General features: G+C 40.1%; 1 protein-coding gene across 3 annotated transcripts; it reads left to right on the top strand.

Moving 5' to 3' along the window:
* Window positions 1-26,691: 26,691 nt before the first annotated feature.
* Window positions 26,692-111,923, top strand: ELAVL2 (ELAV like RNA binding protein 2). 3 transcript variants are annotated; one of them, XM_058823429.1, is made up of 8 exons: window positions 26,692-26,873; window positions 60,508-60,598; window positions 64,298-64,538; window positions 85,305-85,408; window positions 101,338-101,491; window positions 103,966-104,191; window positions 108,701-108,739; window positions 109,220-111,923. In XM_058823429.1, exons 2-8 carry the CDS (start codon window positions 60,527-60,529, stop codon window positions 109,545-109,547), a joined length of 1,164 nt encoding a protein of 387 aa, XP_058679412.1. In that variant the 5' UTR covers window positions 26,692-26,873; window positions 60,508-60,526; the 3' UTR covers window positions 109,548-111,923. The 3 variants fall into 3 exon arrangements, with proteins under 3 accessions (XP_058679412.1, XP_058679411.1, XP_058679413.1); XM_058823428.1 differs by having other exon boundaries at window positions 109,217-111,923; XM_058823430.1 differs by lacking the exon at window positions 108,701-108,739 and having other exon boundaries at window positions 109,217-111,923.
* The last annotated feature ends 32,256 nt before the right edge of the window (window positions 111,924-144,179 follow it).

Raw genomic sequence — 144,179 nt, 5'->3', positions numbered from 1 at the left:
AAACCTCTGGCAATAGAAGAAAATGTACTCAAGTGTCTGTGAAGTGTAAATGAAACCATTTAGGTGGTGGAGTGGGATTCATGAGAGCTATGTTTTTCTTGGAAGTTCGCTTCACAATTTTTGTTACTGGCTCTGGGTGTTGTTTTGGTGCCATGATGACAAAAATGTGAGCCTAGCCTAGCTCAGCATAAATTGATCGGTATGGATTAGTAATTGTAGCTGTAAAAATCAAGGTTAACATCACGAGGGTGGTACTCTACTGAGTAGTCAGCAAGTAGTTATTGTGGCTAGACAAGTTGTTTCTGTGAATTGCAGAAGGTATTGACCAGTCTGCTGGGAGTGTTGTGATGCTGTGCTTGTCCTGGAATCCCTTCCCTGTTCACCTGATGCTTATGTTCAGTCAAAGAATTAAGACTGACTTCTCTTCTAGAAATTAAATCCTCACGCTCAGCTGTATCTGTGGCCACAGAAGTGCAAAATTGGCACATTTCTGAGAACTGCTTTTTTTTAAAGTACGAGATCTAAATACTAGATGTCATTATCAGTATCAAGAGATAACGACCACATATGGCCTCAGCATAAGAACAAATTTACAAATATTACCATTTGAAGCACTTTTATTTTCCCCCAAGAGTACAATTTAATGTGTATAAAGTGTTTGCTGCTTCAGTGGCTGCTTTTTCTACAATGTGTCATGGCTGCTGGTGTCAACATGGTCTAAAGGAAAGCTGGTTATTCCCTCTAGGCATGACTTTACACTTTCTTGTTCCTGTAGCCCTACTGACCAGTCAGACAATCTGCAGAAGTGATAATTTATAAACAAAGTGGCAGGAGTGGGCATTGAGACGTGGGGAGTACAGGCTGTTATTTTTATATCAGTGAATCAAGGTTTTGATTCTGAGCGATAAGATTTTTATGTTTGTTAAGTTCATTTTTTCTTGCTAGTTATTAAGTGTTCATTAAATCAGGTTTGGATATTTAATCCAGATTATGTAAATTGTTTTAATATAAGTGTTGAAATATAGCATTAAAATATCTTAACATATTAATAAATATATTAAAAATTTAAATTTAAAAAAAATTAGAAGGTCAGTTTGGGAGGGGAGAGGGGGAGACAGAAACAAAATAAGCTCCCTGACTAGTGTCCCACTGTCAATTATAATTTCTTTAAAAGTGAATGACCACTGGATTTCGCATTAAACTGAGTCTGCTGTGATGAGTTTTTACATTCCATTGCACACTATGTCGTTCAAAACATGCAGCATATGAAACAGATGGCTTGGGAAGACTGTCAAAAAAACCTGCTGGGCCTTCTCTGGTATTACCTTAAAGCAAAACAGAGGATGAGTAAGTGTGCTGTAATTTTTGGCTTTAACACAGTGTTCAGGAAGCTCAGTGTCTGAAGGCAAGCTTACTCAATCACAGTAACACGTATAAAAGCAGATACCTATTTGAGGGTAATAGAACAATAAAATTATTGGAAATTGTGGGGATGAAAGGAAGAATTGAAAATTGCAGTGGGAAAGGGGGCAGACTTTTTTCAAGATGCTTATCACAGGACTGAGCAATGCAGGAAAATAAATTTAACCAGGACTTTCTCATGACATCTTTAAATATTCTTGTGTACAATATAGTAGAAGATAAGTCTTGCAACCTCTAATTTAATTGTTTTAAATTATGATTTCAGAGATCTCCTTGTGAAATTAGCAGTTGTGCCTCCAAGACCTGCTTGGTTATGGCTTCAAAATTTCTAAGCATGTAGAATCTTCTAGCCAAGGGCAAGCAATGTATTTTGTACTAGAGGCATGAAAATCAGAGCCTACTGTATGAATATAAGTCTGCAAGACAGTGTCTTTTCAGGAGACATTTCATGTATTGGTAGTATTATAAGTAGTAAGACATCCAAATTCCTCATATTCATGTCCACAATAAATTTTTAGAAGTAGCTCTTTCATTTTGTTTCTTTTTTTTTTTAATCCTAATTTGTCAGCTGCATACTTTTATTCAACCTTGACTGAGAATTACTAGACCTGGTATTTCAAGTCAAAATTACTAAAACTAATAAATATTCAGTAGTATTAAAAAAGCAAATCCATATTTGGGTTCACAGTTTACTGAAATGAAGATTTATTTCCAGAAGGTAATATTACTATGTAACTGTTCAAAATGAAGACATTGCAGCATTAGGAAAATAATTTTCTTACTCATTGCTGAATTTTTGTTAACTATAAAAATGACCATACAAAATGATCACTGAAAGTTTCATGGATAGTGTAAATTTTTGCAACTTCTTTTTCTCATTTGTTGTTAGTTTCTTTTAAGTATTATCATTGTTCCGTTGTCTGATAAAGCTGAGATGTTTAACTGGCTGTCTCAGCTATATTTTTATTTTTCAGCTCTGGAAAGTCATTGCACATGACTTTGCAATACAGTTATATTAGAACTTTGGGAGATAAATACTGCTAAAATTAAGTTATAATGCTTAAGTTTATCTATTATTTTTAAAATGCACCTTTAGCCTATTTTTACTTGCTTTCTTTCTTGGCCAAGGGTTTTCATTTCATGTTTTAGGAAAATCCTATAAATGTTGTTATGTTAGTACTTCAAAATGGGAAAGACAGGAAGAAACATGTGAAATACTCTTGTACTCATTTTGTTTGTAATTTTGAATAGCTTTCAAATTAGAATGATTTTTCCAGATTTTTATAGGCTTGCCCAATCCAGCTGTATATTTTATATGCTAATTTAAGTTCTATTTTTGTTCCCCTTGGGATTTTGAGTGATTATAATTGTTGCTCTTCAAAAGCCAAACAGATGATGATTGCCGCTTCAGGAATATACCAAAAGAAATCAGCTTTCATTAAACCTGCTCATCCACTTCATAATTATCTCCATTTTTTCTCACTAAGAAGCAGAAAAATGGCAACTGCAGTTTGTTGAAGCCAGTTCAGTTATTTAAACATCACTTTACTGAGATGACAGGAGGTGTTAAAGCAGAAGGCTTTTCAAGCACTAAGGTGTAGCCAGTCCTGTAATAGGGGTGCCAACGGGAAGACCAGACCTTTCATGTTAGCTTGGAATACGATGCTAGAGGCCAGAGAAGTTGCTGTGAGTTCTGCTCTGCCTGGGACAATTTCTGGAGGACAAAACATAGATTGACAACGATTTTGCAAGGTATTTTCTTGTCTGTCAGCTCTGCAAGAAGTGAGGACTAAGAGTAAGCAGGAACATGAGAGAGGAAGAAAGGAGGTTGGAACAGGCACTGACACAGACAGTAATGAAGTTAAATAGGCAAACGAAACAAGCTTTGATCATAGGTTCACTCTTTGTATCTGTCAGCCCTAGTGACGTTTGGAATGACCTGGTCTAAACCAGAAGGTTTCTCTAGAGTTTGTATCAGCAGTAAATTTTAGTTTAATTCCAGTTTAAAAACATTCATAGAGAGGTTTTGCAGTGAAGATCAGTGCTGGAGAGAAATGAATCCCTGGGAATTGCAACAAGATGCTCTGATATCTGTCATTTCATGAGCACTGGCATAAAGAGGGATGAAAAGACTCAGAGGCTTCTCAAGATCTAGAAATATGTAGACAGTTCTTTAGTTCACACAATTGGTTGAAAACCTCAATATTTATATTTTTGCAGGTATCTTCTGGTGTTTTCCTTATCTTACAAATGTAAGTAGTGTTGCTGGGTTTTTTCCTACCTGCTCTCTGAAGTTTGATTCCTGCAGTTTACAGGAAGAAGTCTGACCATATGTGTTGCCATTTGTCCTCTGCTGCTTTGTTTATGCAGGCAGTCAGTGACAGTGTCTCTGTATAAATCACAGTTCACCACTCAAAGGGGCTGATACAAAAACAGTTCCATCATCAGTTTCTTCTTTAAAGACAGACTGCAGCAGCTGCCTTAAAACATGGATCTTTGATCAAAGAAAGCAAGAATCTTTCACAATTCTGATCTCTCACAGGTCACATTTATGCAGAGGAGATGACCAGGAAAAAAAGTATGAATTCAAAAGGGGATTAATTTGGGTTTTTATTTCTTGAGTTTAAAAACCTATATGAGAGCAGAGGTTAAACTAAGCCAATTGTCAGAAAGTCCTTTTTATCAATTATGGAGGCAAAACTTCTGTCAACCCATGCCTTTCTACCTTATCCAGAACGTTACAGAGTTTTGGCTATAGTAGCATAATCTGAGAGAAAATTGCATGGCCTAGAGACTGGAGGGGAAAAAAAAAAGCCCTTTCAGATAGAAGAGAGGTGTAACATCCACTGATTGCAGTTTTGTTGGTACAGCATGGGGAATCTTCTAAACTCATGAAGTTTTCCAAACTCACAATGCCTCGTTAGCATCAGCAGTGTAATCCTCATCTCCTTGATTACAAAAGGCAGAAGGTACAATCCCAGAGCCCAGGCAGCAGACTGCCGGGAACAGAGCTTTCCCTTTCAATCCCAAGCAGCTGTGTTCAGTATGGCCAGCAGTTCTGGGGCATTTTCATCTCCAACTAGAGTGTCTTCGAACCAGATCAAGCTTCCCATCTAATCCAGGAGCCACAACAGTGAGCTCTTCTCTGGAAGGATCATTGTGCCCCTGTCACATGCAGACCCGGAATGGGTTTTATAAACCTACAAATTCAAACACTGACTGAGTGATAACAGAGGTGCATTTCCTTTTGAAAACTGCTTTCAAATGAAAACATTATTTACTTCCCCCAAAGGTTTGATACTGCATCTACATTTGTCTGCATTTCTATTGTTTAAGGACAAGTTTTGTTCGACCTGAGCTGTTTTCCTCCCTTCCTCACGCTCTGACAGGAGGATTCCAGATGCTGCAGTGTATTTCTTTGTGCAGGAAAAGGAAATGGGAAGAGAAACAGTGACACTGAGATCAGTTCTATCCATAAGGCAAATAAAGAATCGGTGACTGATCCTAAAGGCAGCTAATGTAGGAGTTTATCAGAGCTGACGCCTACCTCTCATTCGTTATCAAGAAATGTTTCATCATGTCACCACTGCCTAAAAATCAGAGCTCAGCGCAGAATAACACAGTTCAAGAAATCCTGATCTGTGAATCCTGTCTTCATGTTTTGACTGCTTTGCTTTGGTCTTTATCCTCTCTTGCTTCATTTGCATTTATATTAAATAAAACTAAAAGTGTATTTAGGACTTAGTTTTCTAATTGCTGGTAATTCAAATTTGTATTTGCAAAATGTCCTGCACTTAATGAGGAAAGGAGCAGGAGGTTGCAGGTTGTAGATTGTAGAGAATATTGTATTAATTCTTTTTATAAATGGTTTATTAAACAAAGTACAAATCTAGATTCTAAATTTATTACCTTTCCTGAGGTAGCTTAATTGCTAAATTGTTCAAGATGCATTTCTGCAGTAGCAGTTTTGCAGTGTAACAATGTGCATTCTGCCATATCACTCTGATCAAACACCAAACTCTTTGCAGACAGTGCATTTTCACAATGGAAAATGATACTTCAGAGTCCTCTTTGCAAGCTGGCCACACTGCCTACTTCTATCTGCAAAGTGCTCTTATACTTTGCAGCTGAAGAAGTATTTAGGCATCTTCTTTTAATACTTGCTTATGTTTCCTTCTTGTTATGTTACCATTCAGAGTAAACATTTTTAGCCAAATTAATGTGGAAGGTATTGAAAACATATGCAAACATTAAGCATGAAAGAAAACTGTTCAAAAGCAGAATATTTCATGATTAATTGAAAACTACAATTTTGCACGTTAGGATTACCTCAATAGGATGGAAAACAACCATCATTTTTATTTGTCTGTTTTAAAAATTGTTTTTCAGGTTTTTGTTTTCTCAGTGGTGGATATTTGATCTTATCCCCGCATTGTCTGCTTCTGGTGTGATTTCTTTGTAAAATTTGCAAAACTACAAAACATTCTTACAGAAGCAGTAAACACTAATAAATTATCTGTGGTGTTGTAAGAAATTGTGAAGATAGTGCCTCAGTACTTAAAGGCTATGAATATAAATTGACTATGTTAAGAAGGAAGGTTTATTATAAAATATGGTATCTTTATTCTCAGGTATTTTTTGCAGAGTTCTGTGAATTGAAAAAAAAAGAAAAAACAAAACAGAGGAAATGAAAGTCTACTCTAAATAGTAATATTGAAACTGAAGAAGGAAAGATGAAAAAGCTTAACTGAAAATTCTTGGCATAATAGGAGTTAAACAATGTAAGACTAGAAGGAATTCTTCTTTCCTCTGTAACCTAAAGGCAGCATAGTAAGAATAAAAGAGATGTTCTATGGTATATAATCTCAGAATAATTAATGGAAATAACTGTTGCTACTCTAACAATTTATAACCAGCTTTATTACATTTTACCTTAGAGCAATTTTCTTATGATTAATAAAGCACTTCCTAAAGCAATAATAATATTTATTTCTCCTATGAAACTGCAGCATTAAGAAGGTGGTACATTTGATGTACATGGCCAGTCTATTTGAGAACAGTTCTTACATACAGTACAAAAATTAACTCAGGCAAAATGATACATGCATAAGTTACATGTGTTAAGCACTAGAAATTCTTTGCAGTTAAATGGATGAGAATTGTTCTACATGTTTGACTCCACCTGCTATAAAAATTTCCATTTATTTCAGTAAGATTACCGTACCAAGGAGAGCAAACTATATGTTGAAGTTTCCACAGTGTTACAGCTCTACATCACTACCTCTACGTCTTATCCAAATGGAAATTTAGAAAGCCATTTTCCATAACAGTAACAAAACTAAAGGCAAAGAAGAACACATTCTGTCCACTCATTTAGTCTATACAAGCATCTTCTGGAGCTGTAACTTGGTTTTTAAAGAAGAATAAAAAACATAAAAATTCTGTAGTTAACTTTTCTTTCTGTCCAAAAGCATTTGACTAATCAAGACAGTACTGGGCTATGGCTGAATCAGCACTTTACAATCAGAGCTGGGAGAAGCAACAATTACATAAAGACTAAATCCAGCTCTGTAGTTTTTAATAACCTTGTTTCTCCTTGTGTCAATCTTATCAAGAATGAGGAAAGACATAGCCTTGTGGACTGAAAAGAGATGTTAGAGGTGATGTCTCCAAACAGCAGCTGTTCAATTATACTTAATGTGCTGTGGAGATGCAAGAAGAGCATCCCTGTGGAAGCATTAAGTTCTAGGAGAAAATGCTGGTTTTGGAGAGTGAAAAGGATATGTTCTGAATTCATTTGTTGCTTCCCCACCTCCTCTCCCAAGCTTAAATGGGATAATGGGGTAATGATTCTTTTTTTTTTTTTAATTTGCCATATGTCTCCTTATATGTCCAGAGTCTCTGTTTCTTTCTTTCTTGTGTATTAAAAAGGCAGTCTTTCCCAATTTGAATAACTGCAGCCTAAAATACTTTCTTGACTCCTTTTCTTACTTTTAATACCTCTGTTTTCTCTCACTTACTGTTTCTTGTTTTCTGCCCACACCTTCCAGGGTGGTACAGCATTGCCACAATTTAACACCAGTTTATGGCAAACTAGGTGGTGGTGCTGTAGAACAGGCTCTAATGAGAAACTTTTTAATGCTTATGACTTTACTAGCCTTTTTATCCCATGTTGTGGAAATGGGCTTCATTTACAGTTCTTCAGCAAACCATCTTCATCAAAGCATGCAATTAAATATTGATTTTCTTAAGATATGCATGCACTACATATCTTAACATATACTCTATAGAAACTATGGTGATTCTATGCAGGTACAAGCAATAAATAGTTGATCCCTCTGTCTCAGCTGTCTCAGTCTTTCATGGAAAATGCAGTTATTCCAAGCAGAAAAGACTGCAGAATAAGAGACTGTCTGAACATCATATTACACAGTCTATCTGCAAGGCCCATGATGCTCATTTGCATAGTAGGCTGTAAGGACCTCAAACACCCAGTTAAAATAGAAAAAAACCCAAAAATATATTAGCCTGTTTGAGCATGCTAAAGAAACATGGGGATCTGAATACATAAAAAACAAAGACTGGGAGAACAAATAAGATCCTGTTTGAAGGCAAATAAATGCCACATATCTGACTGTTAGAAAGTGAGAAGATGGATGTAAGTTTCACAATTCGGTTATTTTGTTCTGGCTCTGAATATGCTCATTGACAATTGCAGGGATGCTTTAAAAGGATTAAGGAGGAACTATAGCAAAAAAATTAAAATAATTGGAGTGCAACTTGGTATTTTCCTTTTGTCTTAGTGTAGCAGCTAGGAGCACTGATTCTATGTAGGTAGAATACATCTGGTATAAATCCTGTCCATTTCAAGCTTTTTCCATGCAGGAGAAAAGATGAAAAAGGAGGAGGATGAAAAGGCTAAGTAAGCCTTTTTACAGTGTTTTTAATAATTGTGGCTTAATTGCATTTGTTGCTTACATCCTCTTTCATGCAGATTGGAAATGTTAATCTCATATCTTTGGGAAGAGCTGTAGGTTTCCATAATCAAAAAGCAATATCCAGTCATTCTGTAATACTCATTTCCTTTTTTCTTCCTGTCCCAAAAGTAAAAAAACCAACCAAACAACAACAAAACCAACAACAACAAAAACCACAAACAAAACCCCAAAAAACCAAAAACCAACCAAACAAAAAAGTTAAGTTCCACTTAAAAGTGGTTAAAGGTGAGTTGAAGGAGGCAGGCTGTGCTGGTTTAACACTTAATTTTTGCAAAGCAAATTTGAGTAGCAAAAAGATACTTCCCAGCTTCTTGACCCATAACATGACTATTATCACTTTTGTGGTAAATATCACATGATTTACATCAGCTTTTAGTCTCACAATGTATCTTCCATTTTCTGTAGGGGATGAAGAAAGTAACATAGACATGATAGGGGAAAGATTACGAAAATCATACTGTCATGAAAATACTGTTTCAAACCAGTTCCCATTATTAGGAGCCATTACTAGACCATGAAAATTTAATCCTGGTCCTTAATCACCTTCAGTATTTTGCTATTTGAACATAAAAAGCAGATTCTTCATTGTAGTTTCACATTCTGCAGTTTAAAGGTGAATCTTTAGTATCATTGCTTATGTCTGGTAATGGTGCCTTAAGTGTAGAATTTTTTTCCTTCTTGTCCAGGATGAATTTGGTGGGTGTGTATTTATGTGCCTGATGCAGGATTTTTGTTGCCCAAAGTTATCAATAAGTTACTATTTCACCATTTTAAGTGGCCAAATCGGAATTATGAAAGGATGCATGAAAGAATGCAGGTTGTATCTAGCTTAATTCTGGATTACCATGTCTCATGTGGATCAAATAAAAGCAAATTGAAAATCAATAGCCAAATGCTGAAAGGCACTTTAGAGGTTAGAAGTTAGAGGTCTGGAAGATCAAAATCAGAATGAATTGTTGAATTCAACAATGAGTCCTTGAATTTGTCTGAAAAAATGCTAGAATGCAAATAGCTTTGCTCATCAGACTTGTATTTGCTTGGTTTCAGTGCTCACTGACAGCAGGAGAAAAATGTGTAGAGAACTTTTCTAGTACTTCACAGGATTTTTTAGCTCATGGGATCCATTTCTGTCTTGGTGTGGTTTTTTGGTGGTGTTTTTTGGGGTGTTTTTTTCTGTGGTTTTAATGTTTTGGGTGTTTTATGTGATTTTTTTTTTTTCTCAAACATTCAACTGATTTTAAATGACAAAAGGGGAAAAACATGATTTAGAACTGTTGTCATTTTGGTGGTGGGAAATGATACAAAAATCTTATTCTCTAAATAAACTTTATATCTAACTTTGAACCTCAGCAACTTGCTTAAGTAATATGATTGAGTACTTTACTATTCTTAAAATCCTACTTAAAAGTAGTATTCATTACTACTACAGTTAAAAATTGCCTTGATTTGGGAGAATTCTTTTTATCTAAGAAGCAGAAATAAGACTCATTGGTCTCTCTTTTTCCCAAATCTTTGCCAAAATAATAACAAAAAGAAATATAGCACCTTCATGTCTGTTCTGCAGGGCATATATTTATTATCTAATGACCAAACACAGAGAAGAACTTTCAGGAGAGATGTATGTCCATGACAACATCAGAATAATTTGCTGTAGTTTTGTGACATATTTTGTTCCACTAAGTCATACAACACAGTGCAGTATGCTACTATTAGTTTGAATAACGTTTTAGATATTTAAAGCTACACAATCATTTATGATTTGGATTTGCTGATGACTCACCTCCAGCAGAATCAAAGTAGTACAGAGCTATGCATAGTACTTCTGATGGAAAACTGAGTTGTATAACAGAAGAAACAAAACCTCCAGCGCTTAAAGAGAAGAAAACTAGGCCAGCACCAGTGAAAGACCGTTGTGTCATCCAGAGTTGAGTAATTCTGACATAAAATAGAAAAAAAGCAGTTATTTAGATATTTATAAGCTTGATAGTTCAAAGGAAGATATTGATAAGTAACATAAGGGAAGTCCTTTTTGAAAGTGTGATTTGGTTTTTGTATCAAGTAATTGCAAGAAATAATTGGCAAATTCCACATCTTTTGAATATTAAGCCACTTCTTTATTAAAAAATTGTAACATGTAACATATAAATATAAAGGACAGTATGAAAAACTTTGTAAAGTTATGTGGCAAGCATGGAGTACACATAAAAAAGAGATAACTGCCTTTAACATATTGCTATGAAAAAAGTATTTTTAATATTCCCTTCTCAAGAGCATGCTGACAGTTGTTCACTCCCCACATTTGAGCAATCATAGCAGGTGTGTGTTATAAAAAGATGAACTTTATTTGGAGAAGGAGGGAGATAAGCTAGTTTCACACACTTTCTGAAATCCTGCCCTTATATGTTAGCACAGAACACAATGTGTACCTTTACTGAATCATTATTGCTAGCTGGAGTCACATTCATTTAATTGAATAAAACAAAAAATTGAAGTTGATACTTAAAATTACGTGGAATATATTAAGTACTTGCCTTACAAGGTCAAAAAAATTCCATCTATTACCTCTGTGATCTGATTATTTGAAAATGATCTAATCACATATTATACAAACACTTTGGAATTTACAAGGACTTTTTCAGTATAATAATGGCAGAAACTTCCACTATATTGCTTCACTGTGGTGTCAGCAGGAAATACGCTGGCATACTGAAAAAGCTATCTTTGAGTAATACGTGCTTTCCACCTCAACAAATTAAAACAGACACAGGCTCTTGAAAAAAAGTAAAATCCATCTTTTAAGTCAATATTCCTGTAGCTTTAATACCATGAGAGGATATGCTCATTACAATTACTTTATAAACATATATCTTTTTCTTGGAGAAACTTATTGTTATGGTGGAAGTCTAATCTAACTGAATTGACAGTATTTGGGATGATTCACTGGACAACTTAAAAATAACTTGTTATTTTGGGATAAAATGCAGCATTAAAAATATTGATTGTATTCTTGCTTTTCATTGTCTCTTTGACACAAGGTTATTTCTCCTCACATTTACACAGTGTTTTGCTGGCAAGGGTATCAATCACTTCAGGCTCTGTTTATATATTCCCCACAAATTAGAAGGCACAAGGGCAAATTGTTGTAGTTGAGTTCTCTGGCTTGTGAATTTTATCAAACCAACCTGCCTTCTTGTGAACTCTAAAGTGCATCTCAAAAACTAAGTGTGTTTTTGATTCAGGGACAGCCACTTGGCAGTAATTTGCATGTGCTGAAACTGCACAGTGGACCTAAGTTGCTGAACAGGTTTGACCTTATCCACATGTGCCTTATGCTTTCTCACATCAAACACTTCCTCACATCTCATTATTCACATCATTAGTAAAGCCACCGATCTCAGGGACCAGCAAAAAGCTGTATCTAACAAAGTGCATGTGCCAAAGATGGGTCTCTTCTCCCCTGATTCTGACTTTCCTCTTGGCTCTGAGAAAGCTTACTGTTTTATTATATGAAATAAATGACTCATCTTCTGGGTCCTTGTAACTGATAGCTCATGCTATCAGATATGTTTAAGTGACAGGCTAAGGCCAAATACATGCGGTTAGATTATCAGAGGATAGAAGTACTCTCGCCACTGTGCCCTCCATTTAACAAGTCTGAGTGGTAAATCTTTAGGTTTCTGTTGAGGTTTGGGTTTCTCTTGGCTAAAGTACCTTGTGTTTCATTAAGGACTAGTTAATCTTGTCTTAATTTATTATTTGAAGAAGATGGAAAGGTAGCCTTAGTGGCTAAAATTAGGTAATTTAATGGTTTACAAGCCTATATGGTTACTCTGGCTCTTCAAGAAACAATCACAAGGAATTAGGTGCATGTAGCAAACCCTTCTTTGGAAAATAATGCTCTGTGACCTTATGTTCCAGTTACATGCCTTTTAATTGCATTTTCTATGAAGTTTTTTTCAAAAAAACACAGATCAAAGGTAAATTGAACTCAGCCTAAAGTTAAGTATTTCTGTTGGAAAAAGGTGGAGCTATAATATTTTAATTTGATAATATTTTAATGAAGCTAAAAACACAGTTTGAAACAAGATTTTTTTTTTTCTCCTATAGAATATATTAGTGTGTGTACTATGGCTCATAGTTTTTCAAGTGAGTAGTTCCAAAGGTCATTACAGATTCTTTTCACAGCAGCAATTAATTTTTTTTAGCTGTGCTCACAAACACATGTTTGTATTGTCTGCTAGAGAATTGAGCTTGTGTGCTTTCATGTGAGCTTGACTGTTGTGTATTAAAAATTACAGTGCAGTTCCTTCTCCCACAGAGGAAATGGGGAATTGAAAATAAGCTGCTGCAGTTTCAAAGTGAAAGTGTTTTGTTCTTTGTAAAGAACTTGACAGCCAAATGGATGGTTTGTTCTGGGACTCAAAGATATGTCACAACACTGGAACAGACAAGGAGCCCCCACCCCAGTTCAGGTACTGCTGGGACAGCAATTTGGGATGGGGATTTTTTAGGGTGTTTTTATTAAAGCAGCATCAAGTAAGAGAAACCTATTTCTCTTTGCTAAATAGATCCTAATGACAGTTTACTTCACTGGATTATCAGCAACATGCTGGCAGCTGTGCCACCTGAATTTCAATTTCTTAATTTACAGCACAGATAAAATAGAATAGAGCTCGATCTCTGCTGCTCTTTACACTGGGCTTGTCTTATCAAGCATGAAGTTTGGCGCATTGCAAAGCTATTCAAGTCATTATCTGTTGAGGACCTCTTGAGCCATCTCTATCTCTGCAGTGTGCTGATAAGACAGCTGTTTCTGTAGCTGCAGTGTCTCTCTGGGCCTCGGTCTTCTTTCCGTGCAAACTACAGCTTTGTCACTGTGCCCTGATGCTGTCACTTTCTCTGTTGTGCAGTAATTTGATCCGAGCACAAAAGAGGTTGATGGCAGCAACTGACTGGCAGGTGACACAGTCTTATTTTACAATTAGATGTGCATTTCACACTGCTGGAAATACAAATCCTCAATAAAAGAAACTATCTCAGCTGTGGTGCAGCAGCAATCTGCCTTTTCCTGGTCACAGTAGGAAACAAGTAAATATATAATAGTTTAGATAAAGAGACAACTTCCTTCAGGTATTACTTTTTTTTCCAGACAAAGGTTCCACAGTTGTCTGTAGAATATCTGAGGAGTTGTGGTTACCTTTTGGAGAGATACCTTTTTAGTCTCAATTGAAAAAAAAAAAAAAAAAAGCGAAACATCCCCCTTTGTTTTCCCCTCCTAAATGTTAACCACTTTTTCACAATAGTTTTTATTACAATTCAGACATTGCTGTGTAATAGAATAGAAAATTATATAGTAGCCTCAGTTGCGGTGTTCATACTGCTGTAGTTTAGCACAATGTGTGTATCTGATGACCAAAGAGAGGCTCAGAGAAGGAGCAGGTAGAACAATCGCACACCCATACTGAAGGCCATGCGGGTATGTTTTGTCCCGGTAAGCGTGTGTGTCAAGACTTGCTCTGAGACCCTCATGCATGTCACCGTTTGTTTGTGAAAGGAATGGGAACAAACACAGGTTACCCCTAGGAAAAGAACCCGCAGAGTCCCAGGCGTTCAGTAACACACAGGCACAACACACCCACCCATTCACACGACGGCAGCCGAACACCACGAGTCAAGAGCCATTAGTCCGAAGCGCTGGAGAGGGAGTGCCAAGCGCACACGTACTGATATCCCGTACGGATCGAGGTGCTTTCCCAGGATAGGGAGGGCCCGCTCCCCTTCCCGGGGCCGCTGTCCGTGGTGCTGAGGCGGGGCCGCGCCGTTCGCTGCCCTGCCAGCCGCCCGTGCGCAGCAGCTGCTGCTTCGCTTGCTTTATTTCTCATTTTTTCACTTTCATTAAAAAAAAATAAAATACTAATTTTAAAAATCCCCCTCTGCGCTAGCCGGTAAACATTTTTCTTCCAGCGCAATTTGCTGCTTTTACTGCCATTCCCTGACCACTTATTTCCAGCCAGAGGATTCAACAGGGTTCAGCACGCCTGAACAACCAGCCCTTCTCTCCTCCTACTTCTCTCCTTCCATGTCCAACGCCTATTTAGTAACCCATACACGTTTTAGCTAAAGGCTATGTCCAGACAGCCAGCTCCTGCTAATCATAAAGACTTTTTTTCAGACATATTACTTAAGCAAAGGGGAACTTCACAGGAAAGTGTTTTTTCAGGGAGAATGGAAAATTTAGCTTTCCTTCTGACATTGCTGGAACCAAGGCCCTCTGAATACACATCAGAGATGAGAAAGGCCGATGACAAGGCAATTTGCTAAAACAGCTATTTTCTGCCTAATTTCACTTTAGCACTGTGTATTGACAAACATGACAGATATGAGTACATTACTGGTAGAGATACTAAGCCTCGAAAAAAATGTATAAAGTTTGGGTTTTGTCTCGAAAAGCCGGCCACTAATTGTAGGTGGAAAGTTGTTCCTTTTGGGTGGGGAGTGTTGGGGGGGAAGATGAAATCAGGAGTTCTGAATATCAGACCTGACAGGGAAGCTGCGGAGAGCGGAGTCCTTTAATTTCCCAAAAGTTCAGGAAGACACTCTTCTGGTTTCTAACAGCATACATTTTGCATTTTGTCATCCACTTTAAACAGAGTTTCTTTAGTTCTAAAACCAGATATGTATTATACTGTTCTAAAATTGGTGGTGGGGGGGGGGGGACGGGGGGGGGGAAGGGCCTGACATGTTTGGGGGTATTGAGTGAATGCATCAGAATGCTTAAGAAATCATCTAAATAAATTTTTTTAATTTTCTTCCTTCCTCTCTTTTTATACATTAACTATGTTCTCCTAAGGAATACATTTTTTGCTTAAACACATGAAGCAAAAAAGTAATAAATAACTAAATCTAGTAATTCTGAAGACAGAAACATTGTGCACAGTATTTATAGATGTTTTCTACTTGATAGAACAAACAGTACTTACAGCACTTTATTTTAGAAATATATATATATATATATATATATAAGACTTGCTGATAAATGATTCTATAGACTAAAGAACCTGAGCAGCTTAATTTTGACATCATTAGGAGACTTTCAGAAGCAGTTTGCTGTTTCAAAGGGTAAAATTTGCCAAAATTAGACAAGTCTGAGCCTCAGACATAAGCTGAGAAAGTGCAGACTTTTCTGAACTTTTCTTACACTGCAAGGGCATAATTTATATATACATCCACAAACTGTATGTGAATAGACATCACTTCATGTAGGACCTTTGTATAAACAGCTTTGAGAAAGCAGGCGCCCCCACCCCACTCCTTATTCAGTTCTCAGAGCGAGTAGTTTGCTACTTGTTCAACCAGGGAGTTATTCACCTTTTTGGAATGCTGCTGATTAAAAAAATTGGTGATACATTGTTTATTATCAGATTGTGTGTTCTAGAAAAACACTGGCTGCATTAAGCATAGAACCAATTATGTAAAATGTAAAATCATTCCCTGTATAACTCTCAGTTGTTGTAATAGTAGTAGGATAGGGAGATCATAAGAAACAGAGAATACACAATTCATTGTATATCATTTATAAACACACAGGGACACTCTCATTGAAATGCTCTATTTGAAATCTCTATTTGAAATCACATGCCTCTATTTTTGTGCCTTGCTACATGCAAATGCCAGAATAGTCTAAATAAGCATTTACTTTCTGCAGAGTGTTAAGTGCTTTGCTATTGAAAATACATGACACACACTTGTGTTACAGTAGAAAAGCCATGTTTAGAAAGCACTTCTGATTCTGAAAAGAAACGATCAAGTGCAGTGAAGGTCAAACAGTATGGAGAGTAAAAGGCACCCCTCAGAATACCATGCAGGATTGTTTCTTCTGTACACCACCTCTTTTCTTCACAAACATGTTTGCGCTGCAAGCCAGAATTGACTACATCATGAATAAAAGCTCCTTCCTTCCTTCCTTCCTTCCTTCCTTCCTTCCTTCCTTCCTTCCTTCCTTCCTTCCTTCCTTCCTTCCTTCCTTCCTTCCTTCCTTCCTTCCTTCCTTCCTTCCTTCCTTCCTTCCTTCCTTCCTCCCTTCCTCCCTTCCTCCCTTCCTCCCTTCCTCCCTTCCTCCCTTCCTCCCTTCCTCCCTTCCTCCCTTCCTCCCTTCCTCCCTTCTGCCACTTCCTTCCTTCCTTCCGCCACTTCCTTCCTTCCGCCACTTCCTTCCGCCCCTTCCTTCCAGAATGTTTGTTAGAAGTATTATTAATATATTATTACTTAACACCCATTAATGTATCCACTCCCAGAAAGACTAGAGCAGTCCCTGGCTGGTAATAACAAACTTGGCACACATACAGCCAGAACTGGGTGGAGTGGGGCCATAAGGAAAAAAAAAAAAACAAACTAACAAAACCAAAAAAGCCAAACAAAAACAAGCGGACAAGTAACACAAAACCAACCAACAACAACAGAAAAGACACCGCCTTCTCGGCGGCACCTCTTGCTAAGGAATGGTGGCACTGCGCGCCGGCCGCCCCGGGCGTGCCGTGATGCACCGCCCCGCACCCACGTGGCTGACGGAGCAGCAGCAACGGCCGCGCCACCGGAGCAGCGCCCGGCGCCTCGCGGGCCGCGCTGGGAGCGGCGCGGGGCGGTCGCAGCGCCTCGCCGGGGCCGCGCCGGGGCCGTGTCGGGCCCGCCCGGCCCCGGGCCCGCCCGCGCGCGCGGAGGCGGCCCCGCGCGGCGCAGCGCACGCTGAAGCGCGGCGCCATGCGCCCTGCCGGAGTGGCGGCCCGCGCGGCCAATGGGCGGCCGCCGCCTCGCCGGGGGCGGGGCGAGTGAGCGGCGGCCGGGCCAATGTGGGCGCGCGGCGCCGCCAGCAGCCTGCGTTGCGCCGGGGTGCGGGGACGCTGCCGCGCGTGGCGCCGGGGTAGGCGTGGGGCGGCTGCCTGGCGGGGGGGCGGGCGCGGACGGACGGACGCGGGACGGGACGCGGCCGCCTCTGGACGGACACACGCCCCCCGCCGCGTCCCCGCGGCCGCGCTGCCGGGCGCGGCGCGCAGACGCACGCAGCTCGGCGCGGCGGCGGGCAGGAGCCGGGCGGCGGGGCTGCTGTAAATCTGCGGAGCGGTCCGCCTCCCTGCGAGGCACGGCGCGGCACCGCACGGCGTCGTTCCCCCCCTCCCCCCACCCCCCGCGCACTGAGCGATGCTGCAGTTGGCTCGGGTGGCGAGCCGCTAGGAAGTGACCAGCAGGGAGGAAGGGAGGGAGAGAGAGAGAGAGAGAGAGAGCGTCTTTAAAATCGCCCTTCCATCCTTCTTTTCTTTGTTCCTTCATTTCTCTATCCCCTCGTTTTGTTCCATTGGGTTGCGAAAGGAGGGTCGTCCTGTCACTCTCCCACTTTTGAGTTCTCCCATTTTGATTTTTTAATTTTCTAATTTTTTTAATTTTTGATTTTTCCCCCTTAGTGTTGGAGTGTTGGGGGTGGGGGAGGGAGAGGATTTTTTTTGGTCTTGTTTTGGTTTTTATTTGCTTCCTTGTATAACTCAGCAATTTAGCTCTTGTGTGTTGACTTGAGAGAACTATCCATCTGCCTCTTACTCCTGATCGGCAGAACTGCACCGTTACTTTTTTTTTTTTATTTATTTTTTTTTTTTTTTCAATCCGAGGACTGGAAGGTAAGTTATGGCTTGATTCTTTCTGTTATTGTACGTGTCCGATAGCGTCCACGCGACCCACTCCAGAGGTGCATGCCTTGTAGAATTATGCTGATCACCTGCTGTGTTTGCTCCGTATTGACACGGTTCGTGCCGACGGCGCTGAGTGAGGCTGTTCGTGGCTATGGCAGCATGCCCGCGGAGCTGAGTTGCTGAAAGTGTTTCAGCGTGGGGAGGACAGCCGCTGAAACTGGGGGACCGCACCGCGCCCACGCAGGATGACATGCGCATCCCTACCTGGGCTGGCCCAGCCGCAAAGTTCCCGGCGTGACCGCGCCCGTCCAGCTCCGGATACGTCTCCTTGCGGGGAGTATCCGAGGGGACGGACCCGCACCGCGCTGGTCGAGCGAGGGAGACGGTATCACTTTGAGGAGATAAACTCGCATTTTCAGATTAGCCGGGATAAGGCTCTCCGCGCCTAACTGCATTAGCCGCACGACGGGTTTTTTTGCTTCCTGCGGGGCTGGGAGGCGACTGCGTGCCACGGCGCACAAAGACGCGGTCGGCAGCATTGTCAGCGGGAGCGGAGGGCGGGCGGCGGGCTGAGGAGAGCCGCTGGGCTTTCCCGGAGAGAAGTCTATTGCTGTCGGGTGGGGCGGGCCCGTGTCTGTTCGTGGGAATGAATAACCCGCCGCGGGAGGGGACGCGTCCCTTTGTTCCGGGCGTCGGGGCACTGCGCGGCCGTGCATGGGCAGCGTGGGCGGGGCGGCCCCGATCTCTGTCCGTGGTCCTAGCGGGGCGGCGGGGACGCGGACAGGCGGTCGCCGGTGTGCGCGAGGAAAGTTTGCGTCCGGCAGCCGCGGCAGGGATCCCAGCGAGGCTCCGGGCAAAGGGACGGACGGGGCGTCCCGTCATCAGGCGCGTCTCCCGTCCTCTCGCCCTTCGTCCCTGCGGCGGTGGGAGGGTCTGGGAAGGAGGAGAAGGCGGCGATGGTAAACGCTGGCGCTGCAGCTTGTGCTACCGGCAAAGACCGGCCGCGAGCACTGCCATTGTTGTTTAATTTATGCTGCTGCCAGCACGCTACACCGTACCCATCTATTTCACGTATGAAAATAACTAATGTGATATCTATATGAGCGAGGCAAATGGATAGTTACACCTCAAGTCGTTTTCAAGAACCGGCGGTGAGGCGGTGTATTTTGACTGCTCTTTGGAGCGCTGGGAAGGCGGGGGACATGCACTCCCGCGGGGACGGGACCTCCCCTCGCCAGCACTGACGCTGGAGCGCTACCCGCGCGGAACGAGCCGCCCGCAGGAGCGCAGCCGCGGTGCTCGGCAGCCGAACCTTGCGGGGGCGAGGAGGGGTCCCCTCGCAGCCGGGCGATGCACGAAACGGGACGGCGCTGTCAGAGAGCCTAATGCCCGTCGCAGGTCACGGAGCGCTCGCTGCCACTGCGCCCCTTCGGGCAGGCGGCTTGGGGGCTCGTTCGCCCCACCGAGCCGTTTCCAGAGAGGGAGGCAGCGTGGAGTCTCCGGGACTCGACACTTTTTAGGGAAAGACGGGGAGCCTTAGAGAGATGGCAAGCACTGTGGGTATCTTGCCTCTGACCCTGCTGGGGAGGGGGAAGGCAAGCTCCCGCCCCATCCTGATCAGCAGACTCCGCTGCTCTCCCGGCCGCCCCAAGGCGCCCGGCAGCACTAGCGGAGTAGGGCCCGCCCGGCCTTGGCTCCGCCAAGTACCCGCATTGCCCGGGGGCGCGGCCCCGTGGGCGCGGGCTTCTTGAGTGGCCGCCGGCAGCGTCACTCAGGCGGCGGCCGCGGGGGCGGGCTGTGGGGGCCTTTATCTGCCCGTCAGCGAGCGAGTCTCCTCTGTTGGCGGACGGGTGAGTGCGGGACGGTCGGGTGGCGGGAGCGCCAGAGCCATCAGGTGAGGCGGGGCGCTGCGCCGCTCCCTCGGGTAGCAGATACCTTTTCCCCACTCTGCTTCCAGCCTGGTACCGCAGCAGCGGTAACCAGGCTCCTCGAAACTCGCCGCTTCTGCAGGACAGCGAGCAGACGGACTGCCGGTCGCGGGCTGCTGAAATAAGGGCGGGTCGAGGCGCTGGGAACGGAGACGGGGCTTACGGGGAGCCATGCGGTCTTGGCAGAGGCGCGCCGGGACGTTGGGTTCGCCCCGGAGGAGGAGTGGAGGAGAGCTGGAGCCTGCGCGGGGCTGTAGCCTGCGCGGGGAGCGCGGCGGGAAGGCGGGGCGGCCTGGGCTGCGGGCCGCCGGCGCATGGCCAGGGTACCCCCCAGCAAAGCGTAAAGGTAAATCAAGGTGTATGCGGAGACCTTCACCATCCCCTGCTACTGTAAGTGACTGGTGGCTTTCCGCCAGTACCGGCTTGTTGCGGGCTGGGTTCCAAACTCCTAGATACTGGTGGCGTTAGGTTAAGAGGGGCTTCTTGACAGTTGTGGACAGCAGGTTTTTTTTTTTTTTTTCTGCGAACGGTTACTTCACCCCTTTCCCCTGTCCCGTACTAGATGAGTTTATTCGCTTTTTGCTTTAACCTTCGGGCTTTTCTGACTATTTCCTTTCTTTCCGCCCCCTCCTTTTTTTTTTTTTTTTTTTTTTTTTTTTTTTTTTTTTTTTAGTGTAGTTATAATTAGGTGCTTAAACACTTGTCCCCCGGACATAACATTGCTCAGCAAACCTTTTGTTTAATCAGCAGCATCCCTGAATGACTTTCATCCCACCTTTCTCTAGCGTCGCCCTACCACTCGAGCGTCGCTCTCATTCTCCCCGCAAGCTGCACCCTCCTTTCCGCCTTGTTCGCGTCTGACTTTGCTCTAACCGGAGCGCTTATGTCCATTATGTTCACCGTAGTGCATCTGCCGCCTCCTGAGCGCGCCCTGCGGCGCGGCGGAGCCGTGGGGCGGCAGAGGGCCGCGGGTGGAGGGCGCGGGGCTGTGCCTGGCCGCGGAGGGGCCGCAGGGCTGCCCGCCGCACCTGCGGGGCGTGGGGAACCGAGCCGCGCCCGCGGGCGGGGCCGGTGGGGGCTGTGTGGCCGGCGGCAGCAATCCCTGCGATGGAAAAGGCGCGGCGGAACAGCCGGTGCTGCGTGGTGCCGGCCTTCCGCGCCCCGGGCTCGGCGGTGCGGAGGGCCCCGCCCTGCGAGCGGGCCCTGCTGGGCTGCGGAGTTCCCGCGCTGCAGAGGGGAGCCGGCCGTGGGGATGGGGTGAGGGTGCTCTGTTTTATTTTGGGGTTCACGTCGCGCTGAGGAGTCAAGGGTCGCACCGGCGCGGCGCGTCCGAGCTTGGTCAGGCGGAGGGGTCGTCACCCCGTCATCTCTGCTTTTTGCACGGAGCATTACCAGGGTTCGGTGTATTGCCTGCCTTTTCAGGTTGCCCTGCTCCGGGAAAAAAAATTTCCATTTTTGCCTTGAGTGCGTGGAGAGTGAGTTGATTTTGCTTCAACTGCTTGGCACTGATGGTGTGAACTCTTGGGGCAGTCAGGCAGCTCGGTCCCGCTCGGTAGCACCCGTTTAAATTCAGGTGTTAGTTGTTAGAACTGGAAAGCTTGGTAGTTACCGAAAAAAAAAAATTCGGAAACCATGCAAAACACAGGAGAACATTTGTGTTTATAAAATAGTCTTTGATGATAGTTTATTCAGTTGAAGTGTCTGAGACTAAAAGGTGTTGCCATATTTTTAAAGTTTTGAATACAGCCTTGGTTGATAAAGTTTAGTAGTACTTAGGACGTCAGTGTCTTGTGTTCTTACAAGTGATACTGGATGAAGTTGTAGCACCTAATGAATTGAGTATTTCAGGATGTGTGTATTTTCTTGAAAAGTAATGGATTCCCGATATTTTGCGCTGAAAAACTCCTTGCCATTTGACTTTGTTTTTATTTTGATGGAAAATTTTGTATTAAACTGGGGGGGCCTAGGAGGTGTTCCACTATGTGGGCTACATTTGGTTGAGGAAGCACAGTGGTATTAGTTTTAGCTTTTGTTTTCCTTTTTCAGTTCCATGAATTCTGAATCCTGAAGTTACATTCAGGTGTTTTCATCTCTTTTCCCTGACCTTTCAGAAATGTTATATTAGGGGTGATAGTTCTAGCAGTGGACTTTGAACCTCGTTTCTAGCAATTATGCATAAATAATTTTATTTGCAAATATAAAATTGGCAATTCTATATGCATGGTGTACAATGGAATATTACTTAACTGGAGAGAGATGTAGATATTTGAAGTTTTTACTGTGATATATTATTGAGGATTTGTAACTACAGACACATACTAATGACCTTGAAACTGCTAAGAAATTTTATCAGATGTATTCAAATCTGACGAAGCACATCTTTAATGCTCCTTTCAAATGTCTTCTGGTTGTCCCCACATTGCTATTTCTGCTTCAGCAATAGGTGTCTATTTTATGTGGTTTTATTCTGGTGGAGTGGTTGATCTTGTCCATGTGCAGTAGAGATTTTTAATTTATGTAGTCTATGCAGTGGGTATGTCTTAAATATGCTTACATTTACATAAATATCTTTTATTAGGTAATCATGCTAGTGTATTATTCCTGCAAGTAAATTTATTGCAACTTTATCTTATTAATGTGACATTGATTTTTATTCTTTTTCCTGCATTCCTTTTAATTGCTCTTTTTTAAACGGGAGGGAAAGATTTACCTACTGCATTTCCAAAAATTGTGAACTAGCATAGTTAAGACTGAGCTAGGTGATCTAGGTAAAAAAAAAAATAAAGACAAGACAAAAAAACCTTACAGAGTATGTTCCAGGTTTCTAGATGACAATATTCAACCTACAGCGAAGGCTTAAGCTGAATTCTATGAAAGTCCTTATAATTCCAAGATAGATAGAATTTTTGAGAGACAGAGCTAAGCATGTTTTAGTTGGGGACTAGGTAGGAAATAGATGTCCTGTTCTAAAAGCCCAAGGTATAGTTCAGCTTTCTTGTGCTTTGTAAAATAAGTCAATGCTCCTGCATATATAGAGTTAGCAGTTAAAAATAGTACAAGGATGCAAGCACAAGCCCCTGTCTTGTAACAGCAATGCAGAAATGCTGATTTTATAGGTAAAACTCTTTGTCTTTAACGTAATGGCCTTTGATTATATTTGTGGCCAGTGATGTTCTTCATAGCCATAGATTGTGAGCTAATGGATAGACTCAATTTGTGATGAATGTACATTTCAATATTGCTTTAATGCCATCTTCACTTTTGCTGAAATGCTTCTCTAATAGATGTTGGTGTCTTCAGAGGACAGTCAGTGTTACCAGCTGTTGCTAACATTTGAAAAGTGTGAGAATGTCGCTTTAGCGCACAGATTTCTTTTTCTGACAGCCCCCAAATCAACTGAAAAATCATGACACTGTCCAGCAGGATTAGCTGATGGTGTTTTGTGTTTTGACATCTGTAGTTCCATTTCTGAAGGAAGCTGCTACATGTTTTTTTGATCTTGGCTGTGTAAAATCTACCTAATTTGATGCACTCAGAAGGATTAGAAGCTGGCATAAGACAATTTGTAAGTTTTAGCTACTACAGCTGGTGGGCCAGAGCAAGATGTTTTGTTGCCTAATCCATATTGAAATTCTGAGAGTCATACTGCGAGTCTCTGGTGGCTGAAAAACACAAGTAGGCTTCTTGAGTGATTCCCACTGAAGCTCAGACAATTCTGAGCAAGCTGCTTTTGCTCAGTAAGAATTGTTTTTGGTTTGTAGGGTCTCCCTACACCTAATGCTTATAGAAGAGCTAAATGCAATGCTAAATCTAACAAAGTCTGTGATGAGAGACCTAATTGCTAGTTGGTCTTGAGTGTATTTGGAAGAAGAGCATGTGTTTCACACAGACTTTCTGACCTACAGCTCTGCAATAAGTACATCTTGGAAAGATGACCTCAGTGAAACACTTGGCTTTAGTAGTCGGTGTTTTAAATGGACTGCAGGTTTTCAGCTTTAAAATTAGGCAAAAGAGAAAACAGCTCATGGCAGAAATCTGAAGTATGCTTTCTCAGAAATTGACTTAAAAATTCTAATGCCATGTTAAATTTTTGAAGTAGCTCACAGTCTAAATTTGACTTGGCTGGCAAAATATGTGGAGTTTTAAGAGCAGTAATTACATAATGTGGAAAATTGTAATGGGAAGATCTTATGTACATATGTTTGAAAATTGTGAATTTCAGGAACAAATTTTGAAGTTTTCCAGATGGAGATTAAACTAGTGTCACACTGTTTTCTGTTCTGTCTGAGCCTTGTGGTACTCCTATACTTAAGCAACAGGGGTTTTAATTTGTTTTGGTAGTCATAGTAAGTCCCAATGTGATGAAGGTTTGAAAAAGCTGTGGTTTCTTGATGAAAGTAGGGATGAGAGTTAGGTGTTTAAATGTGTGAGCGTGCCAGCCAAGGATCAGAATAAGAATAATTTTAGGCAGTCTTGAAATTCACATAAAACATTGGTGATACCAATTGTTCATTCCCTCACACTGTTGTTATACTGCTGATGACTCAAATAGTCCAGCTGCTGATCAGAAACTGCAGAGATTCTTAGTGTAGAGGAAGCTGTAAGATGTTGCAAGAATGAGTGTCTTGATTTGCTGCAGTTAGCAAAGGAACAGGTATATCCACGTAAAGCCACTGTGGCTGTCCAAATGATGCAGAAGCTAGAAAATACTGAGGTAATAAAACAAGGGTTGTGTTAAGGATGTAAGACTCTACTTCTTCAGGTGAGTGTGGAATAGAGATAGAAGTAAAGCATTATACAATGGAAGGTAACTGAATTGCCATAACATACTGTAAATTGTGCATATGCAGTCTTATGAGTACTTATTACCTAAGTACTGGCAAAAGAGGGAACACTTCAGCATTCAAATACATTGTGAGACAGTCTACACAGAGGTAGGAAGGAGTGCTCAGGGTATCCTGTTATATTTGCTTTGATGTGTTGAGCAGCCTTTCTGTAGGTCTGCTGGCTGCATTTGCTTTCATGCTTTAGATGAGTTTATTTAGCTAAGTCCTTACTCTGATTTAGCTGAATAAGCTTTATGTGTTTTTATGGAATGAAACTGCCATTGAGTGATTGCTGGAGTACTGATGTTCTTCTGTGCCTTAAATCTTGATGTCAGAAAAGAAGTTAGTAGGATTTGTTTTACAGAACGGATGAACAGAGTTTCTCTTGAAAATTCAAGTAAGTGTTTAGAGGCAAATGCCTTAGTCACTTTTTCTTACAAGGGTTGAGGGAAGGACATTCGGACATGGAATGGGAAAGGTAATGTAAGTAGAACTTCTCTACCAGAAGTGTCCCTGCTGATTGTGTTTTGCAATACTGTTATTGCGTATTTTTTCAGAAGTAGAATTGCGTACCAGAAGGGGTGGTTTAAACCATCTTTTCTGTGTTGCTTTTTTTAATTGCCTGTTGCTTATTATTTATATTGATGAAAATTTATGCAATATTACTTGGAAGGAGGTAGAGGAGTTGGGTCAGAAGATAGTTTACTCTCTCATTTCCATCTAGCTGCATTGGCATGATGAGGTAGAGATTTGAGTGGGTTTTGCAGTTATTCAGGCTGTACCTGGCTGTCATGGGGAATAAACATTTGAAATGGACTTGTTGAGCTGGCTTTGTCTCTAATTCCTAAATGAGTAGTAGATAGAGTCCAAATATTCACATTCATGGTACCTGAATTTCTTTAGGGATAAATCTGCTTCTGAGAGTCTTGTGCTTAGACTTGTCTCTCAATATATTGGGATTTGGACAGTCTGCCATGATATCCAAGAGGCTGTTTCTGTGTAATGTTATGGAAAGCTTGCTGTTAAAATACCTTAATGTAAATAAAATTGTCTAACGATGTATGTTATGGTAGTACCTGATGTTAATAATATAACTCTAATAAAACACCCTAAAGAAATGGTTCCCTGAGTTAGACTTGGTGTGGTGGATATCAAAATTTATTAATTAAATATATAGACAGCAGAAAAAGGGCTAGGGTTTGTCTACCCACTCTTCAAACTTGGCCTTACAAGCTTGCTGCTTCTAGTTCTGTGTTTGTGGCATGTGATTTTTAGTTTCAGTACCGAAGTGGAGAACTTCTCCAAATCTTACTTGAGATTAACTTATTTTCTGAATGCACTGTGGAAGTTATGGTCTTACCACTTACATGCTGCAGGAACAGCTGTGCCTGGACTTGAGCCACATCTTTGGAGAAAGATGTGCTGAATGGTGAGATAGTTTTTGATAGTTCATGGAACAAGTGGGGTGAAAATGTACTTGTTTACCTACAGAAGTAGTTAAGGTTCTTTGTACCACTGTTCCAGGTGATCTTGTGGGAAGTGTGTGCAAAGTGGTGAGGAATAGGAGGAGAAGGTGGTCCCTTACATCTCTGGTCTAGTAAAGAGTGTTTCTCTTTAATAGAGAAAGGAAGATGGATGAAGAAGAATCGGTATTGTGGCCATCTGTCTTGGCAGAGGAGAAGATTGTTAATGGGGTGTTTAAATTTCTGAAGTTCCTTTGAGCATATGCATATGTAGCCATTGCACTGAAATGGGCAATATATTGCAGCAATGGTAGCATATGAACTTTGTTTCCATTTTATTTTTGTAATGAAGTCTTTGTTTCAGTGCCGTCCATTTTGATTGTCCTCTTGAAATGCTGGAACATTAATGCTGTGGCCTCTGTTTTTATTATCCATTAGCATTAAGTTTCATATGCATCAACCCAGCCCAGTTTGAAGGTGGAGCAAGATCTTGGGATTTATTTAAATTTTCTGTATCTGCTGTTCATCTCCAGTCTTGATCCTGCAAGCATAACTAGAGGTGAGCACTTACTGGTTGCATATCACAGTTGATTTAAAAAAGGCTTTTAAATATTTTAAATTTAAATCCTAAGATCCTAGTACCTGCTATGATTGTAATTAAGGATATTATTTTTGCCTCTGGTAACACGTGTAGAAATTTCATCAGGCATCCTGGTGTGGTCCATTTCCACCCAAATAAGCATTAGAAGCTGCTTTCTGTTTCCAAAAGAGGGAAAGCTAAAGTCATAACTCTAAAACACCATATGCTACTTGTAGCAGGCTATGCTTGTACTGCATGCATGAAGTAGAGAAGAAATTAGTGTATTAATGAGTTTGACTTTTTAATTTTTATGTGCTTGTACCTTGAGCTACAAGCCCAAATTGAGGTCCTGACCTAAAACTGCTATTGCTAATCTGGCCAGAGCACCCATTCTGAAGGGAGCTGGAAAACTGCTGACAAAGTGAACTGCATAAAGTGAAGAAGACTGTAGAAGCTGCTTTTGCATTCAGATAGCTAAACTGTGAAACTTGGCATAGCAATAGCACTTGACTTGGACTGTATCCATGGTTGAGCTGTTGGTAGGCAAGATGAGAATTACAGCCTCATTAACCAACTGAGTAGCTGAATTTTTTCTGTAACAGTTGAGCAAACTGAAAGAAAATTAAATGGAGTCATGCTTGTCTTTTGCTAAAGGCTATTTTTATAAGAAAAGTGGTTCTTGTTGTGAAATTCCTCAGATCCAGTGCAGGTGAGCGATATAAAACTAGCCATCATGCTGAAATTATAACAGGGCTGTAGGTTTTCTTTTTTTGTGTTGAAAGTTTCATGTGTTTGAGATGGTGACTGTTTCTGTGTTGAATGGTATAACAGAGATGACACATTCAAAGCTTTGAGCAGCCTAATCTAGTGGAAGATACCGCTGCTGATGGCACAGGTGTTGGAACTAGATGATTTGAAGATTGCTTCCAACCTAGACCATTCTGTGAATCAACAGCAATTTTCTGTGCAAGTTTGGTAATGTTAGAGGTGTAGAACTAGCTGTTACAAAAGGAGTAGATACTGCAGACTTTTGCTGTGGCAAAAATAAACCTGTTTTTCTTTTGTGGTTACAGTTTTTCTTGATCTTTATAAATGCTGTATGTTGTGAAAACAGGTGGAGTAAGGATTACTTGTTTTGAGCATTTTTAGGTATTCTGAAATGAGGAATGTCAATGTTCCTGAAGAAGTGCTAAGTTAAATTGCTTGTCTTTGGAGTTGATTTTATAGAATGATTGCATGCATCAGGTTTCCTGCTTGAAGGAATGGTCGCGAACAGAAAATGAGTTGATAGTTTTTACAGAAGTTTTTTGGTTTGGGTTTTTTTTTAACTATAGTGTGCAATATCAGATTTAGCTTAGGTTTCTGCATATCAATCTTGAGTAATCTTTATGTGTTCTGAAAGAATGTCCAAGATCAGAGACCTAATTTTTGTGGCTGCTGGTACTACTTGCTCAATTATTAAAATACTGAAAATTAATGACCTAACTAATTGTAGCTATCATCCTGTTTTATAAATGGTGTTGACTTCCCTTTTAAAATTTATGTATCTTTTTGTAACTTGCTTGACCTAAGATGGCTGTGTTTTTGTCTGTATACATCTCAAAAACTCTGCTTGTCAGGGTATTAGGAAGAGCTGTAGACCTGTGGTATTCATTCAGTCCAAATTAGAATAACTGTGAGTAAACTGCTATCAAACACAGTACATGCAAGCAGGATTTCACATTGACCTACACAAAAGGATGTGAAATGGTACACTCAGGAACGGCATGATAATGAGCGGGCAGCTTCATGTGTATGGACTGAAGAGCTAGTTAATTCTTCTTAAGGAAATATGGAAATTGTACAGCACAATTAATAAATGGTAATAAGAGCCTCAGTTTCAAGAAACATGAAAAGTGTTGTGGATGTAGCAAAGAGATGAAAGTACCTTTTGTATCTGAATGCAATATGAATATTTTGAGTGGTGCTGAAATTTTGCTTGTTACCCAGATTTATGAATTTATAAAGCTAATCAGCCTTCTGATCTGTCCAAGGTATGCTTGACTCCATGTAACTTTAAATGTTGTTTGAAAACTCAGCAGACCTGGCAGCGATGCCAGCAAGGCTAAGGGCAGAAAGCCCTGAGCCCTGGTGGGCAGTGGGCTGAGTCGGGCCATAGAGACAGGGTGTGAGGGAGAGCTTTTCTTTCCACAAGACCTGCTGGGCAGTGTGTGTGGTGTTTGCCTTCTTGGAAAGTTTTCAGCCCATACATATAAAGGCCTGAGCAATCTCACCACATGGCTGATCTTGCTGTGGGTGGGGGTTGAAACTGGAAATGATCTGAAGTTCCTACTGACTCAAATGACTCATCTGTCTACCACTTTTGCCAATAAAACAAAATGTATTTACTGGAAAGAGAACGGAGGTATGGCAGAGTTTGGATCGTACAAAAAAAAAAAGAGCAATAAGCTCAGCTGTGGTTGAGCCAGAAACATCAGCAGAGTGAGAAACTACTGGCTGTTCTTATGAGTGCATTTCTAGGGGAAATCCAGTCGTTTGCACAGTTTTAACAGTTGTAACACAGCTTTGACACTCTTCCAGTTCTTCAGTCTTTAGGTATTTGGGATAGTAATCGGACAAATAATATTACTAGCTACTATATATTGCCCTTATGAGTCTACTTTACACTTAGAGCATATCGTCAGTCAGCACTTTTTCAATGAACTTTCTCATCAATGGTTGTAGACCTAAATGTTTACTCATTCTTAGGAGTTGTATGATGCTGTTCTTTGAGAGAAAATAATTTTGTTGTCTTTTCCTCTATGCAAGTTGGCTTATCAAAAGAATAAACAGTGATCTGTCCAAACTTGTTTTCCTAATGCGGATCAGCCTAGAGGCACACACATTTAGATTTTAAAGTAGTCTCAAGAGTTCTCTGGGAGCTAAAAGTATGTACCTTTGCATGAACCACTTGAGAGCAGCAGGTGTCAGAAGGCTTTTCTGAAAATCCTTAAGGACAGTTCTGGGCCAAATGACAATCCTTTGACAACTGGAATGTTTAGTATGATGATGTAAGTGATGGCCTCTCTGTATAAGAGGTGAGATATAATAAGCAAGCTACTGGCCAGCAGTGGCCCAATCTGTGTTAATAGAAGATACTCAAAGTTGTTGCTTATGTAACAGTTTAGATGTGAGGTTTTCTGGCTTTTGTTTGGTTTGAGTTTTTTTGGGGTTTTTTTTTGGTTTTGTTCAGGAAGTTTTGTTGTTGTTGTTGGGGGTGTTTGTTTTTGTTTGGGATTTTTTTAATGTGAATATTGGTTCCAGTGACAAAGGGTGTTTTGGGCACACCTCTAGGAGAGCACGTCTGAGTTTCGGCCTTATTTAGACTTTTCAGAGAGAGGCTGTATGATGTCCTGTGGATCAGGGTGCCTTGATGCCAGTAATATCTTTCTTCGCCTGTTAGGACACCTTTTGGTAGAGTAGGAGAAAAAAATGTGGCTTGAAAGGAGATGAAAAATGGGAAGATGTGGCTTGTGAGTCAGGAGATAGAAAATGGCTGTAAAGATTGAACTAAGCCTGTTCATGGAGCAGTATCAGTCTGATACATTTTATGTTGTGTTAGACTTTAATATCCCTGTTTACCCACATAGCTTCTGTATTTCTAGCTTCCTGATTTCTGGAAGTGACTGTGGCATTATATAGTTGAATGGTAACTTGAAGAGAGAAGGCAAAGGACTAGGTACATACATGTGCTTTTGTGCAAGAGGTACTTTTGGCAACAAAAAAATGTAATATCTTTGTCTAAAATTACTTTTAGCAATAATTCTTCTGTCACATACTTCTGCACACAGTAATTTGTGAAAGGCATGCATTTTTCCCAATTAGCAATATGTGACCAATTGATCACAACTTGTTTTTACTGGGTGATCTCAGGAGGATTAGGAAGGAACTCCTGGCCATGAAAGGAAGTGATAGCAGAGAGGGTGAGGATAGTAAATAGCTAAGGTATTGCTTCTGGCTCACGTATTTTAATAATAGTTAACTGCCCTTTTTCTGTGTGTACTCCACTTTGCTTCAAAATTGTTTTACCTCAGATATGATACGGACAATTCTCTTGGACCTTGGAGGTAGGAAGGAATGCAGTGTGTGTTTCAGCAGCTTATGCCTTCTGTGGGGTAAATGGTAGGGGTCATGAAAACCAGCTAACTACCTGAAGGGATGTGGAGGATTGGAAAACCTGACTGAACATGAGGTTGTTTTTCATGTTCTTCACCTTCATACTTACGTGTTCTTCTCTGCCTGCTGTCCTTTGAGTGAAGTAATGTGAGTGACCTCTAAAGGCATTGAAAAATAAGGATCACAGGACCGTTTGAGCTTGAAGGGACCTTTATTGGTCATGTAGTCCAACTCTCCTGAAAAGAGGAGGGGCATCTTCAGTTTGCTCTGGGTCCCACCTAATCTGAGCTTGAGTATTTTCAGGAATGGGACATCTCTTACCTCTGCAGGCAGTCTGTTACAGTGTTCTGTCCATCCCTATGTGTCAGCCACTCCATACAGCTTGGTGTTGACAGTCTTGACTTGCACTTCTAGGGCATTCTGCCTCATGACCATTTTTGCCATGTAGCAGTTTGAACTGTCCATGAATCAAACCCATAATGGTTGCTGTCTTATGTAGTCATGGTAGATTCTTGAAATGCATGTTAAGATGAACAAGAAAATTTTCTCCTTAAATTGGAGGAGTTAAGTCAATCTAAAACTGCTCATGTGGGACTGCTAGTAACTAGCCATTGTAGTGCTATCCCAGAGGACTGTAACCAATGGCACAGGCTCTATTTGGAGGCCTGTCCCTTGTGGTGTCTCCCACCAACAGTGGGCCCAGTCTTGCTTAATTTACCCATCAATGACTTGGATGAAGGGCAGAGGCCTCCTCAGCAATTTCACTGACAACACAGAGCTGGGAGCAGTGGCCGATAGCCCAGAGGGCTGTGCAGCCCTTCAGAGGGACCTCAGCAGCCTGGAGAGATGGGCACAGAGGAACCGTCTGAAATTCAGCCAAGGCAAGTGCAGGGTCCTGCAGCTGGGGAGGAACAACCCCAGGCACCAGCACAGCCTGGGGGTGACCTGCTGGGAAGCAGCTCTGTGGAGAAGGAGCTGGGGTTCCTGGTGGACAGCAAGCTCTCCATGAGGCAGCAGTGGCCTGGTGGCCAGGAAGGCCGGTGACATCCTGGGCTGCATCATGAAGAGCAGTGCCAGCAGGCTGAGGCAGGTGACCCTGCCCCTCTACTCAGCCCTGGAGAGGCCTCACCTGGAATGCTGTGTCCAGCTCTGGGCTCCTCAGTACAAGAGACACATGGAGGTCCTGGAGCGGGTACAGTGGAGGATGACAAAGATGATTTAGGGACTGGAGCATCTCTCTTACGGGGAAAGGCTGAGGGAGCTGTGCCTCTTCAGCCTCAAGAAGAGATATCTGAGGGGGGACTCCATCAGTGTCTATGAGTACCTGAAGGATGGTGTCAAGAGATCAGAGCCAGGTTGTGGTGCAGAGCAGTAGGACAAGAGGCAATGGCCAGAAATCAATGCACAGCAAGTTCCACCTAAGTAAGAACTTCTTTACTGAGCGGATGGCTGTGCTGAACAGGCTGTCCAGAGAAGTTACAGAGTCTCCCTCACAGATATTCTCAAGAACTGTCTGTATGCAATCCGGTGCAGCAGGGCTCTAGGATGAAGCTACCAGAGCAGAGAGGCTGGACAAGGTGACCCACTGTGGTCCAGCCTCACCTCTTTGATGACTAACTTCAGTTAATGGTTTGGGCCTAACACAATCAGTTACAAAGTCTTGTTTTCTCTCCCTTTCTGGTTCCTGCTTTTCTCAGGAGAAGCTTATTGCCCAGGATTTAATCCTGTGAGTCATTTTGATGCATTGGAGTGACCAAACAGATAGTGGTGGGGCTAGCAAACATCCAACTATGCAGATAAAATGTGTGAGCGATGCATTGAAGAAGCTTGTTCTGTCTGTGCAAGCTGCTGAATCCAGTCATGGACAAGTACAAAAGAAACTTGAGGAGCTTGGATAGAGACTGATATTGTAGGGAAGGATAAAACCTCCAGTTGTGTGGTAGTCAGATGAAACTCTTGCTTGTCCTTGATAATGCTTCTTCTGTGACCAAATGTTGAGATTGTTCTGCCACAGAGGCTCCTCATTAATATCTAGGAGAGATCTCCAATCTCATCCTTTCCAAGTAACATCAAGAAGGAACTGTATAAAACAAGTACTTGATCACTCTCTTCTAGACAAGCCGGCATGAATTTTTAAGCATCTTTTCAGTCCAGTAAGATGTAATAACTTTACAACTTAATTAAAAATAGCCTCTCCTCAAGGTCCATTTCCGTAGCAAACAAGGATAATAACATCAATATATTAAGGGGAGAGTGACTTGGCATGCTCTTGATGGCAAGCAGCTGGCAATCTCTGTAGCTCTTTCTCTAAAAGCACACTTCATGACAGTTACTTGCAGTATATTTTCCTGGAACTGCTATGTTGTTTTATGATTAGTAAGTGCTTATGACTTACTGTACTGTATAGGTATAGCCAGAGCACAGCCTTTTGCTGTCTACTCAGCAAAAGTAGACAGCTTTTTTCCTGCTTTGAAAAAAAAATTTATTATCAAATTTGCTTAAACTGAATGTATTTACCCTTGAAACCAGCAGTACTACTGCTGTGTAACAGTAGCATTGTTGGAAATGATGTAAAAACACAAGTCTTTGTTTTCTTTCCTTCTTTTTCCATATCACACATACTTGGGCACAAAATGGATTGTGTTAGCATGGGTTGTAGGTGACCCTAGGATTTTGCATGTTTCCCACTCTTTTTTTGTGAGAAGCAGGTAGCAGGTGTTTTTTGAAATTGTCAAGCTTATATGTCACACTGTCCACTTTGGAGATGAAAATGGGACCTGTGAGGACTTCAGGTAGCTGTGTTTGCTGTGGGGCCTTCTACCAATGAGAAAATTATTGATCCTGCATATACTTTTAATAAGCTACTGTTGTTCATGTTAAGCTATCAGTTGTCTTCATTTTTTCATATATATCTTCTACTGAACTAATGCAAGATGAATGAAGAAGTGGAATATCAGTGGTGATGGTGTTCTCTCATGTGCCTGACCCACTGTGTGGAGCTCCCAGAAGCAGAGGTGGCCTCTTGAGAATAGCTGTGGCTTGTTCTGGTATGTGTTGTTTCTCCTCCAACATTTACTAAGCCAGCAAGACACTGGTAAGGCTACAAAAACCAGAGCCACTGGTTATGTTGCATGACTGTTTCTACTTTGTTCTTCATGCCTCCTTGTGACATAGCAAAACCATATTTTGTGCAAAAAATGAGTGCATTGAATTACCAGCAGAATTAAGCACCATGTTTGATTTGTTCAATTTTAATTATTTGCTTCTTGGTATGGGTCTATAAATAGACATATATTTTTTGGTATAGGTATTTGGTGAAGGTCAGGTTGTAATCTTAAGCTAAAGTAATCAGGAGATGTCTGACTTGGGTGGTTTTACTGGGCTGTTTCCAGTCTTTTCCTTCTTTATCATTTTGTAGCAGTGTTTTAAAATTATGGCATCCATCAGGATGGAGGGTGGTGGATCGAAGCAAAACTACAATCAACAGACAAATAAAGTCAGAAGTGCTTGTAGCTCCAGCACTGAAGAGGTGGCTGTAATGGAAAAAAACAAGTGTACTCAGTCTAACAGGTGCTCTGAACAAGACAGGATTAAGCAGATGGGCATAGTGACCATGGAATTATTCCAGTATAACAGGGCTGTAAAAAAGTGCTTTCAGAAGCTGCCTGTGGAGACTGATGAATAATTACATAGGCAAGATCTGATGTGTGCAGGGGAAAAATCCTAGAAAGCCAGAACAGTGATGATGAACCTGCACAATGGATCATGCAACAGTTGCTGTTGGAGGCAGTTTGCTTCTGCTTCAGTTCATTCCCGTGTGTGTTTGCACTTCTTTTTATAGCTTGCATACAGCTGTTCCTGAGCCTTGAAGAATTCAGTTTTGAAGCCCCTGTAAAGGCATCTCACATCTTGTCTGTCTGTGGTTGATAAAGAAGCTGTCACAAACAGCCTTGCGGAGGTGGACTGTGGTAGAAATGTCAGAAAAGAATTGGGGAAGTATACCTACTTGATATTCGAGGAGTTGAATCTTTATCAAAAGTTTGGAAGCATAAAGCTTTTTTTTCCAAACTTTGTTGCTAAGTCTGGTAATCTGTTATATTTGCCTTGATTTCCTTAGAAAATGAAAGTGGTGTTGGCAGGACTCCTTTGAAAGAAGTGTTGTCTTGACACAGTTTTTGCATTTGCTTTCCTATTTATGCTGGTAACAGTGACAGATCTATAAGCTTGTGGGGAAAGTGGGACTTTTTAGGAAAAAACAGGGCATTCTCCTGAGCATAAGTGGAATGCTTTATGTACTCTTGAGCATGCTGTTCTGATCCATGTTCTAAAATGTATTTCATCAGATAAACTGAAGGATGGAATTGCATGTTAAGTGGAAAACTGCAAATAGTTGTAATATAATGAGTTCATAAGCAGCAGTATTGAGCTGATTTTAGACGTAGAATGCTGGTTTGCCAGGTAGCTTTTCTGGAGCATTTTGTTTAATTCTTTCTTTGTTTATGTTGGTTAATGGTTTAATACAAGTATATCCTTTGTTTTATTGTTGGTGCTTTCTCTAAAGGTCATTTTAAAGGTATTAGTCCATCCACAGGATGCATGGAAGATACATTATCTTTTTATCCCAACATTCATATGCATTATATCACAATGCTAGTTAGAAAATTGGCTAAAAATAAAAAACACTAAACCAAAAAATTACTACAAGTACTTTGGTCTGAGAAATAAGGTCCTGGGTATTCCTTAAGACTCTGTTCTGCTTTTTCTCATTGCCTTATCTTGCCTCTTAAGCAGTATTGCTGTTGACAGAATTGTGGAAGGTAAAAGTTGATGTGTAGGTGTATTGTAATGTATTCCAGTACCTGCAAATGCTTTTGAATATTAATAAAATATGATATAAGTAAACAGTGTTTGTCATTACAGGTGAAATAATAGGATGACATGGAAACCTCTGAAAAGATCTTTTTCTAGTTGCAGGAAAACAGGACACAGATGTGATGTACTGTTTTTGTGTTCAGTGCTGTTCTCATTGACTGGAGCTGATGCTAGTGGTTAATAGCCCTCTACTGCATACATTAGCTTTTTTAATATGTTAAAAGCTATCAAAGGTACTTAATTTATATTAAAGACAAATGATTTAGATTGGTGGGCACTTCAGGAGTTACTCTAGTTCAATCCTTAGTTTAAGGCAGGGTCAGCCTAGAGCAGGCTGCCCCAAACAATTCCAGTAGGGTTTTGGGTGTCTCCTGCTCTGCCCAGAGGGTCTGTGTTCTCTGTGGATGTTGTTCTGCGCTTGTCAGTGTTCGCAGCTGTGGGAATAAGTTCTCATATGTTTAAACATATGTTGTTCTGATACTGGATACCTCTAAAAAAAGTGTCTTAACCTTCTTTACTCCCCTCCATCTGGTATTTATATTGGTCTTACCAGTAAAGATCAAGGCTAAAGGTAGGCAAACTCAGCTTCTTCCATGTCTTTTGTCACCAGATTCTCTGCCCCATTCAGCAGAAGGCCCACATTTTGTGTATCCTTTCTTCTGCCTTGCTTTTTCCAGACAGCTTTCTGAAGCTGACATGTCTCTAGCAATGCTGGTAAGTTGTATTAACTTCAGCAGTTTTAAAGTACATATTGTGTAATCAATCAACTTGCTAGCAGTTTAGAAAAATGCACAGCATTATTTTTCATCCCTCTGTATTAAGGTATAGGTGCTTGATTTTTAAGAGTTTTTGTAACTGGCTGGTTTTAGTTCTGCTTTTCACACTCTTAACAAAAAGATTGCAAATAAATTTCTGTGATATACTGAAAAATTAACATGCTTTTCATCTTATCTGAGAGTAGTTAATATCCTTGTGTTTAAAGATGCAACTTGGATATGCAAATAGTGTTGCACCATAAGTATTTACTCCTTTTTGTTTCTTCTGTAGGATGTTAGGCTATAGTTGGAGACTTATGTGGTACACGTGCATGGTTGTGTACTCTTTTAAATTAGTGTTTTATTTGTAATCGACTTTCTGTATTGTGAGTTGTGTGACAGGCATGCAATACTTACTAGTGATCTGGTTTTGAAAAAGCTTTGGATGTGCAGTACCAGCTAAGTTCTTGTTTTGAGAACTTGCCTAAAAAATGTGTTTGGTTGGTCTACATGAAGTTATTTTTCACCTTGTCAGAAAGCAAATAACCATCAAATATGTCTAGAGTTTGATTTTGATCTCAGATCTTTAGTGGAAGGACTTTGCACTATCTAAACAGTTGTTTAGATAGAGGGAAAAAACCCAACAACTGTGGTTCAGAGGAGGAGTAAAATGCGTTGTCATCAGCAGCGTCCTCTACTGAAATGGTGAAGACTGGAGACAATTGATAGCTGAGTGAATTTGTACTAGCCTTGTTGTCTGATACAACAGAAGGCTGTCTTAGTTTGGAAAGACAGGTGTCTGCTAAGGAAGGCAGGAGCCTCCCCTGAAGTGGAAAAATGTAAACCCCTTCTCTCCCCCTTCAAATTGTTATAAATTTGAAATTAAGGGTGGTTCTCAGGCAGAAATATGGGACCAGGAATAACAGTTCTTTATTAGGGAAGAACATAAAAATATAAGCAATGCAGTAGACCAGTAATAAACACAACCTGACACCCTGTTGGTCAGGGTGTTGGTGGCAGTCCAGTTGGAATTGTGGCTGCAGTCTTCCTGGAGTGTCAGGTGTGGTTCTGTTGTAGCAGTTTTCCTGTGGAAAGAGTGTAGTCTTCCTCTGAAGGTCCAGTGGAAGAAGAGACAGCTGTTCCTCTGGGAAATCCAGTGGAGAAGCTGTGCCGGTGTTCCAGAATCTCAAGATTATATCTGGGTAGGAATGCTTGGCTCCTCCCTCTGGGCAGAGCGTTTTAAAGTGGGATGCTGTAGTTCTTACCAGTCATGCAGTGGCATTTAGTAGCCTTTGATCAGCAGATGCCCCTCTAGAGGAGGGATTGGATGTGGAAGAGATAAGGAAAACTGCCCACTTAACAGAAGACAACTGCCATACAGATGGCAAATGGCATACAATTTGCTTGGCAATCCAGGGCAAAGTTATTGTTGAATCTCAGGGAATATTTTCGCCAAGGTGTCTCCTCATCATTTTTGCAGCCTTTAACTGAGAATCTTTTGAGGGTAAGATCTTCTATCTGCATAAGCTTGTTAGAGAAGCTCATTTCCGTTGTGTTCAGGCTTTACTGCTAACATAATCCTTGGAGTTTCAATCTGCTTGCAACACTGCTTGAATTACAGTGGAGCCTGAAATTATACTAGGTGGCTCTTTTATAGAGATGGCTGTTTCTTTTCATAAGTTTGTATTTTAGTTAAGAGCTTGATGAAAGAAATCCTGATTTTTAATATGGCTTGAAAATTTTGTCTGCATGATGGCATTTACCTTTCCTAGTTGTGTTTGACATCAAGGATGTTACATTATGGTTTTCTGTCTGTGAACGGGTGTACCGGTAAAAATTACAGATAATACTAAAGGCACAAGTAATTTTCTTGTTACAGAAATAGCTAGATATCTTTTCTGAGCCAGTACTCTAGTATCACTCCTCTATTTTTGACAAACTCAAGCATTTTATCATCCTAAATTAAATTAATTCTATATAAAGGACAAAAACACTACCGATGAGACTAGAAATAAACTTCCACAAGTCGTTGAGCTCAGCAAGAAGGTTTTGTAGTACTTGTCAAAGTCACCCCTGTAAAAACCATAAAATGGTTTGAGTTGGAATGTACTTAGAGATCATGTTGATGTAACCCCCCTTCCATGTGCAGGGACACTTACCACTATACCAAGTTGCTCAGAGCTTCGTGTAGCCTGGCCTTGAGCACTGCAGGGATGAGGCATTCACAACTCTGGGCAACTTGTTCCAGTGCTTCACCACCCTCACTGTAATGGTTTTCTTCCTAATATATAATCTGAACCTACTCTTTCAGTTTGAAGCCATTTACCCTTGTCTTGTCACTACTTGCCCTGCAAAAAGTCCCTCTCCATCTTTCTTTTGTTTCTCCTGTAGGATGTTAGTCTATAGCTGGAGACTTAATGTGGTATAGAGTGCATCTTTGTGTACTCTTTTACAGTAGTAGGCTTCTTCTAAGTATTGGAAAGCTGCAGTTAGATCACTCCAAAGCCGCCTTTTTTCCAGGCTGAGCAGTCCCAGTTCTCCTAGTCTTTGTAGGAGAGGTCCTCCCTCCATTCCTCTAACAGATTGTGTGGCCCTTGTCTGAAGTTATTCTGGCAGGTCTGTGTTGTTCCTGTGCTGGGAGCCCAGAGCTGGATGCAGGTTCCAGGTGGGCTCTCCCCAGAGCGGAGCAGAGGGGCAGAATCCCCTCCCTGCCCTGCTGCCCACGCTGCTCTGGATGCAGCCCAGGACACGTTTGGCTCTCTGGGCTGGGAGTGCCCATGGCTGGGTCATGCCCAGCCTCTCACCCACAGCACCCCCAAATCCTTCTCACAGGGCTGCTCCTGATTTGTTTACTTGTGCTGATACATGGACTTGCTGTGATCCAGATGTCTCACCTTGTGCTTGTTCTTATACCTTGGTATTGTTAAATCTCATGGTATTCCCACTTTATGACCTTGCCCCGGTCCCGCTGGATGGCATCCCACTCTATTTTGACAAGTTTAGCCATTGGGAGGTGAGTGGAAGAAAATGGTACAGTACACCAAAGGCATGATGATTAGAAGTATCTTTATATCTCTGTGTAGGCTTTGTAGAAAATACCATAGTTTCTGGGCTAGTACTATGTGAGAGTGTGCTGGTTTTGGTTGGGATAGAGTTAGTTCTCTTTGCAGTGGTGAGTATGGAGCAGTACTTTTGTATTTGTGCTGAACACAAGTACTGCCACGCTGGTGAGGAGGCTGGGGGGGATACCACCAGGACAGTTGACCCAAACTGACCAAAGGGATATTCCAGACCATATGATATCCTGCTTGGTATATAAAGCTGTGTGAAGGGCAGGATGTTTGCAGTTACAGCATTTATCTTCCCAAGTAACCTTTACACGTGATGGTGCTTTGCTCTCCTGGTGATGGCCAGCTTAGCTTTTGTGATGCAGATAGGAACTCCTGTGCTGTAACAGGTTTTGATTGAAATAGGGGGTTTTTTTTTGAATACAAGAAACAGCAAATGTCTGGTATCTATTTCCATAGTGATGAAAAGGTGATGATGAAAAGTAGAAGATGGGTTGAACCTGTGTTAGGGTACTCTTTCAGAGTAAGTCTACTAGACTTAGAGCTTCAGGAAAACAGGTCCAGTAACCACATCCAAGCTTTTGTGACTCTTAAGTGTTAAGCTCAGAGGAGAACTGGCCGTCTGTTTTAGGTTGTCAGTGTTTAAATAACTTTGTGTTCCAAAATTTTGAGTCCTGTGTACCAGTTGAGCTGAGCAGATGCAAAAAATAGAAAACAGAATGAAAAGCACTTTGGCAATCTGTACAGAAATGAAGTGTTATGAGCTAAAGAAAAGTTACTATTTTTGTGCATTATGCCCATTAACACTTCCAGTAAGTTTGAATCATTCATTATGTGAGACTTCCTGGTTGTGAGACAGTGTTACCCCTGTATGACAGATTGTGCTGAGGGGGAAGGTGAGTGTTTAACTTAGTGAGGCAATGGATTGAAAAAAATTCAATATAAACACACTTGAGTGCTACTGGACTATTTGATACATCAAACGGACTCTAAAAACTGACTTAATAAACAGAGTGGATAGTGTAGCATGTTTGACATACCCTGGCATGTTTGGGTTTCTTTTCTTTTTTTTTTTCTTTTTTTTTTTTTTAAGGTTAAGTTTCTTTTCAGGCACCGGGTAATAGGTTGCACAGCAGGCTGGCTGTCTGGTAGATCTGGACTTGGTGTTGGTGTTATTTTTTTGAACTCCAGTTGTTTCTGTATGAAAACAACTGCTCTTAAAGTGAGATTTTTTTTTTCCACAGAGAGTAAAGAGGAGCTTTTAGAAGTCTCTTATGTGACAGTTTATCTGCTTAGAATTGGAGGAGATTGTTGGTACTTGTGTATGAAAGATTAAAGGAAACCTACTTGAAGAAATAGCTTGTCTGTTGAAGAATATTTTGTACCAGAGGTTTATTGGAGCGGTGTCAGGAAGCAAATGGTTTGCCATAGATTTGAGACATAAAACTAATGATGCTGGTAATTATGAGTAACTTTTGATGCCTGTAGATAGCTGCTGGTTAACTGTCAAATTGGAAGTTTTTCATACTTAAGCAAACACGATACAGAGTTGGACTTGTGAAATCTTAGGTAGAATGAGTTGCCTTTTTGTTTTGCTTACAGTTGCAGGTGAGATGTCAGGGATTATTGGTATGAAAAGGCAAAAGAGAACTGCAACCTGAATATTTCACCTGAGAGTGCCTCCTAACAACAAGGAGGGGTCATTATCAAGCTGTGACGCTTAGCACAGTGCCCTAGGCACAATGGAGATCTGTGTGACAGCAGTGGAAGAAGGGTTTTTACAGCACTCAGACTGAGGAGGAATGAGATTGTTGGACAAATGTGTTAGTAAAGTCGAACATAACATCTTGGGTGTCTTGGATTTTGCATTGCTGACACCTGAAATCAGATATGTCTATATTCTGCCCATCTGTGGGATCTCAGCACCTCAGGACTGAGGTGCAGAGTGGCTGAGACCACCCTTGGGGGGCTCGGGAGTCCTGGAATGTTGCCAGAAGTGTCTGGTGGCAGGATTTTGATCCTACACAGGAGATGAGACCTGTATGAGGACTGGGAGGATTCCACTGGGTGAATGGTGAAGGGATAAGTTAATTAGAGTGTAAAACACAGGGTTTAGGATTTTGGTACAGGGGGGTCTAAAGAAGTAAGATGGAGGAGTTGGGGCGTGTCCTGTTCTTCTTCTTCTTCTTGGCCTCCATCTTCTGTGGTGATGGTGGCAGTTTGGGATTGGTTATTACTAAAAGTGCACCGGTTAATAAGGGTAGAAGGTATTGGGGAAAAATGATAAATATTGTACATGTAACTTTGGGTATAAAGATAAGTGACCGCCCAGGGGCTTGCGCAGTGTGCCCATGGCTGACTTGCTGTGCAGACCTCTGTCGGGCTGAAAGAAAATCTTTTAGATAAACAATTAATAAACACCGAGACCGAGACAAGATCAGAAGTCTCTCCTCGTCCTTTGAAGCGCCGGGCTCTTCAAGGCCATCCCTGGGCCTTTCCAGGCCACCTAAACAGCACCAGAAAACTAACACCCATCTTTCAGATAGAGGTCCCTTGCAAGTAGGTCATGGTGATTGCTGTTCTGTTATTCTGGACTTTGCTAAACCTTAAAAGTGGGTAATGGTCTAGTTGTCATGACAGGGAGGTGTTTGAAATTATTTTCACCCATAACGAAAAGTTAGAAAATTACTTCTCACTTAAACCTGGCAACAGTCTCCTTGAGTTACTAGCTCTTCAAAAATTGAACAAAATACTCTAATGGTGGAGTAGTTGGGGAGTGATAGTGGAAGGTTGAGTATGTTGCACTGCATTCTCAAAATGATGTAAAGTTTAGTAAGGTGCTAAGGTAGCAGCTAATGGTATCTTATGGAATCTCAGAACAGTTAGTGTTGGAAGAGACCTCTGGATTCAGTCCAGTCCCAACCCCTTGCCAAGGCAGGGTCACGTAGAGCAGGTGACACAGGAGTGTGTCCAGGTGGGTTTGGAATGTCTTCATGCTTCCCTGAGCAGCCTGTTCTCATGCTCTGCCACCCTCAATGTAATGAAGTTCTTCCTCCTGTTGGGTTGGAACTTCTTGTGGTTTAGTTTATAGCCATTGCTCAAAATTACATGTTCGGGCATGCTGAAAAGTCTGGCACCACCCTCTTGGCACCCCCCTTTGAGATATTTGTATGCATTAATGAGATCCCCTCTGTCTTCTCTGCTCCAGACTGGACAGGCCCAGCTCCTGAGTCTCTCCTCATGAGGAGATGCTTCAGACCTCAGATCACCCTTGTGGCCTCTGATGGACCCTTTCTGATAGCTCCTTGTCTGCCTTCTACTGAGAAAGCCAGTACTCAACCCAGCCCTCCACATGAAGCCCCAGCTTCAGCTAGGGCTGAATACATGGGAAGGATCACCTCCCACCTTATAATGGATAGGATTTCACATCCATTGACATACTTCCAGATCTTGCTCTCTTTCAAGCTCTTGAGGTAGATATCTGTGCTGGCATTTTCGGAATGAAGCAGAGGTGGTGGAGTATCCTATATCAGATGCTCAGGAGCTCTCTGGACGTGGTCCTGGGCAGCTGGCTCTAGTTAGCCCTGTTTGAGAGGGCCAGTTGGACCCAGTGGTCTCCAACCCAGAGGGGACTTCCAACCCTGAGTGATCATTGTGTGAGTCTGTGGTTTAGGTGATCAGGTGTTCTAAGGATAGTGTAGTGATACCTTACTGAGCTGAATGTCAGCTTTGGAAAACTTGTGGGAAACAGCACATGTAACTGCTGGAGCAGCTACGGAATTTGAACCATGGCAGGGTCGGCAAAATCAGGCTTGCAAGTGAAAAGACTCTTGACTGTGTTCTATGTGTAGATTCTTTATTCTTCTCTAATAGCTCAAATTCAGCTATCAACAGTAGCAGCAACAAGAAACAAAAAGCCAGCAACAAAAAGAACCCAACCCCCCAACAAACACCCCACAAGCTTGCTGAGTTCCACTTTTTTGCAGGGGTTAAGCGTTAGAGTTGTTTCTTACTAGGACATTAGTCTTTTTCTCATTTAGCAAGAATACAAAATTGATGTGATAAGTGTAGAAAGTTCTCCAAAAGGAAGGAAGAAAAGTATGGCATGTAGTTGGGGTTTCCAAAGATAAATAGTCAAATCTCGGTGGTTTGATTAGCCACTCAGTAGCACTGACAATGTTGGGATGTGTACTGTATGTATAGAAGCTGTTTCCTATCAAAGCTGTTCAGACACACCCAGTTAGAGCAGGTTGTAAGGGTTGATAGCTTGTAGCTTTTTTGAAAAATGTAAATGAAGCTTTCAAATATCAAAGGTTTGGAAGTCAAAGTTTTGTGTAGTAGAGGGCTCCCAGCAAGCTGATGAAGATTTTGTTGATTTCTTCTTATTATTTGGGTTGTATTTATGTGCTTTAACATTTTATGTCAATTTTTATTTGAGATATCCTCCTTTTCTGCTCCTTGATGCATCCATTTACAATGAAATGCTAAGCTGTTGAGGCTTCAGTTCCTTTATTTTTAAGGTTTCAGGAGCATCTGTGTTTTGCTAGAAAAACTTGACTCATTCTTTCTGGTTTTGTAGTCTTGTGCAGCGTGAGTGTTTGGGAGACGCAGCTTCATGGGGTGAAGGAGTTTGTTTCATGGAGGTGGTAGTAAGAGTGTTTACCTCCCTAATGAACTCCCAAGAGCCCATGGTTACGTGCTGTTCAATCACTGAATCACAAACACTTGGCTAAAAACCAGAAGGAACAAGCAGTCCCAGAAGCAGGTTGCTCCCTGAGGTGAACAGGATCTGCTAGGTCAGTTTACACTGGCACAATTTATTCTGGATCAGGTAATCCAATTGTGATAGGCTTGCAAAACAATTGATTCCACTTTTCTCCACTTGCTTTTCAAGTGCACTCTCTCTGCCTGCTGAATTACCTCTACCACTCACTGCTTTCTTAGTTCTCTTGAAAAATTCCTGCTGCTTCTTTTCTGTGCCTTGTCTTAATAAATGCAGAAATTCACCTTAAGAGTTATGCCACTTCTTAGTGCCTCAGAGAAAAGCCTTGCTAATAGTGTTGGTCTATATAGCTAATCCACTTACTGTAGTGGATTCTGTAGGGAAATATAGCAATCTGTATTTTGCATAAGCAAAATAGAATGTAACAGGCTGGTGTGACACTTGGGAGACTGCACCACTTAATGTTTTTTAAAATACTGGGAATAAGAATTGTTTTTGTGGATTTTTTTCCTACTGCCATTTTATATTAGTTTTTGAGTTACTATTTAGAGACTCTTTCTTACTTGATGCTTTTGTTGGTTTTGGGACCCTGTGGGAGAGGTAGGAGGAGAAATAGTTGGTACCTGTGTTGTAAATCAGCTGTGGGGAAAGACATCACTAAGCATTTGTCTTTTCTGAAATTCTCTATGAATTAAGTGGTTTTGGTAGTGTGTGAAAAAATTAAAGGGGGAGAGAAATACAAGAGAAATTCTGGCGGAAACGTTCTTTCTAATTTTAGCCTGTAGTGCTTGGGCATACTGACTTATTTTCAAAATCCCTGTTAGTATTTCTTCCTCTGGAAGGCTGTTTAAAGGCAGTGCTGCTTTGTGTTAGAACTTGATATGTGGTTAATATACCTCTTTTCCTTGAGATTTACCCACCTTCCTTCTGAAGGGTTTACTTAAGAATGTTGACTTAATTGTACATTTTCTTTGATAAATGAAGTAGAAAGCTCAACACTCTCTGTGCTGTTGCACAAACAAAAAAAAAAGTCATTAACTTCCTGGAACAAAATTATTTTTCTCTGTCATTGTTTCTCCTGTGTGCTTGGTAGTCTTTACATGTGTTCTACATACTTCTGAAATGGGAGTGTAGCTGTTGAGTAAATTGGTGAAGTTTCTTGTTTTCAGTGTGTCACTTTTCTGTTACTAGAATTGGAAGGGAGACCTTTAATCTTACTGATTTTTTTTCTTAGACAGTGCTTTTTGATGCACCTGGTATGCATCTTAGTCAAAGCTGAAAACATTGTGGCTTTTGAGGCTTCTGCACCACATCCCTCACTTGCCTCTCTCCTTTCTGACATAAGAGGAAGAACGTGAACCAAATGCATTTAACTTAATAGTTGATGCTTCAGTTTACTCATTATGCATTTTGATTTATTTTGCGTAATGTTCTTTTTGAGACTAGAAAACTTGCTCATGGAAAAGTACACATGAAATTTTGGAGAAGGATATGGATGAAGTTTCTCATGAAACCATGGCCTTAAAATATGAGCTTAAACATACTAGTATATCAAAGGTCGCATTCCCTTTTAGAGAAGGGAATTTTAGAGAACTAAGCTTGAGTTTAGTAATGTCACTGAGACTTCCTGTGCACTGTACTCATTTGCTCATTTTAAATAAAACTTTGATAGAATTCTTTGGGGGAATCCCTGAATTATTTTTGTGTGAGTATGTAGAGGTGATGCGTGGGTCTGTTTTTAACTGATATTTAGCCAAGTTGCATTAAGACCTGAGGTTTTTAGATCACCTGCAGTCTCTAGTTGTAAAGACGAGATTGAAGGTCTTTCAGGCAGCTTAGGGTGTTCTCCTGTCTCCCATGTGGCAGATTGCATGCTCCTACGTCAAAGTCTGTGTATGAGTTATCATTACAAGACCTCTATAACTCTTACTCGGTGTTTAAAGCACGTGAGTACTTCAAGGATCAATGAATGCAGACATTCTCTGCCAGCAGCTGACTGTTTGAAAGGATCTGGTAGCATACCCTACCTGATACCCTCTTGATAAAGCATCCTGAAAATTACAAAGGCGGGGAGGTGGTATTGTCTGTTGGTTTTGTATGCTTAGCTACACTTCACAGGTCATTCAGTAGCCAGTGCTGAGAACAGCCAACTGAAGGATGCTGGAAGCTTGGAGAGTGTTCAGCCACTGAGCTCTGTCACTTACTGCAGTAATAAGCTTTTCTTCGTGGTTCATTAGATGCAGCTGCAGTGAATTAGAGCCAGGTTAAGTAAACTCAGCTGATCTGCTTTGAATGTTCTAGATATTTTTGTCAAAAGTTACAGGCTTGCTTTCTTTTCAGGCCTTTACTGGAAAGAATAGGTAGTTATGGAAGCTAAACAAACTCAGAAGGGGTCACAGTTTTCAAATTTTAACTATGTTAGTTCTAAAAATTGTCCCAAATTGCTTTTTCTTTATGTGAGAGATAAAAATCAGCTGAGGAACTGGTAGTTTGGAGACAACCATGTGATTTGTCTAACCTCTGATACTTAACAGTCTAAAAATAGTTGCCATATGGGATGTCTTTATTGTGAGGACAGCCTCTGCTAGTTGAGAACCTTTCTGTGTTTAAGCACTTTCTGTGCCTAAACATTTTTAGCTGTTATCTAAGTGAAGTTGTCATATGGCTTTAAATGAGAGCTGCTGTCATTGTCCAAAGATGTTGAAGAAAAGGGAGTTATTTTCTCTGAATTTAATAGAGATGGTTACAGCAGTATTCTGTGTTCTCTCTATGGAGTGCATTTTCCATCTCTGTTAAAAACAAACTGAATAAATAAATTGATGTTACACCAGTGTAAAAAGCAGCAAATTAAGACTAATACTTGGCTATATTTGTTTCAAGCCTTCCTGTTACAGCTGTTTACCCTTCTAGCAACCTACTGAGGTTTTGTAGCCTTGGTGGAGGGTATTTGGAGACACGCGTGCCAAACCTTACTTCAGCAGTTCTTCCTTTTGTTCTGCAGGGAGTTTAGTCATAGCTGAGACAAATAAGAGAAATTGATATATTTGATAAGTGCTTATGTTGAGTCCATTTTTCAGTAAGCCGTTGTATACAAAGAAAATAATTCTTACAGAGCAGTTTCATGTCCTTTCAAGATGTGTAGTAAAGAAAGCAAAGTCTAAACTTGCACACGCTTCTGTTGCAGAGGTTATAATAAGTATATTTAGTCTCTGGTATTTTTCTTCTTTGAATTTGCAGTAAGTTTGACAGATAATTTACCAATAGTCCGTTTCTTGCAAGTGGGGAAGAATTACTATATTAAAAGCCCTTTTCATAGTCAGGTCATTCTTGATGGCAGGTCCTCAGTGTCAGAATGCTGCTCTTTTTACTTGTGTGGTATTCCAGTCTTAGCCTCCCTTTGCCCTTGACTCTTCCAGTGTCATAGATTTTAGATAAAGTGAGATTAAAATCTGTGACTTTAACTTTTTCAACCTTTCCACGCTGAGTTCTAAGAAGTCTTTTCAACATCAGACTCCGGAGCTTTGGTATGGTTAAATGAACTTTGGCAGTCACAAGAACCAGTGTTCTTTAGATATTTCTTTTCTACAAATTCTTAGACTTGTTAAGGTTGGAAAAGGCCTCCAAGGTTATTGAGTGCAGCCTTTGACCGGACATGACACGTCAGCTAAACTGTAGCACTGAGTGCCATAGTTGACCATGTCAACTAAACTGTAGCGCTGAGTGCTATATCTAGTCATTTTTTGAGCTCTTGCAGCAGTTGTGAACTCCACCACCTCCCTGAGCAACCTATTCTAATGGATAACAATCCTTTCAGTGAAGCATTTCCTTCTGATGTCCAACCTGAACCTTCTTCTGGCCCAACTTAAGGCCATTTTGTCTTGTCCTTTTTCTGGTTGCGAGGAAGAGACTGACCCCCACCTGGCTACAGTCACTTTACAGGTACTTATGGAGAGTGGTAAGGTCTCCCCTGAGCCTGCTTTTCTCCTGAATAAACCAGAACTCCTTCATTTGCCCCTCATAAAACGTACTCTCCTGACCCTGCACCAGCTCCTTTGCCCTCTCTGGGCCAGGCCATCCAGACAGTTCTTAACCCAGTGAAGCATGCACCCGTTCAAGTTATGGGCTGTGGCTTCTTCAGGAGAAATTGAAATAACTTACTGCTTAGGCAGCTAGTCCTGATGTGCTCTGTCTTCATAGAGTAAAAGAGCTGTAATTCAGCAAACCCTGGGCACTTGGACATCTTTTATCTGAGAAATGGTTTTGCAGAACTCAGGTTCTGCAAAGTTACATGTGACTGTGCATTTTGTACAGTATTTGTGCAGTAAGGAGAGCTTAAATTCCTTTTTTCTTTATTGATGCTTTTAAGAACTTTTCTAGTATTTTACCAAAAATCAAAACAAAGAGTAAACTTTTGAAGGCCAGAAGTTGAGCATTGACTGAAAGCTACATTTAGTATAGAATAGTATAAAATGTCTGTAGAGGGAATTAAGTAGATAAAAACCCTCTTTGACTTGTTGGTTTAAAAATAGCCTACCAGTCATGTCTTCTCTAATATTGTATTTGTATAATGAAACACAATTTTGATCTTTGAGTCAGAGATGCGTGAGTTGTTAATACCAGAGTTGCTGGCCTTAGAGGTGCTGCTCTTGTTGAAGAAATTGGTGGAAAGCATTACTTGCAGTGTGAAGGAGAACTCCTGGCTTTATGGCTGTGAGACAATGTAGTACTTCAGATGAACTAACTCCTTTCAAATTTTGCTTATCCTGACTACAACTTCATTTCTAGAAGTGGGTGATTGTTATGCCTGTGGCTTTTTGCTCTTAGTTACGCTGTTCTTTTAAATACCTACACCTGAATTGTGGGCAGGGAAGCTTAATTAAGTCTGTCCTACTGAATAGTGGGAATAAAATACTTTCTTCCTGATACGCATTGTTTTAGAGCTAGAATGTGCTGACATCCAATGGCACAGATTTCTTCAAACTCATCTGCTGCTTTTATAATGTGAAGAATCTGTTCCAGGGTAATCTGGATGGTGCTTCTTTTGACAGTGGCATCAAAGGGAGTTCAATTCCTAAAACCAAAACCAAACTATGTAAAATGTGTAACTTTTATATTTTTGACTTTTTTGGGCTCTATATTTAATGGGAATGTGTGGTAGCACAGTGATTCCCATGCCTGACAGCAACAAGGTTTTTAATAGTGACTCTAGCACTTTGTTCAGATTCCTCCAAAGCGCTGATGCCTGTTCGGTTCTTGTCAGCATGTCATCAGGGCTTACTTTTGATGATTGTGGGTTTTTTCCCTGCTGTAGTAAAACACATTCTTGATTTTCATGGTGAAGTTTAGATGTAAGTACTCTGTAGTTTGTGATGTTGTATAAACCACTGTTATTTTTTGCAAGATAAAGTGTGAGGAGGGAAGATGCATACTGTTTCTGAAACAGTCTTCATTAACTTACTGATTCCTGTGCATAAGTTGTGCATAATGTTCAACCCATGGAAGTGAAACGTCCCTGTTTTGGAAGTCAGTTTCATTATGAAACAAAGACTAAAATGTCCAAACTTGGGTTCTTCTCTCCATATTAGAACATATGTTGCAGTATAAAATACATCTAGTTTATTTTGGGATATTCCTCAAGACTTGAGAAGTCAGCCTTTGGGTGCCGTGACAAATAATGTGATTTGACATCCTATAAAGGATGCTAGAGATAAACTAAGACTTAACTTTCTTATCTCAACTTGTGTTCTGGGTGAAGGCAGGTGGCCTTCTGCAGTGCCTCAGATTTAGTGCTTTTCTGTAGTGAAATGATAGTAAAAATATGCAGGTTAGCCCATATAGAAAGCAAGCATGTTCTAAGTCAGATGGCATCAGTCTAATATTTTTCAGCTGTTGATGTTCTCAAAGTAATTTTTTGGTTTACTGTTGTGTATGTGTCCCTTTCCAAGCTCTTTCTTTGTATTCCAGTGTGTACTACAGCAAGATTTTTGGGGCATAGGTGACTTTGTAGAACTTGATATACATTGATAGAGGGCAGAAAAGTTTAAGTTATTCAGAGCTGTGTGCTGTTGGTTTGACTTCATTTATGCTGTCATGCTATCTTATAAGACTTCTTACCATTTCTTTAACAAACAATTCTCTTGATTTTCCTTTGATATTGAAACTTGAAGATGTACACAGGGGAATAAAAGAAATTGTCGAAGATGTGATTTCAAGTATTTGGGAGCTCTGTTATAGTGCATCCTTCTGTGGCTATGTTTCTCTTGCTATTGAATTAGTCATATAATTAGTTTTATGTTGAAGGGGAGTATTTCCTCAAGCTTTTTTTTATGCAGTGATAAACATCTAAGTGAAATCATCTCTTTGAAACTAATTTGAAAGAGAAATGCCTAATGTAGATTTTGTTGTTAAAAAATTAGATTCAGTAATAGGTATATATAATGTTAAGACACAAATGTTAGAAATATCAACTATATAAATGTATCAAGTTGTAGTTTTAATAGGTTGGGGTCTAAGACACAGCATAGAATAATATATGAAAGAATAAAGCATGAGAGTCAAAATATGTGTGTTAGCCCATGTAAGGAGAAAAGGTATATTAAGACAATTTAGTGATACATAGTTTAATGGTACTTGGACTACTGGAGAAAACTTGGAGTGGGAGACAAACTAGATACAACTAGCCATGACAAAAAGGTTGGAAGAACTAGAGCACGTGGAAGCCACGTGGTCCCAGAAACCCCATATTTATGGACAGAATAATAGGAAAATCTGATGACCGGTATTAATGATGATGTATTAAAATATTGACAGTTTTAGCAAGAGGTTCTAATATTTTGGCTTCTCTGTTCTTGAATTCATGTTTGTGCAAGAATTCCCATCCTCAGAGGTCAAAAACCTTAAGACCTGGGCATGGTTTCTGTGCTGACTGAAAGCAAGAGCAAGAGTATTTTAAACTAGCTTTTAAATCTTTTAAACTAGCTTTTAAATCTTTTAAATATTCATTGCTCTGCATTTTTAGTTCGATTATAGAAATAAAGATTTCTGCACACAAGACAGCATAGCATATGGGTCTGTCATGTTATATCTGTACTGCATTATTCATGGTATATCAGGATTAAGAAATAAAAGTTCTTAGATCTGGTATAGGAAGTCTTTGTACTACTTTCATGGAACCTACTGTCCGTATGGCCGGATGGGACAAATCATAGCTCCAGTTACGCATGGTTTTGTGACTAAAATATGTGATTATTGACTTGAGACCACTAAAAACACTTATTGGAGACTGAATAGTCAGTCTTTATCCATAGTAGATTTTGAGAGTAAACTGGCATTGGCCATGTGGTTTCATATTAGTTCACTATGGATTGTTAACAAGAATGGCTTGTTGATGACTTTTGCTGATTTGTAATCTTTTTTTAAAGAAGTGATAAAATAGAAGCCTTGTTAACTGTAGGTTACAAAACTCATGGATGAGGGGATTGAGTTTTTCAATAGTAAATTTGCAGATGACACCAAGCTGAGAGCATGTGTCAGTCTGTTGGAAGGTAGGAGGGCTCTGCAGGGACCTGGAATGGTTGGGTGGATGGGCAGAGTCTAACAAGATGAAGTTTAATAAGTCCAAGGGCCCAGTCCTGCATTTTGGCCACAATAACCCTCTGCAGCACTACAGACTGAGGATGGTGTGGCTGGAGAGTGCCCAGGCAGAAAGGGACCTGGGGCTTCTGCTCGACAGCCGGCTGGACATGAGCCAGCAGTGTGCCCAGGTGGCCAAGAAGGCCAAGGGCCTCCTGGCCTGTACCAGGAACAGTGTGGCCAGCAGGAGCAGGGAGGTCATCCTTCCCCTGTACTCAGCACTGGTGAGGGCACACCCTGAGTGCTGTGTCCAGGCCTGGGCCCTCAGTTTGGGAAGGACATTGAGTCACTTGAGCGTGTCCAGAGGAGAGCAACAAGGCTGGTGAGGGGCTTGCAACACAAACCCTACGAGGAAAGGCTGAGAGAGCTGGCCTTGTTTACCCTGGAAAAAAGGAGGCTAGGGGGTGACCTTATCACTCTCTACAACTTCTGAAAGGTGGCTGTAGCCAGGTCGGGGTCAGTCTCTTTCACCAGGCAGCCCTGACAGAACCAAAGGACACAGTCTCAAGCTGTGCCAAGGAAAGGATAGGTTGGATATTAGGAAAAAGTTTTTCATGCAAAGGGTGATAAACTACTGGAATGGCGTGCCCAGGGAGGTGGTAGAGTCACCATCCCTGGATGTGTTTTAAAAAAGACTGGATGTGGCACTCAGTGCCATGGTTTAGTTGAGGTGTTAGGGAGCAGATTGGACTTGATGATATTGAAGGTCTCTTCCAACCCTGTGATTCTGTGGTCTCTTCTTATATTGACTGAAGAGGGCAGAGTATGCTGATTGGAAGTGTTTCAGTTTGAACAGTGTTCCTTCTTTCCTTCTGTTTTTCCAACCCCTCAGGCCCAGCTGTGAAAGGGGGGGGAAAAAAACAAAAATTGCAGGTCAAGTCAGTTGTTGTCACAAGTTCCTGTTCTTTGCCTTCCATGCTACTTTGAGGCCCTCACCAAGGAATGAAAGAAAGTATTAATTATTTGAATAATACTTAACCTCTAAGATGTGATCCTAGGCCATTTAAGCAATTTTGGGCATCATGTCCACGTCTGTTCAGGTAGCTTGTTTGCTGTCTTGTCTCCTGGAAGGCAGATACTGGTAAATCCCAGTACATCTTACCCTGTGTTGCTAGTTGAGCTGTTGCCCTTATGAAGATCTCTTCCCCAGAAGGTTTCCTCAATGGAAGAATTAATAAATATTTCCTGTTTAAAAATGATTTGATTCTATGTGTACATAATGGTGCATGTTTCAGTTTGGTTTGCATACTTTAGCACGTAAGCTTTGCTTGTCATGACTTTTGGAGCTGAAAGAGGGATGCTGACAGACATGTCAGTCTGTCAGACCACTGATGATCTGGGCTTACGGAGACATTGGAGGATGTAGGCATTGTGTTGTTGTCCAGCCTGATACCACTTTGATAGTACTTGTAAACATGGGTATAGGGGAAGGGAGGGACATGGCAATTACTGGTTTCTGACTTTGAGCTGCTTGCATTTTCCCCTTCTTTGTATGGTGTTGAGGATGTCATTTTTTGAGCTAACTAGCAGTATACATGAGGGTTTAAGGGGTAGGGATATTTAGTCATGCAACTTTTCTCTTGTCTAAATCTGCATTTGGACTAAAAGTTCCCTGTGAGAGAGCAAAAGGTCTGCTGAAGGGAGATCCTGCAGTTTGAAGGGTAGGGCTGTGATGGAGATAACAGGTTCATGCCCTGTGGATCTCCTGGGGTATAGCTTCTGATGGCATGACTGTGATGGGAGTGCATTTTGGCCCTAACCATCTCTCCAGTTTACCACTGAACTTTGAGCAAGCGGTACTGCCATGAAAAGCCAGCACAAAATAACTTTCTCTACCCTTGTTACCCTTATCCTGGAAGATGAATCCTGTCATCCATCGTTGGGCTCTCTGCTGCGGTGAAGAAAGCTTGAGTGCATGAGGGAGAAAACAACATTGTCCTTCAGGAAGATGCACCAAAGAGTAAATGGAGGAGGGTGTGGCCTTGAAGGTGACTCATGCTTTCTTGATTAGAAAAGCATCTTTTTCTTACTTGTATTTTTTTGATTTGTATATCTCTTCAGTGAGACTAACTTGGCCTGCTTCCTGTTCCTCTCTGTTGGCAAACATCAGCTTCTGAAATTCACAGTGGGGAAGAAGGATATAACTGCAGTATGAAAGGGGGGAAAGTTTTACACAGCCCAGCTGGAATACTGAGGTGAATGCTGAAAAATTGAAGTAGGCATGCTAGCCAGTTCAAGTGGATGTTGACTTTGAAACCCTTCAACCTATCAAGTTACTATATTTGAAGAGTCATCAAGTTGTCTCCTTTCACCCCACTGCATCTTCTGTTTTCTTGTGTTAGTAGACTTGAAAGGACTGCATATGTCTAAGTCTGAAGGGAAATGTCTACAATAAGACGCAGTTACCTCTTGAAGAATACATATGTGATTTGACAGAGCCGTATTGCCTTGGAGAGCATTTTGCTAGAATGGGAAAGCTAACACAGAAGACTGGGACAGCAAATAACAGAAATAAACGTAGTTGGCAAGATTTTGTGGCTGGTAAAGTGCAGTTGAAAAAACATTCCTGTTAAAAGTCAGTCTTATTTAAAGTATTATTTAAGTATTGGAATTGTTTACAGCTTATTTGTTTGAAATCTGAATAGCTGTTTGTGATTTTGTGTTCATCATTTGCATTCATTGTTTTGGTGAAACTCTTTCTGAACATCAATATTGGCTGTGTTCAAACAGTCCCAACTTGATATTTAGTTAAAATTTCAAATATAACCAAAGTAATAATTTTCCCTTAGCTGGCTTTGAATGTTTTTTGTATAAAAGAGGGCAATACAAGGAAAAAGTAAAGGTTTGTGCTAAGTTTTGGGGGTTTTTCCTTGTATATGAGCTAATTAGTTACGCATGTTGATGCTGTCTTGCTCAGGGAATTAGTTACAGTGGTAGAAGTGGTTGTGTGTCTAAATTGACACAATAATTAGGAACGTAAAAATGGTTATAGTTTATAGGGGTCTCACTTGAACTGATTCCTTAATGGAATAGAGATGCTTGTTTTCTTTACAGAAGACTGTTAGAGTTGATCTTTCTAAATGTGTTCTAGGATAACTTAAGTTACCCTGCATGTTTCCCTCCCTTTACCCCAGCTGATAGGATAATCTGTAATTTCAGTCAGAAGAGATCGTTTATTTTCTGTAGATTGCCTTGTTGTACATACTTTTTTTTTTCAGAACCCCTTGCAAGTGTTTGTTGGCTTAATTCCTAATGCATAGTAGCTTTAGTAGGGGGTTGTTTAGAGTATCCTAATACTCATTAAGTATTTTGCAGAAATGTTAAGAGTTTCCAAAAGCATTTCCTACTGAGTGAAGATGTTTTCTTTTAATCTGTGTATACATTTTTAGTGTTCCTATGAATATTTACATTCCATAGATAATTTGCACTGTCTTGCATCTGTCCTTTTTAGTGGTCACCAACACTGTTAAGCTCTTTCATGACTCTACAAATAGCTGTTTCTTGTTCAACTGTCTGCAGGTTTTCAGTTGTCTTCTCACGGCTTACTTGGAATAGACAAGTTGGCTTCGGGTGCCTCTTCTTTCCTGCTGAAAGAAGGGTTAATCTGCTGCAAGCTTCTGCAGATTAACTTCTGCAGCAGCAATCACAGGGATGAATTACAATCCTTTTCCCTAAAATTCAAATGAATTTTTTTATAACTATCTTAATTTTCTTCACTTATTTCAACTCATCATGACACTGAGGCCAAGATGTAGAAATCTTAAGTGGTGTTTTTGTGATTCATTGAAGAGACTGTGGAAAGGTTCCCCTTCTAAACTGCCACTTTTGAGAGGCTAGTAATTGCTTTTTATTGTTGCAAAGGGCTCATGCTTTCTTGTCTTAATAGCCTGTGTTTATATTAGTAACTTTTTAAGTTACTAGTGGATTTGAGACCACCTCATTATCAGAAAAATTCTAAGTTTGCTGTGAAAATTCCTGTCTTTCATCTGTTTTATCAAAGTTCTTCCATATAACTTAGCATAAATCAAGAGGTGCTCTTCTGGTTTCTTCTCCTGCGTTCTCATCAAGCAGCAGCCTGATCTAGTTTGTGCTGCAGATTCTTAAATAGTGTAATGGAGGGAACAGCAAATGAATGTACATGCGGGTGGGGAGGGCTGCTAATGGACAAGTGGTGGTTTATACTCTTAAACAAAAAGTGAAAACAGAGACAAAGAAATAAGAGTTGTTTAGCCTGTTTGTGCAGATTCACCAAGCACAAGATGTCCTGTTAATATGTGGATCTCAGAGCAATCATTAAGCTCTCCTTGACAGCTATCCTTCTTATAGGGAAACTAAGAGTGAGTAGTGTTTTGTTCTGACAGGCAAGGTTCTTAACTAAAGACATGCCTCTGGCCTTTGTGTGCATTTACCCATAAAGGACTTTGGGACGTTCAGGCAGGCTATGTAATAGTTTTTGCATATGCTAAATTGAACAGTCTGTTATCTCTTATTTACAGATGTTTTGAGTGTGCAGAAATTAGCACTGTGCTTTTGTATATGCTTCTAAGGTACTTGACCATTTGAAAAAAAGGAGTCCTTCAAATTAACACTCCAATAAAGATAAAAATCACAAAAGAGGAAGCATGAAGAATTGCATCTATTCCAATTATCAGTAACTCTGCACTTAAATTTTCTTTAGGCATTAAAATTTTGTTTTGCTGAGCACAAAATTTTGTTGTGCTTTTTAAAGCAAAATTCAGCATCTGTATTGTGCCAGGTCTTACCTTTCAGTGAGCGATCAAATATTTTTTTGTTTTAATTTAACTTGTTTGGCAACAGTCCCCACAGACAAGAAACAGTTTACCCTTGTTAAAATGCATTAATTACTGTTGTGAGTCAAAGTGGATTGAATAAATCCTCTGGAAAGAGAACAACTTTGTTACAAGCAGAGAACAAAGTTCTGGTTTAGACCTTTTTGTCTGGAAGAGATAAAGAACGATGTATGCAGCCAGAGGTGGTTCTTGTTCTGCAGTTTGATGTTAGGAAAACAAAATTTCTAGCATTTGCTTATCCAAATGGTGATGTATTTATTGCTTTCCTTGCACTGGAAAACAGGGTAGAAGGGCAAACACAAAATAAATACTAAGGCATGCTCTGCAGGTTTTGTGGTATGTAAGCCTCTAGGAGAATCTTCAGGAGCACATTTACATCTCTTAGGACTTTACCAAGGGCATTGTGTCACCTGTGACCTTTGAGGCTGGAGACATATCATGGTCCAGTTTAGGTTACCTCTGAACAGTGATAACAATTAAAGTAAGCAGATGTGTTTAGTTTCTCCTGTCTTAAATTCAGATGTCATCACCTTTATATGATAATACTGTTTAGAAGTACATAATGTAATTGCAGCAGGCATCTGTGCAGTGATTTTTTTAAATGCAGAGTCTATAAATATAATTAAATTATGTATATAAAACCTATATTAAATGATTTCCCACCCAGCAATGACCAGGATGTGTAAGTATGAATTGAAACAGGTGATAGAAGGACTTTAGTCAGGCGTCTAATGCACTAAACATTTCTCCCTAGCATCTGTATGATGCTGGTGAGGTGGTAATAGTGTTTTAAAGCTTACCTGTTGTGTCACCTGCTTGGTTCTGTCACAGCACTGCCAGGATCCAGACTCAGCCTGCATTTTCAGCTGAGCATGAGTAGTTGAGTATATTGCACACCAAAATACCTGCGTTGAAAGGAAAGTTAGTAGGCCACTGTGGCTATTGCTTAGCAAGTCTTCATCTTGCTAGTACCACTATATTTTCTAAAGCTCTCATATAAAAATCTGCTGTTATAATTGGAACTGTTCTATGGCAACCAGAACTAATTGCATAAACCATATGGCTTTTGAACTTGTGATGTCTTTTCTCTTGAAAACAAAAAAAACCTACTTGCCTCTCTCTGCTAGGCAAACTTTACTCATGACTTGCTTGAACTGTAGCTGATTAGAAACTGGCATTCAGTTAATGCCATAAACAGTGTTTAAGAGTGTTTGGGTTTAAAATCTTATCTGTGCTTGATGAGGAAAAAGTAAGTTTATAGAAAGATAGATGGCTACCATGCACTGCATGTGAGAGAGAACCACTCAGTTTGTTGAACTGAACAACCGTGTCTTTAGTTCTGCTTCCTTTCAGCATTATAAAGAGAGCAGATTTACTCAAAGGTTTACTGTTATTGAACGTATTGTAAGCCAAACTTTTCCATAGTAGGTATAGAACCCTGTTTCCTGAACGAAATGGTTTTATTGGTTTTGAATGCAGTAACTTTAAGCTATTTTAATAACTGTAAAGTGTAATACTGTCTCTGAGGCTAATAGTCAAAAACTGAATTAGCTTTTGGGGATTCTTCAGTAGTTCAATATTTTAAAAATTTTTGGGAGGGAGGTTGGAAGGAAGTTCACAGCTCAAATTCTGTGTTAAGCTGCTGGTTTAGTATGGTGTTACAGCTGAAAACGCATTTCAGAAAAGTTTCTCTTTTTTTTTTCTAGAATGTAATTAGCCATATTTAATACAACTTTTAGGTCAGATAGAAGTGTAAATACAATGGTAAAAATGCCAGTTTTCCAAACTAGGTGTAAGAGAGCAGTCTCTGCAGCCTTGGAAGCAATAAAATGGTAGAAGAACTGGTAGAGCAAAAACATTTTTGAGACATAATGGTTTTTTTAGTCAGAACTGACTTGCACACTGATTGCAAGTACTGTATAGAATGCTTCAATTAGGATAAATGCGTTATGCAAGCTGGAAGTACTTGAGCTGACAGGTGCTCTTGGCTTTTTTTTTGAGAAATGCTGCAGTCTTTAAGAGGACAGTTAAGTATCCAGTTAGTACGCTGAAGTCCTTACAAGAAAGTAAGCTGTTCTATTGAAGTTTTTGAACCATAGGCTGTAGCCTGTGGTTCACAGGAAACAATCTGTGGGGTCACACTGCTTTGCTGAGAGCCATAGAGATCCAAATACATCATCTTGTGCACCTCACTATAGTCTCTGTAGGACAAGAATGTTGGAGACTGCTATTTTAAAGCAGCCTTCTTAATAAGGCTTCTCTGGACTTAAAAGAAATCAGTTGAGACCTCTAGATTTTTTTAATGTTAAGAAAGCAGTTCATCAAACATATTTGCATATGAACAGTTGAGAGCTTCAGAAGTTGTTAGTGTTAGTTTTGGGTTCAGACCACAAAGAATGGCATGCAAACTTACACTTGGTACCAAAGCCTCAGTGTTTTGCATAAAGAGGTGATTGAAGGTCATAATTAACCTAAGTTAGAAATAACGACCAGACATGAAGTCATCTAAGCATACAGATTTTGGTAGCAAACTGTCTTGAAGAGTGACTTGCACCATTTTAAAACGGGAGAAGTTTTTCTTTCCTCATTTGTCAGCAGCTCAAGCAAGCGCGCTCAGGGCTCTGGGAGTGCAGGTTGCTCACAGAGGCTGGTTGTGGACGCCGCAACACCTTCTGGAACCTAAGCCTTTTTTTTATCAAGTTTAGACTTAGCTCATCTGTCTGTGGGTAGGATCTCTTTACTAACAGCAGTCTCAAGCTCTGGCAGTGGTCAGGAGCCTTTCTGTTTGTTCTGTTGTGGTTGTATTTCACATCTGGACTACCTGTAATCTGCAAATGGCCTATTAGTTTTTGTGGTATCCTTCTAGCATTGTTCAGTGTAATTCTAACTGGATTTTCAGTGATGTTTTAGTTAAAACAAAGAACAATATTCTTGGTTACAAAATACTCTCATGAAAAACACTTGCATGTTTTTTCCAGTTATTGCACTTGATAAATCCTTGACTCTACTGCCACTTGTATGTGCAGTGGTACTTTTAAACAGCTGTTGCAAGGAAGCTTAGTGAATACCATCTGCACAAGATTTTCATTTACCTAATTTTTAAAACCCAGGATTTTGAGAATGGAATTAATTCTGACATAGTACTTTGTCATCTTTGTGTATTTTTTTTTTTCGTGTGGGCTGGGAAAGATGTGTAAAGGGAGCTGTAGTGCATGATCATCTTATGTGCTGATGGAAAATAAACTCACTGTATTTCTTTACTTTCCTCTTCAGTCTTGAAGATTTAAAAAATTGTTTTGTGATATAGTTTCTTTTGGCATGGTGCGGTACAGAAGGAAGTTGCCATGGTAGATGCAGGGGTTACTAGACTGCATTATCTTTTAAGTCTTCTTAAAAATAAGCATCTTATTTCGTGTAAGAAAAATAATTTTACAACTGAATTTGTTAAGATTAGATTGGAATTGCCTCAAATCCAGTTAAGCCACACTGCATGGACGTGCTGGGAATATAAATGCAAATACTGTAAATTTGTACAAACTGATTTGTTGCATTATCTTGCTAATCTAACGTACAGTACTTTTTGTGTCCATATTGCAGACGGCAACTCCAAACTAACATGGCAGTCAGACTGTGTGATGTGGCTTCTCTGCTTAGAAGTGGTTCGTGGGCAGCAGAGCCTTGGACTGGGGTCTGTGGGACTTTTCTTAAATTCTGTAGGCTACTTTTTTACATGTTAATAGTGCTGAGGCCATACCAAAGTCTTTTAACCTTCCATTTGGAATGCTAACTCACATATATGTTTCATTATAGGCTGTAGGGTGTGTTCCTCTTCTATGGGAGCCTAGAGCACATTGGCGTAACAAGACAACTTTTACTGTAAAACGCTGATCTCCTGTAGAAATTACACTGCAGTGGCTTGCCTTTCTTCTATTGTCAATTAGATTTTAGTACTAATTGAAAATACACGGTGGATAATTGAAGAGGAGTATTGCACTAAAATGGTTTTGGTATGGTCTGACTACTAATTTGCAGTAACTTTGAAAAACTGTATAGTTGTCTTTTTATGATTACTATTTTAAAATTATATTTGCCAGTCTATTCTAAGATTCTTTTAAACTGTAAATTTATCTCAAACTATTTTTCTGAGTGAAAAATATTTAGTGTTTGTCTATTATGAACAGTTCTCTGTAGCCTATTAGTGGGGTATGCATTATTTGTAAAAAATACTAGTATCACTTCATTCAGAGCAGATGGCTCTATAGCTGAGAGATGCTGTAATTTTCAGCGCACACAGGCTACTGCAGCTGTTCACTTGAATGTTGGCTTAGGAACCCATACTTGGCCACCTGAACGTGAAAATAAATGTGCAATTAAGAGAATTGTTTGTTGTCCTTGCTAAATCCTGCTAATTTTGATCAGTGAACACTTCAGATTTTGAGAATAAAACACAAAAAAAGGAAAAAGGCAATCCTGCAGAGCCTCAAAGCGCAGCATTTGTGACTACTACCTTTAACAGGTATGCTAGTGTTTTGAAAAGTAATTTATCCTGATTGGGATAATCTACTTTATCATCTTTTCAGTGGACTTGTCTCATCAGTAGCAGAAGCAGGTTACTTCTTGGAGTTTGTCTCAAGGGAAGAAAATGTTGTTTAGTTGTAGCTCTTCAGGAAAACAAGATCATGCTTTTCTAATGCGTGTTCTTAATAGATGTATACCTTTTTTTGCGTTGTGCTGAGGTAACCTCTTGGAAAATGCTTCTGTATGCAAAGCACAGAACATAGAAGTATGTTCCCAGGAATGTCAAAGTTGGACTTCTAGTAAGAAACGCAACTTATCCTCTCTCGTATTGTTAGGAAATTCAGTTATTCAGCAGTCCCTGAACTCAGCTGACCTTATCAGCTGTTTGGATATGCACTGATTGCCTGTGGTGCTTTAAAACAGGACTGTTAGGACAGACCCATCAGAGCTCCTGATGCTGTTCTGTGATTTTACAAGAGGCTTTTTTGTGAGAGCTCCTCTTAGCAGTTTAATTATGAGGCTAAATTTCAGTGATGGATGGATTTCTTTAGTGAACTTCTTGTGTTGAAATATGTATTACTGGAGAATTCACGTACATAATTTTCTCTTACATGTGGTCCTAAACTGTTTGTCTCAAAGAGGGTAGGCTGCCCAAATCTTAGATATTAAGATGCTATTAAAAATCCATTGTATTTACCAGCTGTTGCCATTCAGTCACTGACTGAGGGGGCAGAGTGCCTTTTGTAGATGTGGCAGCTTGTGGACAAGTGCTTGTGTACAAGCAGACTCCTCCTAATTACGTCTGTTGTATCTTGCAGTCATACAGTCAGTGACTTTGGGGTGAGACACAGTAGAATCAGACTGGCTTGAGTTGAAAGTACCTTGGAGTTTGTCTGTTCCTAATACAATTGCCATGAACAGGGACATCTTCAACTAAATTAAGTTGCTCTAAGCTCCATCCCACCTGACCTTGAACATTTTGAGGGATGGGGCATCCGCAGCCTGTCTGGGCAAGTGCCTTACCACCCTTGCAGTAAAGAATTTCTTCCTAATATGTAATTGCAACCTACTAGCTTTCAATTTGAAGACATTCCCCTTTGTCCTGTCACTACATGCTACTCAGAAATTTCTCTTTTCCTCTTTCTTGTAAAATCCCTTCCAGTACTAAAAGGCCACAGTTAGGCTACCCCAAAGTAATCTCTTTTCTAGGCTGAGCAAGCCTGATTCTCCCAGAATTTTGTCAAAGGAGACATGCTCTGTCCCTCTAATCCAGGCCCTCCTGAGCTCACTCCAACAGATCCATGTCCTCCCTGTGCTGGGAGCCCAGAGCTGGATGCAGGTTCCAGGTGGGCTCTCCCCAGAGCGGAGCAGAGGGGCAGAATCCCCTCCCTGCCCTGCTGCCCACGCTGCTCTGGATGCAGCCCAGGACACGTTTGGCTCTCTGGGCTGGGAGTGCCCATGGCTGGGTCATGCCCAGCCTCTCACCCACAGCACACCCAGTCCTGCTCACAGGGCTGCTCTCCATCCATTCATCCCCCAGCCTGTGCTGATACTGGGAGTGTCCTGACCCAGGTGCAGCACCTTGAACATGGTCTCTCTAAACCTCATGAGATTTCCATGGTCCCACTTTTCAAGCCTGTCCAGGTCCCCCTGGATGATACCCTGAACTTCAGGAGTGTCAGCAACACCACTTACCTTTGGGTCATCAGCAAACTTGCAGAGGTTTGTCTGTGTTATTAGTGAAGACATTGAATAGCACTGGTGGTCCCAGTGGAGTGCCAAGGGACACCGCTTGTCACTGATGTCTGTCGAGACTCAGCTATTGACCACCACCTCTGGATGCAGCTCTCCAATCCCTTTCTTATCCATCTGTTAATCCATCCATAGATACTCTCTGTCCATTTTAGAGATAAAGATGTTGTATGGGATTGTGTCAAAGGCTTTGAGTCAGTCTGGATTGATAACATCTGTAACCCTTCCCTTGTCCACTGATGGAGTCCCTTCATCGTAGAAGGGCCACTTAGTTGGTCAGACAGGGCTTGCCCTTGGTGAAGCCGTGTTGGCTGTCTGAGATCGCTTCCTGTTCTCCATCTGCCTTAGCACAGCTTCTAGGAGGATCAGTTCTGTAGTCTCCCAGGCACAGAGTAGTTCTGGAGTGGTCAGAAAGTTCATTAAGAACAAGATTCAGATTTAACTGTTCTCAGAGTTCAGATGAGGAAAGAAATAATAACAAGAAATTGTCAATTTTATGAAAGAAAAGTCTCTAGAAGCCTGATTCCAACCTGTGGTGAGAAGTTTGACATGGATGTTGTCAAAGAAGAGTATATTTTCCATCCCTGCACACTCATATATCCTTAATAGCTCTTTAAAATACTAATCTTGATCTCTTCTATTTCATATGAGAAGTGATCTTTGGATACAGTTAATGCCCACCTCTTATTGAACTCATTCAAATGCTACTTCATTAAAAACTGCTTTCATGTTATTTCAGTAACCAGCTGTAAGTTAACAGAAGTGATTACTCTTGCAACAGGCCCATTTTGTTTGGTAACTTCTATAATAGAAAGGCTGTGATTCCCCTAAATTGGAGGAATGGCAGAGAATGGAAACTAAGCTTTGAATGCTGATTTCATTTAGTGAACTTGTAGAAGATAGTTTATTTGTTACAAGGTTTTAAAGTGTTGTCTTGACTAACAGTTTAATGCCCTTCTATACTGGTGTTTGGTTTTTTTTCTTGCATGTAGAGGCAGTATATGGCCTTGGCAATACCATTTCTGCATAGTGACAGGTCTTTTAGGTTCTTGTTTGGACTCTTCTACTAGATACTGAAATTTAAATTTTGATGGCTCTTCTTCTTTGTTCTTTTCAGCAGGTAATGGCTGCCATGGAAACACAACTGTCTAATGGACCAACTTGTAATAACACAGCCCATAGTTCAGCCACCATAAACAATTGCTCATCACCAGTTGATTCTGGGAACGCAGAAGACAGCAAGACCAATTTAATAGTCAACTACCTTCCACAAAACATGACACAAGAGGAACTGAAGAGTCTTTTTGGCAGCATTGGGGAGATAGAATCCTGCAAGCTTGTCAGGGACAAAATAACAGGTATGTTGATTTTGGAGTTTTCTGTATCTTCTCAAACTCTCAGATGGCATTCTGCAATTCTCTTAAGTAATGGAATAAAGGCAGAATGAGCCAGTGCTGGTCAGAAGGAACTTAAATTAATATTTTTTTAAATTATATACCCCAAAATTAAGCATAATAATTTGCATTTAATTTAGGTTAGTTTGAGTGCTATAAATGCTAACAGGATATTTATACTTGGGCTTCAGAGTATTAGGAAAGAAGATTCACATGGGGAAAAGCAAATATTTATACTAAGTTCCCTTGAATTTTAATTCAACCTCATTGAAGTTAGACTTCAGTGCTTGTTGATGCAAAGCAGCTTCTTTTCAGGGATGCAGGTAATGAAGTTTGTACCTTGGAAAAAGGGCAGATTATCTTACTTCACAGGTTAAGCTGCTTTTGAATTGCAGCACTTGAACAGTTTCTTTAGGATACACACTTGAATCAATTTATGCTCTTTGGCTTTCTGCTTATTGAGCAGTCTCTGGCTGACTTTGTTGGCTGAGTGTGCTTTATTTCCCTCATGGCTCTGAATAACCAGCAGATCTTCCCACAGCAGATGACTTGTTCTTAAGACATCAGGCAGTGGAATGGGTGAATCTTTGAAGCACCCTCCTTCAGCATGATAGTCTGGGATGCTGAAATCACTGCTTTTAGTCAATCTGCCTGACCAAACCTTCAAGCAATCTTTGCTCCTCAGTGTGAAGATTACTGAATATTCTTGGGATGCCAAAGAAACTAGATGGGGCTGATGCCACAGCTTGCTGTTATCAGGTGAAATCTGGTTGATGGAGAAAACAAGCCTGTTTTCTTTGTAGGTAATGACTTCAGTGCTTTGAAACAAAAGGTCACTTCCTTAGGTGTTTCCCGACATCTTGTTCTAGAGTGGAAAGATGTAACTGATCGTTCATCAGTAAGTGGGATCAGTTAGTTAGTGGGATGGCTATTCAGACAGTTTGTCTGTCTTGTATACCCCACATGTTTAGCATGTTTAACCTCCTTATAGAAGCTGCTTAGGAATAACCTCAAAGGCTGCTACTTCACAGAAATAACCCTCAAGATCTTGTGATCAATGCTCAAATTGTCCACTTCCTTTCATGATGGGTCTGATGTTCTGTATGCCAGAAGCGCACAGTTGCTGCTACGTAGTTCCAAGAGACTTCATACCTGGGAATGGAGCTAGACATAATTGTAGACCTCTTGTTTCAAGGTGTGATGTTTTCTATATAGCATGAAGTGATGCCTGAGAAGGATCCTGAATTTAAATTACATTCTCAGTAGCAGAGAACTCCAGAGTTGAAATTATTGGAGATAGATAGATAGATAGATAGTTTTTCTACTTTATCAGAGAGCGGATCCTCAGCTTTGAGATACAGTTTCAACTGCCAGCAAAAATGCTGCATCAGTCTTGTTCCAAAAGGTTTTAGGATTATAAGTGATATTGAGAAGTACAGTGTCTGACCTTGCGACTGCATTGGGAGCAATACTTCTGATTTAAGTAGCCTGGAGCAAGATAACCCTGTGTTTGCAGATGCTTAGGAGAAAGCTCTCGAATTTCACTCCTGTTCTTACTCATTTTCAGGTTTTCTTCAGAGGGTTTTGAAAGGCAAATTTTTCTTTTCCTTCTAAATTCAGAACAGGGATTGTTACCAGGTTCTGTGAAATTCATATGGCATGAATTTCAGATTTTTATTGGTTTAATTCCTCTGTTAAAATGTAATAATTTGTTTTGTCCTTCTTAAATGAAGTGTCAGGAGTGCTAGTTACTTGGTGAGTATCTTTAAATAAGATTCAGGTAGCATAGAAGTTGAAATACACTTTTACAGTTATGGTATCACTGAGCTCTGTAATGGCTTGTGTCTCCACCATTCTCTGCCTGCTAGTTTGCATAGTGGAGCTTGGTGGGAGCCCATGTGAGCCAATCCAGTCCTATCCTTGGCTTGGAGGGGTACCATCCTGCAAGCTCAGTGTCAAAGAATGCATTTCATTTCATGGCCACTGTCACTGGTGGGCAAGACCAGCAACAAGGGAGGAAGTGAGCATAGCCCACAGACCACTGGGACGGAGATCAGCTTGTGTGCCCCAAAGGGCATCCAGTGAGGCCGTGTGTGAAGTGTGATCTCTGCAGCTGTGCCCTGTTAGAAACCACAGTCCTGTCCTGAGAGTCAGAGTTACTCCTGCCAGGATCACTGGGTTACCAGTGCCAAGTGTTAAAATACAGAGAGCCACTGTCATCTTGACCCAAATACTCATTAGCAGCCAGTGAATTTAAACCAAGTTATCTCCCACCCTGTTGTGAGTACTATTGTTTAGTTCTCACTCTGTGGTCACATCTGCAACACTAAAGTGCACTTGCATTATCATAGAATAGCAGAATGGTTTCAGTTGGCTGGTACCTTCATAAGCACCTCATTCCAGCCTCCCTGCTGTGGTCAGGCACACCTCCCACTAGAGGTGAAAGTGCCCAATTTCCTTGAAGCTGTCTGTACACTTTAGGATTGAGAGGAGTTGAACTTGAAGGCCTTCTTCATTTTTTTCCTCTGGAAAGTCTGTTTGAGGGAAGGAGGCACCCTGCAGTTCATTTACTAATTTCATGTGAGCAGTTTGAAATCCAAGTCCAGATTATTTTATTGATTTTTAGCTAGGGATTTTCTTGTGAATAAGGGAGAAAGCTGATGTGTGAAGGTTCCTGGTAGTCATCTCCAAGCATGCACTTCATGGGCAGAACTGTCTGTTGGGGTGACATTAGTAGCTGGAGTGAAGTCTGCTTTCTGTATTGGCAGAAAACCATTGTAAGTATTATCAGTAAGAATTTAAATAGCTGATTGCTGTTCTGTTGCTTTACTGAAGGTAAATAAATTAAACGTTGGTAGTATTGAAGATTCTAAAGGGTGCTGAACAAGTGTCTCTCTTCATGTGAGAATCCCACTGACAACAGCATCTGATAAGTGGGTCATGAACGTCACTATTTCTTCTTTCTTCACTTGCTAACCAGAGAATCTGTCAGGAATGAGTCATTGTGCCTTAGATATTTTAGAGTCCGTGTTAACTCTTATGTGCTTTTGACTATAGCAGATGTGTGTCAATATAAATTGCAAAACTACCGTGTAAGTTAATTGTGCTTGTACAATAGGTGGGAGACCCTGGTCTCAACAGAGCAACGTAACTGGATTCCAGTCAGCCACTTCAGATAGCTGTTTAGTTTGGTTTAAGTGCTTCTTCATATTTAAAGGCAGCAGAGGTAACATTTACCATATAATGATGACCTTTTATGTAATCAAATGTTAAGCATGTATGGTTACAAAAAATAAGCTAAAATATTCAAAGTGTTAGGGAAGAGGATAAAATGGGATGAAATTTAATTGCTGGAGGTGCCCCTGGTCAAGCACTTTAAAGCTTTCTGCTTGCAAAAGATAGATGGATTTAGCAGCTTTTGAAAAAAATACAAGAAACAGTAATAGCTTAAAAAGTAGCACTTAAAAAGTAAGAGATATCATAGTATGGTAAACATTTTCTGGACCTACTTTTCTGAAACTTGAATATAGGTAAAAACGTTACTGTAGTCCCCTTGAAAACAACACAACAACAACAAAAAAACCTGCATTCTTTTAACTCCCACTGTCTTCAGTACAATTTCAATTGTACATGTGGAAGATTAATGCCCTATTTTCACATAGGGGAATAATCTCCCAGTTTTCATTGTGCTTGTGGCATTATTAGCTAAAGTGAAACTCATGGAACATAGACTCCTTAATTTCAAAAAGCAGCTAACTCAGATGTCTTAAATTTGGGAAAGTATTTGTTTTTTTGGCTTCCAAGCTCCCATACTGCTCTCTTATTAAAATAATCATATGCTCATAAAATTCACAAGCTTTTTTCTTTAAAAGAGAACCTGCTCATGAATAGGGCTGGATTTCTTGTCTCTTTAACTGTGTTTGAATACCAGTAATGCTTATATATGGATTTATTTGCAGTTTAGCAAATGCTTGTTCTGTCTAGAAACTGAGGCAGGATATGCTTAGAGACCTATCCTGGGGATGTATTTCACATTCATAGACTTGTGTATGAGCTGTGAAACTCTGCTAATACTTTTATCTTTAGTACAAGGAGACAGGTGCTCTGCACTTGAAGACTTCATCAATTGCTTCTGCCTTCTGTCATCTCTGCTTGAAGATAAACAGTAAGTCCACTTTAGGACATACTGCTGATCGCTGTTACATGGCATTTTTTCCACACATGATCCAGCTGCCGCTGTGGAGCTTACATGTTGGTAGAAAGTCTGTTCCTCTTACATACCTTTTTAAAAAAAATCTGGGCTCCTGTTTGTTGTGTGGCTGTCAACTATCTGTCGCATTGTGGTGGTGTTTCTTTATGGTCAATATTACAGGCTCAGGGAGTACAATTTTCAAGTCATATCTATGTGACCCCTTTAAAAATTTCATAGGCAGTCTAGGCTTTTGCAGTCCAGAATACAATCCAGAGTACTGTAGTGTAGTCTACAGGACTGTGATGGATACTCATGTAGAGTATCCATCTATCCATGTAGAGGGAGGATCATGTTTCTGTCTCTTATACCTGTTTCCATAAGATTAAAGCTAACAGGATATCTTCCTTAATTTTGTAGATTTCATCTTGTCCTCTTGAAGATAGTAGTTTCTCATATACTTTGAAGTATTCTCTCATTTCTGTGTTGTACAAAGTGAAGAAGTAAAAAGCAGCACATGACTGAGATGTCTAGAACTGTAGTTCTAGAAAAACTGCCTGGAAGTTGAATACTTCCATAAAATTCTTGAAGCAGCTGTGTTGATATTTTGCAATTAAAGTTTGTACAGAGAGTTTTAGTTCTCATGTGTGTTTTCAGTCTTCATTGAAGTACCATGGTAATAATTGCAAAGGATTCTGAGTTGGTCATGGAAATAAAGAAATATATAGAGCTGGACATGATGCTGTCAGACAGAGCTTGTGTTCACAGTGGTGACACTGGTCACAATTCAGTGTGGGCCATGTGTATGCATAGAATCAGTGCGACATTGGGAAGGGCTCTGCTCTGCCAGATCCTTGGTCATGGAGCACTCAGCCTCTTCTAGTGCAGGGTCAGAGGAAAAGCTTGTCAGAATGCTGAATTATAGAGAGCCAAAACAGCTGAGGCCATGACTTGGAAAAGGACTTTCTTTTCTGAGGGGCAAGTGTCCTGTTTCAGCAGAGCATGGCTGAAACATCAATTTCTTAGTGATGGCTCTTACACTTGCTGTGACTTGTACAGCAGTCTTTTGGTGATCAAGGGAAACGTATTTGTGTCTGCAGTGGAAGCAATGCAAAGTGTGTTAACTGGCTGCTTGAATCTAGAACATGTGAAACTTGTTAAGCTCTGTAGTGTTCACTCCTTTTATCATAACATTGTAAATGTTAGTGTCTGGCAAGGGCAGAGCTGTGGGAAACCTTATGCCTTGTCAGTGCTACTGCATATCTAAAAGTCCTGACTTTGAAAGTGATCTCAATTGAACCTGGGCTGCCAGTTTCTTTCAAGTCTTTTGTCACTGTTGCTCTGAGCAGTCTTAGTTTTCTCTCCAGCTCTAAATCTTTCACTTCCCTTAATGGAAGTCAAATTTTAGGGCATCTAAACTAACCTTATGGGAAGAGGGGGGAAAAAAATGTGATTATGCTTTAATCTGAAGCTCTGAATTTGAGGCTTACTACTGCCTTGAAGATAAAGTAGGAAGCAAAGTAGGTGGGTCTTGCCTACAAAGTAGGTGGTTTTTTATGTCCCTGAGGAAGCAGGAAGATATGGTGTGGCATATCTGTGGAAGGGCTTAGTGTTCAAAGTATTTACAGTGTAGAAAGTTTTAAGCATTCCCATGGCAAGAAAAAAAAAACATTAAGCCTGGTAGGGCAATGAGTAGCTGGAATTTCAGGTACTTATATAGTATGAATGCCTGAGACAGAGAGGACCACATGAATGATCAGAGCACACCAATGTCACCATGTTTCGAGAGAGGCTTGCTATCTTTGTTAAACTCCTCATGTCTTTTTCCTTGTTGGCCTTTACTCGCAGTGTGTTTGGTGTTTGCAGTCCTATATCACTCCAATGCATCAGATGTTTTTGCAGGGTTTTGTGCACTTGGCTGAGAAGTAGAGTAATTTGGTAGCTAAAGGAAGAACTAGTTGAAGCTGCCTGCTCTTTTGTAGCGTTCTGAGTCTGTGATATGCACAGGTGCTTGCTAACTGCTGCTGGGTGATGTGCTGAGATGAGTGAGTTCTTGTCAGCCTGACAATTTCTGATCAAGGCAGGGTTGTGAACAAAAGGTGCTGCCTGGAAAAACTGCATCTTGCCAGTAGAATGTGTTGTGCAAAACGTGACTAAAATGTGAAATTAAGAATAGAAGCCAAATGGGATTGGAGGAAAATTTCTATTTATATTAATTTATATGTATTTATCTGTCATGACCAAGTGCTCTCTGGACCATCTTGCTCAAGATCTTGAAGCATAGATCTTCTGGGGCAAGGGAGCGTTGATTATAAAATCATCTTTTAAATTTTCAAGTTTATGTTTTGAGCTCTGCTGATGTTAAAATGTAGTTTCTGATATGCCCTAGGGACTTGGTGAGTTATAGCACAAAGTTAATAAAATGAGTTTGAACTTTGTGTGCTTGTTGGAGAAAAGTGCAGCAGCAGAGTATTGGCTTACTTAGCCAGCCTGGGTGCTTGAAGTACCATCCTGAAGGGATAATCCTGGAAGAGTTAAGATTCAAACCAGCTTTATGTCTGGATCCAGAGCACAGCTAACATCTTAAATCTGCTGAGGGGATGTAACGGTATGGTCTTCAGGGTTTCTTTCAACCCAGGCAATTCTGTGGTGTTTTATACTTCCGATGGCTATTTAATATTACCGAAAAGTATTTAGCAGCATTTACTGTACCTTTCCATAGTAAACAGCATAATTTATTGCACTGCACATGTCTCCTGGAAATGAGTCGTGTAAACAGGTGAGGATGAAGGAAATTGTTTCAGCTTGTGTTACTCAAGATAGCACTTAATGTCATTGTACTTTCATGTGACTTTCATGTTACACAGACACAATACTGTTTTGACCTTTCAGAAGTTCCCAGGCTTTGTTTTACAAGTAAAAGAGGTAGAAAAGACCTGTTTGACTAAACCTGCCAGGGGTTCACTCATAGCACCAACTTTGTGGAAACAAGCTGTTTTTAAAATGATTATTCATCATATATTAACTTGAATTAATGTGTTGATCTCAATATCTAGCATAAGCAAGAACTTGATATTTTAAAAATTTAATTATTTTTATATGACTAAATACAATTAGGGACCTTTCTGATCACTAAGTCACTGTTTTCAGCAAACACTGAGCTTTTTGATGGAGATAATTGCAATATACATTATCTTGCACCTTACTGCAAACAGATTACCATTCACTTTTGTCAGTGGTTGCCATCATTTACAAGAAGCTTGTGAAAGCATTGAGATTTGCAAACTGGCATTGGTGCTGTAGTGGTGTGGGCTATCTAGTGTGCTAGGGTAAGGTTCTTTGCTTCCACACTGGGAGTCCCAGGCTGCTGGTTTGGTGTATCTTGCACTATTTACTCTTTCATACCTGTATGTAGTATATGTTGCTGTTACATCTTAGTGATCCTGGGCCAGCTGTTCGAATAAATGTTGATTCTAGTGGAAGCTGGTGTGTGAGAGAGACCTTTTGTAACTTGAAGTTCTTATGGCATAACTGCTTTTTAGGGTGACTGTGCTGTGAGATTAGAGCAGAGTATTTATAATAATGAAGGTATGTTTCCGTGATGTCTGCCTCAATTTGGGTAGTGATGTAAGTGACCTGCACACCCTGAAGCTCTTTCACTCCAAGGATGTCATGTGGATTATAGGGACCTGGATATCCCTGCAGAAAGTAGGTACTTCCTCTCAGCCTCCACAAGCTGTGAGTGGGAATTAATAAGACTTCAAGCTGTAAATGGGTCCAGTAGGTTCATGGTTGGTCCATTATGTGTTGAAGCAGCTAGTATATCGTGTTACAGAAGCAACACTTCAAAATTCATGCAAGAAACTTTCTAGCTGCATGTGTTTATTTTCTATAAAATATATGTATATCTGCATTTGATTTTCTTTTATCATGGTACTTCAACTGGCAGCTCTTGCTGTGAAAATTTGCCGGACTGCCATTGTGGTTTTCTGTGTACAACTGCAGAAGAGGGCTTATTATACTGTTCTCTGTGGAATTTTTCTTCCTGCAATATGTCAAGTCAAAGTGGAAATAGAAAGCTGTAGAATGCCGCAGAAGAAAACTATACAAGCCTGTGGTTTTAGTGACCTAATACTTTAATCCACAGTAAAGAGAAAATAACTGGGAGGGCTGAGATATTGTATTTCATTTTAGGATTCCCACTGTTATCAAGGACACAGCCATATTATCTTCAAAATTTTTGTGCTATTTACCAGTTGCTGCAATTACTTTATTTTTTACCTTTGCTTATTTCAGGAATCTAGCAGCATTTACTAAAACAGAAGAGGGTTTGTAATGTGAATTCTTTCCCGTCTTCTGAGTTTCTGGATCTATTGTAGAGGAGGTTTTTTTCGTAGTCTTTGTGGTAGCTTTGTGCATATTAAACCAAAGCCCTTTTTGAAATACACTTGCAGCTGCACAATGGTTATGAAGTCTTGCATCTGTAGTAAGATGCATTGATTATTTAGGCTCCCCACTCTTCCCCATCACCTTCTAAACTAAAAAAGCCACACTTACTTATGGAAGAAATTCTCTCTGTTCATGTAGGAATTAATTGCTGTGGAGACATAGTTCAGTTTCAAATAACAAAAACTTCAGCTTTTCTCAGTGTATTTTTTTTCCTATGTCCATTTAGCAACTGCAAAAGCAAATGGCTTTTTCCAGCTACTTAGTACTGCAGATTAGCAGTTGTTCTTGTTTGTTAATTACAGCTGTTAAAATTGAAAAAAATGTGCTCCCCTTGGACATACTTTCAAGCACATATTTTTTGAGTTGACAGTTAAGACCTCCACTAGGGAAAAAAATTGTTTTAAGGACAAGTTATCATTTTTCTACACATTTTCTTTCAGCACTAAAAATCAGAAAAAATCCAAAACCCACACATGTGATAAAGTAACATCAGTAGTTAACCTATGAAAAAAGCTCCCTAGAGGGGGGAAATATTTTTCAAACTTAGGATCATGGCACATTTCAGGATATCTTTCAAAATTCTGAGATTAAGTATTAGGTAAAAACCTGGACAAAAAACCAAAACAGGAGTTCCAAGGTAGTATGTATTTTTGTGATGTTTGGGAAAAAAGGGTGCAAGTTCAGGTGTGTCCTGATTTTGGCTGAGAGAGAGTTCCTTTATTCTTAGCAGTAGGTAGAGAGCTGTGCTTTGGAATCAGTATGAAAATAATGTTGATAACACACTGATGGTTTGGCTGTTGCTGAGCAGTGTTTACCCTGAATTAGAGACTGTTCACTATTTTGTGCTGTGCCAGTGAGCAGGTGTGGGAGCCATTGGCATTTTAGGGACCTGAACTGGCCAAGAATGTATATTCCAGTCCATGGAACCTCATGCCCAAATTATAAACTGGGCAAGTCACTTGAAACGGGTGCTCACAGTTCAAGGATAGGATTTAGTATAAGCCAGTGATGATGATGAGCAGTATTTTGTCTATCACTTATTTTCCTCAGGGTTTCTCTCCTTTATTTCCTTTTATTAGTGGTGTTGCATGTTACTTTGTTTAAATTACTAAACTGGTCTTCACTGGTGAGCTTTTTATAAATTCTTCTCCCCTTTTTGACCAGGATGTGAGGGGGAGTGTTGTTAGTTGTGGCTGTGTGTTCTTAACTGCCAGCTGGGTTTAAACCACAACAAAGTGTCATGCCATATTTTTTCTTGGGTGAGCACATTACCACAGGTTTTGAAACCCCAGGAGTAGAACAAAGTGCTTTACATCCGCTTGCTTATTTAAGATGACTATGTGGACACAATAAGACAGAATATTTAGCACTGCTGGCTGTATTCCTGACAAGGAGTAAATTGACTGCAAAAGACAAAACTGAATTGCCTGGAACATGTTACTGTTAATAGTGGTATAAATTAAAGGGTATAGCTAGCTTTCAGAAAAGTATTTGGTTTGGCAAATTCCATGGTATTCTTTCACCTTGGAGTGGTGAGGATCTTCTCCTCGTAATATGACAGGCTAGTTTATAAGAATGTCTGGGTGTCTTCAGTCTGCATTATTTGAACTAGGTTTTGGCTGTCGTATTTTTTTGTTATATTTGAACCCAAGGCAATAATGGGCATGATTCTCAGTGTCCCTCCTTCTGTAGTGTCCATAAGGATTTCTTTTGCCTGTGCAACAGCATGCACCTTTCCATGCAGTTCTGCTTTCAACCACGCTTTCTGACGTTGAGATTTTCTATTTGGACATGGTAGATCTCTGTTAATAACTTTCAGCTGATGTCTTTTCTGGCTTGCTGAACATCTTTTATTGGGCTCATGTAATGCTTAGCATCCATGGTACCCACCCAGCATGAACTTTCTCCTTGTGCTGCAGGGAAGAACCAGAGCTGCCCCATCACTTTTGTATCCAGTAACAACAGGCTTAAGTTGATGAAGCACCAGATGATAATGTTCCTCACATGTGAAGAACCATAAGTTATAATGCAGAAGGATGGTACCAAATTAACAAGGAGCTGAATTTGGCTTAGATTAGATGCAAACTACTTGCTGTGTGTCAAATATGTTGATCAATGTTTGATCCTTTTCATTCTTTCTTCAACCGTCATTATTCCAGATTTAGATCAATAGCTGAGAAATGGTTTGGGAGAAAGGCATTGAAGTATCAAATACTAAAATCTAGTAGTGATCATAGTTTACAGGTGTTTTCTTACAAGCTTCCCAGCCTCACCTGCTCAGTGATGTATGACTTGTGTGTTCAGTAAATAGAATCCATCTGCTGGAACTATAAGCAAACTGAAATTAAATTAGGGATTGCCCAATGACTTATGCAGGTTCCCTTATTTTGCTAAGCTGCTTTTAAAATTCAGTTCAAGCCTTAATGCAAAGTAAAATATAGTTTGAAACTTGAACAGTAACTTACATTGAGTAAATAGAAAGGTTGATGGTATCCTCTACTTAGGCATTTAGCCCTTCATGTTGGACCACAGCCATGTAGGGAGTTTCAGATACAGTGCTGCACTTAATTGAGTTGTGTATCTGAGTGTGTGTCCTGGCCTTATTCTGTGTCAAGATACTACTGTGGTAGTCTCCATGGCATTAATCACAGATGGCAGTAGTGGCTTAGGAAGATGAGGAAACTTTTTTGTTAAAGAGCTGGTGCCAACTGAATGATGCCTTGTCTTGGCTCACAAGTCCTCTGTGGGGTTGTCACTCTGCAGGATCCCTCTGCCACATTGTAGAGCATTCTGATGTCTTAAATTGCAAATCCACACAGACAAAAGGGTTGAATGTTTTGTACTCTGTTTTTACTCTCTAAAACTCTGTTAAGCTTTTCATGCTTCTGAAGTTGGGCTGGAGTCTAGTAGTATTATCTTTTCTATGGCCACACTTGCTTTCAGGACTACATAGCTACTACTTGCAGCTTTTAGGTTGATCTTTACATAATCCTGTGGATTTTCTGTAGTGCCACTTTTTTGTATTGGTCATGGAACATATCTTCACTCTGAAATTTTAGGAGACTTGCAAAAATTATCTGAGTCTGCGAGATGAATTCTAATAACAGATTCATATATAGTCTTCATATGTTGTCAGAGATGTTTCTTTTAACAACGTTCTTCCACCAGTGCATACAACCTTCGGAGTGATGAGAGGCAGAATAAAACCTAATGCCAAGTTTCTGTGAACTTGACTCAGTCCTGATTACAAAAATATGAAACTGGGTTTTTCTTGCACTGGTTTAGTGGATCTTTGCCAATTAACTTCATACACTGAGACAGAAGTTTGCGACTTTAAATACAGTGTAGTTTATTGAAAACACTGCTTGTAAAGTGACGACTTAAAGGCTGGAAGCAGAAAATACACTACTGTTCACTAGAAAATGGACTATTCTCTTTCAGTCACAGTCTGGAAGACAGTTTTTGGAGGAGTTAAACACTGAAGGTGGTGTGTGTAGCTGAAGTTAAGTTACAAAAAGAAATAAGATCCTCTCTCTTCTGGAGTTCCTATGAGTTCTGTTTCGGTAGAAATTCATTGTAGACAGTGAATTTTAGTTCCTTTATTAACCTCAGAGTTTTGTTCTTCACTGTGATATTGATGCAAATAGTATGTCCCATTTGGAGTTTCTTTCAAGACAGGTTTTTTTACCTGTGATTTCTTCTGTGATATTGAAGTTCTTACTGGTCATATTCCTATAACTTAGTCTTTTGCAATAAGATCTTTTTTGCAGAAGTTGAAATAGCCTTATATGTCTGAAATGATGGTATGGTGACTATTGTAGAAAAATCCAAATTTTTTAATGTATGCTTATCAATAATTTTTGGTTATCCTGTGGAAATGTATGAATGTGTTATTTCCTATTCAGACTTCTAATTTTCCAGAGTATGATTAGTCTGTGATTAATTTTTGTATTAGACCTTGAAATTTGTTTTATACTTAATAATGGTATAAAAGGTGTTGTGTATTAATTTTAAAATGTACTATTAATGAGGCTGTAAACATTTTGGGATTTTTTTGTTTTTTTCTTTTTTGTTTGATATGCCTATTGGGATGGAATTCCAATAGACATATCAATTAGTGAATTCAATTAGGGACTGCTTTTCTTACATTACTTTTACCTGACAATGAGAGCTCTTCTTGCTCCACAAAATGAAACAGTATATTTCATAGAACTCATTTTGTCTTATTTGATCAGTACCTTCTGAAGAGGTTTTGAGAGCTTGACTGATTGTAGGATTTGTCATGACTCTAGTTTTTGTGGAAAAAAATTATTACCTGATACTGTTAATTATTTGTTTTGTTTGACCTTCAGACATTTCAGTAACATTTAAGAATTCCACTTAAGATGCAGGATTATCTGGATACTCTGGTAATGTAATCAACAATTGCTTCCAAAAGCTAGCTTGCTCAGCCCTTTCACCGGGCATTCCATAGCTGTGATGGGAAACAGCAGCCAAGGACTCCCTCATGTGGTGGGTGTCCCAGACTTTCAGAAGAATTGTGCTGCATTGTCAAAGGGCTGTTCTGGTTCGCGCAAGTAGAAAGTGTGTGTTGAAATGATGCAAATGGTTGACTGTGGGAAGAAATGCAGCAGTAGAAGCTTCTAGTGCATCTCCTAGTGCTGAAATAGCTCCCCTTTGAGCACCTGCTAGTTATCTGGTAATAATATCACTGTATACTAGTGGAGCAGTCTTGGGGGGAAAAAGGGTACCAGCTGCATGCTCAGGCAAAGAAGTTCTACAGCACTGGTTCTAGATTCTGTCGGGGAAGACAGAGCTTCTCAGATATGCATGCAGGACAATTACCTTTCAGCAGCAGCTATTTAGAGAGGGTAGTTATGAGAACACAGGTCTAGTAGACAGCTAGACAGCAGGAAGCATCAGAACCAGGCTTTATATAGTCCAGAAATGTCTAGGGTCAAACCTATTGAAATTTGTGCCCAAAAAAACTTCAGAGAAGACCTAGTGGAATACCAGGATGTTTTAAGCAGTCATGAAATAAAACTACTGTACCAGTCAGCTGGTGTTAGGCAGAAAGCAATATCCATTCTTCTCAGGAGCTATGAAATGTTGCAGGACTACTGAAAAGGCAGCATTTAAGTTCATTGTGTATTTGTGAGGGACTCCACCTCTCTTGAAAGGGCTTATTTAACTACTCTTAGGCTAAAAGTTGTATTCATCTACCTTTCAAGTCTTTTATTGTATATCATATAGTTAATGAACACTTTCATGCAAAATTAACAGTTGAGATAACTGAACTCGTAGAAACATAACATAGTTTGTCTTGGAAGAGAACATGAAAGATCATCAAACAGGGATGATCTTGGACATGGACACTTTCCTGTAGAGTAAGTTATTCAAAGCCCCATCCAGACTGTTCTTGCACTTCTCTCAGGATGGGGCATCACAGTTTTTCTGGACAACCTGTTACAGTGTCTCACTGTTCTCAGAGTAAAGCATTTCTTTCTTACACCTGATCTAAATCTTCTCTCTTCCAGTTTAAAGCCATTACCCCTTGTCCTATCACTACATGCCCTTATAAAATGTCACTTTCCAGCTCTCTTTTAGGCTACTTTTAGGTACTGGAAGGTGCTGTAAAATCTCTCCAGAGCCTTCTCTTCTCCAGGGAGAACAAACCCTGTTTTTTTAGCTCATCCTCACAGAAGAGGTTCTGCAGAATCCTCTCCCTGCCCTGCTGGCCACACTGCTTTAGATACAGCCCAGGACATGTGTGGCTTTCTGGGCTGTGAGTGCCCATGGCTGAGTCATGTCCAGCCTCTCATCCTCCAGAGCCCCCATGTCCTCTTCAGCAGGCCTGTACTTACTCCATTCTCTGCACACCCTGTGTTTGTCCTTGGGATTTCCCCAAACCCAGGTTCAGGACCTTGCACTTGGCCTTGTTGAGCTTCATGAGGTTATCACAGATGCACGCACCTTTCAAGCTGTCCAGATCCCTCTGGATGGCACCCCTTCCCTCAGGTATATCGATGGTGCCATGCAGCTCAGTGGTGTCAGCAAACTTGCTGAGAGCACCCTTGATCTCATGGTCCATGTTGGTGACAGAGTGAAACAGAGACAGTCCCAGTAGTGGCCCCTAGAATATTACTTACTGCTTGTCCTTGGTGTTCGCTTGGGCATTGAGACATTGGCCGCAGCTCTTGGTATGTGAACGTTCAGCTGATTCCTCAGCCACCATGGAATCCTTGTTTCTCCAGCTTACAGACGAGAATGTTGTGTGGGACGGTATCAAATGCTTTGAGTAACTGTGGGTAGATGACATCAGTAACTCTTCCCTCACCCACCAACACTTCAGCCCTGTTGTAGGAGGTCACCAAGTTTGTCTGGCAGTTTGCCCTTAGTGAAACCATGCTGGCTGTTGTCACCTCTGTTTTCCTTGTGTCTTACTATAATTGGAGGATTTGCTTCATGATTTCATGCCCAGAGATGAGACTGACAAGCTTGTAGTTCCCCTTCTGTATTTATTTCCCTTTTTGAAAATGGAGGTTACGTTTCCACATTTCCAGTTAGGGGGAACTTCATCAGACTGCCGCAGCTTCTTAAATATGATGGATAGTGGTTTAGCTATTTCCTTTGCCGGTTCCCTTGGGAAACCCATGGATGTATCTGACCAGGTCTTACAGACTTGTGCACCTTCAGGTTCCTTAGATGGTTTTGAGCCTGATGCATTTGTACAGTAGGTGATTCTTCATTGTCCCAGTCCCTTCTTTCCTTCTACGACTTAGGCAATGTGGCTGGAGCACTTGCTGGTGAAGACTAAGGAAAGAAAAGTTGTTCAGTATCCCTCAGACTTTTCTATATCCCTGATAACCAGGTCATCTTCCTGTTCTACAGAGGACCCGCATTTTCGTAACCTTTTCTTTCACCAACTTCCCATGTAGATGCTTTTCTCGTTTGCTTTGACATCCCTGGCCAGATTTAATTCTTTACCTTTCAGAGAGGGTCCTATCCCACTTTAAGGAATGTTGCTGCTACCTTTAAATGCAAAACATTAAAAATGGATAAATGTCACCTCTATCACATCTACTTTACATGACCTCTTTTCTCTCTGGATAACATCTATTTGTTCTGAAGCAGAGGATTTTCTTTGGGCTTTTACAGCTGCGTGCATTATTTATAGTTTATAGGAAATATTTATGGAACAACTTGGGTAAAATACAACTAGTTCATTTGTGTTTCTTCTCTGATAAGTATTGTGAATTAGTCTGTGTATTTTTGAAGCTAAAAAAGTTATCTTTCAAGGCACAATAGTAAATGCAGGAGCGCTGTGACCATAGCTATGATTTCCTATTTAGTTACTTCAACTTGAAACTTTTTTGGTCTTTTGGTGATAGGTGCTTGTGAAGTCTGTCTGCTTTCCTTTCCTAAATACTAAATTAGTGTGTTCATTACTTGTTTTTTAATGGTAATAATTACTTCATTTTTGCTTTTCTGATGTACACTTGAATGTCCAGTCAATCTCTTGAGCAGTCTGATTAGACTGATTAGAATTAAATTGTTTGAAATAATTTTTTGCCCTTCCCCTCTCAAAATCCATTCCATCTATTGCCTATAGTGCCAAAAAGCAACTTGGCATTATCTAATTAATTACTGTTTAATTTGCAACATCATGCGTGTTGATCAAGTCGTATTTATGAAGCTCAAAAACATGCAATAAAAATTGAACAGTTTCCCCTGTTAAACTGAATAGCATAGTGCTTTCTGCACTTTTTCTTGTAGGCCACAAGGACTGAACATTTGTCAATCACTAATGGATATAGTATGTCTAGGTTCAAAGAAATGCCTAACTGAAAATTTTTTTGCCGCTTGTGCTTGAATTTGACATTGTTACAAGTGTCTGCTACATAAAACATTAGTAATAATTGTGAGCCTCCAACGTGAACTTTCAAATCATAGGTTTTATTCTAACTTCTTTGTTGTCGTAGAGGCATGTGAGATGCACTATTTCCACTATGCGGCTTTTGGTTTTTTAGATTTTTGTGAAGGAAATTCAAGTCACACTGCTTTTCCCCATTTATTTCCTCATTCCTTTTCGGTCATTTAATCATTTTTACTTTTCCTAACCCAGGTGACTTTTACCAATCATTTAACTAACTGTCAGGATTTTTCTGCACTATGTTGTCTAATATGCTTAGTGTCAAAAGCATAAAATCTAGCAGGAAGTTTACAGAAACATCTTTAAGCAGGTTTGTGAAGTACCCACACAGACTGTCCAGGAGATTAAGGTCAACTGACAGTTAAATAAGAAACTCTTTGCACTCCTTTATGTAGGATAATCTAAATTTAATAATACTTGTAGATCTGAGTTATGAGATAAAGAACTAATGACGCAGGTAGTCTCTTGTCTGTTAAGGCTGAGTAGGCCTTAATTTCAAAGATCCTCAAAAAGTAAAACCGGTTATTCAAAATAGCTAAACACACAGTGTCAGACAGAGCACCAGGACAGCTGACTTACAGAGGTGTTAGAGTTTTTTCAGACAGTGTCATGAATCATAAATTGGGACACAAAGCCAAGGCAAGAGCCTAGTGGAGTTGACTCTGTCTTAGTAGGAGACTAAGCAGCTTTTTGATACACATTCAAGTGTGGGGGTTGTTTAACTTATGGGTAGCTATAGATTTACCTTCTTTGTTCTGTCACCTTTTTACAAACTCAGACACATAATCTTTTTTTAAGCAAATGTGTGTTCTGCCGGACATTGCTGTCTTGGCAAATGGAGTTTGGTGTGGAAGAAGTACAGATGAAAGAGTCCAGTTTTGTCATTGTTCAGTCCAGTTCTTATCTTCAGGCAATACAGCTACTTATAACATTCATTAAATACTGAAGTTCCTCTAAAACATCCTAAGTGGTGAGTGATTTGGTTTAAATCTAGCCTCTCCTCCTTTTATCTTGAAAGCAAATGTTTGGACATTGAGGAATGAGGAAAAAACTGCACAGAAGGAGAACTAGTTTGAGTTACCCATGCCAGTTGCCTCTAATTTTATTTGAGTAAAATTTGTGCATGGTGGATGTGGTGGTCTCTGTCTGAAATCCACAATAAGATGAGACTTCTCTTTAGTAGTTGCTGCCATAGTGGTACTTGAATAAGTGAAGTTCTTGTCACTTAGAAATGCAGTTCTTCCTTGTAACCCACTTACTATTTTCCCACCACCTGTCAGACATAGCTGGGAATGAGATATCCAGTGGGGTGTTTGGAATAGCTGCTTCCACTGCATTGTATTAATGCTTGTCTGAATTTTCTGGAGCTCAGCCATCTGTCTGTGAACTGACAAACCACTTAACAAGAAGTTAATATAAGCAGGAAGATGTAAATGTGGTTCTTCAAACACTGATTCCAGAAATCAGGTTTGATTTACAATTGTTTGCATTGCTTGTTCAAAGTCAACATTTATCTTTCTTGTGTGCTGTTGAAGATGGTGATTTTTGGCTCTCAATCATTGCAAATGTTTAATTAAACCACTAATCTTCAGGCAAAATTTTAATGTTTAAGTTTTGCAATTTTTAACCTTTCTAAATAAATGAGGATTTTAGAGAACACTTTGGAATTTTGGGTGATAACCTGAGTAAAACAAAACTGAAGTAAATAGAATCCCATTTACAGATTCACTGAGGGTGAAAAGAACTTCTGGAGATAATAGAGTCATTTTGTGTTTCTCAAGCAGATTTTCCTTCAGCAAGTTGCTGAGGTCCATGTCCATTTAGGCTCTTGAGTATCTCCAGGAACGGAGACTTTACAGCCCCTCAGGTTGTCTGTTTCAGTGTTCTACCATTGTCACGGTGAAAGCTTTTCTTTAATTGTAAAATCATAGAATAAAACTCCATAAAGTATTTCAGACTTGTTCTGAATAAATTACTGTGGTTTTTTTGGTGCGCCTTTCAAGGCTAGTGTCCTAGTATTTATCAAATTCAATTAACAGAGTTTCTCCAAAAGAATGGTCATGAATTGAATCCTTTGTAACAGCTAGGTAAGCTCTTTATCTGTAGCAGTTTGGGTGTTTTTTATGTGTAAAGCAGAACACATCAACAGAGAGGGACAAGAGAAATAATTTTTTCCCATCTTTTTCTGTTAGATCTGGAATTAGTGTTGTATTGGGAACATCCTGTATAAAATACCTTTCTTTCACTTTGAGATTTTAACATCTTTTAAAGTTGTCATTTAAGAGGGCTTCTCAGGAGATTAATAACAAAATACCTGAAATCAGCATTTCTGTATTAGTAGATAACACATCACATAAAATGAATGTACAAAAAGAAAGATTCTTCTTTTCTAAGATGCTGTTGGGAAGAGTTTCTGCAGACAGTGCAGACACAGTGGGAGTGATGGAGGTGACAGGTACAGAAATTGCTCTACTGTAATCAAACTAATGAGTAAAAAGGCTTCTAGGATTAGAAATGTAGCAGTGTCTAGGCAGAGCTGTAAATGAATAGATAAATGCTTTTGGGTGTTTCCATATGGTTTGTTACAGAAACATGACAACTGCTGAGGCTAAAGGCATGAAGATGATGGAGTCTAACCTCCTGCTCAGAACAAGGTTCTCTAGAGCAGGTGCTCAGTCTTCTGTCTTGTTGGGGTTTGGATTCTCTGTTAATGTGTGTATTAACCTGTTCACAGATCCATCTAGACAATTTATGTTTGCCTGAGGTGCTTTGAGGAGGAGATACGAGAGAATGCAAGTAGCTTTGGGGAGTGGGGTGGTGGTGTCCTCTGACCTTTGGTGCCATGGTAGGCATAATAGGTGCAAAATTGTAAATGCCAGTGATGGCATTACTAACTAATGACTAGTTAGTAAACCCTCTTATGGTATTTATTAAATGCAAAATTTCCTGCTGGTTTTTTTGCATTACATACTTTTAAATGCATACTGTATAGATACCATACAAGAATTTGATAAAGCATGAATTCTATTATATCTCTTTTGGACAATGAATGAATATGTCATTTGTGCTTTATGTAATGTTGTGTACCCAAGCTAATCATTCTAACTAGCATTTTGTGAATTAGATATGTTGGATGCTTCCCCCTATGGCTTGTTGACAATTTTATTTTATCTTGTTTTGGTGTCTTAAACCCAAAAATCTCCAACCAACAAATTAAAACCACCTCAGTGTATGGGAGCTGGAAAGATTTATGCTAATAAAGGATAGTATTCTTGTGAAGTATATCTTTTCACTATGTTAAAATTTTCCACCTATTTGCATTCTTATGCACTGAAAGTACTTCTAAAGTAGGATGCTGGTTAGAGATAGTGTACTGTAGGTTTTGAAGTTGTCAAAAGAGGACTACTGCTAAACTCGAGTGTTTAGTAAGTGCTTAGGCAAAATTAATGATTAGAAAAGGGGCTGTTGTTTAGAGATGAGAACTAATGAAAAATGCTTTATGTCCCTCTGTCATCTGAATTTCCAGCACTAAAAAACCCTCAAAATAATACTGCACCTTTGGCTGATAGTTAGTTCTTGATCAGATACTTGTACCTTTTGTTTTGAATGTTGGAACAAAATGAGCCCTTAAACTTCTTGTTACTGAAAGGCTCTATGTAGTGTATGAATAATATCTATAAATTTTTTTGGCTTCTTATTTGGCTCAAATTCTGACATTGAGTGACTCTCAAATGTACTTCATTTTCAAGCAGTCCAGAATTTTGCCACTATACTTCTTCTGTTTTATAAAAAAGTTTAAGAGTAAGTAGTGGATTCCTGATATCACTTTAAACTTGATGCTTCTGCGCATTCTGTAGTGTCAAACAGATCATAATGGACTTCTGAACCTACTCTTAGTAGGTTCAGTAGGCATATCAGTTTTTAAGTCTTGCATTAAATTTGAATGTAGTAATTTTTATGTTGATCACAACAGAGGAAGGTACTTGAAATCTACCAGTGTTAGTAGAAAAATTAGAGGTTGTGATGTTTTGGAGTGGGAGTTGTTCTTCAATATAAGCAATATTTGCTCAGTGTGTGTCTGTAGGTTACAAGTAATTAGCTATTCATTGTGTGGCACTGCAGTACTAATGATGTAAAACACTTTTATGTTTTTAATCAGGACAGAGCTTGGGTTATGGTTTTGTGAACTACGTTGACCCCAAGGATGCTGAAAAAGCTATCAATACCCTGAATGGATTGAGACTTCAAACTAAGACTATAAAGGTATGTAGGGTTAAAATAATTTAAAGAAACTGAACTGTTTTGACTTCCTGATTTGCTTGACAGGTGCAGAACGCATTCAGCCAATGTCAGTAGAATAAACAAGGATTTCATGTAGTAAATGGTTCTTTGTAGTGTTTATATTTAGAGTTAGATTAGGTATAGAAAATTACATTTTCCTAACCAACTTAACACTTCATATGTACAGTTGAATTGCTTTAACTGAGGAATTGTTATATACCTTAGTTGAAGAAATGCAATATTGCATGTTGTTTGAATACTGTCTGCTTCCTCATTTTCTGAAAGATGGTGTAACTTCCTTAATAATACTTCAAGTTTTATGGTGCTACTTGTCCCTTTTAAAAATCCTTACAGTGAAATGCTGAAATAACTATTGGTTAACTATTAATTACTCTATTTCTAGGGCTCTGGTCTTTACATCTCTAATGTTTGGTATTCCAAATTCTTTTTCTTTTATGTTACAACTTCTCACACACTTGTTTACTAAATTCAGTTTCTAAAATTTATAGAAACAAATCTTAAGAGTTACTTTTCTCATTTCTTTTTTTAATCTAATAACAGAAGACCGAGGATACTCATTTGAGCAATTGAGCTCTGAAGTTCTGAGAGAGTAGATTAAGTAAAATTGTCAGGAAATGCAGACTTTTGAACATGTTTCACAGGTGTTGGTGCCTGAAGGCAATGTATGTTTCAACTAGCTCGGTCTTCCTCATTAAACAGCAGCGTTTGCTATCTAATCACTTGGGCAGTGGCTCCCTTCTAACTAGAAGCATGTTTGAGACATGAAATAAAATTCCCCTCTAAAAACATTTGTGCTTAAAAAGCAGTGCAGAGCACTGAAAGACAGTTGAAACAAAAATAAAATACCAGTATTGGCAATAGTGTCTTACCTGTAGTGTATTCATAAGATTTAATAAAGGGGATTATACTATTTGAAACTTAAATACTGCTTTGTAAGAAATGGGGGCTCATGGCACACAAGTACAGTGGATCAAAGATGTGGACAGATGCTTATCTGCTGAAAACTCCCTGTGTGTTTCTGGCAGATGTCTTGTCCTCAGTCCTCTCTCATTTTCTACTTTAGGGGAAAATTGAGCAAATTAATTTTGTGCTCCAGGGTTTTGAAGCTGTCTTTTGTGTGGTTGTGAGAAAGGGAATCTGTTTGTATTCCAGTAGTATTGTTTGGTGTGTAATGCCTTGGATTGGGCCAACATTACTTGTATGTCCAGGATGGTTCATGGAAATTCTATTGGCTATGTAGGCAAAAAAAAAGGAGGTGGTTAGAGGAGATCAAGCCAGGTCTCCCAAATCAAAATGTTCCCTTCAAGGGAGTTGTGGTAACTTACTCCATGCTGGCCATATTTGAATTTTTAATCCTCCTTCACCTTGCTAAGTGATTAATTAATTTTCAAATTTTAAAAAAAAGGTGAAAATGGAGCAATGAGACTAAACTCAGTTGTTCGTACATTAGATATCTTCAGCTAAAGCAGAGCTGAAACTCTGGAGTTGTCATAAGCCAAAATGAGAGCCTCTTTGCTAAAATAAGGAAAATCTCTGTTTAATTAGAGAAAAGTATCTTTAAATGATGATTGTTAATGTTTCCAGTAAATTCTGGCTCTAGTTACCTGTCCGGTCTGTTGACTTCAGCAACACCTTTCAGTGTCAGTGGGCATGATTTGAGTGCAAAAACTGCTTTACTCCTTTATTTGTTCCTTTATTTTCTCCTCTTCCTTCTTGGACGTGGGGTTTCAGGCCAAGATTTTGTGATAGATTTTCCAAGATCACAGAATCATAGGATGTTAAGGGGTTGGAATGGACCTTAAAGATCATCTGGTCACAACCTCACTGCATTTATCTGTGAAGCAACAGAAGTGCCCAGCCTACTGTGAGGCATTTTGTAGCTCCTCAGATGGCCAGGGAGCAATGGTGAGCAAAGGGTCAGGTTGATGTCCAAGGTGTTTTCTGCCTCTGGAGGAAGGTCTTGGCTGAAGGAAGTCTCTTATGAGGTCTCAATCAAAGGGCCGTTGCAGAGGTTACTTCCTCTTTATAGACCACAGTGTTCCTGTTTGTCCAGAGTTGGTAAGTCAATAACAAAAACAAAAATCAAACAAACAAAAAAACCCCTCCCCCTCCCAAAAAAAACCCAAACCAAGCAAAAAAAAACCACCCCAGCCTGTTTGATAAACTCAGAATGTAACCCATAACTTTCAGCTTTAAAAAATGTAACTCAGATGTTTATGTATACCTTCATATGAAAAATCATTGAATAGGAGTTCTAGTGTATATTTAGGTTTCAAAAGAAAAAAATTAGGGGTTTGTGCTCTCTGTGCATTTTTGGGACTTCTGCAGGAATACTTAGTACTTTACTAGATTGATGGTTCAAGTTTGTTCCTCATTAGTATATAAAACTGGAAGCCACTTTGCTGGTTCAGTCACAGTGTGATGTATCCTCACATTGTGACTGAACTCAGTGTAATACTTCTCAGAGGAAGCTGACTGTCCTGACCCTGATGTGTGATGCTCTGGATTGGGGTTGTGACAGATACCTCTGATCCTCAGCTTCTATCCTAGCCTGCATGTCATTGGATATATTTTTTGTCATCCCTAAGGGCATGCCACTTAGTACTTCCTTGAAATAAAATGCATTGAAAAATGTGGATTTGCAAAATGCTGGATTATGGGTTGGGTTTTTTAATATTGATCGCAGCACCAAGTCCTATTACCTCTTCCCCTTTTTAAAAGAAGATCCTGTGGAATGCTTCATGGAATACTTTACTGAATTTTTTGCAAAATATCTCGACCAATTTTCAGGTGCGTAACTCCAAAGCAAGGATTAGCAGTCTTAGTCTTGTCTAACCTGGTGGCTTTCTGATTTAAATGAATATTAAGGGTGGGTGTATACTCTGCTGGTGAATCCACTTAGGTGTGTGTTAGATATGTGAACCCTATCCAGCTAGATGGTATGCATCCATTATTATAGTGCCCTTTATTGCATAATTTGTGGTTTATTTGCACTGTAAACAGGCTTATGTGTACTGCACATAGCCTGTGAAGTTTGGGCTTCACTAAGTTATGCAACTTTAGTGTGGAAACAATCTCATCTTATAAAAGGTAAAATATTTTCTGTTTTGGAAGATGATGCTGCTGTTAAGTTTATCTCTGTTCTATTTAAGAGACAATAAAAACATAGGGTTTTATGCCTGGGGTGATTTTTCTTCTTACCTTCTTGCTTGTCCGTGAGCTTTTTTTCATTTAGGTCCATTCTGGAAAGATCAGTTCTTACCAAATGTGGAAAACTCAGAGAAACAAACTGGTTATGAGAGTCACTGATTTACACATAAGGTTAAGAAAATGGAGTGCATGTTCTTTTTTCTTGGCTTTTGCTTGGGAGATGAGAAGTGCTCCATGGCTTCCCCTTCCCCTCGCTGGGTTTTTTTTAATGAAAAAATTCCTGAAAAGAAAAAAGATCCAAGTAAATTTATTGTGAGATTATCTGAACAGAAATATCTTTCAATGTGAAGTAAAAGACTTATGCATTAACAACAGAGTGTTTTAAGATTCACTGTCTAAAAAGGAGTGGGAAAACAAAAGGCCTCTCTGGACTGGCTGAGAGACATGTGGGGTGGTGAGTGGGAGGCAGCTTTTTATGTAGACAAAAAGACACAGGACAGTATTTTTGACTTTTCTTCATGGGTGTTAGGCTGCCTTAATGATGGACACAGTCCTTTGTGGATTGTAGCTGCCAGGGGGACCCTGAAGATGACAGTAATGCTCTGCTCGTTCCTCCCTTTTGAGTGTTTGAAGTGGCAGAACCCCTGCATGCATGACCTGGCATGTCTCTTAATACAGAATGCTGATGAGACATGTGTAGACATGTATGCAAGTATGTGTTGGAAAGGGTGGAAAAATAGTTTGTCCAGGCTAGAGGCCTTAGAGTTGTCTTTTTCTATAAGATAGCATTTATAAGTTGGATGTATTCTACTTAGCATAAAGCTGCTTAAAAGTAAAATTTAATAAGGTTTTCCTTCTCTGAAGTTGTTTGGATTATTGAGATGTTTACATGGGTAATTATTACCTGTCAGGGGAATAGGAATTTAAGGAATATTTTATCTAAAGATTTAAATCTGTAGGTTTTCTTCCCACTCCTTTATAACTCTGCATGTAATAAAAAAACAGGCTTAATGTGTGACATTCTTCCAACTTCCTATTGGAATGAATTGACAAATTCTTTGGCTATAAATACAAGATGTCCTCTTTTGCCATCATCACCCAGTTGACTACCCTACTGTAGAAAGTTGTGTGATGAGAAGAGCTACTTAAAACTTCAGTAGAAGGGTGAATACCAAGTGTTCAGCTTTACAAATACTCCAAAAAGTGCTGTATATAGCAAGGAAAGACTTAAATTGAGGGCTGTGCTGTGAGTTCATTAGTGTTCTTCGAGTCTTTGTCAATAATTCTTGGCATTATGCAATGTGATTTCACTTGGTGTCTTGAACTACTACTAAGATTTACAAGAAGATTCATTGTAAAGGAATTATCCTCTAACTTAACTGTTCAGTTGCTGCACCCTTAAGAAATTTTACCAAGGATAGTACTCTTGAAAACTCTTCAAACACTTAATAGAAAATAGCAAAATACTGAAAAAGAGACTTGCTAGTTTGATTTCTGAGTTCAGTGCAACAGATAAAAGCGATTGAGACTGTTCCTGTTTTCACCACTGATACATGCAGAGAAAAATTTTTGTAGTGTCCCTTTTTTGTAGTAATTCTTTGATTAACTAATGTCCTTGGGTAGCAATGAAGTATGCACGAGTTGCATAAAATCTCTATTAAAATACCAGAGGAGAGTGAGCTGTGAAAGTGAGAGAATTAAGATCCTCTAGTATTAAAGAACATTGATAAAACATTCTAAGGATTCAATCTAAGGAGCAAAAGGGAATCCTGTGTGGAAGTTTAAATCTAGTGAGTTTCACTGATGTTTTCAGTCAGCAAAGGCTGAGAGAGGCTCTGATGCCAGAACATTTAGCAGTCTTGACAGAGTAATTAAATACCTCAGGACTGTATTCTTAAGGTTAAATTGCACTGTGCTAGCAGACCTGAAACAGAACAATTTGTCTTAGAAGAAATCTAAAGGTGGGGTTTTTTTCCCTTAAATTTCTGCAAGAGTTACATAAATTAAAATTATGCAATCTTTTAGCTATGTTAAAAGTTAAAGTTTTGAGAGCATTTTGATTTTAATACTATACACACACACATCTTTTCACTCCCAGGTAAAATTTGTTCTTTGCTGAAATTCAAATCTCCTCAGACTTTGAGTGTTACTTACCCACCTTAAGCTGGCTGCTTGTTTTTCACATATCTGAAAAATATTGAGAGGAGAATTCAGTTCTTAGTGCATATTGCTGTCACTTGCTGTAAACCACATTATGGGCAGGTGGTTTGTTGTCCATTCACTCAGAGTGCCAGGCCAGACCATAAGATGTGCTGTCCTCATGGTTAGCAGTCACAGTTTGTTTTCTGTTTGAGCCCCAAGTTCCATGTTGCTGCTGATTAGAATATCTTGTAAGGGTCCATCCCTGTTTCTCTGAGGGGGAGAATCCTTGGGCCAGTGCAGCTCTCCCTAAGGCTGCTGCACAGCTCTGCAGCCAGGACACTTCAGCAGTTCAGAAAGGTCTTTCCTGAGCTGCTTAGGCAATTCCTGACACAGAAATGGAGATGTTAGACGGGGCCAGCAGTACTCTGTAAAGTTGATGGAAGTCTGCTGGCATTGCTCAGAAGCCAAGTCTTAGGCACATAAAAAGAAGCAAAGAAAAAAAAACTCAAAAACTAAAAAGCCAACAAAACCTGCTTGTTACTACTAAGATTGATGCTGCATCTTTGTGTCCTACCCTCCCCATGCTTTGCAAAGTTCTCTAAGAAGGTTGTGGTTTTCTGCATGGATTCAAAATGCTGTAAATGCCAGGGAGGGAGATCTGTTAGAGTCTGTTGTTTTGAGGAGTATTTCTCCTTTGTTTGGTTGGGGTTTCTAAATTATTGTTAATTTATTTTGTTTTAAATCCAGTATCTGTCTTGTTTGTAAGAGGATTTTTATTAATATAAAACATGTTTATGCTTACTTTTGAGATTATGGTAGTCTTAATACAAATAGACCTTTGTTAATCTAGCAGCTTTCAAGCTTTTTTGTCATATTAAATGTTGACTCTCTTGTCTTTCATTCATGCAGTAATAGTTTTTCCAGAAGGGTTGTAAGATATTCTAGTGAAGTGTAAGTTGAATGGATGTGTTTTGTGTGTTTCTGGATGTGTCTGTGGAATAGTGCAAGAGATGCCCAAGTGTTGTGTTTGTCAGAGTCTCTGTCAGTAGTAGAAGCTTCTTAGGTATAACCTGAGGTTTACTCATTTCCTTCAGGAGAATAATTGAGGTCTTGTGTTTAAGATTCTATTCCTGTTTATATTATTCATGTGGAGGGCTTAAATTATACTCTGTACTCCTATCCTCCTTGAAAGGTAACTGCTTTTTTTATTCCTAGTGCATCTGAAATTCCTGTGCTCTTATTTTTTGGGCATGAGTAGGGATCAGAATTACAAATGTGAGGTACAGGAGAGGTCTTTTGAGACTCTTAAGAATATGATAAGTAGGAAATGTTTGGAGACTTGATCTCCTTTCAGTTCATATATTTTATTTGTACCTAAATTCTAAGTTGAGTATTTCCTATTTTTAGCAAGATCGTGATAGTTGCAGACTGCAAGTTTTAAAGTGCTTTTCTGTACTAGTCCTTCTAAGGGCAAAACAGAATCGCTATTCTGTGAATGTAGTGCATAATTCCCACATCATGTTTTATAGCAGTGAACTTGATAATTGTTTTTCTGTTTTTCTATCATATGCTTATGACTCGGATTTAAAACTGCTGCAGCATCTTGAGACTTCTGGGAAAACGTCTGCTTCTGTTTCCATCAGTGGTAGGATTTTCAGCTGGCTTCTGTTCTTAGCACATACATACATACATTTGCTTCCAGCTAAGTGGATTTTTGGGTGTAAGTCACTTTAGAGCAAATATTCTGAAAGCCTGTTTTCTGGTCTTCCTCTGTGCTACATACAGCAGCACTTTATGAGGGCTTCCTCTTTGAGCAGTGTCCTGTCCTTAATTGGTTATGTATCCTGAGGAAGACTTCTCGTCCTAGTTCCCTCAAATATATAAAGACTGGTCTCTAGTCTAAATTTGTCAGGTTGGTCCATTCATGCCCTCAGCTAAGTGGCAACAGATGTGGATCCCATGACCCACCTCAGGCCTGTGACTCGGCATGGGTTGTAGCTGTCAGAGCTGGAACACTTTGAGGGGTGAACTGAAACAGGGAAACTCTGATGATAATGCTAAAATACTGTTGCTTCAGTGTCTTTTTTTTCAGTGCATTCCTTATTGTACAGCAGGCTGTAAAATCAGGACCTTTATGAGATATGGTTGTGTTTATCAGCTTAATCTACACTTGTAAGTGAGGTGTGTTGAGGTCTTTTAGTTCCACAGAGGTGGATGTAAGTTGCCTTTACAAAGGGCAGTCTGGGTTTCCAGTTTGCGCTGTCCACAGAAGTGTGCGACTGCAGGCTTCCACCATGAACTCAGCATGTGCATGTTCAGTAAGGTAGTCTTGTGTATTGGGAAAAGTGGCCTTGGAATTTTGTTTGGAGTGGAACAATCCTTATTTGAGGGGAGACAGGAGGGGGACTTGATGAATATACAGCAATATACTCTCCTGTTTCAGGCAACAACCTGTCACCAGCTAGTGAGAGCTGAGACCTCGTATTTGTGGTATGCTGCCACATCTTCTTACTAGAAATCCAATTAAGAAGAGTTCTTGAATCGTGGTAACACATACAAATTTAAGTGCAAGTTGAGAACACTTGCCTGGCACAATGGCCTCTGAGAACATTGCTGTAAGAAAGAGCAGTATGTCCTTGTTTTTACTGTGCTTGCTGAGGAGGCATACCTGTTCCTAATGTACTCCCTTTCTCAATATAAATCTGTCTGCTTTGGAGGTAGGTTTTTAACTCATTTTCATATGGACATACTGGATGGTAGTTTTTTGTTGGAGGTTTTTTTCCCCCACAGAAACATGTATTCTAAAAGAACTAGACACTGCTCTTAAGGACAAGTTGTGTTTTAAGCAGAAAGATTGCACTTGAGCTAGTGAATGTAAATATTTACTGAAATACTGATTTTAGCATTTAGAGATTTCAGATGTAAATATTTAGAAGACTACATTAAGTAGAGGTGTTTAGGAAAAATTATATTAAATTCATAAGTTTTTGAGAGAATACAAATAGTTTATGTTTGTATTAATAATACTACTAGTCTACTAATAATAAGATAAAAGAGCTTGAAGCATGACACTGAGGTGTCTATAGGTAGTGGCAGATAATAAGAAAACTGAAGCATTCACTTGTAGGGGCTATACCTCTATATAATTTTTTTAAAACTTCTTTGTTTAACCTGCTTTCCCAGTTTTCACTTGAAAATTGTGAATCAGCTCATCCTGTTGTTAGGAAATTAAGTGTTAAAGCGGTGAAAATATTTGCAGTTCTAGAAACAAGTGTCTTTCCTACTAATTGCAGTAGAAAATTTCTGTAAAACTGTTTTTAAATTGGTATCTCCAGAGTAGTGCTGTTCAATATTGTAAAGAGTGTGTCATCATTCAGTATTTAAAACTGCAGGCTTTCAGGCTGTTTCTTGACTTGCCTTGTGTTCAGTGGTTTTGACATCATGTAACTGAAATGTTCACCTATTGAATTAGATATGGAATGAAAATCTTGGCGCAGTTTTTAATTCTGTCCATATAAAAGTTGTTTAAAGAGACTAAATACAGAGCTATCAGCAAGCAATTACTAAATGAACAAACTGACAGGATATAGGTAGGGAGATTAGTCTGGAGAGTCTCTGCTTTAAGTGTGTATCACAAGTGAAATGACTGGACTTTGATGTCAGAAATGAAGAGGGCTAAACTCTAGGCAAGGTTCTTTTAATAGGAATTTTATACCAGTAATATTTTGTGGTGTCCTTGTTTTTCACTAGTGCTGCTGACTTAAATTGTATCGTATGTCTGAAGTTACATGTTTCTTTCAGATTTTTTGCCTGACCAGTACTTCTGGTGCTTAGCAAGATGATTAAATATAGTGTACAGATATTGGTGGTGAACCACAGATTTTGGTTTAATATTTGTTATTGCTGTGACTAGTGTGCCCAAATTCAGTGTGTTGGAGTAGTCACTTGAAGGTAGTAACAGTGAAACTGGATAAAAACTTTTTTTTAATGGCGGACAAGACCATGTCCCTGCACTGAGCTGTGGTGCGGAACAGGGTCTCATAGCTAGGCCGCGGAGCCGTGCCTCGGAGCCGTGCCTCGGAGCCGTGCCTCGGAGCCGTGCCTCGGAGCCGTGCCTCGGAGCCGTGCCTCGGAGCCGTGCCTCGGAGCCGTGCCTCGGAGCCGTGCCTCGGAGCCGGGCCTCGGAGCCGGGCCTCGGAGCCGGGCCTCGGAGCCGGGCCTCGGAGCCGGGCCTCGGAGCCGGGCCTCGGAGCCGGGCCGCGGAGTTGTGCCGCGGAGCCGGGCCTTGAAGCTGGGCCGCGGAGCTGTGCAGCTGTGCCGTGGAGCTAGGCCGCGGAGCTAGGCTGTGCAGCTGTGCTGCGGAGCTGTGCTGCGGAGGTGAGCTTTGGAGCTCTGCCGCGGAATTGTGTTGTGGAGCTGTACTGTGGAGTTGTGCTTTGCTCCCTTCCCTGCATTCTGCATCCCTCGAAGAGTCTCTGTTACTACATTAGCAGCTCTGCAGTGCCGACTTGCTGCTGGAGAACTCCTGGAACTCTGAAACCCCGGATTCCTGAACCTCCAGATTTTGTATCCCCTGCCGTCTGATTGTTTCTGAGGTGTTTGTTAACAATGGTTTCTACAAGATCAAAAGCTGTGGCTGGTGTAAGTGATCAAGTTGGGCCCTCCAAAAAGGACGTGAGTGTACAGACCCACCCCTGCCCAGAATGTTTGAGTTTATTGGTGGCATCAGGGAGTGCTGTGGAGGAGAACCGCTTACGCTGCGAACAAGTGAATGACCTCCTTCTAATGGTGGCTGAGCTTAGGGAGGAAGTTGAAAGATTAAGGAGTATTAGTGAAAGTGAAAGGCAGATAGATTGGTGGAGTTCAGCCCTATCATCTTTAAGGGAGGTTACTAATTAAGAGACTGAGGACTTATATGCCTCCCATTCTCAGATGACAGAAGGGCATTTGGTGGATGAAGAGGAGTGGAAATGGGTCCCTGTGCGGGGTGGTAAAAATGAAAAGACTTGCCCCCCTCCATCATCCAGCCAAGTACCACTACAAAACAGGTATGAGATATTGGATCCAGAGATACAACTAGATGGTTTAGGAGAGAATTGTCTGCCTAGTGAACCTCCTAATTATGTTTCACCTGCAACACGAATTATTACCTCTAGTACCAAGAAGAAAAGAAGGGTAATCGTCGTAGGTGATTCCCTCCTGAAAGGAACTGAAGGCCCTGTATGTCGACCAGACCCATCCCACAGGGAAGTTTGTTGCCTCCCTGGGGCCCAGGTACAAAATATTACTGAGAGACTTCCTACATTGATTCAGCCCTCTGATTATTATCCACTGCTGATACTTCAGGCTGGCAGTGATGAGATCGAGAAGAGGAGCATTAAGGCAATCAGGAAGGACTTTAAGGTACTGGGTCAGGTAATTGGCAAGGCAGGAGCACAGGTAGTGATGTGCTCAGTCCCTCTGGTGGCGGAGGATAATGATGAAAGAAACAGAAGAATCCGTATCATTAACAAGTGGCTTAAGGGTTGGTGGCATCGACATAAGTTTGGATTTTATGATCATGGCGAAACTTTTACAGCATCTTCTTTGCTGGAATCAGATGGGGTACACCTCTCCGTTAAGGGCGAAAGGATTTTAGCTCATGAACTGGCAGACCTCATTGAGAGAGCTTTAAACTAAGCTTGAAGGGGGAAGGGGAACCAGCTGAGCTAACTGGAAACAGGCCCAAGAATTGCAAGCGTAAGATAGGGGTGAACTCAGTTGCCCAGATGAGGTGCATGTATACCAATGCACGCAGTTTGGGCAATAAACAAGAAGAGCTGGAGGCCATGGTACAACTGCAAAGCTATGATGTAGTTGCCATCACGGAAACGTGGTGGGATGACTCATATAACTGGAGTACTACATTGGCTGGATACAGACTCTTCAGGAGAGATAGAAAAGGAAGAAGAGGAGGTGGCGTAGCTCTTTATGTTAAGCAAACCTTCGATGCCATTGAAATTGAAACAAAGGAAGAAGGTGTTGAATGTTTATGGATAAGAATCAAGGGGAAGGCCAATAACGCCGACATCATATTGGGAGTCTGTTATCGTCGACCCGATCAAGAAGAAGAAGAAGTAGACGATTTATTCTATAAGCAGTTGTGCAATGTTTCTAGATCATCAACCCTTGTTCTTGTTGGTGATTTTAATCTACCAGATATCTGCTGGGAATTTAATACAGCAGTAAAGAGGCAATCCAGAAAATTCTTAGAATCTATGGAAGATAACTTTTTGTTACAGCTGGTAGATGAACCCACCAGGGAAGGGACTACATTAGATCTGTTATTTACAAATAGGGATGGGCTGGTGGGAGATGTGATGGTTGGAGGTCGTTTGGGGCAGAGTGACCATGAATTAATAGAGTTTTCAATACTTGGCGATATTAGGAAGAGCACCAGTATAACTCGTACATTGGACTTCCGGAGGGCGGACTTTGGCCTGTTTAAGAGATTAATTCAGAGCGTCCCTTGGGAAGCTGCCCTTAAAAATAAAGGAGTTCAGGAAGGGTGGGCTTACTTCAAGGCAGAGATCTTGAGGGCGCAGGAACAAACCATTCCTGTATCCCGAAAGATCAGTCTACGGGCAAACGTCCAGCCTGGCTGGGAAAGGAGATCTTGGAGGAACTTAGGAATAAAAAGAGGACGTATCAGAGTTGGAAAAAGGGTCAGGTCTCCAAGGAAGTATTCAAGAGGGCTGCTAGAGTATGCAGGAAAAAAATTAGGGAGGCCAAAGCTCAGTTTGAACTCAGGATAGTGACTGCTGTTAAGGATAATGAAAAATGTTTTTATAAATATATTAATAGTAGGAAGAAAGGTAGGACCAGCCTTTGTTCCTTACTGGACAAAGGTGGGAAGTTAGTATTTGCAGACGAGGAGAAGGCAGAAGTGTTCAATGCCTATTTTGCCTCGGTTTTTAATGGGAAGATGACTTGCCCTCAAGACTCCCGTCCGTCTAGGCTGGTCGTTGGTTTTAGGGAACAGAATGGTCCCCACATTATCCAAGAGGAGGCTGTTATAGAACTATTGAAATCCTTGGATATTCATAAATCTATGGGACCAGACGGGATCCACCGTAGGGTAATGAGAGAGCTGGCAAATGAGATTGCAAAGCCACTCTCTATCATTTACCAACAGTCATGGATCACTGGCGAGGCTCCGGAGGACTGGAAGCTGGCCAATGTGATACCCATTCACAAAAAAGGTGCAAAGGAAGATCCTGGCAATTACAGACCAGTCAGCCTGACCTCTATACCTGGCAAAATAATGGAACAGTTTATATTACGTGCCATCATGCAAAATTTGCAGGACGGCCAGGGTATCAGACCCAGCCAGCACGGATTTAGGAGGGGTAGATCATGTCTGACTAACCTGATCACCTTTTATGATCAGGTAACCCGGCTAGTGGACGCAGGGAAGGCTGTAGATGTTGTTTTTCTGGATTTCAGCAAGGCCTTCGACACTGTTTCCCATAGCATACTCCTAGACAAACTCGCTGGCCGTGGTCTGGATAGGAATACCCTTTGCTGGGTTCAGAACTGGCTGGATGGCCGGGCCCAGAGAGTGGTGGTGAATGGTGTCACATCCAGCTGGCGACCAGTCACTAGTGGTGTCCCTCAGGGGTCTGTGTTGGGGCCAGTTTTGTTCAACATTTTTATTGATGATATGGATGAGGGCTTAGAGTCTTTTATTAGTAAATTCGCTGATGACACTAAATTGGGAAAGAGTGTGGATCTGCTAGAGGGGTGTAGGGCTCTCCAGAGAGACTTGGAACGGTTAGACACATGGGCAGAATCAAACGGGATGAACTTCAATAAGTCCAAGTGCCGAGTATTGCACTTTGGCCACAATAACCCCCTGCACCGATATAAGCTGGGGACGGAATGGCTGGATAGTGCCCAGGTGGAAAGGGACCTGGGGGGGCTGGTTGACAGTCGATTAAATATGAGCCAGCAGTGTGCCCAGGTAGCCAAGAGGGCCAATGCCATCCTGGCCAGTATCAGAAATGGAGTGGCCAGCAGGAGCAGAGAGGTCATTCTTCCACTGTACTCGGCACTGGTGAGGCCTCACTTGGAGTATTGTATCCAGTTCTGGGCCCCTCACTTTAGGAGGGACATCGAGTTACTTGAGCGTGTCCAGAGGAGGGCAACGAGACTAATAAGGGGCTTGGAACACAAGCCATACGAAGAGCGACTGAGGGAGCTGGGGTTGTTCAGCCTGGAGAAAAGGAGACTCAGGGGCGACCTCATCACTCTCTACAACTTCCTGAAGGGTGGCTGTGGTGAGCTGGGGGTCGGCCTCTTTCTCCGGGCGACAACAGATAGAACAAGAGGACACAGTCTCAAGCTGCGTCAAGCGAGATGTAAGTTAGAACTAAGAAGCAAATATTTCACAGTAAGAGTGGTCAGATACTGGAATCATTTACCCAGTGAGGTGGTGGAGTCATCATCCCTTGAAGAATTCAAAAAAAGACTGGATGTGGCACTTGCTGCCATGATCTAGTGAACAGTTAGAACATCGACTGGACTTGATGATCTTATAGGTTTCTTCCAGTCTTGAACTTCTGTGATTCTGTGATATGTAAGAGTAGGGTATACTGGTTAGAGTATTGCTTCCATTTACCTGCACTCAGTGTAGGCCTTGACTGCTGTGTTAAACAATTTGAACTGTTTTAACCAGAGAGGGCATGGGTAATACTGGACCAGCTGTCATAGTGCAAGAGCTCATACTCTCTTACCAGAGGAAAATGAAAGAGTTTTGCAAAAGCTGCTTTGTATCTTGACAGGTACCAGTTCTGTAGCATAAGATAAACTTGCAGTAAATTAGCAAATATTTTGTTCAGGTTTCTTCTCTTCTGATAGATTCTTTGTAAATTTATATTTTTATATGTGGCAGCATGTGTCCAGCAGTGTGAATTTCCCCTTGAAAGACAGTGTCTGCATGGGTTTGGTAATTCATTAGTTTACTAGGACTAGTCCTGTTCCCCAGGCAGTCTGTCTCCATTCCTTGGCCTTGAGTCTCCTTAAAATCCTGTCAAGTGAGGCATGGAAGTTTATTTCTGAAAGAAGCTCAGGGCTAAATGGGCAAGTAGAACAAGTTTGTTCATTCCAAAAGGGTAGCTGTCACTGTCTTTGTTGCTCCATTGGCTGAATGCTGGCACACTTTACTCTGTTTTCCTGTAACTTTGATCATAGGTCGTTAGCTTTTGTGTGGCTCTCATGTGGAAAGAACAAGGCAGTGTGACTTGCAAGGTTCCATGCTGGATAGCTGCAAGTTTTCGAGGTCAGTCCTCCTCAACCAGCACAAAGGTACCTTGCACAAAGCCTCTGGGTGGAACTTGAAGGATCGCAGCAGTGTTCAGGTTGCTGCTTATTTCATCTCCAGCATGCTGTCTTCTGTTTTGCTTCCATAGCAGTCTTAAGAGTCTGTGCAGAAATGAGACAGGAAAGATTTGAAAATAAATGTCAAAGAATTAGGCAAAAGGAATGACAGAATCAAGTTCCAGTTGCCCAGTATTGGCTAACAGTACATGACGGGTGAGGGAAGGAAAGGAGAATAATCTGACTACTTCTTGAGGATCCTTTTTACTTTTATGTTTGATATAGGTGAAAAGCCTAGATGAAGTGTTTTGTCCTGTTGGAGAAGCACAGATGTTCTGTCCTAATCATTCTTGTAGTAACGCACTTGTACAAACTTCAGTAGGAAGTAGTGGAAGTGCTGTTTTGTAGCATGTGTCTAAAGGTCAAAGAATCTACTTAATCACCTTGAAATATTTTGACTGACATGTCAAGGCAGCAGGTAAAAAACTTCTGTCCAAAAGGATCCAAGAATTTCCTATAAATGGCATTTGTTTTTAAGGCCTCTGTTGCAGAAATTGAGAAGCTGCTGAGCAGGCAAATACAGGTTGGAGTCCTCCTTCTGCCATTCATTCTCAGGGCTGTGAAAGTGATCTAGCAGAGTTGATCTCATAAATGACTGTCATTATGAGTCATTTGGTAGCAAGCTCGACATGTACAAAAGACACAGCACTTTAAAAATACTTGGAAATAAGTGCTTCAGAGTGTCTTTCTATGCCTTTGGCCTACATATCACACTGAAATCTTAATTCCTGGTATGTTTTACTGCTTTTTAATGAGACTTCATGGAACATGAGGCATGGAACTTTGGAACTTCTTAAATTTGTCACTTTAGTCATATGCTTTTTCCACCAAGACCTGCTAGAATATGTACCTAGCTTTTTCTCATTTATTTGGAAGTACTTTTTATATATGAATTCCTGTAGTCAGCTGCTCCTGTGTAGTCTAAGTTGCATTCCTTCCATGTTTTGGAAGCTCGCTCCCAAAAAAACCTCCCAAAACCAAAAAAAAAAAAAAAAAAATCAAAAAAAAAAACAAAACCCAAAAAACCCAAACAAAATAACCCACTGAACTGGCTTTACAAAGTAAGTGTTCTGTCTGCTGTTATAGATGTTTTTATGTCTCAGAACAGATAACACTGTCCTATTTTAGCTGTTTTTAAAGTGTTTGTTTTCCAGAATTTTTTTTGGTTTTCTTTTTCTAAGGTTTCTTATGCACGCCCAAGTTCAGCTTCTATCAGAGATGCAAATTTGTATGTTAGTGGACTTCCAAAAACAATGACCCAGAAAGAACTGGAACAGCTCTTTTCCCAATATGGACGTATTATTACTTCTCGTATTCTGGTTGACCAAGTCACTGGTAAGTAGGCAGTTTTGCATGGCCTTTCATGGACTGACAGTTTGAGATATTTCACCTTTCAGTACAATAGTCTTGTCTCTATAATGTATAAAAGGTGTACGTAGGCCAGAAAATGCTTTTTTCGCCTGTAATTGGCCATAAACATGCATGGACAAAAATAGACTGTGTAGTGTGCTGAGCCAGCTTGAGTCATTTCCTCCCTGAAGGTGCAGGTCTGAAGCTTGTTTGATGACTTGTAATAAATTTACAGCTTCCATAATCTTCCTTTCCAAGCTGCTGTATGAAAACAGCTTTCCAGTGCCTTATAAAATGCTATTAAGCTTTTTTTTCCTAAAAAGAAAATTGTAGGCAGAAATGCACAGCTGGTTCTCTGAGGCTAGGATTACAGAAGCCCCAGACTGGCAGTTGCTATTAAGACTGTTTTCAAGGCTAACTCGTTAAATTTGGGCACACACACGAACTTTGACTTCCTCAGGAGCAGGTAAGTTCTGTGATTACCCATGCCATAAAGTATAAGATGTAGCACGTTATTGGCATATTTACAGTATGTGTGTCAATCAAGTAATGGTTGTCAGTGGCACTTTGTGGTTACTCTTCAGACTCAGGATAGTAATGTCTGTGGTTTTATGCTGTCTCAGATGGCTTGAGCATCTTGAGCATCTTTATAGTTTTCTGAATCACCTGCTGTGAGGTTTCTGCCAGAAATAAGCAATTGAATGAAAAGCCAAGTACATGATAGGAGCATTGAATGACAAAGAAGCAGATTTGGAGAACTCTCCAAGCTCTCCGCCTTCCAGAGCATTAAGGGGTGGGACAGATTAAGTCATTTACTCACATAATTATTCCCTGAATAAGCTGGGTTTTATTTTTTTTTAATAGTTGTACTTTTTCAAAGCTGCATATCCTCTTGGGTGGGAAACAGCTTTCAGCTGTAGAAGGTCGTAAGGTTTTTAATTGTCTTATTTTGAAAAGTTTGCACTTGCCAGTATTTGAGTCTTGGCTGACCTTTAGTGGAACTTGTGTGTACTCCTTTGACTTCCACTAAGTTAAAAGAAATCTCAATGTTGACACATAATACGTAGAGAGTAGGTTGAGTTGTTGAGGGTGTAGAGAGGCCTGGAAAAGAAAGCTAAAGGCCAAATACTGACTTGTAGATATAGCAGATTTGTGGGACAGATTCCTAGTCTGTGTGCAATAAATAGCTGTTCACAATAGGTTCCTGTATATTCATACATAGAAATAGGTGGCATTTAACAAATGGACCAGTAAGTAAATATAATTGAACTTCTGGTATGTGTTATAATTCTATTCATATTCATAAATCATGCTATTGGCAGCATCCTTTCTGGCATATAGATTGTTAAGGCTTAAGCTTTCTTGCCTCCTTCTTTTTAGTAATTTGGAAGAAGTAGGCTCAGAATGGTATGAATAATAAGGTTGTGACACAAACTGACATAAAAATTGCAGAGTTGAAGCTGTGACATTTGCCTCTTAAAAGCTTTCTTATGCCTGTTCATTGTCACTTTTGATGGCTTAAATCATTGTTTATGAAGAGAATATGTTTCTTGTCGTTAATGTCTTTCTCAGTTGAGGACAAATGTTTAACTCATCTGGTTATTCATGAACCAAAATGTAAAAGGGCTCTAAATGGCACTTGAAATATTACAACAAAACATTGATCTAACTGATGTTGGCTGTTAGTAGCTTTAATGTTAATTGGTTCAAGTATCCATTGTAGCTTAATATGTTTATGTCTAAGACACTTGGAATTTTTGATACATGATGTTTCTAAGACCTTCCATAAACACTTTTGAATTCCTTTGCATGTTGCCTTTGACTTTTGTATATCAAGAAAAGTTTCCTTCAAAAGTAACACCTAGTGATGTACAGTGATTGACTGAAACCAGTTATTTTACTCAGAGGTCACCAGTGACTGGTAAACATGGCCTTAATTCCTATTATTGCAATATAGTATGTGCACATCATCATCCTTGGAGCATATTTGCTCAAAAGAGAGCTTCGGGGGATACTGCAGGAGAGCAAAAGCTATCTTTTTACTGCTAGAGAGCAGAGAACTAAGCTATTTGCAGAATTTTTGTCACTTTAGGTACTGCAGAATAGCATGAGCTGACCAGAGGTTACAGTGCAGTTGGTTTGGGTTCATCTCCATCCAACAAAATTGCTTTGTTTCTGAATTCTACTTTGGCTCACTAAATTTGTTTCCACTGTTTTCCCTCAAACTCACAAGCTGTTTAAACAAATGTGTCTTACATCAGTTAAATTAAAAACTTAAAACAAAATTACAGTAGGAAATTCTTACTTTATGCCAGAAATCAGTTCTGTTAAGCTCAAAGTTACCATGTGTTCACAGCATTCGACCATCAACATAGCAATTGGCCACACAAATGAAAGTTAATATCCAGTATTCTGGAGTCTGTGAATTCATTACTGTGTGCTTTTTTCACCTTGTGCAGGGTTGTCACGGGGTGTGGGGTTTATCCGGTTTGACAAACGAATTGAAGCAGAAGAAGCTATCAAGGGCTTGAATGGCCAGAAACCTCCAGGTGCCACAGAGCCCATCACTGTAAAGTTTGCTAACAATCCAAGCCAAAAAACCAATCAGGCCATTCTTTCCCAGCTGTACCATTCTCCAAACAGAAGGTATCCTGCCCCTCTAGCTCAGCAGGCTCAACGTTTTAGGTAAGTAAATAATGTGCCCAAGTGTGCTGAAATTTGCATGTTCCCAAAGGCCTGTTTGGTTGCCTTCACTCTTGTGCATTCCTGCTTGTCTGACTTCTGTGTGGGAAGGAAACACGTGAATGTTGAACTTCAGCTATGCTACCACAGTACAGCTAAAACCAAAATGCATGCCATCCTGTTGATAGCATTTTGGTGTCTAATAGGCATGCTTAGTTAAACCAAGGTGACATCTCTCTTGTACTAAGTCACTTAAATTTTTTTTCAAAGATTACTTTTCATTTCCTAGGTTATTCTTGATTAATGTGCAAGTTGATTCAGTTAATACTGACCTAGGAGATGCCGTGTTTTTATCTTAGCCTTATGGCATGCCACAGCCACCTTCCTCTTCATCTAACCCTACATTTTTCCTCTGCATTCTGGCTTTCAGTTTTTTTCCTGTTTAGGTGTCTATGTTCTCCATGCCGTACTTTGTCTTTTCTTGTTACAACTTCTCCTGATGAATATTGTTGACATATTTTTTTCATGTGCTTTTTGGGAGCTTACATTCCCATCATGTTGAAACTATTGCTATATAGTTCCCTGTGCTATTTAGTGTATTGAAAAGAACTGATGGTGAGGACAAAGTGAAACAAACTCTGTACTATCTACATCCATGAGTACCTTGGATTTTTTTTTTGTGATCTTTTCTTCCCTCCCTCTGCCCCTGAACAGTGTGACTGGGCTGTGTTAAATAGTAATACACTCAAAGAGTATCTTTATCTTTTTTTTCAAGAAAAAAAACAGTTGACAGCTTACTTCAAAGAGAATATACCAAATTTCAAATGCACTGCATTGGCTAGGTTTGCTTATACTAAATATTCAAGAGTTCATGGCCTGCACTTCTGTTAGAATTTTTAAATTTTTTTCTTCTATTCAGCTTTTTGGTGTTATCTCCTGCATCTCACAGGTGTGAGGAGTAGGTGTTTGCTATAGGAGAGGGGATAACAAATTTTATTTACTTTTTTGTGGCTCTTCTTACTATTTACTAGGGAATAAAAGGGATAGCTTACAACAGTGTTCTGAATATTGCATAGCAGTAGACTTGCCATTATTCTATAGAAAAGTCTGGTGGCAGAAATTGCAGGATGGAGTCAAGTGCATTGTGTGAAATAAGATCACAGGGTTTGTGTCACAAGCTTATTCTGGCAATAACATACTCTGGCAATGACCTGATGCAGTTGTCCCATCTCTGTTAATAGTTGACAGAGGCCTGAAAACTTCTTCAACTTTAATAATAGAAGTTACAGGATCAATACAATGCTTCCTTTTTTTTCTTAAGTGAAAACTTGGGCTAGACTTTCAAAAGAAGATCTATATAACTGTTCCTCAGTTTCTATAAGATGTATAACTTAGAGCATCTTTAAAAATTTTCCAGTGAAAGTCTCTGAGAATATTTCCAGAGTATTTTCAAGTCTTTGAGGTAACTGGAAAATCATACAAGTGATAGCATTACTGTATGAAGTCGTCATCTGACAGCCCTTGTAAGAAGGAGCTATAAGTGGTGGTGTTTCTAGAACTCTTCACCTTGCTCTCCACCACTCATGTCAGTGACAGTAGACCTCAGTCATCCACACCGTCTACTGCTAGTAGTCAGGTATTTTTTAATCTCCTTTTTCTGCTCTTTTAGGAGTTCAGTAGTTTCTTGTCAGTGTATTCTGCAAACCCAGCTCACTGCAGAGTCAGTGCTCTCTGGAAAACTAAATCAAGTGTATGTTTTTTACCTAAGCTCGTATTTTATTGAGTCTTGATCTATAATAAGATTTCTTCATGTATTTGGGATTTTTCAGAAAGTAATAAGAGCTTCTTCAGGGTGAATATTTCTTGAAAGAAGCAGGAATAAGAGCAATAGGAGTGGTATGCACTGCGTATTTCAGATATTGGCTAGATTATTTGAAGGGGTTTAGAGTTGTGGTGGCATTCTGTAATTGGGGGCAGGTGAGGCAAGAACCACGTGGAGAAATCTTGAAAATAATGTATATGTGTGTGTATTGTAGAAACACTTCATCTGGTAAAATCATAGCGTTACAGGATATCCTGGATTGGAAGGCACCCACAAGGATCATTGAGTTCAGCTCCGGGCCCTGCACAGGACCAAGAGTCACACCATTGCCTGAGGGCATTGTCCATACAATTCCTGAATCTTAGCAGGCTTGGTAACATGACCACTTTCCTAGGAATCCTATTCCAGTGTCCAGCCACCCACTGGGTGAAGAACCCTTTCCTAATATCCAACCTAAACTCCCTTGACACAAATTCAGGGCTTTCCCTCAGGTCCTGTCACTGTCACCACAGAGAAGAGATCGGTGCCTGCTCCTCCTCTTCCCCTCACAAGGGAATGTAGAGTGTGTGGAGGCCAGCCACCTTTCAGGCTCCCCAGGCTGAACAAGCCTGGTGACCTCAGCTGATCCTTGTACAGTTTCCCCTTCAGACCCTTCACCATTTTCTTGGCTCTCCTTTGAACACTCTAATGGCTTTATATCTTTTTTTATGCTGTGGCACCCAGACCCATCCCCAGCACTGGAGGTGAGGCTGCTCCAGTGCAGGGCAGAGCAGGACAATCCCCTCCTTTGCCTCGCTGTGATGCTGTGCCCGATGCACCCCAGGACATGGGGGCCTTCCTTGGGTACCAGGGCACTGCTGACTCATGTTCAGCTTTCTGTTGACCTGAAGCCCCAGGTCCTTTGCCATGATTTTCAGTGTCTTGCTCCCCAGTCTCTCTGTACATCTTGGTTTTCCCCATCTCAGGTGCAGAATCTGACACTTGGCCTTTTTAATGTCATGAAGTTAGTTGGTGATTGCCCAACCCCCTCATTTGTCAAGGTGTCTCTGCAGAGTCCCTCTGCCTTACAGGGTGTCAAGAGGTCCTCCCGGCTTAGTGTCATTGGCAGATTTACTTAGTATATGTTCTTTAAGTCCTGCATCTGAGTCATTTATGAAAATACTAAAGAGCACTGAGCCGAAAGTGAACCCCTGTGGACTCCCAGTAGTATCAGTTACCAGTCAGGTGTCGCCCCATTCGCTGTAAACCTTTGTGCCTGAGCCCTGAGCCAGGTGCTCACCCATCCCATGATACATTTATCTAGCTGTGTGCTGCACATTTTGTCCAGAAGGATCCTGGGAGAGGCAGTATCAAAGGCTTTACTGAAATCCAAAAAGATTGCATCAGCTGACTTCCCTTGGTCAGCTGGGTGAGTTATTCTGTCATAAAAGGAAATTTAAGTTTGACAAGCAGGACTTTGCCCTCTTGAAGCCACACTGGCTGTGATTGTGTTTTTCAGTACTTCCCATAATAATCTCCATAATTTTACCAGGCACTAAAGTGAGACTTGATGGGCCTGTAGTTTCCAGGGTCATCCTTCTTTCCCTTACTGAAAATGGAGGTAGTGTTAGCCAGCTTCCAGTCAACACCACATTCCCAAGATCATGAAAAAAATCATTGAAAGAGACCTCACAAAGACGTTGGCCAGTTCTTTGAGTGTTCTTGGATGAATCCCATCCAGTCCCATAAATCTGTAGGGACTCAGTTGGAACAGAAGATCCCACACAAGTTCAGGGTTGTTCACCGTTCTCACAGCCCAAGACACTGGGACCCTCTTAGCCCATCATCAGCATTAAAGATGAAGGCAAAGAAAGAATTAAACTTCTCTGCCTTGTTTGTGTCCCTGTTTGTGGGGTGACCATTTTCATTCTGTAACAGGCTCATGTTATTTTTGGACTGCTCTTTGAGATTGACATTTTTAAAAACTTGTTGTCCCCCACATTGCTGACAAGCTTCAACTCCTGTTGGGCTCTGGCCACACAATTTTTTTCCCTCCAGTGGCAAGCAATAGCTCTGTATTCTTTCTATATCCACCTGATTTTGCCTCCACTGTCCTTACACTTACTTTTTCTGCCTTAGCCCTGCTCACCCAAATCAGCCTTCTGCCTCCCAACATTCTGGAATTGCCAGGAGTAGGAACATGAAAAATCTTTTTTTTTTGAGTTCACATTACAATAGTTGCTAGTGCTCCAAAATACTGCATCTGTCTTGATAGTCGTGTCAGCAAACATGTCAGAAACCTTAGTAAAAGTTTTCTTCTCAACCAGGTTAGTAATGTGGAAAACTTGACTGATGTGGTCACTGACTGTAACACAATGGTAACAGTATGCGGTTTAGGCTAAATTTGTGGCCATGGTGGACTTCATAAAAGGAACTTCTTATGATTGTGGTTACTACACAAGAATTGTAGCAGCATGGGGTTTAGATGGTGGATGCTGCTACCTATTTCCCAATAAGCATCTTCACGAAGAATATCTGTTTTGTCTTCACTATCAGATGTAATAAGGTGCCATGGCTCTTTCAGTGGTGGTACTTTAACATTGCATGAGGTTTGGTACAGTGTAATGGATGTGACAGTAATATGCTAAGTTTCCTTAATCTTAAAGGGTAGAAAAGTCTGAAGACTGAACATGTTGCTAAATGTTTTGCAGGTTGGACAATCTGCTCAACATAGCTTATGGAGTAAAGAGGTAATAAAGGATGAGTTGGTTCATAACAACCAAATTATTTTGAAGTATTTTGCAAATTCTTACTTTTCAGTAAGACTTATGTTGGATTTTTGCATGTTGAGACTTCAGCTGAGATTGTTCATTTTGATGCATTTTGCATGAAATAGACAAGCCTTTTGTAGCAGTTCCATGGAATTCCTGTTTCAAATGACTTGCTAATCCTCACTGGTTTTATAGCATGCTTTCCTTTTGATTTTCTGTTACATCATTTCAGACATACCTAGCACTGTTCTCCCTACTTGTGTATAATTTTTTTACATAGTATTTGCGCAGTTAGGGGGCAAAAAATAATTTTGATCTTATCTTTCTAGTCTGAGCAACATGTTCATTCTGTGAAAAGCTCTGTATCATTCTCTTCTTTTATTTTGACATTTCTTTGCTGGGTTTTTGTGTGAACAGCTATATGATGATTCTGTTTTGCTTTCCCTCATTCTTTAGTAGGTTTCCTCCAATGACTATTGATGGAATGACCAGTTTGGCCGGAATTAATATCCCTGGACATGCAGGAACTGGGTGGTGCATTTTTGTGTACAACTTGGCCCCTGATGCTGATGAGAGTATCCTCTGGCAAATGTTTGGACCCTTTGGAGCAGTGACCAATGTGAAAGTCATCCGTGACTTTAACACCAACAAGTGCAAAGGTTTTGGATTTGTGACTATGACAAACTACGATGAGGCAGCTATGGCAATAGCCAGCCTGAACGGATACCGCCTTGGTGACAGAGTACTGCAGGTCTCCTTCAAAACAAACAAAACGCACAAAGCCTAACCAGTTATTCTCAGTGCATTAATACATGAAAACTATACAACAAAGGCGATTTACAGGAAGCTTTATGCATTAGTAAATGCCTTTGTTGTATGCCAGTGTGGAAATGGGGATAAAATGACTACTTAGCATCCTAAGAATATGTGAGATTTTTTTATTGCTACTATCTGAATTAGAACTTCTTAACTATCTTTTGTGTTTGAGTATTGACAAGAGGTACAGGGTTTTTACCTGTCACAATGCGTATTCTATTGCCTTCTTTGAAGAAGGTGGACCTTGTAAAATGTTTCAGCTAATGGAAGAAGTTTTTTTTCTTTATACATGACTGCCTTTAATCTATGAGTAAATAGCGAGGCTTTGTGTAATACTTTATTTTTTTTGTCATTTCTTGATTTACTTTGTTTTTAATTTACATTGTAATGCAATGTTGTTTTGTTGTTCAAGAAAAGTATCTGAAGTTTACATTTTATTTATAATGTTATAAGCAGTATTTATTTCATCATCTTCATTTGGGTTGGGGAGTGGGAACACATTATAAAAGCTTATTGTAAGAATACTGGAGAACTTTTCGTAAAGCAGTACCTTGCCAAAGAGATAAGAGCCTCTTTGATGTGGGTTTAAAAAAGCATCTATTTTTATAAAAAAAATAAAAAATTTGGAGAAACTTTTTACTGGTCCTGGAACAAATATTTTGACTTGAATACTTTGAGAAATCTCTTCGTATGACAACTAGTGAGCTTTTAAAACTTACCAGGAAATTTGCAATTGTTGGGAAAAAATTTAGAAAGATTTATGATGTAGAACTACTTTTGAGACCTTTGTGTTAAGAAGTAAAGTCAGTGGGATGCACTGTTGGTTTCATTTTTTGTAATCATCAGTGGAGTCATTGATCATCCTGGTTATTAAGTGATAGGTTGCTCACTTTAATTTGTGATTTTGAAGCAAATGAAAATTTAAAAAAAGAATATAAGAGCAAGCAGAAAACTTAAAACACTGAGATATGGGGGAAAAAAATCTGTTCTTCCTAAAGAATTCCCTTCAGATAGAGCTCAAGGTGTTTAGTGATGTACTTGCTATTGTTTGAAGAATTGTTTTGTCTTAAGAAAAGACATCAAGCATGATTTGTGCAGTAGCAAATCAGCCGAAGTGGCCTGAGTTGGGTGCATTAGGAGGTATTTTGAAAGTTATGTTCAAGGCTAACACCTGAGCTTTGTGTAATGTAAATAAGAACTTAAGTTATGAACCTTTCAGCTAATTTTGATTATAGTTTTTTTTTTAAAGTTACATGCCAAGTGATGTTCAATTTTGAATGTTTTTGTATAAGTTTTTTCTTTGTAAATGGCATTAACATTGTTACTTGAGGTCTGCTTCTTTTCTTTTTTTTTTTTTGGTTGTCCTGAGGACTTGAATTTACAGTGCATCAGATCTGTTGCTATTTTTGTCTGTAGATAGTCTAGCTTCAGCTGTTTATGGTGATGCAACATTTTTGTTTATAAATATGTTTGTGGTAAAAAACAAATATAAACATATGTTTTGAGCAAATTTCCTTACATTTTTCATATGAAAACCATAAATACCTGTATGCTATTGAAGTTTAACTTTGTATGATGCTTAAATCACTATTTGGGGAAATAGAAAAAGTCTTTACCATGTATTGAAGAAATTTAAGGAAAACAAATACAGAATATTTTCTGATTAGCATCTAGCTTATAATAAATTTTTAAAAAAAAGCTGAGGGTTTGATGCCTTCACCAGGATGCACTGACAACTATGTAGTTACGTCCTGCTTTTTGTATAAACTGAGATGCTCATATGCTTCCCCTTAGAAAAAGCAATGTTCTATGCATAACATAGTTGTACACTATCTTTGCAGTTGTTTTTGGTTCTTCTTCTTTTAAATTGTAGTTATAAAATTTTCAGTATAGTACAGTACATATACTGTGAAGCGCGTGCTAAAGTGATTAAGCAAGTTTTCATGCTGACCCACTCAATGCTATTCAAAAATCAATTGGCTTCCTGAGTACTTCTTCATTCTTAGGTGCATTTAGATTGTTAAAGCTAATCCTCTGCATTAAAAGTTGTATATAGTATAGAAATCACAAACTTTCTGATGTGGGAGAAATAGTAGCTACATGCTTCTTTCCTATACTACTGTAGCAACTAATGGCATTGATGAGAAGGCATGTAAATTGGGCTTCACTTTACAGTGTTTATCAGAGCACTTAGTAAAATATAAGGCTGGTATTTATTTGAAGTTGTATAGTATGACTTAATTCACATTTGTTGGAATAGAGAATATATTCTGTTGGGTATTTAAGAGGTTGTACATGTTTTCTTTTGTGTTTGGATTCTTTGTACTTTTTCATGTTCAGTACATCAATAAACAAAGTTGAAGGGAAAACAGTCTCATAAGCTGGTCTTTTACCATATTTTCCACTGCTTTAATGAGTAAGCAATATCAGTGAAAGGTTTCTGCAAAGCTCTTGAGCTGCTTGTAATTTAGGTTAGGATCCTGGTTACCAACAAGGAGGTAAAACAGCGGAGCTCTGTACCAGTTCTGTTACTTTGGAATTAAGTGTAGAATCTTTTCACTTTAGTTTTGCATTAACCACTCAGTACTTAGGCTGAAATAATAAATGAGTGTCATTAAATGCATTCAGTAAAAATTAATTTGCTGTCTGTTTAGCAGGTGCTGTGCAGTGTAGCTAAGTTAATGCCCTAGTGCATTTTCCAAGAGATGAGATAGAAAGATTAAGTAGTATCAGGGACTCCGAGGTGGAGATGCACCAGTTGAACTGTGCTCTGGCCTTGCTGAGACAGGAGCAGAAACCAGAAAGAAATCCATATCAGGAGTGTTGCATAACCTCCCCCTGCCAGGCTGGAGGCAGTAGACAGAAGGAAGGAGTGAAAGGAGGCAAGTCCTTGCTTGGCACAACAGACAAAAGCCCTTCTTGTCCACCTCACCCTCCCAGCTGCCTTGTGCAGTAGGTGTGAGGCTCTGGATGTGATAGGAAAATCAGTGGATAATTAGGACAAAGATCCTTCTCCAACAGAAAAGTCTGCCTCCTTGGGATGTGAGTTACAGCCATCACCAGGAAACTTCCTAGCCTGGTTCAGCCATCAGACTCATACTACGTGTTGGTCCTCCGTGTGCATGGTGATAAAGCCACAATGCATCAGCCAGAGGCTGTCAAAAGAGACTTCAGGGTCCTGGGGTGATTGGAGAGCTAATCGGGGGCAGAGGTTGTTTTTCCTCTACTTTTGTTAGGTGCAGGTAGTGACATTGAAAAAAACAGATGGACCCAGTCTTAATACCTGACTCTGGGGCTGGTGGCACACTGCCACAATTTTCATTCTTTTTGTGTAATGAGTTGGCCTCCATGGTCCTGGACGTGATGAATTCAGATGGGATTCACCTTTGTAGAAGGGCAAGGAGGTCCTTTGTCGAGGCTTGTGGAGTTTATTGATAGGGCATTAAACTTGATATCCACTTGAGGGAAGGGGATTTAATGGTCAGAACGTGTGGGCTTACATGCTCTTCCAGTCAGCAAGAGGTGCCTAGAGCCTGAGAGGGTCAGCAGGAGAGCACTTGAATTACAACATCAGGGAATTCCAGGTACTCCAGCCAGAAAGCTTCATAGGGGTCTGGGGCCTAGCTCAAATGCATCTATGCTAATGCACACACAGCCAGGGAAATAAAGAGGAGGAATTAGAGATATGTGCAGGCCCGCAGAACTACAGTCACTGGCATCATGGAAATGTAGGTTGACTCCTCTGACTCAAATGGTAAGGTATGGGCTCCTTAGGAAGGTCAGGCAAGGGAGATGAGGAGGAGGCGTTGCCCTGGTGTCAGTGACCAGCTGGAGGTCACGGAGCCTCACCTGGGGATGGATGAGACAGAGAGTTAATGTGTCAGGATTCAAGGCACAAAAGGGACAGGTGTCTTTATAGTGAGGGTGTGCTACAGATGGTCTGACCAGGAAGACCAAGCAGCTGTGGACCTTTACAGAAAGACAGGAGTGGCCTTGCTGTCACAAACCCTGATTCTCATGGGGGACTTCAAACACACAAGTGTCTGTTGAAAGGGCGTTGCAGAGAGACATAAACCTCTTGAGTTAGGAGCTTCCTGGAATTCTTTGGTGATAACTTCCTCTACAGGTTGGATAGATGAGCCAAGGAGGAGAGGTACCATGGTGGATTTTGTTCTGACAGGGAGGGGCTGGTGGGGAATGTGAAGCTCGGGGACTTTCTGGGCTACAGTGCCTGTGAAATGGAGTTTGAGATCCTTACTTAGGGCAGCAAGGAGGTTGTACAGCAAGCTCACTACCCTGGAGTTCAGGAGAGCAGACTTCAGCCTCTTCTTGGTAGAGTACCAGGGGATAGAGCCTGGAGGGAAGGGGGCCCCAGGAGAGCTGGATGACGTTCCAGGCTTGTCTCCTTGCAAGGGAAATCAGACAGGGATGCAGGCAGCCTGCACATGTGAACAAGGTGCTCCTGGCCAAACTCAAAACACAGCTTACAGAGAGTGAAAGCAAGGAAATGTAGCCTGGGAGGAATAGAGAGTTGTGTTTAAATCAGTTGCTACTGCTACTCCATCTCTGTTGCCTCAGTCAAGTGCAGTTAACTCAGCTCTAGAAACTGGCCTTGCTCACTTTGATCCCCTGCTCCGCCTCAGGACATCTCTGCACCGGGGCTGTTTTCCCTGGCAAGTGACAGTTCACCATCCTCAGGTTACAACCCTAGTCTTTTTATGATTTTACGAAGGACAGGAAGAGAGGAGGATTTATTCTTTATCATTATGTCCATTTGTTGTTTAATTATTGCGTTAATTTCTAGGCTCCATTAATTGCATGTAGTTTTCTGGGGTTTTTTTCCCTTCCCAGTACTTGAAGTAAATCTTTAAAAGCTAGTCAGCTTTCTTCTGCCCTTTTGAGGTATGTACACATCTTAATTCATTTGCTTCACTCAGTTGAATGAGAGTGAACTGCCGTCAGTGAGAATACAATTCCAAAAGTGGCTTGTGCAGCATAGCTTTTATTTTATAAGTGTTTTCTTTCACCCTTTTCATCTCTACTGTGAGATTTTTGATACAAAACTGTGTAGCATGTGTTGGTGAGCATCACAGTACAGTGTTGTGCAATTGAGATTACATGGGTGGTATAGCCAGTAGCATCTCACAATGTCAGTCATGGTTGATAAACTGATTAATTGAGGAAATAGTTGGGTGCTGGTAGCTTTTTGTATAGTTATGTGCTTGGATGGCTGGAGTAATCAGAGGATGCAAATGAGGAGCTATATTTGTACTCCAGCAGGGACATACATTCAGCTTTCAGAGAAGGGTAGCTTTTAGTTCTCAACTTAGACCAGTTTGAGTACAGTGTAACTAACCATTGTTGAAGTGTTTTGCTATATGAAAATGAGGACAAAATATGTTTATGTAAATGCATTCAATTTAAAATCAAAACTTCTTTAGCTGCAGAGAAGGCAGCAGTTGAGGAGCACCAAAAATTAGCAGTTATAAGCACAGTTGCACAGAGGAGCTGTCAGTGCTGAAAAATTTGATCATATGTAGCTGACCATCTTAAACATGGATAGTACTTTTCTTACTATAGTAAAGTTTCATAAAGCTAAAGGAAAAATCGTGAATCTGCCTCATGCCATTCGTGGAGGACTAGTTCCTGTTGTGTGTAAATAGTAGGAGTTCCAGGAACACCTCTGAAGACCTGTGAGGGAACTGGAGTGTTAGCTGGGGCACTTGCAGAAGGTCTTTGTTACTGCAAAACATGCTCAAGGTTTGTGTGACCTCTTCTGCAAAGATATATGCAACAAGATCAGTCATGACAGGTGACCTTCCCACCTACATCTACGAAAGCCTTCCTTTGGCAAGAGAGTGTTTTCCTAGCATGAAAGAAAAATAGGCATTTTTAAAGTGGCTGGCTGTCCACTGGGGTTGTATGTAGTGTGCATTCTTTGTTTTCTCCATCACCCAGAGGTCATCAAGTGCTAAGAAGTCTGGGGTGTTCTTACCAGTACTGCTGAGAAAGCCTGAACCATGTTAAAAATCTTTTGTGTTGTTACCTCATGAAGGTGACTAAATGTATAGAAGTGGTGACTTAGTTATTCATTAAAAAGCAGCAACTAATTGCGACTTTCTATCAAAAGAATTATCAATGTATTTTATGACTAGAGATAGTATCTCTGGGTTTTTATCTATAACAGTTTGAGAAATGAATACAATTTGAGGGATGGTTCCTCTTGAATAAAATAATAGCCAGGGACTGCACAATTTCAACCACATCAACACTGTTGATCCAGCTGTGCCTGCACACATGTTTTAGCATTTGGATTTGTTTGCCCATTTGTGGCATTTGGACCTCAGCATTTCAGCGTGTACATTTCATGATGAAGTGCAGCTTTTTTCACACGCTTTCCTAATTAAACTTCACTCTAGAGGCACCTTCTGCTGAACTGTTGCTGTGATGGCTGGTGGTTTGGGCAGCAGGTGTGCTAGCAGCTACATCAGTGCTCATCTGGGCCAAGCAGCTTAAAAGCTGGGGGAGAGATTGGATCTTTTGGTGGAATGAGGTAGCATGCTGTCATAGTCTTGGAAGGGCTGCTCTTGGGGTGAAGAGCAGTTCCAGCCTGAAAAGCTGGAATTGCTGCCCACGATTTCAGTAATTGTGGCAAAAATTAAGGAAGCAATGCAAACTTTCAGATTTTTTCAAAACAATATGGGCGACTTCAGTGGATTAAGAGGTTTTCTAACTTCATGTAATGAAGTTAGATGGATTACTGTCTCATCCTGTAATTACTCTATTTTTTCAACCAATTTTCTGTCAGATATAATTTGGATAAGGAAAACAATATCTTTTGTAATATTTATAAGGTCACTTTAAAAACAAAACAGAGTTAGTCAAGCTTGATTTCTTATTTTATGTATTGTATCATGTGATTCCTGTACATAAGTGAGTTTAGATCAATATGACATTTGTAGTGACCTTGTAATACTGTAAGTGAAGTCATTACAAGTGCTGGAAGAGTATTGATTATAAAACACTGCATACTTTACAAAAACTTAAGAGCTGAAATTTCTTTTGAAGCAATTCTTACTAAATTATTTTCTTATATGCAGTTGGGCACTTCATTAGTATGGCACTGGTGTTTCTGTTCCTTTGAGTGCGAGGATGTTCTTAGTTTCAAGTGTTTACATGAATGTTAACAGATTCTACAGCTGTTAAAAACTTCTATTAAAAGCCCTGATAAAAGAGTGCTATTTTCCAGCACTTATGAAAGACAATATTCTCTAATAAAAATTAAATATCCCTGAAAGATGATCCACCACTTCTTGATATCTTCCTGTCTCAAAAGTTTGATATTAGCTTTTAGAAATACAAGGTACTCTGTAACAACCTGTAATGGCAAGAGGAAGGTGAAGATAGGTCAAAGTGAAGTACTTCTTTCCTACTGCTAGTCAGTGCTTTGTGCCATCATTTAAAATACAAGAAAAAGAGTGGCAAATTTATTTTTTCTGTCCTTCATTAGTATTGGCGCTATATCTGATGGATCCTAAATGGTTCATTTGTAACCTTCACTTCAAGCTGTTTGCCTTCCCTGCTCAACAGTTCATTTTTTCTGAGGAGTTAAGACTCGAGACATTCTGGTTAAATTACTCTTTTCTTGAAGTGTTGTGTTGCATATTCATTGTGCATAGATACATTATCCAGTTGTATTAACAATAACTCAGATACATTATTAATCTGAATTTTCAGTGTAAGTGCAGTGTTTGCAGTAAATAATAGCTGTTGATGATAGGTGATGATAGGTGCTTTTTTTTTGCCCTTTTTTTTTTTTTAAATAGGAATTTAGTCTTCCTCAGATTCCTGTTTATTATGCTTTCTCCAGTCACAGTTGACTGTCCCCCGTCCCACTGCTCTGGTCTGTTATTAACCAGCCCTGGTGCATCACACATCTAAGCCATGAAAATAGATTTGTGCATGCAACATAGGCTTCTCTGTGTTTTACAGACTTCAGGGGAGACCAGAAAGGTAAAATTCGTCTTCAATTAGTTCCGCTAGACTGCCTGTCCATGAGTTAACAAAACGGATCCACACCTGATCAGCAAATTAGTTTCAAGTGTGCTCATTTCAGAATGACACTGCTTGCTTTCCATGTTGGAAACATCCTTCTACATTCAAAATAGCTTAATAAGACTTGCCATAAAAATGAAGTTCATACCTTAGGATCTTATGTGGCCATCCTGCAGGGCAACCAAGGGAAAGAGAGGAGGAAATCCCAGAAGTGTCAAGTCTGGACCAAAAGAGCTGTCAAAGTTGTTGAAAATTCAGGTTTTGTCTGAAGTTTATGAAGAATTCTTGTTTCAAAGTCTACCCTCTTTGGTCCTTGGGCTTGTTATGACTTACTCAAGGAAAACAGATATTTCATTTTCTGCAACCAAGATAGCTTATCCAGAAAAGCAGAAAGAAAGCTAAAAAAGATATGAAACCACTGTAAACAAAGACATCAGAAGCCTGAGAAAGATCTTTCAAATTGTGATACCACATTTCAACAGATCTGTTAGCTGATAATGTCCTTCTTTGAAACTTGCACAAACATGGAAAGCAAAAAAAAAAAATAAAGGTAAAAAATTAGAAGTGAACTTCAAATAAAATTTTAATTAAGTTAATTAAAAGTGAAGTCTGATTGGCTGAATTGCCACAGTGAATATGGTGAAGTTTGTAAATTTTTTGAGAACTTCTTGGTAAATTTTTGAAAATACTTTGAAAGCCTCTGCTCTAAGCATCTATTCAAAATAAAATTCTGTAGCTATCATCTAGAAAAGGAAATGAAACATTACAAGAAATTCATGATCAAATGTCTTCCCTCGTGGTGGAATTTGAATTATTGAATGTAGCAAAATACCTTACTTTATACTCAGTTCCACACAGATATTTTGCCTTAGCAGTGGCTCTAGATGAGGACTTCTAGAGTATCATGAAGGAAGTTGTCTATGCCAGGCTCTGAAAGGGAAACTCCATTTTCATAGAAAGTGAAAAAAAAACACTTTGAAAATTCCTGAAGATGCTGCCACAAAGTCTTTCTTTCATCTCTTCTCTCAAAACTAGCGGATACTTCCTTCCATTGATGGAGATCAATTTCATTAAATATTCTGCAGGGAATGTTTGTGCTTCAACGACAGCATGCTAAAGCTATGACCATCTTATAGCATGGTCTCGTTCTTAATCTTTTGCTTTTATAAACTTTGAACTATAAAAAAGCCTTACAGTGTCTAACTCAGGGCAGATTTCAGGGAGTCTTGTCAAGACATTATGAGACCATATTTGCTGCTACTTGACATCATTTTCTCTGTAGATGGCTCTAAACGTGAAAGTTCTTTCAGTAATATGGCAACGTTGTGACAGATGTCACAAATATTCCTTCTCAAATTTTGATTTTTAGCTTTTTTCAAATACCCTGTTTAGAAAACACCTTCTAATCTGATGAGTCTACTCTCTGTTAAGTATTCCTTCAGCAGAAGGGACTTTGACGAGTTAAAGGGTAAACTTACAATATCCAATTTATTTGTCAGAATCCAGAAGTAGTCACAGTAAAAAGTACCAGCAAGATTTTGGATTGGAAGTTTATTTGTGTGGGTTTGAGCAAAGCAGTCTTCTCCAAGTATTAACACACTGGGAGAAAGAAGTGTCAGGCTCTGGGAGAGACATGTTCCTAATGTTTTCTGGCTTCACTTGGTCACTAAGACACGTGGCAAAGAGGAGATACTTTGGGTTCAGAATATGGCTTTGAACTTCTCTATTGTTTTTCCAAGAATTTGTACACCATGCAGTAATGCAGGAAGTCAGCAAACTGACAGTAAAAAATGGGATTAAGTGAGCAGCTGTGTACTTGAATATGGGAGCCTATTTAACCGGAAGAGATGCACTTCAGCTTCCTAAACAGCTCAGCCTGCCTGTGGAGGAGGGGAGATAGAAACTGTTGGAGGTATTTAATGTCAGTCTTCCATCAGACATGTGGATATGCTCTTCTTTACCTAAAGGGACCTACTTTTTCCACATTTTTTGCACACCAGAGCTTTGGGAACATAGCTGCATTTTTATTCATGTTGGTACTGGTCATTGGATGTTCTCAAAACTTACAGATTCTGAACTGTTCTTTGCAAATCTAGACTGTTGATCACCAGCTGGGCTGAGGGCTCTATCAGCCCTCTTAAGAATCAGTATTTCCTAAGAAATCAACCAAAGTGAATTTGGGGGAGGATTTTTTTGTTTCATCTCTCAGCTCCCTATGTATTGTCACTTTCAGGTCTGGCTTGATATTTTGTGCATAATGCTTTATGAAAAGAGCATGCCTCATCTTGAAGTATTTTAATATTTGTATATCAGTTCGGCCAGTGTAATGTTTTTAGACTCTGAAGAAGAGGGGAGCAGAAGGATATGAAAGTGTCATTTCACTTTGAACACTGGTATGTTTTTCTCTCCTTTTGGCTACTGGCATGAACTTGCAAGCTAAGCGTGTTTTCCCAGGGCTGTGCTCTTTTTTACTGCGTGGCTTGAAATGCAGCATTCAACTCAAACATGTCTGTGTTAATTTCTTTCTGCCTGAAATTACAGTAGTGCCCTATTGCATCTATTACTGATGCAATCAGAAAACCATAAGTTCCAGTTATGAAAGAAATCATGTTCTCTGGTACTACTGCAGCTTCTCTAGATAAGCAGAATAAAACCAGAATTTCCCAAACAACAGGGGAAAATTAATGGGGGTAAGATTTAGGCTGGTATGAGACTTACCTTCATGTGGAAATACTGGGGGTTTTTTTCCCTTTAATTTTGACTGCAGGTGCTTTTGCTATGGCTGCAAGATGTGTGGATGCAGTTGACCTGATGCATCTGTCCCAGGTGTCGGCAGGGACAAGACCCAAAGACAACCCAACCACTTCATTGACTGAAGAGGGTGGAAAGACTCTTAAACAACTGAAAGCTCGTCTGGATTCCCTGCCAGAGAGGCATTTACCATTAAGATATTTCACTGTTTGCAACTTCAATGTAATCTCTTTCATTCTGTGCATTTAAGCACAATCTTTTCATTACTGCAGAGTGCCTTGGTTTGAAAAGACAGGTGTCTTTTCAAGGCTAAGGAAGGTGTCTTGTCTGCTAAAGAAGGTAGGGGCCCTCTTGAAATGGAAAATGTAAACCTTCTCCCTCTGTATTATTATAATTTTGAAATTAATCTCTTTTAATTAATTTTGAAATGAATGAATTTATCTCTTAGGCAAAGATATGGGAGTAGGAATAACAGTCCTTTATTTGGAAAAAAAAAAAAAAAAGAAAATGCAGTAATACAAAACAACACTTGCAGGGTCAGAATACAACCTGACACGCTGTGGGTCAGGGTGTTGGTCTGATTAAATGGTGGCTGCAGTCCTCCTGGAGTGATAGATGTGGTTCTATTGAAGCAGTGATCCTGTAGAGAAGGGTGTCGTTTTCCTCTGAAGACCCAGTTGTGGTGTAGATGGGCCTGGTCTTCCTCTGGAAATCCATTGGAGAGGAAAGCTGCTCCTCTGGGAATCCAGTGGGAAAAGACTGCCTCTTGTGTTCCAAATCTCAGATTATATCCAGCTAGGAATGCTTGGCTCCTTCTCCTGGGCAGAGCATCTCACAATGGGGTGATGTCATTTTATCAGTCATGCAATAAGACTCAATGGCCCATTAACAGAAGATATCTTCCCAGAGGGAAGATTGGTTGTGGAAGAGATAAAGAAAATTGCTCCAATTAACAAAATTGGTCCCATTAACAAAAGATAACTGCCCTGCCTCTGACAGATAGCAACAGAATATACACCTCCAGCCACATCTTGCTTTTGCAACTAAGACACAGAGTTAAAAGGAGGATTTGGAAGGAACGTAACACCAAAAACACAAGCGCTTTTAAATATGAAACGTAAAGTTGTAGAATCATTAAGACTGGAAAAGACATCTAAGACCATCAAGTCTAAGCTTTGACTGAACACCATGTTAAACTTAGACTAAACTTAAACTGAGTGTTCAAGAAACAAGCTGTTTCTTGAACAAGTCCAGAGATGGTGACTCCACTGCCTTACTGGGCATACCATTTTAGTGCTTGACAACCCTTTCAGTGTGGAGGTTCTTGCTAATATCCAACCAGCATCTCGCCTGGTGCATCTTGAGATTGTTTCTCCTTCCCCTGTCACTGACTGCTGAGGAAGAGACCAACCCCCATCTGGCTACAGCCCCTGTGCCTCCTTCTCTCCAGGCTAAAAAAATACAGTTCCCTCAGCCACTTCACATAGAACTTGTGTTCCAAACCCTTCCCCGGCTCCTTGGCCCTGCTCTGGACATGCTCCAGCACCACAATGTCCTTCTCCAAGTGGGGGGTGCAGAACTGGATGTAGCACTTGACCTGTGGCCTCACCAGTGCCCAGTCCAGGGACACTGTCACTGCCCTGGTCCTGCTGGCCACACTGTTGCTGATGCAGGCCAGGATGCTGTTGGCCTTCTCAGCCACCTGGACACACAGATGCCTCATGTTCAGCTACTGTTGAGCAGCACCTCCAGGTCCTTTTCCACTGGGAAGCTTTCCTGCACACTCTTCCCCAGCCTGTAGCACAGCATGGGGTGGCTGTGGATGAAGTGCAGGACCTGACACTTCACCTTATTGAACCCCAAACTCTTGGCTGTTGTTGTTGGCCCAGATCGCTCTGCAGTGCCTTCCTACCATATAGCAGATCAAAATTCCCACCCAAGTAACTTCAAACTGATTGCAGAAACACTCAATTCCTATGTCCAAATAATTTAAAAAGATGCTAAACAGAGCTGGCCCCAGCACTGATGCCTGGGGAGCATCTCTAGTGACCAGCCACCTCCTGGATGCAGCACCAGTCATTTACCACCACTCTCTGGGCCTGGCCATCCAGCCAATTCCTAACTGGCACTCTTCACCCTGTGAAGAGTGCTCCTGTCCAAGCCATGGAAGAATCCCCATCAAAGGTTTTACCTAAGTCCAGGTAGACACCATCAACAGCCTCTCCCTCATCCACCACCCTCACCTGGCCTCACCACAGAGGGTCAGCTTGGTCAAGCTGGATCTGCCTTTCCTGAACCCATGCTGTCTGGGCCTGCTCCCTTGGTTCTTCTGCATGTGACAAATGATGACTCTCTAGATGATTTTTTCCACAATCTTTCCACTCACAGAGGTTAGGCTGACAGGCCTCTATCCAACTTTCAGCCCTTCCTGTGGATGGGCATTGCACTGGCCAACCTCCAGTCCTGGTAACAGTTTACCAAAATTGAGGATAAAAGAAGAGGAGTGGCTTTGGGAGCTCTTCCACTAACTCCCTCAGTATCCTCAGGTAAATGCCATCCAGTCCCATGGACTTGTGTGTCTATGTCAGGTCCATAACTACTTCCTCCTGGATTTCAGAGGATCTACTCTGCTATCCATCCCTGTCTGCCAATTCTAGGTCTGGTTGCCCTGAGGATAAGTGTTTGTAGGGTTAACGACAAAGAAGGCATTAAGTACCTCATTATCCTCATCCTTGATGACAATATTCCGCCATGTGTCCAAAAAAGGATGGAGATTCTGGTCCTTCTTTAGTTGTTAATGTATTTATAAAAACACATTTTATTATCTTTCACAGCAGTGGCCAGATTGAGTTCTAGCTGAGCTTTTGCCTTTCTAATTTTCTCTCTACATGACCTAATAATATCTTTGTAGTCTTCCTGAGCTGTCTATCCCTTCTTCCAAAGTTCATAAACTCTCTTTTTCCCCTGAAATTCCAGTGGAGGCTCCTTGTTCAGCAGACTGTTCTTGTTCAGCTCTGGCTTTTCTTTTGGCCCATAGGGATGGCCCACATCTACACCTTCAGAATATCCTCCTTAGAGTATGTTCATCCTTCCTGGACCCCTTTGTTTTTAGGGATTTTGTTTTTAAGTTCCCAAGGAACTGTCCGAACCAGTGTCCTGAACAGGTTGAAGTCCACCTCTGGAAGTCCAAGGCAGAGGTTTTGTTGACCCCCCTTCCCTACTGCACCAAGAAAACCGTATCATTTCATGGTCAGTGTGCCCAAGATGTCCCCTGGCTGCCACATCTGCCTCCAGCCCTTCTCTGTTTGTAAACAGCGGGTCTGGTGGGTCCGTGTCCCTTGTAGGCTCACCTCCAGCTGTGTCAGGAGGTTATGTTCCACACACTCCAGGAACCTCCTAGACTGCCTCCTCTCCACTGTGTTGAGTTCCCAGCAGACATCCCACAAGTTAAAGTCTCCCACAAGAACAAGGGCTGGTGATCATGAAACACCAGCCACCTTTGTAGAGCATACTTCATCTGCGCCTTTGTCCTGTCTGGGTGGTCTGTTACCCCCATGGGATGTCTGCTTTGTTGTTCTTTCTCCTGATTCCTACCCACAGGCACCCAACCTCATCATCACTGGTCTGTACAGTCAAAACCCTCCCTCATTAGTGGTTTCAGAGCCACCCCACCACCCCTCCTTTTCGTAATATCTCTCACCCAGGCCCTGGGAGAGCCACAGCCTGCCCTGTGGGATGGGTCCAGCCAGCATGCAGTGCCCTCAGCTCCCTTTGGAAGAGAGGCACCTACAACAATTACGCTTTCTTTCTTAATACCTGTAGTTGGGATGTGCCCAGTGACTGACTTGCTCTGGGCAGCCCCCAGAAAGACCTTCATCTCTCCTATCATTAGCCTGACCCTGAAGTTGCAGAGCCTCATATCTATTCCATAAGGGCACCTGTGAAGGCCAGGGAGCCAGAGAGGGGGCTCTTCTGCCATCCCAAGTAGGGATATGTTTAAATTTTCCCCATCTTTAGGGTCACCTCCTTTTGCCTGATGGCAAGACGGCTGGGGCTGCTTTGACTCTTGCCTAGTCTCCATCTGCTGCAGTTCCCTCAGGGATGGGAGTCACAGCCTCAGTCACACTGGTGGTGTGACTCCACCAATCTATTTCACTCAATCCCTGATAGTCCTCAGCCTCTCCACTTCCTCTTTAATCTCTGATATTGATGCTTCAGCATGTTACTCTTAGAGAGGCAGAGATGAGGTAGGAAAATCCATCATGTTATGTGTGAACTGCTTTTATACCAGGTAAGCATGCCATTTTTTATGCCACTCTATTTCTGGCATGTGCGCTCTTCTAAATAGCAGAGTGAATTTTTAACAGGAATAGGTGCCAAACTTTCAAATTCTTCACAGCTGTAGCAGATCCCTAAAAGCACACATCAGGGAATCATAAACTGTTGTATAGTGCTGAAGATACATGAGTAGCTACATGGGAAAGGAAACCGGTCTCTTGGTCTTTGTAGGTGAGAGTTTGGATTTGTGCTGGGTATCTACTTTGCTGGGACTGAAAAGGAACCATTCACCCCTTTCATCCTCTCTTTTCATCAAAGACAAAGTGAAGGCAAGGCAAAATGCAAGTCCATAGTGGTCCAAACTACTGCTGGAGGATATTGGAGGGCATGGAATAGCTTCTGTCTAGCCACAGGTCTGCTGCACTTGTGATAGCTCACTGTCTGCAACAGGCCTTGGCAATGAGGCAGGCCAAGCCTTACATGTTTATGGACAACCACTCTGCCAGAAATCTGTGAAAGGTTTTTTGGGAAACTGGCGTTTAAATAGATGGTAAATGTTGATATGAGTTACTGGGATACTCTTTTATTTGTTTGGTTGGATTTTAGGAGGCTTTGCCCTGTGAAATTTCAGAAATTCTCTGTAAAAAATAGAAAATTGTGTGGTATTGTTGATTACAAAAGAGAAAAATGCCACTGAGGTAGAATTGCATTGTTTTTCTGGAACGGGAAAATATTCTAATAATGGTCAGTTTTTACTCTTTCTTAACATTTCTTTCGGTAACAATTTATATATTCTCTGCTTCAAACTCAGTTTGTAAATACTGAAATTTTTGAAAGTTGCTGGGTTATTACTTTTCCTGAAAGTAGGACACTTAAAAGTTTAAAAAGTGCTAGAAATTGTATCTGAAATGTTAAGGTTAAATTTATGATAAACGAAGACCTCTGTGGTTATCTCATCTCTTCATGTTTAACATTCTTCTCAAAGGTTAATGAAACACAGACAACATTGTGAAACCAAGATTATTTGTGAAAAAAATGTGTATAGAAAGATCATTATTGTTGAACTAATCTTTAAAGGCTTGTATCTGTGAAAATGCTTTCTCCCCCAAAACTCTGAATCAAGGAGAGATGCATTAGTTTAGCATTAGGTATTTGGTAATATTAATAATTCTTTTCCCTTCAGTAAGAATGGTTATCAATTGTTCTGTCTGGTAAGAAGATTTCCTATTTCCTGTCATAGTTAAAAGAAAAAATATTTTGACCCTGTCTACTGCAGGAAAATAAACTGCTCAAAAACAAAGCACCTTTTTTTTTAAATTTCTGTTATGTAAATTCCTCTGCAAATAATTTCTTTATTACTCATTGTCACTGCAGAGACGAAAACCAGACTTCCCACTGATTTACAATGTAGTATTATAAGGTGAATCTATGTGCAATTTTCTTGGAATTACAAGATCACAGGCAAAATGAGTCTTCCTCTTCTATGATGTGGAAACAGAATTTTTCTGCATACCAAGAGGTATGCAGAAAAATGATGAGCTGGGTAATTACCTGCACCATCAGTTAGAGTTTGATGCTTTATTCTGTTGTCTGAGAACACTGAAGCCAATATTCTATGTACAACCAACAGGAAGGAGAAGAAAAGAGACAAAGAGATTAAGAAAATGAAATCTTTATCCAGGTATATGCAATTCCAAAAAGATTTGTTCAAACCTCGCTAAAAAATGGGCCTATTGTGCAAAACAGGTAAATTTGTAAAAGCAGCTAGAGGAGTAGACATTGCTAGAAGTGATTAGTGAATAGAATTTTTTTTGGCACTCTTTGTTCTCAGAAAGCCACATGTTCTCCTTTTCCTGACCAAGGAAACCTCCTGGCTTCAAAGTGTGGCACTCGTCAGTAATCATAGATCAGCAAATGCCACATCTCTGAACCCAGTGGCATCCCATGGACGTGTCACAAACACAAAGAAAGGCTCTAGTTCATGAAGCCCTCATATAGGTGCAGAACAGGAGTGTTCTCCTGAAATGCTGACACTTGTAATCACTCCTCTCCAGCAGAAGAGCTGATTTACCCTGTCCTTCTTGTGTATTAATCATGTGAGGATATTATTATAACCATTCTTTATAGAATGCTTCCCATACCATGACAGAGGCTGGGTCTATCAAGTTATCATTGATTCACCTCAAAGCACAGCTGTGAGGCCCTGGAAGAGTGCCCAGAGGGGTTGTGGGCTCCCATCAGTGGAGGTGTTCAAGGCCAGGCCAGGGGCTCTAAGTAACCTGCTCTAGTGGAAGGCTCCCTGCCCATGGCAGGAGGATTGGAACTGGATGACCTTCCAACCCAAACCATTCAATGATTCTATGATTAAGTGCTCAAGAGCCTTCTATCTAAACTGCAGAGAGATGGATTTGATGAGTGGGCTGATGGATGGGTAAGAAAGTAGTTGGGTGGTTGCATCCAGAGTATAGTTGTCAATGGCTTGGAGTTCTGATGCATATCATAATTATTGATAATTGCTCTTCTTCATGTCTTGTGCTGCTGAAACAGGGAGCATCTTTGGTAGTGCCTTCAGATTGCTGTATCAGTTTGTGCTCTGTGAGGTGCCGCTGATTTGAAATGACTAATCAATGGCTGCTAAAGAGCAGATGAGTGCTGAAGAGTCACTAAAGCAGCTGCATTCATCTGGGATAGGGCACACCATGATGTTATAGAAAATTTGCTCAAAAGCACATTGAAGAGCAATTCCTAAGAAGTTATATTTATGATCACACTTTATAAACTTTAACCATACTTATGGTATGCCATAAAATGTTTCCATGAAGAGTATACAAGAGTATATACTCTTAGATAAGCCAAAGTCTCTGAAACAGGAAAAATATAAAGCTCTTCTCTATAATGAACTTTGACTGAAAAAGTAAGTGCAGAAAATATTTTCTGAAATAATTCCTAGACCATGCAACCCTTTTTACTGATCTGTACAAACAGGTAGAGGAACAACAGTTTAGAGAAGAAATTTTATCTTTGGGAAGACTTGAACCAAGATATAGAGCAGAGACCAGCTGCCTAAAAATGTGTTATTTCTCTGGCAGAGAGTCTCCTTCCTGTAGTGATTCTTTTCTTGGGGTTTTTTCTTTTGTTTTTTGTTTGTTTGTTTGTTTGTTTGTTTGTTGGGGTTTTTTTTGTCGTAGTAATAGGCTAGAGCACAGTGACTTGCAGCTGTTTGGCACACTGAGTTCCAGCAGAGATCATCAAGGCTTTGTGTGCATTAAGGTTCTGTTAGGAAACCACTGAGTCTTCCGAGTAGTTTACTTCAGAAAGTACTTTTGGCAATTGGTGATTCTACTAAAAGAAATGAGATAAACTTATGCTTTTAATTTTTAGTTGAGTAGATGGGGTCTTACTGCACAATCCAAATTTTGTTTGTGAAAAAAACACAACAACCAGATTGACCTCTAGGAATTTCCTAGGTTTTATCATCTGAACATTTGGAGAATGCATGGTTTTGGAATAAAAAAAACAAAACAACAAAGCAAGAAACCAAACCAAACCAACCAAACAAACAAAACCAAAAAACAACTAAATGCCCACCCTGTCAGATAAACAGCTTTTTAACATCTCCTTTTTTCCCTTTTGTGCACAGAAAGGTATTTGCGTATAAAACTGTTTTCTGGAGTGATAGATGTTGCCTATTTCTCACCTGAAATGAGACAAACAAGCATCAGCTTGTAAGTTTTTCCCTGTCTGCAGAGCTGGAAAAGAGAGCTAATAGAAAGCCATAGCTGAGTTCTAGCGTCTGATCTCTGGTTTTAGCCTGTTTCAGAAAACAGCCTGACTTTCTTGCTGTTCATGGAACTATGCTTTGCAGCAGCTAACTGCAACAAGATACCATGTAGGAAACTGAGTTTCCCTTGCAGGTCGTTCATTCAAAAGACACAAAAGTTCTAGTTTGAAGTTCAATATTTTACTTCATATTGAGTTATCTCTGAGGAAATATCATACGTGGGCATATATGATGACTCCTTTTTCTATTCGGGTTTAGTTTAGCTGCAGCTTCTTTCAAAAGTGAGAGCGCCAAAGTCAGCAAGTCTTCATGCTCTTCAGGTATTTGAAAAGAACTGGTGGCATTGCATCTATGATTCTTTTATTCCTATTGTTTTTACACCTCTCTGGGAAAGAAATCTCAGGCCTTCACACTGGCACTAATGGGGTTCTGCAGGGCTCCCTTTTAAGCCCAGTCCTCTTCAACTTCTTCATAAATGACTTGAACACAGGACTTGAAGTGATAATAAATAGATCTACCACTTACACTAAATTGGGAGGAGCTGCCGACTCCCTTGAATGCAGGGAGGCCCCGAGGTCTGGGCAATCACCAAGCCTGTGAAGTTTAAAAAGGGCAAGTGTCAGATTCTGTGATGGGGCAGCCCTGGATGTACAGACATGACAGGGAATGAGGGGCTGGAGAGCAGAAAGGGACCTGGGTGTCCTGGTCAGTGGCAAGTTGAACATGAGCCAGCAGTGCCCTGGCAGCCAGGAGAGTCCCCATGTCCTGGGGGGCATCAGGCCCAGCATCACAGCCAGTGCTCTGGGACAGCCTCACCTCCAGTGAGGGGGGCAGTTCTGGGTGCTGCGAAATAAGAAAGACATTGAGATGTTAGAGAGCATCTGAAGGGGAGCACCAAAGATGGTGGAGATTCTGGAGGTGAGGCCACATGGGGAGTGGCTGAGGCCACTTGGTCTGTTCAGCCTGGAGGAGACTGAGGGGAGAACTCACTGCAGTCTACTATTTCCTCGTGAGGGAAAGTGGAGGGGCAGATACTGATCTCTGTGTTGCAGGTTTTCTTCTTCTATAAATACTGTAACATAATGCTATCCTAATATATGGTCAAAGTGCTTGAAAATCTAAAGTACTTGTCTTGATGGAGAATTTGTGTTAAATCTTCTCAGTATGGAAGTTCTTTAAAGCAGAATATTTCAAATATTATAAGAGATGTTTTTTCCCAATTATGCTCTCATTTTGCATTTCTGTTGACAAAATACTAAAAATTATTTCAAAATAAAAGACAGACAATGTATGTGGAATAATCCTATTGAAAATATCTCTTGTTTGAAGCAGAAAAATACAGAGGAATTCACAAAATTATTAATTTCTGATAACCTAGATTCAAATTTATAAGGATTTATGTGAAAAGAGGAGTTTAGTGTGTGATTTTCTTTTGGCTTTTTAAAGGTGTCTTGCTTACAAAACCATGTCTTTGCTCAATCGTTACATGCACAGTAATGCATTTTAATGCATCTCTCCTTTTTGCCTTGAAATTGTGATGGTTGTAATAGCTAAATGTTTAAAAATTTAGAAGGTGTAGTTTTAATAAGCTCTGAAAATATTTATTTATACTTTAAAAAGGGCTGCAGTCTCAGCAAGAAGTGGTTTGTCTTCATTAAAGAAACATCTGGAATATGATGCATAAAAAGGAGAAGCTATCTACTCACTCAGTCTATAATTGCTTATGAGTATCTTGCCATGCCTAGCAAATGCATCTACAGAGAGTACAATGTAAACAAAAGTATGGATTATCCTTGAAACTTTACAATTTGTGTATTACAATTTGTGAGTACATTGTGTTAGCTGTAAGACACAAACTTTATCGTGCTGTAAAATAGAGCATTTTACATAGGTTCCAATTTTTGGAAGGAGTTACTTTTTCTCACCGAGATGAGGAAAACAATGTCACCTGTTCCAAGTCTGTACAAGCATTTCACAATGCACAAGAAAAAGGTACTACAGCTAAGTACTTCAAAATTAATTGCCTTTCAATTTTTTCTGCTTTTTCCTTCCAGATACATACTGATCCAACAAACTGATGATCAGTAACACTGAAAAGGATCCTGGTTCTAGAGCTTGTATTCTTCTTCTGCTCACAGCAGTTTACATTCCAGATCACTTAACCAAAATATGTGTAGGAATTAGTGATCACAGGAGACTAAATGCCCAAAAATTTTTTGATGAGTCATAGGTATGGCTCCCATTTCCTATCTCATGCACAGTTACTAGCAGGTAACTGTGGTTACTCACTAGTAAATAACAAGTTAAGAACTGACTTTTTAAAGATTTCCGAAAAATCTACTTTTGACCACCAAAATCCAAGAAATGTTTTCATCTTCATCTTTTTATTCAATGAACACACTTGGACAAGACACTAGTCCAAACTAAAGATTTTTTTCACAGTCATTTTTCTGCTGCCAAGTGAACTATCACTTAAAGGTGTTGATCTCGTATTCCATCAGGGTTTTCTGGGAACTATCCCTGAACTTCTAGAATGCCTGTTCCCTTATTGTGCTCAAGCAAAATAACTTAGGTCCAAGTTATTAGTTAGCTAGGGGGTTTTCTGTGATTGCTTAAAATTTTCTCCTCTTTTAAATTAACCCATGGGAGGGTTAATTTGTCAGAACTTACATGTCATGTAATCTTTGTCCTCGGATTAGAGTAAAACCTACAATCAGATGCCAAGATGCACAACCACCATATGCAGTATTGCAGTCTCTTCTCCCTACCCATACACTGGCCCTGAGGTGAGGGCAGGGAACATTTTCAAAAGAATTACACCTATTCAGACCCATGAGAAAGTTGAAGTCCTTAATTGTTTTCTGCTATATAGAAGCCTGTAACTTTGTGTGTTGTGACTGATCCCTACTTCAAGTGTGAACTGTGACTACCTGCTATGATTGGGTAAGTGAATCTGTGTTGGTTTTGGAGGCAAGAAGTGATACTGCAGCAAGACAGAAAGGTGTGACTGCCATTTGCACCTCTACTTCATTTGCCCAAAGAAGCTGTATTTTCTTTATGGATGTTTTAGAAAAATGACAAGAGGACACCAGCCAAATGCACTGTTAACAGATGTAACAGTGGCACTTCAAGTCAGACACAGAGTCTGTCATTCGTGCACAAAGCTTTCTTCTTAAACGCATGCATTGCTGGGGGGCCCTCAACCCGCTGAAAATATTTGCTGATTGTCAGCCAGAGGATGAGCAGTTTCGTTTCTTTTAGTGCTTTTAAATCAGAGCTGCTGTGTTGTGGAGGGAAGGGTTACATTTAACTTTGACAGTTTTCTGCCAGACGTCCTGGTTGCCTTCCAGTGCATGTCTTATACAAATAGGGAGACGCCAACAACCCTTGCTGAACAGCAGATCTAATTTTGCTAGTAAGTCTTTCTCATTAATACATCAGCCAGCCTTTGTTAGGCTGACATTACAGCCTCTGCCTCTATGAGGGCCTCTGTTTAATGGAGAGCTTTAGGCAAGAGCAGCATTATTCATCACCACAACTTTTACTCTCATGAAGGCAATGACGATTTGAACAAGGAGAACAAGCTTGGCCATGCAGGGGAGCAGATCTGTGGCCAGGGTTTGCTTTATTCGGCTGTGATGGAGCAGTTGCAGAGTGGGCTATTGAGGGCAGCCTTTAGTGACAGGCATTGTTAGGATGCCTAACAACATGGGTATTTTGGCACTTAGATACCTAAAAATCCATGCCTGTATGAATATTGTCACAGACTTGCCAGCTGGATATAAACTGGGGAAATTCCTCTGTTTTTTATGGCTGCCACAGAGGTGATTGATTGGGCAGGGAAGCTGGGGGGAAGCAGCTCCCACATGATATCACTGATACGGGTATCACTGGTCAGGCTGTGAGCTGGAGCAGAGCAGCCTCACTTCATCAGTGGCTTAGTTTGATGAAGGAGGTTTCTGGTTTGTTTCTTAAAAGGAATCTCCAGTCTTTTACATAATTCAGAGTTATTCCTGTAAGAATTGTTACAATTTTTTCCAGCTGGTACTGTATAGTGGGAGAAGCCCTGGTGGAAGGACATAATCTGATAAAGTAATGATCTCTCTTAACAAGTACCCTAGGGGCTGTAGCTACTTACTTCTCTAGCAGCTTGTGGGCTGACTGGCATGCATTTAATTCTCCACACACTAGTCCAGCTGTGCAAAGTGTGTAAATTATTCAGACTCACTCCTAGAGCAGGGATTAAAAACCCCTTGTTTTATAATACATTCAGAATGTCACACACATGATGTTGGAGAAATTATGCCAACCAAGATCTTTTTGCTGGTGTCTGCACAGGTGTGCATGTGAAGCTTAATGCCATGGAATGTTTGGGCCTTGCTGTATTAAATATGACTAACCAACTGTTACCTGAAAATTTGGAGCAGCACTTGGACTTCTCAGATCACAAGCTCAAACTACTCCTAAGGGCAAACTGTGTCTCTTCTCTTTCAATGTGACTAGGCTGCTGGTGAATCCTCTGAAAGTTTATCTTGGCATGATCGTTTCAAGATAATTTTTGTAATTGTACTGAATACATCTTTAACTCTGTAACACCAAAGGATTTTCTTGACAATTTGAAACAGCTGAATAATTTATTGTGCAAAACTTCAGGAGTAAATAGTGAGAAATGTTCTTGCTATGGGATCATACCTGACCACTGCAATGCAGGAATAGGGTATTATCTACCAATATAGCTTTCTTCTGCTGTCTTGAAATGGCAGAGCTTCCTTTACCTTCTGATATCTAACAAGCTACTCATGTTCAGAGCACCTACTTCTCACATAATTAGTTAACCTATATGATTGAGGGTAGAGAACTGAGAAGAGAAATATTACACCTTAAAAAAGTTACATGTAAGCAAGACAAATAAATAATGTCTGAAGCACTCCCTTGAACTGAAGTCCATAAATTCTCTGAGAGGTTTTTCCATACGAAAATGAGGCTGAAGGGGATCCTATGTACCTATATATTCAGTTGTAGATTCTCCAAATATTTTATTACTATCTCTAGGATTAACTTGGAATGTGTGTACAAACTTCTTGCATTTTCCATTGTTCTCTAGGCACATAAGATTATCTAGGCCAATGCCCAAAACGTTAGATTTACTGAAATATGTTTTCAAACCTTAAATGTTGCTTTATTCCAATATTTGAGGCATATATTCTTAAAATAATGCAGAAGCAAAAGCTTATTTTGATTTAAGGAATTATTTTAGGCATTTCAGAAAAACATCACCTTTGTCTTACATAATTATTCAGTAACAGAGCAATTTAGATACATTTAAAGCAATTCAGCTTAAAAATACAACATTTGTCTAGAAGCAAATCAGTTTTTCACTTACTGTGTAAAGAAAAACAGACTCAGCTTGAGGAAATGAATTTATTAGAGTCACTCCAGAGTGAGATAATGACTTAAACAAATCTTAAAAACACCTTGCCCCCACCTCTTCCCTTCTTCTTTCCAGGCTTAACTTTATTCCCTACTCTTTACCTTCTGCCCCCAACAGCACAGGAGGATGGGGAAGCAAATTTATTCAATCCCTTGCCTCTGTGAATCACATATTTAACTATTATCATTAAAAATTCACATTTGTTACACAATCTTCACTCTCACCAACAAAAAAATCCTCACATCAAAATCAACATATCAACACAACACTTATTCCTTCACACCTCTTGAAACAACAGAAATTCTCCACGATCATACCACTCTCTAACATTTTTCAGTTCTTGTTTTGCCAGTTAAACCTCCCAGTTATTATCATTATCTCAGGTTCCTCATTCCCAAAGTTGAGCAGCCAAAGGAACTGTTGTGGGTTGACCTTGGCTGGACACCAGCTGCCCACAAAAGCCTCTCTATCACTGTCCTCCCCAGCAGGAAACAGGGTGGTGAAATAAGGGGTGAGACCCTTGTGGGTGAAGGTAAAGGTGATTTATTGAAATAATGGGGGCAGTTGCTTGCATGCAAGCAAAAGAAAAGGAAAAAAAACCCCAAAACAACAAAACTCCCAAATATTTTATTCCCTACTTACCATTAGCAAGCAGCATCTGGCCACTTCCACTTGGCACTTTCCCCTTGGAAACAAAGCTTCAGCATGAGTAGTGGTTTCTCTGGAAGAAATACCTTGTAAACAGCAAATACCTTCCATATCGTCAGCTTTTACATCTGAGTTGGCGTCATATGACATGGAATATCCATTTGTTCGGTTTGGGTCAGATGTCGTGAATATTTAGCTTCCAAAGGTTTTGCCCACCCCATCCTTCTGGAGGAGGTGGAATGTTGGAGAGACAGCGCTGGTGCTGTGCCAGTGCTGCTCAGCAATAGCCAAAACAGCGGTGTGTTATCAGCACCTTTCCAGTTATCAGTGCAAAGTGCAGCAAGGTGAGGGCTGCTGTGAGGGAAATGGACTCCAGCTCAGACAGAAACATTGCAGGTGAATATCATACTGTCATACATACCATCTTTGTGGAAATTGTGGTTTTGTTCCAGCCATCAAGAGGCTTGAAATTGAATATATATTAAGGTTTTTATGTAAGAAATACATGAATCTATTTAAATGAACTCTGTTTTGAAGACCAATGTCCTCCAGATACAAAGCTCTTATAAATTTGTGAGATAGCTGCTGTATTCCAGTTTTCTTACCACAGAATTTAGAGTGTTTCCAGTTCTGTTGCCAGGGGCTTTGTGTTCCCTTGTGCAGCTAAATAAGAAAATTTTCTAGCATTTGTTAAAGGCTCACCTACAGGAAATGAGTGGCAAAGGGAAGAAAATGCCTTAGCCAAGATTGTACTCTTACTGTCTTTTTCTGCTGAAAGTCTGTTATAATGTAGGAGTATCTCTGAAAAACTGTGACCTTAACAGATATTGAGAGAAAAAGAAAACAACACCAAAACCCCCTGAGTCTGACTGGTTTAGGTATTATATTTTCCACCTTTAGTGCTGGAACCCCTGAGGCACAATCTATGACCCATTTAGAAGCTTGTGACTGTGCTTTTTTTCTGTGGGTTTTAAATATATGCAGTGGCTTTCTGCTGTTTCTCTGGTGGTCTTTTGCAAATAAAACTTGTAAAACTAAGGTGGCAATAGTTGGCTTCTCTTTCAGGAATTACTCTGCTTCAGAAAAGGTGAAGTAGAATGTTTTCTGCTCTTTCCCTGGACAGGTTTTATAGGAACCAAGAAGACACGTCAGTATTACCAGCACAGTGTTTTCCTCAGCTGTCAGCTAAGGGAGGGGGAAACAAAGTGTACCATAATTGGTATCTGACATCATTTCTTGAGGGGATGAGATGGGTGGGTTAGGATCATGAGGGCTCTGTGGGGACCACTTCCATCCATGGAGAGCTGCTGGGAGTTTAGTCACCAAAATATTCCCACCACAGGTGAGAAAAAGAAGGAAAGTCCTTCTGGCTGGAAACACTTGCTGAGTTTTCTAAATTAAATGATTACTGTAACTTATTTCGCACATTAGCAAAATATGCCTTTTGAAATGTTATAAGTAGTTTGCAACCTAATCAAGAGACTTGATCCATTTTGTCTTTCTGCATCCCATGCCAGTCTCAATATGTTTCAAGATGTAATCTACTGATGTGTCTGAATTCTTTGGTTTCTGATAACTCTCAAATATGAATTCCAAGGGAGGTTAATTTCCTGTGTATAGCAACAAGGATGTGTGACACCAAAGATAAATTATATTTATGTTTAGATGGGAAAAGGGAAGAAAACAGGAGATAGCATCAGCTCTTTATTAAAGTTTTTGTGAAATTACTTTTGGTCTACTGGATCACATTTTGTTAAAGTAGAATTTAGGACACAGAAGTACAGGAAGGCATTATTTTTATCTGAAGTGGAACTCACTGGTTTTTTGCATGTGTTCTCCTGTGTTGCAAGCATGCAGGCTTTTCATTAAATTAAACAGAGAGATTATCATAGTTATTGTGTGGTTTTTTCCTGTTGCCAACAGAGACTAAGTGTATGAAGGAAAGTTGAGAGGTTCCTTAAGGAATATATGTGCAAACTATAGTGTTGAAAACTTCTTGTCCCTTTATATATTAGTAAAAGGTAATTAAAGATGAGACAAAATTGCTTATAGAATTTAAAACCCTTTAAACTAAAATTTATGTTAAAATTCACTGAAAGTATATATATGTGGTGTACACATAAAAAAAAAAATTAAACAATGTTTGGACCCTTAATGATATTTAGAAATAAAAAGTATCTGATCAGCCTAAGCACAACATCAAAACAACATATGTGATCAATTTTCACTGATTACATGCTGATGTAAGTACCATGGTTTAAGGCAGTGTGGGGGAACAATACATGTGTAAATATTCTTCTTCCCGTACATTAGTCATTGGAAGGGCTTGAGCACCCTGCAAGAAGTGATATCACACTAAGTATGGCAATTTGAAATAATTTCCATCTTGCTCTGTTTTACAGAGCAATTCATTATTTCTCCACTGCAAGACTGTAAATTGGGAAGAAGTTTGTAGATGAAAATTTATTGACAGAGAAATTTCAATTACTGTGTTGGTTTAAGATTGTTGATCCTTACAGTGTAATCTCTAAATGTTCCCTGTAAGTATATGATGTAAACTGATAAACTAACAGTGCATGGTATTTTTGCTTTTAATCTCCAGGAAAGTGGTGATGTTTGTGCTTTTTCTGCAACTTCTGTTCTTAAATGCTTATGAAGTTTCAGCTGCTGCTTTAAATATGTATGATTGGTTGGTTAGCTGTTCATTTTTTTTGTTTTTATAAGATGCTGTTGCAGAAAGCATTTCCATGCAGATGATGGACAAGTTTATTTGTGTATTCATGGACTGATTAGGAGTTATACTGGAAATACAGATCAGGAAGTGAGTAATGCTTTCCATTAACAATGGTGTAGGATTAGATGCGAGGAGTCTGAAAGCTCCATTCCTGTTCTGTTTCCATGCATTTGAAATGCTTAGTGGTTTTTAGTCATAAATCATGAAGCCAACAGGTTCCATTATTGTGCTTTGTAGTAGCAGTGGCAGCTCTATTGTTAGCCATAACTATAATTATTTCTACATCAAGATATTTCATGCTCTTTTTCCCATATCTAGGGGTAAAATAAAAAAAATTCCCTTTAAAACTGGGTGCATGTGGATGCACTTTACCCCAGAATAAGTAAAAAACATTCTAGTTTGTTTAATTCCTTAAAATTCTTTGAAATTATCCTTACCCAGCTTGGAAAGGATAACTAGATGTTGAAGACAGTCTTTTCACGTAAGATATATTTACTCTTTATTTGAATTGAATACTAAGAGTATTTCATTCAGTATTGGTTAAAGGACCATGAGGATTCAAGCGTAGGTGATGTGGATTTTCTCTTGAGTAAAAGGAGAGAGATTGTTTTAGATCTAATTGTAGTTTAACATTTAGTTGCCTATAATTTCCTTTTACTGACATTCGAGGAATTGCTCTCGTACTCTTGGTGATTATTTGTACCATGTTCTTGAGGAAAATAGGGGATGGAACTTTGGATCGCATGAGTTATTTAAATCATCTTTTTGCAACCTTGGTTGGTACTGTGGGATGTGGAAGAGGCAGCACCTGTGGTATAAAGCTGCAATCAAAGCTCTCTGGCAGCTATTGGGAGGGGAAAAAAGGTTAAGGGTTACATCTTGTCATCTGTAAAAAAAAATTTTCTCTTAAACAGAAGGATTTATAAAAATGGTAGACTACAAATGCTTGTAGAGCATAAACCATGAGTGCTTCTTATCACATGCTGTTTGTGAAATACTAAAAAACCTATCACTAGAACAGAATAGGAGACATCAAGAGTATTGCCAATGTCCTAAAATCATTGTCATTATAGACTATTCTGGAACTTTTTGGAAACAACATTGTGAAGCCCCAAAGAGCAGAGTGCAAGAAACAGACATCGGCAGACCAGTCTCAAATGCCTACTGCCAATAAAATTTTTTGGTATGTGTGTTTTTCACTTAGTCTGTTACAATCTTTGAGGAGAGAATGGCAGCCAGATATGCTGGACAAATCACTGTTTGCAGTAGGACAGTTTTAAAAAGTTCCATGTGCGACACCTCAAAGAAATGTCAAGCTTATCTGCTTTCAAAAATTTGTTTAATGGCTGGGATCTGAGGCAACTATTTTTACTATACATGCACTCTTATGCTCTGGGTGACAAGAAGACATTTTGTCTGTGTGCAGTAGAATGGAGGGGGACCAAGTACATAATGGACTGCCAGGTAACACAGTGAATGCTCCTTTTTCTTTGTTGCCTTAGATATATGGCATTCTGTTTGAATTTTATTTCTTCAAACAGTTCTAGTTTTTTTTAAATGTTTCAGCCACTTAATTGATATCTCTGTTTATGCCTGTATGAAAGAGAAGTACAAGATTCAGCTTCTTCTTGAATGTGCAAGTTACTGCACACGTCTTGAAATTTGTAACAAATGTTCACACTTCCTTTGTGTGTTTTAATCTGTGTTTTGTTGAGAAACCAAGTGTCTATAGTTCTTTTTGAATACTCTAAGCATCTTTTCTGTGTGTTTGCTAAGTATAAACCTGGTTTTGTTTCATAAAAATCACCTTGCTTATTTCCTCCAGCTCTGGTGGTGAGGCTTCTTTAGTGCCAAAGCACTCGAGTTTCACATGGTAGACTATTTCAAGCAGCCAAAAAGAGTTGGAGGGGATAGAAATACCTGTCATAAATCAGTGGAAAACATGATATTTAATTTCTTCACTATACATGGAACTATAATTAATTTTTAAAATGTAAGTACTATTAGAAATGCAAGAAATGACACTGAAATGCAAGATTACTTCATACTTCATTTGCAGTTTGATATGGTCAAGGCCTCTTTTTACACTGAATGAGTACAATGTAACTTTAAGGAGTATAATCTCCATGAGGCTGCTTTTGGCATAGAATAAAGGACACTTGCATTGTTGTCAGATTACTAGGGTATTCTTGGGAGGCAGTGATAGCTACTCCTCATCTTTAAATAGTTGCAGAAAAAAGTCAGATCTGACTGTAGCAGCTATCTGCTCCAACCTCTCTCTGCCACCCTCCAGGCAAGAACAAAGCATAGTTGGAAAAGAAGTTTGGCCAGTCTTTACTATTTTGTAAAGGCCTCATTTATGGACATGAAATAGAAAGGATCAGCACAAGTGGAGGAATATCCCAGCTGACATATCCCAGCTGAAATATCCCAGTTTTCTAGTCCTGAAAGACTGGAGTTTCTTTGCTACAAGGTTTTGCTTAAGCAGGGCTCTCTAGCCTAAATGCTGATTCCTTTTATGTGCCAGAAATTGGGACATTGTGCCTACTTTGTGGCAAAACAGCTCTGTCAAAAGTAATTTCCCCAACTGAATCTCTTGGTCTGACAGAATCTACCTGCAAGAGCCTCCAATCTTGGCTGGTCCTGATTCAAAGAGTTTGCAGAACTTAGAAACCTAAGATTTCTGTCTCTAAGACTAATAAAGGCTCTGTGACCTGCTGTGGATTTGTATCTTAAAAAGAAAATCAGTGAGCTTCCCACAGCTACCTGAAAACAGAATTATGTAACAGTACTGTTTATAATACACATTAAGTATAGGCAGAAGGCATCAGTCTTGTTAAACAGCCTCCCCATTTGGCAGAGGATATGAAAAGCTGCAAAAGCTATGCTTCTTGATATTTGCCCATAGTGTAACTTTATGCACTTTATTTACATTATCGTCAAATTTCATACTTGGTATGGCGGCATTTATTAGCAATGAATTTTTTTGGCCACAATATTTTTAAAATTTCAGGAAAAATAACCTTTCTGAAATGCAAAGTGTCGTGCACTCCAGTCTCACCCACATTTTTTCTCCGTGGATCATAATTTCTTCCTTTTAAAGTTCCCACATGAAGCATATTCTGGCCTAAATCTCTGTTATATGCACATCAGATTAAATTACAGGATGCAGCCTGTAACATATGAAGTAGAATGAAAGAAGCACTAAAACCTGAAGATCAGTATCTTAGGAAACATATCCATTTAAAAACTGAGCAATTAGCATTTTTTCTTATTTGCATATAAACTCTTCAACCTTCAGAATTATTTATAAGTGTTTATGGTTTACAGTATTTATACTGGGGACTTTTTAAACTGATGTACCATAGCTACATAATAATGGTGAAAGCTTTTGTGCCTCTGCAGATTACTGAGCAGTTGAAAAGGGAAGGATTGCTTGTGTATGATATGTACAACACATCTAACAATGAGAATTAATGCTGATGCTTTTACATTTCATCTCCAAGTCCTTCTCACAGGGCTGCTCTTGATCTATTCATCCCTGGTCCTGCGTTGATACTGGGGTTGCCATGACCCAGATGCAGCGCCTTGAACTTGGTCTTGTTAAACCTCAAGAAATTCCCATGGGATCAGTCCCCCAGTTTGTCCAGGTCCCTCTGGATGGCATCCCATCCTTCAGGATCAACAGCACCACTCAGCTTGGTGTCATCTGCAAATTTGCAGAGGGTGCCCTCGATGCTGTTATACCATCGATGTGGATGCTAATCAGGAGTGGCCCCAGAATGGACTCTGAGGGACGCCCCTCATCTCTGGACACTGAGCTGCTGAAACCAGCTCTCTGTATGCAGCCATCCAGGCAATTCCCTACCCACCATGGTCCACCCATCAAATCCCTTTCCCTGCAATATGGAGAGAAGGATGTTGTGGGAGAGCACGTCAAAAGCCCTACAGAAGTCCAGATGAATGACATCCATAGCCCTTCTCTGTCCAAGGGAGATAAAAGAAGGACCCCTGCTAGTTCCCAAACAACCCAATATTTACTGTTTTAGAATCAGAGTGGTTTGATTTCTCAAGGGAGAGGAGTAGTAGAGTTTAATACATTTTTTATTTCACAAATTGTATGTTTCTAGATTTTTTTTGGTGCATCTAAATATGGACTGAAATTATGGGTAAAACAGGAAATTTTTTAGTAAAGGGAACTTATGTAACTATTGCAACTGAATTTGTAAAGACAAGTTTGTCAAATCCTGCTTCAGGCAGACCTGCTAAAAGTGTCAATGCTAACAATGACCATACAAATCCACACATTTAGTAACTTCATATGTGCGACTGCACATCACAACAGGCTCACTCTTATCATCTTGAATCATCTGATCGACCACAATAAAATGTAACCTGTTGGCTCCATGACCTGGTAATTCTTCATCCTTGCTGTCAATGATGCATTTTAATTATTATTAAACAATAGGAATTTGTTGGAGGTTTTTCATGTTTGTCTGTGACAGAAATATAACTATGTAAATTTATTTTAAAATGAATTACTGAAAGAAGTGAATTTATCTAGCCAGTTCTTTTCACATTTTTTATAATTTCAAAGGAACTCACAGACCCTTTAGAAAATACATCCTTTTGGGTTGCTACATGGAGTATACAAACTCATTTTTGTAAATTATGGCCCATTTGACACCCTTTAAATTGTATTATGAAAACTCCAGGATTCTGAAAAACCACAAACTAAAACCACACAATTGTTAGTCAACTGTTTGCATTAATAAATTTTCTTCCTTTTCCACAGCTTCAGTTATTACTAACTGAGGACTTAGCTGTCTTGGTTGTTGGTTAAAAGGTATTCAGCTCAGGCACCTGACTAAATAATGAAAAGCACTGAGTTTTGTCAAATGTTGCAGTTGTCAGGGCATTTTCCTTTGGCGATGATTGTCTTCTTTCTCTGCTGCACCCCATGGCACACAAAATGAGAATATGAGCAGTTCTCAAGTGAAAGAGAATAAAGAAAACATGCAGGAGCAAAAAAAAAACCCCTGTATTTAACTGCATCTATATTTTCTTTAAAATAAGAAAATCTGTTTAGGAAGACAAATAGTAATGGAGATACATTTTTCTACATTGAAAAGAGAAGGAACAATTTTAAATAAGCAGTAATATCTCTCATTCTCAGAGAATGAGCACAAAATTATGAAACCAGAAATACTCTATTGCGTGAAATTAAGAAATTTAGCAGGAAATTATACTTTTAATAATTGTTATGTGTCAAATAATAAAATTTGATAGCTTTAATCCTCTACATTTTTAGACTTTCAGCATCAGGCAAAGAAACTCTGATGCTACTTTCCTTTAAATGGCTTTCACCTAGCCATGATAAAAAAATACTTTTTAAATTCTTCCTGATAGATAATTCACATTTTATTCAGAGGACTATAGATGCAAGCAGTTTCAACTATACATCATAAGTAGGGCATTTTCTTGTAGTTCTGTGTTGTGCAGCATATATTATTATGTCCATATGAACTTATTTTTAAAGCTAATTATCGTTATTCTATTTCATCTGTATAGTGTGATTTAAATTTAAAAATAAAAACTAGAAGTTCCCTCTTGATCTTTCTCTGTCCTGTAGAATTTCCTTGCAGTACACAAGATAAAAGTAGAAGACTGAGTAGTTCTCCTACTCACGTTACTTTTTCCTAAATATAAAAAGATAGCAACTTGCTAATACATTAGTCATCATATCCCTTTATGAGGGCTCAGAAAAGCAACCTGAGAAAACATTCTTAGATTTTACAGAATACATAAAATCTCAGAAATTTCAGATGTGCTGTGAATAGCAAAAGTCATAAGGCTGATGGAGTCTACATTTTCTTCAGAAAGATTTTCATCAGCCCAGAACCTCAAATAGAGAATAATGCTTAACTTTGTTCCAATTTTTTGTGTTTTACAAAAACTGTGAATCACAGAAAAATGAATTAGCACAAATTGAGCTTTAAAGAGAGAGAATAATGACATTTTTCTCTTCTTTTATGAACATGCACAGAAGTCAGTGGTATTGCACACTTCCAAGTGCTTATCCATACCAGCCAACCTCAGCTGGCTGCAGTCCTGAAGCAGGATCGTGGCCCTTGCTCTCCTGAGACCATCTTTCCTCCACGATGAAGTGCTTTGAAAAGTGACAAGAGCAGCAGTTCAAATACTGCTCTTTGTTTGGACTCCATGTGCTATTACAGCACCAGGAGAACTGAAAACAGATTTTATTCTCCCTGAGTAGTGAGAGCACCTTCTCCTGCTGTTTTCTTTTTGAGGGGGACTCACAGGTACAAAATCAGTTTCACTTTCAAGGGATGCTCCATGAATAGTGTGTGGAGTATCTAACATTTAGTGATCTAAATGGAGTTGGAAGGGGAAAAACCTCTGACAGAAGATAGGTGTATGCCATATTAGAAAGATAAAAATTTTGTTTTTAAATGAGAATTCATTCCATTAGCCTCAGTGAAAAGGAAGATAACTTTTTTTTTTACATTTTTTCTGCCATTTGAATAACTAGTAAGAGCTCTCTCACTTTCAAGGAGTTAATTTTGTATAAAAAGTATGCATATTTAATAGCATTGTGATTTTTATTTAATAATATTGAGATTTAGTTATTAGTGAGAGGCCTTGAAAGGGCAGGTGAAAATTTTGCTGTTAAAAAGCATAATGTGAATCTGCTTTGTGATATCAGTCTGTATATGGTATTTTTTAGTGAATAAAAAATGTTCAAGGTGTCCTATAAGAGCAAACAAGATACATTTACGGGTAGAGAGAAGAGAAGAAATTTGCAAAAACTGCTCAGTAAATGGAAGGTTGTTCCACAATGCATTGACTAGATATATAAATTTGTATATTATGTTTGACTACACAGGAGAGGAAAAAAGCTATT

This window comes from Ammospiza caudacuta, chromosome Z (assembly GCF_027887145.1).
Source record: "Ammospiza caudacuta isolate bAmmCau1 chromosome Z, bAmmCau1.pri, whole genome shotgun sequence".
In the NCBI taxonomy this organism is placed as follows: domain Eukaryota; kingdom Metazoa; phylum Chordata; class Aves; order Passeriformes; family Passerellidae; genus Ammospiza; species Ammospiza caudacuta.
Note: the sequence above shows the minus strand (reverse complement) of the source record. Positions and strands in the feature narration are given on the sequence as shown.

Coding starts and splice junctions, on each gene's coding strand:
- ELAVL2 (XM_058823428.1), top strand. CDS start 60,527: ATGGCAGTCAGACTGTGTGATGTGGCTTCTCTGCTTAGAAGTGGTTCG. Junction 104,192..108,700: donor CAGCAGGCTCAACGTTTTAG/GTAAGTAAATAA, acceptor AATGTTTTGCAG/GTTGGACAATCTGCTCAACA. Junction 108,740..109,216: donor ATAGCTTATGGAGTAAAGAG/GTAATAAAGGAT, acceptor CTCATTCTTTAG/TAGGTTTCCTCCAATGACTA.